Genomic DNA, 142,310 nt, shown 5'->3' with positions numbered 1-142,310 from the left:
AAGTGGTGCTTAAAATAATATGGTCTAGACTGTAAATAAGAAAAAATGACATTCTTAAAAAATAAAAATGTTTGCATGAATAGTTTGGCAATGAAAGTGACTTAAACATAAGCCACAAATCAGTTGTGTTTTAAAATTATTATTAATATTTTAAAACGCTTATTTGTACAACCAGATCAAAGGCAATGTGGTAACAAACCGATGGAAGCCATGTTGTTATCATGTGACCCCTTTAGCCCCTCATGACTGTATGTCAGATCATTAAAAAATAATTATATTTTACTTATTAAATGTAATAACTCTCCATATTTATGACTTAATTTGTGATATTTATATGTGTGTGTGTATATTTACCATCATAATTAAAAAATAAGGGTATTTTCATAGTTTTTACTCAACTCTAAAAGGGTAACTAATCATATACGTATATGTATGAGCCTGACCTGGACAGAAAGAACATATTTTAAACTGGATTTTTTAAAGATTTCTCATTTGTTTCATCTTTGGCATCCTTTTTTTACCCTGACCCTCATGTGAATAAATAATAGCCAAGACAAGGATTTTGAAAATTCATTTTGAGCTGGAAAAAAAATGCATTTTTTTATGTTGTTGCATATTACAGTCTCCAAGTTCCATGCACATCAGTTGCTCAATGGTTCTTATTTGTAGCAGATATTATGATACAGAGCTCCAGTGTGTGCTGGCCTGTGCTGAGGTAATGGGTAGTGGTGGGACCTGCATGAGGGGTTCACTGTTCAAATTGAAGATGAAGCTGGTAAAGTCAGTAGCATATAGCTTGGAAGACGGTTACACAGGAGCAGCTCTATTCAACTGCACTGAGAGAAGACGCTCCACTTATACAAGTGATGACTGTGTGGATATAGCCAGCGGTCAGCACCTTAAGAACAGATATATCCACGACACTCAAACTCTGTTCAATTTCTCTTTAAATGAGGCAAAGGAAACAGACCCAAGTCTTCCAAATTAGCTCTGCAAATATTTGCCGGAAAGGGGCTAGTGGTTTTGTGCCCATTTCAAAAGCAAATTTAACAGACGTGGTGTTTGGTGTTGATTTATTTTTTAATTATTTATGTCTGTAAATATGAAGGTATTTTAGGTTTGGGTTTTGGAGTGTCCTCATTTGGAACAGGGAGTTAAAGAGAGTAATTGAGCGGGTGAGGAAAACACTACTTACTGTCACTCTTTCAATCAAACTAACTGCCACCTTGACCACTTGGTACAGGTCAGTGTGAAACCATGTGGCCATCTTACCCATCCCTCATTCCCACCATCATGGCCTAGTATATGTTCCTCTAACTATTCATTCAATAGTTTGTTCTTTCCCTTCTTCCTTCATTCTCTCTCCTCCTCTATTCCTTTCCTGCCAGTCGTTTTAAAGCCTTTAATGGTTATTTATGTCAAACTCTACCTGTTTTCTTAACTGGACCAATAAACATGCTTGATGGATGGCCAGTCCATCACAGAGCTAGCACACATAGACAAACACACATTAACACACACATCTTTTTGGATTGTGGGGGAAACAGGAGTATCTGGAGGAAACCCATGCCAACATGGGGAGAACATGCACATTCCACACAGAAAAGCCTCCTGGAGTCCCAGGCTGTGTGCAACAGTGTGACCCACTGGGTCACCTGGCTACCCTGTAACGGATTAATCTAAATATATATTCTTAATATGAAATAATCACTTCAGTTACAGTCACTTAAGTATTGAAGAACTTTTGCAAAACTCTTCCCTAAACTAGGTAACATAGTTCCACTATCTCACCTTTCACAGATAGATGGTTTTATCTACTGATGCACAAGTCCTCGTGAGATCCAGGTACCCTTAAGCAGTACCAGCATGCATAAATGGAATGCAATGGATGAACTTGTTTTCAAATTTTTGCATCTTGACTCTGGAGATCACAGAGACACAATTACAGAGCGTGTGGATCCCACGGAGCGTGTCCTCTTCCCTTTGATGGACGTAAATAAAGACATGGCTCCTAGCAGGCCTGCTTATTGAACTTGGCTGTTGACAATGCCTCAGAAGTGGTCAGATCCAGTCAGAAATCCCTTCTGCCCTCAAGAAAAGAGCCCACGTCCTTAAAGGCAGCACATCAGCGGCTGTTCCCCGTCAACCGGGCGATGGCAGTGGTTCAGACGCCAGCCCAGGCTCTTTTAGCAAGAGTCCATTGATGTAGCAGAGTTATTAATTTGTCCTGTGAAATAAGAGGACACCCGGGCCAAAACAGAGGGAGATGGGTGCCTTTCAAATAATGCCAGCCAGGGAGCCTTTCATCTGCTGTCAGTGGGGTGAGTGAACTGGGTCTGCTGGGTTCTCACATGGGCACCAGGGCTACCCACGGAACTAACCAACAAAGGGTGTGCAGGAGGGACAGGGAGAGCGAATGCTGAAGGGGAGGAGGAGAAAGAGAGAGAGAGAGAGAAAGAACATGGGCAACTTGGTGTTTCTCCACTATTAACTGGTAAACAACTCTGTTTTTAGTTGTTTTCGTCCTCCGGAATGGCGTTCTTGTGGATTGTGGTGGGATTCGGTGTTCTGTGAGCCGCTCTTTCACTCCCCTCAAGGTAATGGCAGCTTTTTTTCCCTCACCGCTTCCTGCTGTCCATAACAACTTCAGGGGAAAGAGGGACAGCGCCCTCAAACTGCATGATAAACCTCATAGGGTCTTAACAGCCTCCATACTCCACTCATTCTTCCTTCGGTGGAAGCTGAAGGCGATTTCCCATGTAATCACTCCCATAATTTGTTTTTGCAAAAATTGTACCTTTAGGGGTAAAACAGCTTGTCACTTGGGCGTTACACTTAAAGGGACAACTTTGTACCTTATCTATACCTAAAACAGGGGTATCCAATCCTGCTGGAAGGGCAATATCCTGCAGAGTTTAGGTCCAATCCTAATTAAACACCTGAACCAACTAGTGAAGGTCTTCAGGAATTATAGAAACTTACAGTCAGTTGTGTTGGGGCAGATTGAGCTAAACTCTGCAGGAAAATGACTGGACATCCCTGCCATAAAAGGTGCATAGTACCTTAAAGTGGTAATACACTTACTAACATACCTTTTAGGGTTAAACAAGGTACAAAGATGTCCATTCGAGGGTACTGCCCTAGTGACAAGTTGTTGTACCCCTGAAGGGACATTTTTTTGCATTTATTTTCTCTGAGAGTGAAATGTGTGTTCCATTTTGCAGACTTCTTCATTGGTCTATGCCATATTGTAGCATAAGATGTGCTGACTGTGTGTTCACACTGAAAAACTCCAATATTGAGACAAAGGTACACTAGATGACACGGTGTGGAGTTTATGTGCACAGTGCAGTACATCATTTGGGACACAACTTCAGTTAAAGGCACCTGAATCCCAACTTCACTGAGCACTCATGACGACTGAAGACTCTGGAGGCCTCTGTTTTGATTGGACCAGAGACAGGAGATGTCACAGAATTCTTTCATGCATGCAAGGAGCTGTGCAGCGTCAATGTCCGATTACTCCATTCCTCCACATGCAGTGAAGCACGAGGAGTGGTTGGGGCAGTCACAGCTGGAGAAAGCAGGGAAAAAATAATACCAGAGATGTATAAAAGCAAAGGCTAAAAGCAGACTGAGCTAAGCCGCCTGCTAAAAAAACAAAGCACTGCCCAGGGGACAGGCACAGGGTCGGGCAGTGTGGACCGGACTCGCCACAGCCGCGTCTCCACACGTTAGTGCTCCTGCCAAATGGCTGTAATTGAGGCTTAAAGTCAAGAGCCCTGAATAACTCAATGCATCAATAGCAGCCTGTGGGACCTCCCCCCTCTATGTTTCTCTTTACCTTCATAACCGACCTGAAACCGCTTTCTTCTTTTTTTTATGGTTGAGCTTAAACCTCACTCACCTCCATGGCTGTGATGACCTTTACTCTTGGCTAAATATATTGTAAGATGATGAAATGAAAGGTGGGTTTTAGTGTTTCTGTTTCTAGAATTTCCTCTGTTGAAGCTTTCTTTCAACTGTGGGATTAAATCATTTTTGTTATCAACTGATGCAGCACGTTTATGAATCTAATTCAAATGCATTGCTTGTCGACCAGAATTCAGGTAAAGATGTCGCTCGATTGTGGCCTATCCTAAAAGAACTCAGAAAAGTCAAATCTGATAACAATATTGATAACGATAAAGATGGCAATTATGTGAGGATGATGTCCAGTTCTGTGTGTGTAAGTGATGGCTGTGGAGGAGCGTTTAAAATGAAGTATGGCACATGCTGCACATTTCTGCCTGTTTATTGGTCCTACTGGGTTCTTCTCTCAGGCTTCAGAGGCCTAGGCTGCTTTTTTTCCTGCACGCATGCCACAGCTGTGGTCACTGTGGTGATGTTTCACTGCTCAGAATGGATTCACCAGCTCAAAAACGTTCTTATTATATTTATATTTTACTATACCGCTATTGCCCTTGCCAGCTGTGTACTGGCTAACAGCCTGTTTCCTTTAAATAGGCTGTGACAATATGATTAAACAGCTAAAATGAAGGTAAACATCAACATTCAGTGCCCAGTATTGACATAGAGCCTAACCTTGATTTTAGGCCTCAATTTTTGCTGAGAGGCAAGACGAGGAAAAAGGCAAAAACAAAAATGAGTGAGATATTAAGTTTGATATTATGACAGAAGCTGTCAAGCTTGTTTAACTGTGGCCATTCCTGTCGTTGACAGTGTTTTTGTGCTTGCAAGAGATCAGATCTTCATGAAACTCGTGGATCTACTGAAAATATGCGAGACACGTCCCTTGCTTTGTTCTGAAAGGTGGTGCTACAATCGCAGGATGCGAAGGAAAAAATGAAAGAATGATGAGAAGTGAGTGAAGGACAGAAAGGTGAGAGGGAGAGCATTGCGCAATAACGCGAGGGGGGAACGGCAAGGAAAAGACAGAACAGATCCTGCGTGTCCATGTTGTATGGGTTTGTCTCGTGATCTTCTGTGGGATGCCGCTGTCACCCCGGCTGTGGCGAGCTGCTGCGGTGCTGCTGCAAGCTTCAAAGACTGCAGGCCTGCCCGCAGCCCTAATTAGAGGGTGCTTGCTCGGAGATGGGGACAAGCTAGCGGAAAGTGTGCACAAGTGCACACACTATACGCTTCAGCAGCAGCAGGCTGACATGGATGAAGGGAGGGATAGCATCCTACTGTCATCTATCCCACAGTAGTCTCTCTCTCCCGGTCGATCTGTTTGCGTCTGTCTCTGTCAATCCACGGCCCAGGCCTGGAAGGAAACCGTTAGTACTGTAGATGTAGCCCATCTGGAACGGTAGCTAGGACGTCTGGGCCTCCTGACTGTATATTTCTTTAGGCCCCTAACCTTTTTTAAGGCAAGTTTAGACAGAGATGTGGTCTGGTGGACGGTGCACATGCTCCAACACATGGCGCTCAAATCTTGCTTGAGCAATTTTCAGATTCTATCAATATTACAAAACTATGTTTCTCAGGATTTCCTCTCATTTAAGTTTTTCTCATTTGAATTATTTTCTCCATATCTGAACACCACTGTTGTATTTAGTTTACACAAATTTTGAGCAAATACTGTACATTTCTGTAATTTCTTTCTCTGCAGTGTCATCATATTGAGAGCCACAAACACATACTGTAGGGTAGATTGAAGGACTGTTCCTTTCAAATCACTCAGTCTGAGACCTGAAACATTTACACTTATAGTGAATTATTGGGATGCCAGGACACACTTTATTAAAGGGTTAGTTCACCCAAAAATGAAAATTCTGTCATTAATTACTCACTCCAAAACCTGTAAGACTTTCGTTCATCTTCAGAACACAAATTAAGATCTTTTTAATGAAATCTGAGAGGTAGTAAAGACATCATTGATGTAATCCATGTGACTCCAGTGGTTTAACCTCAATTTTATGAACCAACGTGAGTGCTTTGTTTGTGCAAAAAACATAATTTACCACTTTATTAACAAAATATGAATCTCCAACGCCCATTCATGAAAGCACCACGATGCATGCGTGTTGTGTTGAGTGTTGACGCGAGAGCAGACGCTGTTGCGTGAATTTTAATTTTTGGGTTAACTATCCCTTTAATCAATGTAACACATCAGGAATGCAAAAAGCTCAAATCAATGTTTGTAATTTTATAAGTGTAATATGTGATTTTATGTAAATTAAGCAAAATATATAAACATCTAAAAGTCATATTTTGTCCTAATATTTAATATAAGATATTGGTCAGAAGGGACAGTGTGAGCAAGTAGGAAATAAAAAGTTGAGTAATTTGTTATCCTAAAGGATCCTGCTGGAAATATTATGGCATACTTGGATCTGTGGGCCCCTAGAATCATTCCCACCTTTCACCCCATTAGCAATGGCCCTCAGCCTACTGCTACAGGATATAGTCAGTTTGTGGTTAAATCTACCTCAGTTTAATGATTTAGTGGACACCAGAGGATTACTGCAACATCCTTTCATCATTCCTTAAAAGACTGTCATTCCACAACTCTGTCTCAGTGGCCCTCCTTAGTAAGCCATTAGCACATGCTGTGACGATGAATCAGTTCATTATCACGGCCGCATCTCCGCCTAGACTGTTAAATGCTGTTTATGATCAGCACAGCAACATAGTGGTCCTTTTTTTGCTAATTTTATCCTCATCCCTGTCTGTCTTCAGGTCCCCTCACATTCCCTGTCTCAGCTATATACAGAGGGAGACCCACAGGCCTGCAGTATAGCTAATCTGACCACAGGTAAACACTGTCTTACCACAGACATGCTCACTTAGCGCTATAATGGACAAAAATACCACACTGCAATGAATGCACACTCACACATCAGTGTACACACATACACCTTAAAGCAGACTGACTGTTTGTTGCTCTCAGAGAGAGCTTATATCATTCAGGGTTTTCCAAGAAACACCACAACTTGATTCATGACACATTTTCTGTCCTCATGGTTTGTGTATATATCCTGTGCCTTACAGTAAATTTTCCCATAGGAATTTGTCTGAGGCAAAATTTGAAAGGTGAGAAATTGACGAAGAGAGGATTTACACAAACACAAAATTAGATGAGTGATAGAGATGGGGACGGTCAGGATATTTGCAGCCAGCTAATATTTGCGCACATATGCGATTTATTGTTATTTCTTTATTATGTTGTTTAGCAATAATCAGTTAGCATGTCCTGCAATTATATATTTGAAATGACTTACTTTCTTCTGTGGAACAAAAAAGAAGGATCACTACTATTCAAATACTTTTATATAAAAATAAAAATAAAAGATTGCTGTCTAACTTTCTATTCAGCAAAGAAAAAAAAAACAGTTTCCACAAAAATATTAAGCAGCACAACATTGATAATAATAAGACATTTTTCTTGAGCATCAAATCAGCATATTAGAATGATTTCTGAAGGATCATGTGACACTGAAGAGAGTAATGATGCTGAAAATTTTCCATCTTTGCCATCACAGGAATAAATTACATTTTAAAATATCACAATAAAACAAGGTTATTTTGAATTGTAATATTTCATAATATTAACTTTTTTACTGTATTTTTACGTAAGTAAGCATTAGAGAACCCAAATTGTTTAACAGTATGAATTTTTAAGAATGTTTCTGTTTTTGTCAATAATGATGAATATCAATGGTGTCCAAAACAACATTGGATCACATTGACTTTCATTGTATGGACAACATTTTTAAAAGTTCTCTTATTTGTAGTCCACAGAAGAAAGTTTTTGTAAGGACATGAGGGTGAGTAAATTATGACAACATTTTCTTTTTGGGGTGAATTATCCCTTTAAATTGATACAAGGAAAGACAAAAATCATTATGCAAATAAATAAGACCATGCTGTAATTAAAAGAAATAGATTGCATAACCAAGTGAATTAAAAACAGCCAATCTAATGAACAAGCCAAGATGTAATATTAATTGTTCTATCGGACTAAAAGGAGTGGAAAAATCCACTTATATTTTTGGATATCTATAAATGATCAAACTTTTATTTCCGCATATAGATCTGGGTGGGGGTGTTCTTTGCAGACTCACAATTGAAAGTCGAATTCACAATAGGAAGGAAAGTGGAGGGGACTCATTGAACAAACTTCATGTTCACAAAAAGATTAAAATCTGAAGGAAGTAATAATGGCAACTCCCATGCAGCCGCTGGAACTCATTGGTACTCTTGTGCTAGCGTGTGCTAACAGTCCCACCTCAGACACAATTTGTCATCGCTAGCGATTTAAAACAGGCGAGCGCAATCAGTGACCAGTGTGCAGATGCACTGAAACCAAAACATCGCTCTGTGATCTTCGTAGATTTCAAACGTCAACAGCGGGGGTTCAATCACGCTAGTTTTAATACTTCTGTAGAATCAACAGAATTCACCGGAATAGCAATTTAATCTGAATCTATAATAATGACTAATAGTATTGTCTCCTATGTTTCAGTCAACATATCCTTTATCTTCACAGAAACACCCTTCCTGGACAAATTATACTTTAGAGAGGAGTAAAGAAGGGGAAGAAAAGGAGACAAAAAAATCAAAAGCATTATAAAATAACATAAAGGGAAGATTGAACAAGCGATTGAAGGAGACGGGAAAAGGCTGAGAGAAAGAGATTAACAGAAATAACCTAAAACTTAAAAGGATAAGTTCATTTTGTGGATGAACTCAGTAATATTGCAGTCTATGAATGCATGTGGAAAGTTCTGGAAATTAAAGGTATAGCCTGAGTGGGACTGATCAGTGATGTTATACGAGCGAGAGCCAGAATCACTTGCATCGCTCAGCACTCCGGCCCAAAAGCGCACATTCCCACATCCCAGCGCACCACTTTAAAGAGTGTCCCGGCTGCTCTGGTTCGCCACTCCCTGAGGAAACTGCAACTCTGAAACGGCAAATATCAATACATTCATTATGCACTTTATATTTATACATTTATACTCATGCTTTTATATAATCCTTGTATTTTGTTGCTAATAGTATTTTTAGAGAGGAGTTGCAAGGCCGCACTAGACTGGCAGAGAAACTGTATGTTTGTCAAGTGGGTATGCAAGACACAGAGCGAGAGAGAGAGATTTGGTCCACTGTGGTTTTTAAAGGGCAAATGTGATGGGCGCCCTGGTCAGTTCAGTGCACAGCTGTGTAGGAAAGAAACAGCCTCGATCCAACCCAGCTGTGGCTGCTGGTGTGCTGCTGGCACGGGGCATATTATTAACCCATCTGTAACAATCCAAAATGGTTTCTCACACCATTTAAAAATAACAAAACTAATGACTGGAATGGCATAGAGGAGTAGCAAGCTAAGAGCCAAGTGTGAGTAAAAAAATGGCTTTAGTGAGTAAATGATCTTGCTTTATGTGCCAATTGGCTGCTATCTTTATTAAATAAACTGCACTGTAATATATGATTTGAATCAACTATAAGAAGGATTATAAATTATAATCTGAATCTTGCTCATATAAGTTACCTGAATGATTTAAATCAAAGAGCAACAAACCATTTACTAAAGTTTACCTCACTTTAACCTCAACCTACTTCCCCACCTAAAAATCATCAAAACAAGACTATGTAAGCAACAAAAAAAAAGTTTTTTTTTGTGATAGATTTTAACCCAAAAAGTATGTCACAAATAAAATAAAAAAGCACTTCCATTATCATGCACTGAAAAAGGAGTTTGTGTAGAAACAATTTTCACTACGAAATTGCTGGTAAATTTCAAAATGAATAACAAAGAAATAGCAAATTACACATTAAATTACCCAGCTGTAATGTTCTGGTCGTAGCTGAAGGCACAAGATAAAGGTGGCAAGAACAGTTCAGGAGGTAGTGATGAGGCGGAGGCTTAGGTGGAGGGCGTGGAGCTGGTGACGGATGGTGATGAGGACGAGTCGGTGGAGTTGTCAACCATGGTGGAGCTGAAGGTGGGAGGAACCAGGGAGGAGTCCAGACAGAGGGGGCGGACGGAACCCTGGGACCGATCGGCGGAGGCGGAACCATGGTGAGTGGCAGAGGAACCGGCGGAACACTGAGGCTGACGGATCGGGGCGACATCGTAGGCCTGGAAGCTTGGCGCTGAGCTGTGAGCTCGCGGGACTAAAGCGGTGACGGGGACTCGGATGACCGGGGCGAAGCTGGAGCAAGTGAGGACGACGGGGAGGTCTGGCCGTGACCAGCGATGGAGACTAGGAGGTCATGCAGGGATACGGGTTTTCCGGACGGGACCGACGAGGAAGATGAAAACTGGAGGGTGGGGACTTGGAAGGGAATTGGATCCACGGACCACAGGTCTATAAGGTCCAGGTCTATAAGGTTTTGTTCCGAATCAATGGTTCGGAGTGTGTATCAAACTGCCAAAGTCACGTGATTTCAGTAAACGAGGCTTTAATACGTCATGACTGTTTCGAAACACTTCGAACTTTCAATCTTTCACTGCTGGGGGCGATGATCTCTGTCAACAAAGGATTCATGAGGAGTCACTGAGAACCAATGAACAAGTGTCTGTGGGTTTTACCTGATCTCTGATCAGTTTTATACATTTGTAGACGTTTTAATTAGACATTAGTATAATTAAAATAAATATTGGTAGTAGTCTCTTATTCATGTGTTTAGCTGAGCCATAACAAAAAAAAACAAAGATTTTACTTAATTTTTTTTTTTTTGCAAAAGGTGTTTTTATGCATGTTTGGCCCTGGTTTTTGTTGCATTTACACTGTTCTGACTACTAGGGGTCACTGTGGAGACGGGTGTCGGATATTGTTTCGAAGCCTCGACACAATACGACACATTTGCTTCAAACTGTTTCAGTGTTCCACGAAGCCTCGATCTGCCCACCACTAGTAAATATAGTCTTTACTGAAACAAACTCAGGCAAGACAGACACAACTAACATTAACGAGAACTGACAAAGGACTGAACAGACCAGGGAGTATAAATACACAGGGAACTAACTAGACACAGGTGGAGGAAGATGAACTAATCAGGGACTAACGAGAACATGGTGCAGAGTAGACAGAACATAATTGTGACATTAGCTAACAGGGAACGTTCTCAGAACTTTGGCTAACATTCCAGCAAGGTTCTTTTAGGCCCCATTAACACGAAGGGAAGACGCAGATATTTCCCTGTGGTTTGGCCTCTCATTTACACGAAAACCCCATTTTTATCACAGAAAAATATTATTTCTAAAAACTCCGGCCAAAGTGGAGATTTCTGATAACGCCGGTTATGTGTTGTCGTATCAACTGGGAGAAATGGGGTTTTAGGTTCTCAAACGTCACATTATGCGATTCTGATTGGCTTGTATGGCTTTATCTTTCTCCCTACACTGCCGACCATAGGTTTGGCATAGTTATGATGGCGCTCGACGGCGTATTTATGCGGGTTGATGTAAATTACAACTTTTTTTAAAACGATGTTGTGTGCACAATGTTATTATTGAAATATTTCTCTAAATACCTGTCTATGTGTAAATGTGGCCTTAGGCCCAATCCCAATTCTATTTTATACCCCTTCGCCTACCCCTAACCCTTCACCTATCCCTTACCCTTGCCCCTTGAAACAGAGTGGCAAGGCGTAGGGGTGAAAATATTCCCCTAAGAAATGGGACACCACTACTACACCGTTACACGTCGTCGCTAGCGCCTACGTCACATGAGATGCGCCAATGTTTATCACAAACTTCCAAGATGCCGTCGTCAGCTGTAGTCATCTCAGTTGCGTGGGTTACAGCTACTTTTTTGCATTTTTCTTCTGAAGTTCGCAGAAAACAACGGAGATGACGATATCTTCGATGCCTAAGTATTTTTGGACTTCAGGAAATGTTGTGCGTTCTCAGCGCGAAAACGAATGAGCCTCCGGGTTTCCTCAGGTGTCCCTGTTTGCTAAAGAACATACAAGACTGGTTGATCATGTTGCAAAAAGCACGAAACTGTAAGCATTGTTCGTTTATATCGTGTTCACATATAACCACAAGAAAACAATGCGTTCATAGCAGACGTACGGTAAAAGATAAGCCAATTCCCTGCCGCAATTACATTCACCAGTTATCAGACATGAAAATATGTTGCGGGACTATCGTTAGCGAACTTCAGCGATTATTAATTTTTTTTGCAAACGTTTCTTTGAAGAACATGACCGTAAATATGAACACAAGATTGAATGTAACATAAAGAAAATGATTATTGGCAGCCATGTTGCCTCTGTAGCCGGTGTATGCAGGTACATTTCTCATACCCCTTCGTTTGAAGTGTGGTCCTGAAAAATCTTCGTTTCAAGGGCTATCTGAGAACGTAAAAGTTCCCATAATGTTTACAAAAATGATAAAATGAAATGTTCCCTTAAAGGGGCTATATGTAAGACTTTTCATGTATTAATCACTTTTTTATTGACAATGTGTAAACAGCTAGTAATTAAAATTGAGACCTTCCCTGACTTCCTAGGCTGTCTATTTACGTCTGCACTGATTTGTATGTATAATATAAAATATAATAGCATTGTAATATAACAATATAATATGTAACAATAAAGTTTACAGGGGCTTCATAAATTAATTTAAAACAAAAAAGCAAAACACACCTGATGCACATTCTTTGTTTTTCATTTTCGAGAAGTAGAGTTTAAAAACCTTGCTGTTTTTTTGTGTAGTTAAATAAGAGAAGGTACACCACCATCTTGCTCCGTCGAAAGTGACTTGAACGCGCCTGATATACGCACCTGGGAATATACGACTTCAACTCGTAAATACAAACTTCCCAAAAGGACTTGAATGCACCATCTCTTCTCATCAGCAGTGTGGACGGCGTTGGGATGTTTGTTAACAGAAGGCCTATATTGCTGCAAAGGTATTTCCAACTTCTTTTTACGAAAAATAACTTTGCCATGAGTATATTAGGACATTGAATCATGTCTCTTGTACGTCACATGTGCACAAATGTGAGCACTGAGCACGAGAAGTAAATTGCCGGCTGCAGTTCACTTAACGGCCACCAGAGTCACTAATAACAAGGGCTTCTTAGCCATGGGAAGAAAAAAAACTTTTTTAAAACATTTAAAAAACTGTACATTTTGAACATTCAGAAATAACGTTTTCATAGCTTAATGGGAACGTTAGCAAGGTTGTTAGAACATATTTTTGTTAGCTGGGTAAATGTAAAATTAAGTAGAAAAGCAGTTAGTAGAATTTTCTTGAACAACTCTAATAATCTTTATTTACAACTTCGAAAAGCCATTCTTAATTATTATTTTTTTTTTATTGCACAAAATACCATTTCATGGCCAATAAGGGATTTTCAGGTACTGTACATTTTCTCAATTCACTCATCATTGGCAGGTGTGACAAAATTTTGGACACTGGATAAGAAACTGCTGTTGAATCTCAACACATGCAGTTTCAGTCTCATTGCAGTAGTTCTCTCAATAGACAGGTCTGCATCACCTCTACAAGTTCACATTATCAAACAGCTTGAACATTTATTGACAGGCTGTCTGTAAATGTTTAACCTGTAGAATAAAGGGAAGAGGGCAGAGAGAAATAATGAGTGAGCGAGAGCACGAGCAAGCAAGCAGTATAATCAGCTCTGTGGCTGGACTGGCCTCTCGTAGCCCTTCCTTTTTGATAGCCGCACAGCCTCTGGTCCACTGAACTCTGAATTGCAACACTACTTTGAAAAAACCAAAAGAAGAAGAAAAAAACATACACAAACACAATGGAAACCAGTTTTACCCTCATTTCCTAACAACTCTGAATCAGAAATAGTTATGAGGCAATGTAGTTAGCATAGTACGGATATAATTTTAAAGGTATTTTAGTGTGTGTGACAGACAGTCTAGTGTACATGTGAGGGTAATTTGTCATGGAGAGGTACAGTGTTTGTGAACCTGGAATCAATTATTTCTAGCCAGTACCAAGACAGGTTGATCACTGCATAATTGTATTAAATTATGACTAGTTTCTATATGTGTGTAAAGCTTTATGAATATTCACTTTGATTATGGAAGAGCTGATTGTCTGATGGGGGGATAATCGTCACAAACAGCATAAAAGACAATATTTAAAAGCTTCAGCAAGCGCTCACTCTAAACTATAACGATTGATATTAATATGGGAAACTCCATGTACACCTCAAAAGTACAGACGGCTCCAGTATCCCATCAGGGGGTCTGTCCAGCAGAGCAACGGGCGCGAGGGGAGTGATATTTACACTCCGAGACTCCAAACATACTCATTCATTGTTCATGTGTTTATTGTGTTGAGCACATAATTGCTTTAGCTGGCTCCCAGAGATTTTGCTGATTGTTCATATTGTTTCATTGAATTTAATTTAAAATGGACCTAAACAAACAGTCAGTGAGTGAATTTGCCTTCTAATGGAGAGTAATCTGCTGTGCCATTTGTCAAAAAGGCCACAGAGTTCGCCTGAAGCGACACTTCACGAGTCTGCAGAGTCAGTTATTTTCTTTTTCTGATGCTTTGATAATATAACATTATTTAAATGTGATTTTACAGGAATATTATGACTTCAATGTAATGTTATCTCTGTTGACAGCATCTGTGGCTAGAATGCATCCCTCAGTTTTTGCAACAAAGGAAAAATACAATGACATTTTTACAGTGGGAATCTTTGGGGCATATAGCCTACAGAACAATGAGAAGATGTTTAAAATATAAAACTGTCACACTGCACTGAAAGTAGAACAATAAACATTACACATATTAGCATGGGACTGGTGTAATATAATCACTTACCAAGCTTTTCTGTTCAAAGTTATAACTCATAAAATGACTCTGAAAAGCTGGCAAACTGGAATACTTTCGCAAGACATCTACGCAAGAATACAAAGCGTACACTTTTTTTGTAAGGGGTCAAGTTTACAAAATATATCTCTCTCCATTGATGACCATTCAAAATCATTTGTGTATAAGGAGGATTTTTTTGCAACAATATATACAATTTAAACATAATATAAATGTACAGTAAATATACAGGATGTACAGTAAATATACAGGATATACAGTAAACCAACATATATAGTAAATGTTATAGATGATGTTTTGCCAGTCACTGTTTGTTTGTTTAATTTTTTTAATTTTTTATTTATTTTTTAGGACTCTTAAGGGGTAATTCACCTGCTGGCAAGATGGGCTTTTATGAAAACTTGGCTGTTTATGCAGTCGAAATGTGAAAAGAAAAACTAAATATTGGTGTTCCCTTTTGCCAAAAACTTTAACACCCATAATACACTTTTGATTTTTGGTGCCGCCCCGACTGTGCATGGGTGGGAATACAAAAATGCATAAGTTTGATATGAATTGTTCAGCCATTAAACTCTGATTAGTTGTTTCAATTTAACTTCCACAGCCAATCGAGTTTAACATATCCATTACACAACGCATCCAAACAAATACACTAACTATGTGCGCTATGCAAATTCTTATTCTTGTCCTCCACCTCCCCAGCACCACCTGCCTAGATCTGCTACAGGGGTCTACCTCTCTCTAGAAGCCGCAGCATGTTTCCATTCATTTTATGTTCTTAGCATTTAGCAGAAGCACCAGATGCGCCAAGGCCAAATGTACACTAAATGCAAAAACGCATCATCTTGCATCATCTGACGGACTTTTGCAGACAAATAAACGGGGAGATCTGAATGCAGGTATCACAGAGAAAGAGCATTGTTCATGTATTACCGATTTGTAGCAACACAAAGCCGGTTGAAAATCGGCAAACTTATCCCTTGAAACTGTGAAATGGACATTTATTTTTCATGTTACCTTTGATGTCACAGCTCAGGATAATCACTAGTAGAGATTTTAGGACTGAGTTTTCTTGAAGTGCAATTAACGTTAACATGACAGTTTTTCTACGGCTGCAGTGACAAACATGGATGAAACTGAGTGCCCAGAAGGCTAATAGATTTCAAATCACGTACTTTACATTAGTGCTTTTACCCTTCAGTGCATCTGTCTCTAAAGACTTCTATTGTAAGAACATCACTGCATATGCATTATTCATTTGTTTTTACTAACTGAGGGACGGGCCCTAATCATTTTCTGTGGTCATAGCACACCGATAAACAAATAAACATTTCTTCTCCTTTTAGCCTAATTAATCAGCAGGTCCCAGCAGGCTTTGTCATAGAAAGTAAGTCACTTTAGACTAGACACCTCAAGGATTCTGTGATTTTCTGACTTGGCTCACTCAGAGTTGGATGGACAGCAGCAGCTCTGTGTACACGAAGGCAGAATAACTTCCTCGCACCCCAAATGAGGCGACAAGTCCAGAAGGAGAAGGTGATGAAAGAGGCTGATTGATTGCTCTCACACACCTGTCCCAGAACCTACAGGGCCTGCCCAACACCATCTCACAGGAAAACATGTGATTTTACGTGGCGATTTTGTATGAATCCATATACGTATGATTTTTTGAAAAAAACATGGTCTACCCCTAACCTTATAACATAACTGGGGTGTTAGCAGATTGTACAAAAAACATATGAACAAGATTGTACAAATTCATACAAACTAGTCACAAATTTGCCAAAAGTAAAATAGTTACGAACTGCCAAGAGATTGTGTTGGCCTTCCCCAGTCCTGCATCCCACCATTTGATTGTGTGCATTTTAAGCTTTGGTTATGTTAATCGTCACTGCTTGATTAAGGTATTTGCTTGTCCCAGGGTCTGAGTAAATCAATGACTGTCGAACCTGAAAATAAACGACAATGCCCTGAAATGCCCGTTGAGTCATATGTAGCGATGTATTGACTGTGGCCTTTGTGGAGAAGTAGGTTTGGAGGTGCAGAGCAGAATCAGAAGGAGAGGTGCTGAGAGGCCAGCCACAGCAAGCACACAGCCCTGTAGTACAGCTCCGAGCAGGGAACAGGAGGGGGTGTGTGTGGTTTCGGGGGGTGTTGGGGTTTAAAACTCCCAGCCTCTAATCCTGACACACTGTCTCCACCAATTAGAACTCCTTCAAAAGGCGAAAGGGGAGGAAAAAACAAAACCAGAAAGCCAGCGAGGGCATATTTAGTAACATTTTGGCAAGCTATAATTACATGTATGGCTAACAGAGAGATTTAACTGCTTTTTACCCATTGATTGACAAGGCAGAGAACTACACGGTTTCAATACAAGTCTGCGACAGCCAGACACGCAGAGGGAAGACTGGGACAAGTCAGTTCTTTGCAGTTAAATGAATCAAAAGAATTGTGCTTTATAAACACTCAGAGAGGGACACAACAAATCATTGCTTTTAAAATGGTAAACCTTTTGCTATAAGTAGAGATAAATATTTATGGCAAAATGAACTCTCTTTTGATCATGTAATCTAAATGAAAACACCGAACACTAGCTGTTGACAGTAAGGCTGTTGGGTCGGCAGTGTTCAGAGGGTTATAATTACCGTACAGGTCAATATTGACTGTTGTAAAAGTGTCACTGTAGGAGATCAGAGAAAACACATTTCTTTGAGAATCTATTCCTAACTTATAATAAACATACAGAGATACATGTTTGTGTGATGTGTATTCAGAATTGATTCATGGTATTACAAACCTTACAGAGATAAACAAAGGAGGACTTTTTGTTTAAAAAAAAATCTGTCCTTTGTGAGGCATGCTTGAGTTGATCAGGCAATGACCTTTCCATCGTAACAGCTTGTGTGACTATAAATCTAAGTTTTGCTCATCTTTCATCGCTCTATATTCTGTTTTCTCAGGACAGGCTGAAAAGTGGTTGGCGGGGAGGGTAGGACGATCAGTTTCTCCGGAGGACAGGTTAACCATGTTAAACAATCTAGGGAAAAAAAGACCCCTTTTCCAACTTTTCAGATGACGGAAAGTTATTCTCCAGAAATATCTCACTCTGGACTTTGATGATGAATGTCCTTTTTCATTCATCATATGTAAAAACATTGACAGTGAGCTGTCCTAAATGTCTGTTTGTGTTCGGGTCTGTAGAATAAGTTTATCATTATTACACCAAACGTGATTCAGGATTCCCTGGGAGAGGCAGAGAAAATAAACTATGTTGAAGACACCATATTATAGGAAAGTAAAAAAAAAAAAAGAAAACTGATTTCATGGAAAGAACAACTATTGCTTCTAAACTGGTAGAAATAGCATTGTGACTGAATTCAGTGTGATTTGTGCACTGTCAGGAAACCATATGGAGACCAAATATTCAAGACTGGGGCAAAATATGTGAAGGTTTAAGGAATAGTTCACCCAAAATTGAAAATTCCAATGAAAACAATTTGCTTACCCTAATTTCATTTCAAACCAGTATTACTTTCTTTCTTCTGTAGAACATAAAATAAGATATTTTGAGAAATGTCACAGTATTTGTTTTTTGTCAATGGTAACCAAAGCAGTTTAGTTACCAGCATTCTTCAAAAGGTTCTCTATAGAGTTCTTGACTCAGTTTAAAAAGAACTTTTAGGTTGCACTTTATTTTACAGTACCTGCACTTATGTGATACAGTGTACTTACCTAAGAAAGTACTGGGTAAGGTGACTACATGGGTCAAGGTTAGATTTAGGGTTAGTACCTATTTATTATTGTAATTACTATAATAAGTACAGAGTATGTAGTATGTACATGAACTATATCTATGAAGAAGTGGTCTTTGTAAAGCTGAATATTGTGAATTTATAATGGTTCAATGGTTACAGCTTTGTCATAAATGTTATCTTTTTGGGAAATAGTTGACACACATACTTTGATCAACAGCATACATCACATCAAATGCTGTGTTGTAGAAAACTGTCGGACTACACAAGCACACACTCTCGCCACATTGTCCTGTCAGAAGTGAAGAATTTCCAAATCCTGATAAGGGTCAATAAGGAAGTTCGTGAATATCAAAGGGTGCTGTATACAGGGTGAGTTGTTTACTTCCTTGGCAAAAGCCTGACACCAGCCAGCCGTCAGACGACAACGTCAAAACAACAGCACACGCCTCATGCGTACATCCCGTAAACGAGCACCAACACCCATATAACAGAGAATTCCACAGCTCCCCAACCCCTCATTTCCTCTGCGAGCTGACGACCTGTAATCACACTTGGAGAAACCGCCATACTTCATTACTGCAGTGATTACACCAATTAGCAGCATGTAGGGAGTGGCCCACAATGCCCAGCGTCACCGCCAGACTGCTCGTTTTCCCCACATGCCGATATTAGTGGGAAGTTTCTACTTTGCAGTCGATCAGAACATAGTTCTGCAGTCCTTTGTACTGGTTTATGGCCACAAACATGGTGGAGTAATGAATAAAGTATGTGTGGTGTCCCATGATGCTGTCTGTGGAGAAAATGTGAAATTTCACGGTAACACTTTAGACCAATGGTCCGTCATTAATAGGTAACTGTGTCACAGTTATGTTCATTTTGCCTTAGTTATCATGGACTTTTAGTTTGTTTTCATTCATTCTCATGTGTTCCTTTGTTTGATTTTCCAGCCACTCCTTTGTTACCATGGTCCCTGTTATTATGAGTTTGTTTGGTTCAGCTGTGTTCTATTAATCATTTTGTTTGAGTCACTATTTAAGTTGTACCGATTATGTGTGTTGCCACCTTCTGTTTACCTTTTGGATATTTGTTATTAAAACTCGTGTTGGAACTTTATTCTTCTGTCTTTATCTGTCTGCCTGCAACCACTTGTGACAGAAGACCAGACCTAAAAATTGATTACGCAGTACGATTTGCTGTTGCGACTCAGGAGAGCCACAATTTTTTGTAGCTTTTCTGAATGTTTTTTTCGTCTTGCCATTACCAGCCCCTACGACGACGAGACCCTGAAGTCACTGTTCTGGATCGGGGAAAATTACCATCATCCTGTTGACCTCCCAGACACCACCGGACTGAACTGGAGAGGAGCCATCATCCGGTGTCTGGAGAGGATAGTTGATCCAGAACATAGCCAGACCCAGAGCAGGAATCACCACAACGACCGCAGAGAATTCGTGTGAGCCCCCCCGTAGACGGAGAGCTACCGCCCGTCGTGTCAGCCAGAGGCCGAGGAGAAGAGAACAGAGCTGACCCTTGTCCCGGAAGTGGAGCTCCATCGTGAGTCTGACTAGAGGTGTGAGCCCGCAACATCAGCGGATGAGGGAATAGTGAGTACGGAAAATGAGGACTGGCTGATAGACTTCAATGAGGACGTAATGACTCCCACTCTCATGCTTCATCTGTCTGCCTGCAACCATTTGTGACATTATGTTTCCGTACAAATACCATTATTTTAAAGGAACCGTATGTAAGATTGTGGCCAAAACTGGTACTGCAATCACTTTCAAATTACTGTAGAGCGGTGTATCCCCTCCCCCTCCCCCATGACTCGAGGTTGCCAGTTAGGCTGCAGGATCCAGCAGGAACGTAGGCTGCTACAAGGAGCTTCCAATGGCAAGTGACAAGTCCTACACAGTACGTTTTTTTCGGACTTTGTCACGACGTATTTTGGATTCATAACGAGGTCTTTTAAGTTTCGTAACGTTAGACATTTTTTATCCGACACGTTTGTAGCTGCAGCTGTGGTAACTAGAGCAGAGCTGGCAACCCGGATGCCGAAACACTACTGACTTCGTGATTGGCAGATAGGTGGAGGGTGGAGCATCAGGCCAAAACACAAGATGACAACATCAACATCAGTTGAGGGCTGCAACTTCACTTTTTAAATGACAATATCCTGGCCGGACAACTGTTGTCAGTGATATAAGTATTTGAAATGAACATGATTTCTTAATGTCTAGTGACATATCAGGGCCATTTTATGATTAATTGAAATACATTTCTTACATACGGTTCCTTTAAAGTGAAAAAAAAAATACAATAATTTCACTTTAAAATAATATATTATTTATATATATATATGAGGAAATTAAACAGTTTTTTGACATTTGATGCATGTAAACCTGTTGTAGGAGTCTCCAAAACAACATTAGGAAACTTTACAATAGCATAATAGGGGCACTTTAATTAACTAATTTAGCCTGTGTAGATATACTCCGTTTTGTTCAGTTATTTGTCCAGTCTAGTCTTAGGGTAGGGACACACCAAACCGACCCCAAAGAACTAGCGCTGATGAAAGCTGACTGTGTTGTCACCTCACGTCGCCTGTGTAAAATAGCTGCACTTGAACACACCGAGAGAACATTCTGCGCTTGCTTGTAAATGAGACAGCTGTCTATTTCTGCAGATATATTCATCTATATTCGTCATTCAAAAAGGGAAACCGACGCCTGACACTGATTCTACAAGCTGGATCGGCCCCAAAAAACCAATGGCATCCAACTAGAGCCAACGGTGTGGAAAACACACCGGAAAAACTAAGTCGGCTGAAGCTCAAAAATGTCCCGAAACCTGCCACGATGCATGAGCCCACACCTAAGAATAGTGTGGGGAACGCCATCACCCCAGAGCCTCAGCCTTGCAAGGTGTCTGACCAGGTGTGTGAGCCGGCAGCATCGTCCATCATCATAGGAGTTCTCGAGGAGCTCGAGTCATCCAGACTCCTCCGCCTTGGTCCCTCCCTTCCTCGGCTCCACCTGGGACCATAGGCCTTACGGCTCTACCGGGTTCCCTCGACCCTCTGGCTTCACCTCGGTGGGACGGTCAGACGACTTGCGAACCATCCACTGTGCTCCATATCTCCACCACTACGGGTCCATCTGGCTCCGCCCTCCCTTAGTTGCTCCAGCTCCACCTCAACCCTCTGGTACCTCGTTTCGTTGGTGCGGTTCCGTCGTGCCCACCAGGACCAGCGGTGTCGCCCAGTTCCATCTGCTTGCTGTCTCCGCCCAGGGCTCCACCATCTTCGGCTCCGTCTCCATTGTCCACCCCCATGGTGTTCTCCACCATGGCTCCTCCCTCCCTCCCATTCATTTTGGATTGATCTATTTTTAGAGTTTACACCCAAAAAAAAAAAGCTGTTTTATAAGAGATGTCACGGACAATTGCGCAACAGGTATGATTCCGTTTACAGCACTTCTCATTCATTTCTATGGTATCCGCAAACAGCGATTGACTGTCACACAACTCTGAACGAAAATCAATGACGTCAAGGCTGTAATATGATTGGTTATCAAGGCACATGTGATCCAAGTTAGCCATTAGGCTTTCTCCGATGGTGGAGCCACGGACCCTCCAATCTCCTAATAATAAGACCATCTCTGCTTTGGCGTATCAGAACACTGCTTCAAATAGCAATCGGAGCTTCTAAAGGCAGCTGCAGTGACACGATGACTTTACCAATTGGCAATTGGCACTTTTATTTAGAAGGCGGGCCATATTGCGTGCTGCACTCTCTCCTATTCGTAGTAACATGAGTGCACTGTTTTTGTATATATATAAAGTCTTTGCTATTACTTACTGATTAGTTAATCTTGTTTCCGTATAATTTAATATTAGTAGCTGAAGTGTTAATGTTGTACTACTAATTTCTCCTGCATTACTTCCTGCATCGTTACCTGTAATGATGGAAGTGTTACCCATTTAATTTCTTGGAATGCTTTTTTGGATATGTAAACTAGGAAGATGGTCAGGTAACTATAAAACTTGGTATCATAATGTTTTTGTTTTTTGTTTCATAGGCCTTCTTCCATCTGTTGTCCATTATTCGTTGTGACAGATGTGCGTTTAAGGATGTGACTAAATGTGCAATCAGAAATCTGGTGTGAATCACTGTTTATGGACACATTTTCTAGCCACTCATCTTTGATGTGCACTTGTCTGTCACAAAAACATCAAATGAATCATGAAGGAATCTGAAGATCTAAAGGCCCAGTGATCTGTATTCACCAAAGCCAGAAAGGCTATTTTTGTCTTTCAACTCAACACATGACATGAATCTGAACATTTGAGCACAAGATTAGCAGGTTTTTTTATGCCTTACCCCTCTCTCTTTCAACATCTTCCTCTAAGCAGATGTTAGGCTCAGGAGTGGCATCCCAATAAGCCACAAGTGAGCGTATTTTCTTTCCACAGGCTTGAGAGAGAAGCCACAAAAACAGTCTGCTGCAACTCAACATAAAACAAAGCACATGAAAAAGAGGGCAGAAATGAAGTGATCTCTCAAAATTTGGGGAGAGTGGAAACTAAAGATTTTCTAATGCAACCTTTATTGAGGTTCCTGGTTTCAGCGCAGCAACCTTTTTTATGTGTTAGAGGAACTCCCTGTAATTTTTCTTCACCACTAGCACTGGACAGGTTATAATAAAAAGATGTCTATTCTGGGATTCTCTGTAATAATGGTCTCTTCTGGTCTTCATGCACTTCTGTCTTGTCTGAAGAAAGACAGACATCAGGTGATGAATGTCTGGCCAGATGGATGGATGGATGGATAGCTAAATGAAGCTATCAGTGGATAAACAATAGTTGTCAATAGGGAAAATGGCTAATGTGTCATTTAACTTATGCTTTAATCCAAAGCAACTTTTTAAAAAGTCTTTTTCAGATCAAATGAAATTGCTATTAAAACAATAACAAACTTGGTATTGTCATTAAAGTTATTTACCCAAAAATGAAAATTATATAAATTACTCACCCTCATACTTTCTTTGAAAGCTGGTTGGACTTGGGACCAAATAAGACATCACAAAAGTAGACCTTAGAACTTGGTCATTATATTCCAAGTCTTCTGAAGCCATATAGTATATCTTTGTGTGAGAAAACAGGCCAAGGTAAATCATTATTCACCAAACATCTTGCGTTCACTTCACGGAAGGACCCAAAATGGGGTTTTCACAGCGTTTTAATAACCTAAAGAACCTTTTTTCCACTATAAAGAACAATTCTGTGCAATGGAAAGGTTAAAGGTTCTTCATGGAATCATAGATGTCAACAAAGAACCTTTGTTGACAACCGTGGTCACATTTACTTTAATTAAATGGAAAAGAGCAACTTGGACATCATGGTATAAATACCTCCTCTAGTGTCATACAGTTTTCAAAAGGCACAATGAAATTGTAATTTTGGGGCAAATTATTCCTTTACATGACATTTATCATTCATTTGGCTTAAATCACTGATTACAAGCCTGTGAACATACACACATGTAAACAGATGTTTCTCCTATAATCAAAAAGATGTGTCATGTCTAATTAAGCCTTAATGAAAGTGTCGGACAATCTAAAGCACCATACTCTTCCCTTTCGCAATCTGGTGGCGAGGGCCATTTAAGCAGAACTCATGTGCGGTTACCCTGTCTAATGGGGAGGATGAATTTCTCCAAAACGGAGGGAAAAAAGTGAAAAACACACTCTTGTTGCATGACAGAATCCCTCCCAACCAAGACTTGTCCTTTAATACCAAGGCCTTTTCATGTGGCTTCTCCACGATTGCACATGGGGAAATGCAAACCACACTTTTACAGTGCTTATTATACACTGAGAGTATGCGTATTCCTATGTGTGCAAGGAAAGATCGCTACAGTAATGCAGCATGCCTTAAATTGAAATGACACGTCTTAATTTGTCAACAAGCTTACCCTTGGAAAGAGGGAGAAGTGAATGAAATATAGGAAGCACTCACACCAGTGCTAGATTCAGTACCACTGACAAAAAACGATGCACTGGTGGACTTCAGCTATCAAAAACAAGACTGGAGAGACTCTATATTTACATATAAAGCAAAACACTTTCTCATACCAAAAAAGTATGTTTTTGAGCCAATCACTCATAAGTGTCATAAATGCTTTGTGACTCACTCTGGAGCAGCAGGAAAATTATGTCATGACAATACCAAATGGCTAATTACAAACCCTTCACTAGTGACTATCCTGAGCTTTGACGTCAAAGGCAGCAGACAGGGAAAAATATAAGTTTCATACTTTCATATAATTTCATACTTTCAAGAGGATCAGACAGTGGTGAAACATCTAAAACAGTGGTAGCTGTTAACAGATGGTAGCAAGCTACACTGATTCATGTCTAGTTGTTTAGAAAAGTTCTTTGGCGTAGGCTCTGTCCTTAGTCCAAATCCTGGGGGATGCAGATTCGGCTGGTCCTGCACTGAAGGTGAAGGCGGGGGCGGAGCCTACACTCTCATGAAAAAAGGTACAAATGCTGTCACCGGGGTGGTACCTTTTCAAAAGGTACACTTTTGTACACTTTTGAAAAGGTACCACCCCAATAGCCGCGTTTCCACTGTCGGGCCAGGGCCGGGCCGTGCTAGTGCGTGCCAGGGCCAGTCGCGTTTCCACTGTCACTTCCGGGGCTTTATCGGGGCTTACTCGGGGCCAACGGCCAGGATTTCTGGCCCATCGAATACCTTGGGCCAGCTCGGGCTAGAGGCGTGGTCAAGGTAAAAGGCGGAGTTTATCGGTGTTAGGGAAAGTTATGGTCTGCGGCAAGATGCACATTTCACTTTTTTATATCGCGAAAAATAAACGCTGCTCGAAATGGAGAATCGCCTGTACTGGTCTGTCGAAGATACCAAAGCTCTTCTGAGCATTTGGGCAGAAGAAAGGGTACAACGTCAATTTGACGGCGTGTGCAGAAACGAGGACGTTATAAAATACATCGTTGCTGAACTTGCTAAGCTAAGCATTCAGCGAACAACGCTTCAAGTTCGGGAAAAAATAAAAAAGTTGCGGGCGCAGTACAAGGCGATTAAAACGCACAATGGACAAAGCGGTGCACAAAGAAGGAACTTTCCATGGTTCGACTTGATGTCGAGTCATCGTCCCTCTGTTAGTGGAGAGACAAGTCGGGACACTATGGCAGCCGTGGACGGTGAGTTAATACATGCTATCTTCTTAAAATCTACGTTTTCTAACTTCCTAACTTTCTGCCTGAATGAACATCATAATTCCCGCTGAAATGGGTGGGGTTGTATGACGTTTGATCCAGGAAGGCGTGTTAAGGGCGGGGTTTAGGGCAGCGCTGCAGTGGAAACGCAAGCCCGGTGCTTGAGGCCCGAGGCCACTGGCCCGGCTCGGCTCGCTGTTAGCCCTAGCCCGGCCCTGGCCCGACAGTGGAAACGCGGCTAATGACAGCTTTTGTACCTTTTTTTCTGGGAGTGTCCCCCCTACGGATGGACAGGGACCCACCTGGTGGTGGTGGGGAGGATGGAGAGAAACGTCAGTGTCATGAAGTGTGAATGTAAAATAGAGAGGTCAGTACCTATACTCCAAGTGTCAAGCAGTTATTGGTCAGACCTAATAGTCATGAATGAAGGATGTGGCATTAGAGTCTTCCTGGTAGAACTTGTGCTAAAGCTATGGGGCATCAGAAAACTTCCGCTAAGGGGCCACAAGATAAGCTAAAACAACTAAAAATCAAGATATTTCTTATTTTAATTTACCAATTCAACAATAAAAAAAAATTAAAAAAAATTACGATTCCCATGATCTTGGAAAACTTGTATATTATATTAATATAAATTATTTCTACACCTGGAAAAGTAATGGAAATGAATACAATTTTAAAACTTAACATGGGCAATTTGATATGGAATATACTTTTTTCCATTGCCAAGATCTAAAATATGTTTATCACGTAGAAACTGAGTAATAAAATAATTTAAAAAATCCAATGAATTGCCTTGGAGTCAAAAAGGTTGAGAACCTCTTAATATACTGTAATAGAATAATGTAATAGAATAACATTTGTAATAATATATATATATATATATATATATATATATATATATATATATATTCTTAAGAAATCATTTTAGACAGAATACACAGTTAATTCTGAATGGCTGTCAATGGAGAAAGATGCTTTATGTAATTATGACCATCAGGGGCAAATGAGTGCATGATGACAGAATTTTCATATTTGGGTGAACTATACTTTATAAAACAGTACCTATGCTGAGTCTTGAATAAAACTCTATATTGCGAAACATATCTTTCACATCACTGATTCATATTGTTCCATTTTTATATTGCGATATATCTATATAACTATCAAATATCAATATCTAAATCTAAAGACACTACTGGCAAAGGCATTTTTAGGCACTTTTAAATTTTGAGATTTGAGAAAATGCCTCCCTCAACTCAATTTAAACATACAGTACCATTTCAGAAAACTTGTAGTACAAAACAATTGTCCTGAAGTACTGTGATTAATCAAATGGGGAAAGTGTGGTCATATCTATTATTTCAGATCTTTACCCAAGCTATACCTGGTTAAACTGGATTGCAAACTTAGGGAATATGATGCCGATTTAATGTTTGGTGAATCAACAGCCCACAAATGTTCAATAAAGTTGAATGGAGCAAACCTTTGTGAACCAGGGACATGTTCATGTGATGCATTACGTAAAAAATTCACTTGCAAGGTCAGTTAAGTTCAGTTCAGTTCACACTCTTTATCTGTCCCTTTTGGAAACATTAGTTCAGTCATGTAAGCAAATGCAGCAACACTATGTTTTCTGTTTCAACAGATACTTGTCCGCAAGCATCACTACCATCTCCACTTCTCTCCTCTCCTTTCCTCACCTCTTCTGTGGCAGTAAATTGAAGATGGCAGCTTCGTGGGCACACTAATAGGCTCCAGAGTTGAGTGCTGGGTAAGGTGCCGCCCCCTGGCCGAACTGTTCCCATTGCCTTCTCTCCCAAAATCCGGTCTACTTGCTGCCATGCATGAATTGCGAGCCACAGGAAAGTTAAAAAAGAGGAGTCTAAATTAAGTGCCCTTTCATTCCAACATTTTCATGGTTTGGCTAAAAACAGGGTGCAAGATGATTCACATTTTATAAGCCCTCTCTTGCGGCCGCCTGCGTCACCCTGGCGCTCGGACTCTACCGCTCATTCACACATCTCTCTCCTTTTCTCTCTCTGTCCAGTTCTTATTCATTATCTTCTCTAGTGCTTATATACTCTTTAATGAATGGTTAGCAAAATACATGAACAACATGATGCATTTTTTAATTTTAAATAGTATTAATTGACCAAAACTTAAATTTTAACTTTCTCAATACGTATATTAGACTTTTCACGGTTTGCTGGTGTCTCAATGAATAAAGCCTCAATGAAAAAACATCACTCTGGTTTCACTGGTGTTGGTTTATCTTTCCCTGGAGAACATTCTGAATGAACAAGACAGTTCATAACACCCCGTAGCAGACGCAGCCTAACGTTCATGCTTTTAGCAGAACACAAACTTAGTGGTTGGAAGAAAAAGAAATAGGAAGGGGATAGACATTTCTCTAAAGAAGTCTGACAGCTACTACCATTCTGACCACTGTCCATTATCATTTCCGCATCATGGCTGCCGCTGGCCTGGCAACTGCTGCCAGAAAAAACATTAAGGCAGAGGAACTTGTATGGGTGAAGTACACAGATGTGCTATAGGCCTACTGGACAATGAGCTGCGCCTCAAACTCAAAGCCTGTGTGTTGTGTAATGCTGCCCTCTGTTATTCATGAGCAGTTTTGCAGGGAGCATTAAAGGCACCATGAAATCAAAATAGACCATGGAATATTGCAGTATTTATTATAAATGATTTATCCATGCACATCATTTAAAAAAAAATTAAAAAAATCACATGCTCTCATAATCTTTAATCAAAATAACACCTTGCAGTGACATCTTTTCTCTCATGACATGTTTACTGGCACGAGAGTGGGATCCACCTTTCACTAACATGAAATCACAGCAGTAGCAAACCACAAGCACCCAGTCAAGTCCTGCCCCTACATTTTTTCTTGTTCGATAAGCCGTTTTACTCAGATATGTTACAATTGGGTAGAAAAAACTATTGCAATTTCCGCTTAAAGGTGAACTAAGTAACTTTTTTACCTTAACCGAACAGCTTTGGAGTTATTGGAATAGTTATATGACTTTTTTCGGGTTGAATGGTGGTCGTCTCCCACCCCCCCAAGCGCCTGTGAGCCCGAAAAACCACCCTTGCAACTTTGAGCCGGCGGGCCGCCGACCTCAGCGTCAGGAAGTATCGCGTGATATCAGGTCTCGCGATGTAACGAATTGCTTTACGTTATTTAGTCAGACTCGAGTAAATATCTTTCTTGTTGATGGACTAGTAGACATCTTCAGAGGTTATCTGTGCCTGTTCGATGTCCGACGCTTTGTAAAGCGTTGTGTCAGGAGGAGAAATAGGGATAGCTCACAAATGAAGTTATTACAGAGGCCAGACAGACTCACGGAGACGATTGGCATCTCACAACTTGCACTTTATTCCCCAATTGAACTTGTGTAACTGTCTGTCACCCATTCTACCGCCCACTTGATAAACAAAAGTAGGTGCAGCTCTTAAAGGGGACACACCTTATTTCCACTCATTACAGCTTCCATCCTACTGAACAGGTACCGGTATAGAGGGCGGAAGGGATCAGGCCGTGAGTGCAGAAACGGCTCTGCGCGAGTGGTATTTACGACAGTAATGTTAAATACAAGTACTCCACAGCGACTCTAGGGGTCGCTGTTTGACAAAAACGGAAAGCTGCATAGTGTGCCTTTAATGCCAACCTTACATAACAGTCACTAGCCTGTGTTGACTGGTGATGTGTTGTGTGACGAGTAGGCCTACATGTGAGTGTCTGTTTGTTTCTGAACATAAATTTTGAATAAAAAGGGCTTTATAATTTATATATTTCTTCATGAGACCTGGTGAATTACTACTGTTCCCTAGACACTTTATCACTACATATTAATAAGAAATCCTTGTCTGACAATGGAGATAATGTTATATAGATCTGAGAATCATTTTTCTCTGACAATATTTTAGCAATCATGTCATGCATGTTTTCTATCAGCTGCATGGAATCAAAACTAGCGATGCCAGGTCAAACATGTATAGTGTTGTTTGATAATTGTTCACATTAAATCATATAGATTTTTGGGTGAATTTCAGGTTATCTCAGCATGAGCAGAGAAGAGATGGGTGGTGAGGAGACTGTAAGGATGAGGCGTGAACTGCTTGGTGTGGTGCGTCTCGGATGGCGTTGTTACTTATGCAAGAGAGTGTTCAAATGTTAATTCTCAGGAGAGTCCTTTGTTTCCTCGAGGAGTAGTGATTTCACAGCCCAGACTTTCTGGCATCCGCTTTACAGTTTCCGATTACAGGATCTAATCGGCTAAACGGGTTTGGCAAAAGTGATCAATTTAGTTTGATTAATTCGAACAGTACTGGATCGTTTGCTGCAGAATGTCCAGTACTGATGAAAGGCTTCAAATGCCCGTTTCACACTATTAGATGAAGAGTGGAAATAACTGGAGAAGTTGGTCATGCAAATGTGAGCATGGTGTGGTGGTGCGAGCATGCTACGTCAGAAATTTTAATAATAATATGTTTACAAATTTAATAAACAAGATAGTTAATAGTAATAACATTTATAATACACCATTTGCATAGATATAAGCCGCCGCTGAGTGCCATTTCGTCAGAATCTTTCAACTGAGGAACCGAAATGTTCACTTTCAATAACAGTCTCTCATCATTACGTCATTAGCTGACACTATGGGAAACACAATTCAACATTGCTGTGTTATTAGCGCAGGACTGTCCCAGCCTAAAGGCAGAGAAGAGGCCCCAGGGATGGGGCACCAATCCGTATGCCTACTACAGTGGGTGCTCTGGACAGTGGAATTATTGGCAGTGGCACCTGGCGTAAGGGAAACTAGGCAGGGCGGCAAACCACAAAGGAAACCGCACTGAAATGAATTATGTTCAGGCCAACAGAAGCCAAAATCATATAGATAGCACAACCATCCATGGGGGCACAATGCTCTTAAACAAATTTGATGGTGTCCAGCACACCATAGTCTAGCCCGACAGAATGTGTGCCTGAAATTCAGGGACATGCAGGTTATAAAATCTGGCAAACATCGAGGGCGAAGACCAGCCGGCCGCTGCTCAGGTCTCGCTAATTGATACCCCACTCAATCAAGCCCAGGAGGAGGCCATTCCCCTGTCACCTAGTGGAGTGGGCCTTCAATCCAAAAGTACATTGCAGGCCTAGCAATGTGTAGGCCAGTGCAATCGCATCCAATATCCAATGGGACAGTCTTTACTTTGTCACCGGCAGCCCTTTGATGTGGCCTCCGAAGCACACTATACAAAGCTCAATGTACACTTTAAGGGCACAAACTGGGCACAGCAAGTGCAACAACTGCTTGTCCACCGAGACCTTTAGCGTGGACAGGGTCCACCCATCGTCCAGCTGCTCTGGGCAGAAAGGAAAGAATTGACACCACGGTACAACTTACAGGGTTGTGATTTCGGACTTTGCATCATTCGGAAAAGACAGACCAGTTAAGGACGTAGAGGCACCTTGTAGATGGGGCTCTCACCTCCAAAATGGTATTTAGCACACTCCGCAATAGGCGTAAAGGCCCCAATCAATGGGCCGCACATGAAGGCTCTATAGCTCCAGCTGGGGGTGCCAGATTGAGCCCCCTGCCAGGGAGAGGAGATCCCTGGATCCCGGTCTGGGGGTGAAGTCTCCAATCCCCTGGAGTCACCCAGCTCCGGGACAGCATGTCCACACCCTGGTTCAGCCTGCCTGGCATGTGAACTGCCCTCACTGTACGTGCCCAAAGGAGGAGGAGTCTCACCAATCTTTTCAGAGGGCGCAACCTCAGGCCTTCTTGGTGGTTTATGCAAGCGACCCCCGTCATGTTGTCCGACCGGACCAAGCCGTAATGGCCTCTCAGGTCTGGCAGAAAAGCTTTGAGCCCCAGGGCACCCCAACCCATGTTGGAGGCATCCGTCATGACCACTTTCTGGAGACCCATCCCAAATCCACTCCCAACTGGTAAAACCGGGGGGTCCTCCAAGGTGCCAGAGCCTTGACACAGCCACAGGACACCATGAGGTTCAAGCATACTGTCCGCCAAGCATCGGGGTGGAAAGGGGGCATTCAGCCAGGACTGGAGTGGCCACGTTTGTGACTGAGGAAGCTTCTGCCATCAGGCCCGGCAACCTCTAAAACGCCTTGAGGGGATAGAGACCCCCGTCTTTAAATGATGCAGTGAGTCACTGAATTTTCAGCTAGCACTCTGGCGACAGCCAGGCCCGTATCTAGACAGAGTCGAAAACTGCACCCAGGAAGGAGATTTTCTGGCTGGATGGAAGCGAGCTCTTTGCCAGGTTGTTTCTGAACCCCAGTCGCTCTAAGTAGCTGAGGAGCAGAGACCTGTGCGCACACAGCTTGTCCCTCGATGGGGCCATAATAAGCCAATCATCAAGGTAGTTCAGGATGCGCACCCCTTTCCGTTTCAGGGGTAGAAGGGGGTGCCAGTGACAGTCCAATTGGTAAGCCACTCCTCCAAAAGTGAGGGGCTATCTAGATATGAAAGTATTCATCTTTCAGATCCACTGGTAAAAACCAATCTCCTGGGCAAATCTGCTAGAGGATTGGATTCAAGGTTAGCATTCTGAATTGCTGTCTCATAAGAGCACGGTTCAGCAGCCTTTAAAACGAGAATGGGCCTGAGGCAACCATCCTTCTTCAAATCGAGGAAGTAGCAGCTGCAAAACTGTATGTGTGAAAAGGGTGACTATCTCCAAGGTGCCTTTCACCAGTAAGCTCTCTACCTCGGTTCGCATAACATGCTACTCACTGTCTCAAACTGTAGACTGGACCATACCCCCGAAGCGGCAAGCAAACTGGAGCGAGTAGCCTCATTTAATCATGTCCAGGATCCAGTTTGACTCTCCTGGTATAGCCACCCATGCATGTCGGTGAAAGGCTGGTATGCTCAGTGTGATGAGGAAAAATGCCCTTCTTCTGAAGATGTTTGTTTTTTATTTTTTGGATCTGTTGTCAAATTTGGTGAACTGCAATACTGTGCACACATCCACACCGCCCAGAACTGAACAGAGGGGTGGGGGACAAACACAGCCGCTTGGAGGCTGGTCTAGCTAAAGCGGGACAGGGCTGCCTCTTCTTCACTCCTGTTGCATCAGGAGGACTGCTTGGGCTGCTGTTCAGGGTCCTGCAGTATCCACGGGTGAGGGCCCTGATACTTAAGAAAGAGGTAGTGCTTGGCACTCCGAGCACACTGCCTGACCTCAGGCTCTGCTTTGGGCTGGGGCCGGCCAGGCGATGGCGACAGCTTGGCAAGCTGCTGGGTTGAAGAAGACCAGGTGCAACCAAAAATGGCTACTGATGGAAGAAACAAGTAGACATGAGCAGATTATGGGACTTAGTCAGCTCGCTGGTGGAGCCTCGGCTGCAGGAACCACTTATCGAGGCAGCTGCGGGCGGAGCCGGCCATTCCAACCCCAGCTTCTCGAAGGCCTTGGAGAGGACTCAGATGAGATGGAGTCCAGTCTGTGCTGAGAATAGACTGGCTTGTTCTGTGGCAGGGTGATGGAATCCTCCGCGTTTTTGGATTACTCCTCTATATCTGAGGCAGCCAGGGATATGGCATCATTTGCTTAGCTTCACAACTCCACTGCTTCTTCCTCCTAGCTCGTGAGAAGAAGGGTAAGAGAACGGGAGAGCGCAGAGGCGAGATCGCTTCCCTTAAGAAAGTCTCAATGACTGCGGCTTCAGCGTGGGCGTTGTCCAGGTAGGCAACCCACTCAGAGTGTTCATCCGAGATCGCATTCATGGCAATTCAATCAAGCTTCAGTTTTTTCGGAGACAGAGATTTCCCTATATCGTCAGCTAATGACGCAATGTTGACAGACTGTTATCGAAAGGGAACTTATATTTAGGCCTAGATATTTATTACATGATTATCACAAGCATGTCCGGAAAAAAAAACTATATCTGTAGGTTCTTTTAATGGAAACACTCACGATCTCGAGTTACCGTTTACCATCTGACAAGTAATAATGCACTGACATATCTGCAGTTTTTTTAACCGTTTATCTATCTATCTATCTATCTATCTATCTATCTATCTATCTATCTATCTATCTATCTATCTATCTATCTATCTATCTATCTATCTATCTATCTATCTATCTATCTATCTATCTATCTATCTATCTATCTATCACATCAGTTGAGGAAAAAAAAACTTTTTTCTTTCCCTCAGAATGTCCTGTGTTGAATAATATTCAGTTTTTCTGGGTGACTCTAAATTAACTTCTAATAAACATCAATCATAGCCTCATCCTGATCAGGCCAATCTGTTTTTAGTTTCCAGGAAAACGTGCTATTTTAGACACACAGTTTCCTTCTTATGGTAGTGAGATGCAGTGAACTACACATATGCTACAATATCTCATGACCACGTTTTTACAGAGGATGCTATTCCATGGAAAATAAAAAGATCCACCACAAAGACATGGTAATGAATTACATTCCATAGTTACAACTGTACACAGACTGACTGAACACACTCTCCCAACCTCCATTCATGCCAAAGCAGAAGGAAGCTCTGGGCAGTTGGCGAGAGGAAATGGCGTGGCTGGTTTGAGGTTTGGAGGAAGAATGGGAAGTATGCTGTTACTGTGGTGCTGGTCAGACAGCAGGCTTTAGGTTTCCTTACCACAGCTGCCCTGACCACATCTGTCCTTTGCTCTCACTCAATCTTCTCAGCCATTTAAGCTATAAAATGCGTCCTCACTAAATACGGCTCCACCCAACTCTTAAACTGTGTAGCCTACATTAAAAGAACACCCCCTACTACACCCACATAACAGTGAATAAAACTGGCTTGTTTGGCTGTTAAAATTGTTGGAGCAGCCCAGCCAGCTTTTTATTCACATGTTCTGATGTTGTTTGTGGTCATCATTGCCCCTTTATGAACAAGCAGGAGAAAGGGAGCAATGATGAGAGGGAAAATGTCCATGCAATTCATTTGCCTTTTCAAAACCTTTGCTCTTACAAATAAAGGTTCTTATAGCATTTATGGTTCTATGGTCAAATAACATCCATGGAACTTTTATGCAAAAAAAGTTTATTTATAGTGAAAAAAGGTTTTCTTTAGATTATTCAAATTATTTAAAGTGCTTTTAAGAACTGTTTAATTTTCTTTGGGGAACCAAAAATGGTTATTCTACGGCATGGAGGCAAATTTCTAATTAGTTTAGAAAATAACCTAATTTCCACTTTGATATCATAGATGATCACAATGCTCTTCTGAATATTAATGTATTCTTATTTACTTTCTTATTAAAGAATAAAGAAAAACTGTAGGAAAATTTCAGTAACTGAAAATACTGTTTCCAAAGGGTTCATTTAAAAAATGCATTTAAGGTTGCACATACTTTTTGTAACACTGTAAGCTATTTATGAAATCATAAATCAAGCAAAGTCAGACATTATCCTGGATGTCCTTTTTCTAGTCTGTCTATATTCTTTGCGTTCAACAAGGTCACACAGGCTCTGGTGAGTTTTAGCTTTACAGTAATTGTGCTATTATTTTCTGTCACGATCATTTGTCCTCACACACTTATTTAGATGATTTGCCTCATTTTAAGTTAAGAACTACATAAAGTAAAATGGCTATGACATGCAATACATGTGTGATTAAACTGAATATAGATTTAAATATATGTAATATTCAATATTATTGAATCATTTTCAAAAATGTATAATATTTTTGTCAACATCATGAGCTGTCAACACCATTTTGATTTTCTGACTGTGGTGAATTCAGTAGATGAGCTGAACATCTGTTTCGTCATGTATGGTCAGTTCATTCTGAATAATTTTTGAATATTAGATTTGCAAAACATCCCCTTATACTAGTTTTAATCACATTAACTTTCACATTTAAGCATTTCTTAATCCTTTTCATATTTCTATAGGCCTACATTTTATGTGGGGTGAATGTCTTATTACACATTAGATTATTGATAACGCTACATTCCTAATTTAAACCATACAGACCATGGCTGAGCTACTACCATAGTACAGTAAAACAACTTCTTACCACATCCAAACCTAAATAAACAGTAGTGAGTTAAATAATCATTTGAAATACACAGCAATAACAGAATAGATGTTTTCTGTTCTTTTGCTAGCATCTTTATTATTGCTCAAACTTATATTCTCCCCAAAATATTTGTGCATTTATTTTTGCTACATTAGTGCTACCTATGCATTCATGTAAATGCATTTGATGTGCTTAAATAGGCTGGTATAATAATGATAACATGAGCATTAGCCTATTTAAATGAAATTTAAATATATCAAGGACATTTTGTGACAAATTAACAAATCTGTGCATTTACTATCATAGTTCCGATATATTTCTGGGCAATAAATTATTGAACGATGCATTGTTATAATTTACAACGTAACTGACTAAACCATGCTATTGACTTTTAATTTTAATATGGACTTTTATTAGTGATCTGCGGTCAACGGAAACGGAAGTTGGTCCCTCAGCATAATAAACACGTAAGTAGGTATTCATATTTTAGTTCCTACGGGAAACGCACAGTATAGTGTCTGATTAAAAACTGATTAGTTCGCTAAGAAAGTTGTTTTCGCGTTCGAGGACAATCGATGCGTCATTATTTTAGTTCGTTTTAATAAGTAAATGTGCTTCCATTGATTTAGTGTAATATTGTATCACGAAAGCCCACAACATTCGAATGTTTTCAAGGTTTTATTTTCTTGGATAGTGTTGACAATGTTGTGCTTCTCATGATTTTTCGAAAGGCATAAAGAAGTGCAGACCTATTTGCTATGACTAACGTACACAATAACATAATTCACATGTAAGAATCACTATCAGCCGGACTGTGTTCTTCAGCACTGCTGCCACTTCTGTTGCTCCAGCCATCACAGAGAGTAGACATGGCTCATGATTTCCTCCCAGGCATGGAGAGCTCTGCTATCTCTGTCCTGAAGAGAGCTGTGGAGCTCGATCACAGCTCACGCTTTCAGGAGGCTCTGGTGTGCTACCAGGAAGGGATCCAGCTCCTGTTGGATGCCCTCAAAGGTATGGAAATGGTAAATGTGCTCTTTTGCTGATGGATTTAAATGTTACTCTGAATATAATCACTGTTTTCCTAGCTGTTAAAGATGACTCAAAGAAGGTCCACTACAGAGAGAAGATCAAGGGCTACATGGACCGAGCGGAACAGATCAAAGACCATGCGAACAAACTGAAAGAGGGTAACGAAAGGAAATTTTAAACTGGGCTCCGGGGACCACAATAGAGTGTTAGTGTCAGTGTTAGGAAAAGTTACTTTTAAAAGTAATGCGTTACAATATTGCATGGGGACATGAGATGAGTCTGCCAATAAACTGGAAAACAAAGTCACTTGATTTACTTGTTTGAAAAAGTAACTCAGATATTCTGTTGAAAATGTAAAAAAACAAACAAATGCATTACTTTACTAGTTACTTGGGGGGGAAAGTAATCTGATTTCATCTCGCGTAATCAACACCAGGGTAGTCTCGAGTAGCCAGACCTTCAGACTGACAGCAGAAGGTTTGGACTCCATAGAGTGGTGTATGACATCACTTTGTAGGCCGACCGGCAGTTATCGTCACGCTGATCAAGATAATTATCACAGATGAACACAACTTTTATGAATTTTGAAGTCTAAGTGCAGTCGCCAGTATTAAAAAACTAAAGGTAGGCTATAAGCGAACTACACCACGGTCCCACAAATTAAACGTCACCATCACTAAGCTTCCGAGTTTCACTAAAACTCTTTCAGTTTTTATTTAAAAACATTTTTCCAGAACGTTTGAGTTAGAATAGTTTATAAGAGCACAGTTATAAGCCAAATGAGCCTGTAAAAGTGGACTGAGTTTACCTGTTCGGCGTGATGACGTTAAATCTCTTCGAAAGCCTCTAGTCCCATTTAGCCACTTGTTAGCAACCGCCTTTTTCAAGACAAGTAACAGCTTAAAAAAATCATGAGTGGGGTAATATTGATGTATTCTGTGTCGTAGAATAAAACGTGAAAGTGTCTTGAGCTTGTGTTCATCACAGACCTTATTTCAGCTATTTAACCAAAACCCCATTAAAAAAACCTGTTGACTTCGGGACGATGGAACCGGAAGTGCTAAAATGCTAACTCGCTTCCGCGTTTTGGCCTACAAAGTGATGTCATGCCTGCACCACTCTATAGCAGCCGTCATTGGCCAAGGACCCCCCAGAGGTTGTCTGACTGACATGTAAAGCAACCAATCACAGTTCGTTTTGTGCCGTGTCATGTTCAGGGGCGTAAAAATGTAACGTCAATGTTCCTACAATAGCAGACCGTCGTAAAAGTCTTGGACGTATTTTGTGAACTTCATATACTTCACTTACTTTTTATTCTTCCATGAGGGGTTTTGTTTCCAGGTGGACCGTTAAAAAAACGCGACACATATTTCTCCTTGAAAATCCTGTAGAATCAGATGAAATGATGACTTTGAAACTCCAGAAAAAAGTTTATATAAAAACTAGGGGTGCACCGATCCGACTTTTTCAGTCCCGATACCGATACCGATGCCTGGGATTTGTGTATCTGTCGATACCCGATACCGATCCGATACTATTGTTGAATTAATAATAAACTGTATACCTTCCACCTTATACCTTCCTTGAAGAGACTAAAGGCACCAGACTTTACTAACTAAACATAACTAAGACAAAATAAAAGATGTATGTAATGTTGAATTCTTATTTAGGCCTATTTAAAAAACAATTGTGCATTCAAATCTAAAATATAATGTAATCAAACTCTTAAATTAAAATAAATAAAATGTAGCCACAAGAAACAAAACAGTGCATTGGTTGAACATACAATAGTAATCAAACAGTAACCAAACATTGTAAACATGTAAAAAATATAAAGTGCAAAGTCCTGCAAACAGGAATTTAAAATGCAACATAGCAGCTGAACCTGAGAATAAACAAATAAAAAGTTGGTCGAACAACAACAACTTGATCACACATAATAATAACCAAACATTGAACATGTAGTGCAGTGTCACACCACCATCACAAACATGACCTGTGAATGCTCACTTAATCAGCAATGGCAAATTTAAATGTCAGTTTTAATGATCAATATGTTTCATATTTTAAAAAATGAAAACAAAAAGAAGCAGGGTTGTTTTATATTTCGTGTTGTTATAAATATATGCAGTAAAGATGATCAATGTACGCGTTTGCCTGAACCATATTTATGTGGCCATTAATATGTTTAAGATTTTTTTAAATGAAAAGAGGCAGAGTGGTGTTTTATAACATATTTCGTTTTATTGTTGGCTAATACATACATAAAGAGATGACCGGAGTAGCCAGAGCGAGCTGAGTGACGCGATCAAGAACGCTGCTGTTCCATTTGCAGAATAACCGGACTTGCCGCCTCTCGTCCTCGGGAGTTCGTTCTCCTGAGTCAAACTTGTCAAGTCCGAACTACCAAGGACGCAAGTCCGAAGTTTGCGTACTTGGTATTGAGAAACGGCCTCTGGCTCGCTCCATGTTGCTTCTAGCATGCGACACACGTGAAGCTAACGAATGACGTAGGTTCTGCTGCGACGACAAAAAAAAAAAAAAAAAAAAAAAAAAAAAAAAAAACCTGGATCGGCCCGTGGATCTGTTATTTTTTCCGATCCCCGATCCAGCTATTTTGTCAGTATCGCGGCCGATATCCGATCCTAATATCGGATCGGTGCACCCCTAATAAAAACTGTAAAGTTGAAATAAAATTTATATAAAAACAGTGTAAAAAGTTTTTGTCTTTTGAAAAGTTTTAGAAAAACAGTGTAAAAATATGTATAAAAATAAAAACATTTGATAAAAATAAATAAATAATACCATTTTAATTGAAATAATTTAATGCCAACTAATACTTAAGAAATATTTAAAATATTAATTTTTCACAGTATAAATTGGGTGTCGAAAATATATAGCTGCCTTTTAAATTTTAGAGTGTGGATGATCATATTTGTGGCTCTGTGGCATCTAATTGATTGAACACCATAGCAACCACCCAGAACACCCTAGCAACCGCATAGCAACCACCCAAAATGCCTTACCAACCACCTAGCAACACCCTAGCTACCACCCAGGATACCCCAGCAACCACCTAGCAAAACCATACTAACCACCCAGAATACCCTAGCAACCACCCAGAACATCTTAGCAACCCACTAGAAAAACCCTAGCAACGGAGTGGCGAGTTTTGCCACTGCAAGCACCACTCACATTTTCTTCAGGAAATGTACATTCTAGTTAACCTTACTGTTAATTTTTCTCATTGTCATCTCATCTGTCAGAGGGCAAATACCATGAGCAGATAAAGATAGCTGACAGTGCCACTGGTTTCAGCTATGAATCCCTCTTTAAACCATACATCAGAGACGCACTGACTGAAGTCTGGGTGGAGGACCCCTATGTACGGCATGTCCATCAGGTAGAGACTACAGTGATGCTCCTAGATTCAGGATTCAGTCGGTAAAATGCTGAGATACTAAATAACTGTATTGCAGAGTGAAACGCATTACAAATGTTTTGCTTTGCAGTTGTATAATTTTCTTCGTTTCTGTGAAATGCTGCTGAAATCTCCGTGTCAAGTAAAGACGATTCACCTTTTGACCTCACTGGATGAGGTAAAGTTTGATCATTTTGTTCATCAGTGGTATTTAAGTTGACATCCATTGGCTTAAAGTTTTTTTTTTTTTTAAGGACCGCTCCGCTCCACAAACCAGTGCCCTGGCAGAAATTAAGCAGTCGCTACAGTGTCAAAATATCTGCCTGGACATTCAGTACTCATCTACTATTCATGACAGGGAGATCAGGTACATCATTCTCATTGACTGTATATCACAGTAAACACACTGGGACATAGTCTCTTAACATTGTCTATATAATGTATATATTCATTTTGTTTCCTCAGGTTTAATAATGGTTGGATAATTAAGATCGGCAGGGGACTCGACTATTTCAAGAAACCAAAGGTACCATCTAAATGAAACCGCTGTAATCTGGTTCATTAAGCATTAATACCTCTGAAATGTTCTCTATTTGTGAGTGCTTGCATAATAGATATATGAAAATATAAAAATGTTCTTTCTTTTTTTTCCTTTTTTTTAAGGGTCGCTTCTCCTTAGGATACTGTGATTATGATTTGAGAGAGTGTCATGAGACCACTGTGGACGTTTTTCATACTAAACACACTAAGAAGACTTCATCTTAAAACGCTTGCCTCTAAAGCTTTTCCACTGTCTGCCATATTTATGGGACTTCATTTCAAATGCAGTCCTCACACACCTACCTGCACGACTGGAAATGTGCCTTTTGCTTTTTAATTATGCGGAAGAACTGTTTTTATTGTCTTTTTTTATAATGTGCTGATATGTATTGCAGGGGAATATACATAGGCTCCTGAGACCTACTTGCTTCGTTACTTTATTCTGGTGTTTTTAAACATTCTACGCACTGATATTGGTGTTTATGATCTGGTGCCTCAGTAATTATTAAGTTCAGTTGTACATAAGTTAATACTGTGTAAAATATGTTCGTCACCAGTATGTGTCCTAAATTTAAAATGTTTTGTAAAGGGCTGTTGTTTTTACTATGCTGATTTCGATTAAATATATATTCTCTACAACAGCAGCGCCATCCTGTGTTTAATAGGTGAACTTTCAGTCATCCTGTAAAAGCGAATGATTCGCCTTATATTTCACCTTGTGCTCAACGTCATGTGTCGCTTGATATGACGGTGTTTTTCCTTCACCGGCTCAGTTAAAGAGCAAGTGAATGCCAGAGATCACATCAACTTCACTTTCTCCATGATTTACGTCAGCATGTGAGTTTACGCTATTATATTTCTATTTCTATTAAGTTTTAGGACAGTATTGTTAGTTGTCGTGTTCATTTTGATTTTAGATATTGTTCCAGTGGTTACTGTTAGTTTTAGTTTAGTTTTTTTATTTTATTGAAACTTACTTAATATCTGCTATTGTGACGTGCACAGCAATTTTACAAACGATAGCCTATACTGTATTTTATGGCTTTTTGAATATCTGTTTAAAGTAATATTTATATGGGCCACTGTATATGGGACATTCAAACTATAAACGCATTGCTGTTTGTGAAGGGATAAGGACTGTTGTTGACTGATGATGTTGGTTTTAATAACTGTAAATCAAAAGCAGAAGGTGTTGTGTTGGAGGCTATTTGTTTGCTTGGACATGTTTGCCTGAGATGCTTCTTTTGCCTGTCATATTCGAATCCATTAGTTACAATGAAACGCGCATGAATTCCCTGCAGGAGGAGATTAAATCTATAATCGCCCTTAATCTCGACTCGATATGTGCTCCTCATCTCAGTTCATGAAAAATATAGAGCGTTGTCTCTAAATAACACTATTCACCTCTCATTGGGACAGACTGGAGTGATGATGATCATGATGGGTGATATATATATATATATAGCCTACATACTGTATATACACGTTTTTGTTGTGTTTTAGTAATGAATTTAGTTGTTTATAAAAAAAATTATGTTATATATGTAAACACTTCTAGCTTATTTTTCTTGGGAAAGTCATGTGCTTAATTGTCATAAAATTGTCACACTGCTACTAATCTTAATAGTGGTAAAAAATATGATTTTGAAGTGAAATTTATTACCATGGACATGTTCTTCAGAGGTTTTGTGAGATTAACCCTGAGGATGATGATTTGACTCATGCCGCATGTGTAAATAATATTATAGATATAAAAAAACAACTTTAAATTATTTGGGAGAGTTTTTTGTCACATGAAAATGTAAATGCAACATTTAAACAAGACAACAATATAATATTCAAAATGTTAACAAAATATAAAACCAATATTTTGACCAATAACATCATTTATAATGAATAAATTGCATAAAATTAAAAACACATGACAACTTGCCGTGACATTCATGAAAAATACCCTAAAATCTTCCTCCTGACTGTTTAATTCAGTTCACTTACCCAACTGCTATTGAATATTTTGGAATTTTAGTTGGAAGACTGAATTCACAAAAAATATTTGAATTTTAGAGATAGGTGTTTGAAACCAACATTCAAAACCTTTGCTGGAGGAAAAAAGCGTTTGTGTGACTGACTAAAAACCTTATAGTTATTTATATAAATACTGTATATACATACATACATACATACATATATATATATATATATATATATATATATATATATATATATATATATATATATATATACAGACACACACATAAAATGTAGGCTAGCACGTACACTAACCAGTGTGCAATGTGCTTTAATTATACAAATATGTACAAAGTATATGTTATATAGAATATTTGCGGCATAGACCACCCTGCTGATTAAGATGAAATGAAAAGTAAAATATAAATTCAAACTGCTATAAATGTCTGAAACAATTTAGCATACAACGGTAATATATTTCCTTGTCCTGCAATAATTGGAGGAAATTAAGTGTCGCTTCAGCAGTAGTAAAATGTTCATGGGAAGATTTGGTTTACATTAAATGAGACATATGTGCAGATTACGTTTGCATCCTCCTCAATATGCATATCTGAATATATAAATGTAAATTGACAGATGGATTATATGAAAGGCCAGACGCATAATGTAGGCTGGCTGAAAGTCACCCAGATGCTGCGCTGACTTTTGTCCAGTAGGAGAAAAGGAGAGGGATTTGTGGCCAACTCTGGATCCTGACACAGATTTATGCCTGTATCTGGGGCAAAGCTGCTCTGTGTTTTGCAGAGTGCCGGATACAAAACGTTCAATCCTCAGAGATAATGGGTAGTTAAATGAGAGTGTCACAATTTTTAGGGTTAAAAAGTCAATGATGGAGACGTACATGCGGATGAGAATAATGGGCCGAGTACTTTTTTTTTTTTTTTTTTTGACAGCCAATTGTCTGTCATTTCTTTATCTCACCTTTTAAACGTTTCAAATAGGTTGTAGCCTACTTTCACAGTTACTTATAGTAACATGCAGGAGGGAGTTGAGAGCTCCTGTCGTTGTCTACACAGTCTGCACAGAAGAAAATGAAGCACATCATCTGCTTAACTCCACTATATCACCTAACTGTACAATTTTAAACATGCTTATGATCTCAGCACTGTAAACCCTAATGCTCAAAATAATTAATTGGTTTGAGTTGGACAAACTTAAATTAAACTAATTAGTTCAGTCAAATGAACTTTTATGAGTATTTAGCACTTTCTTTTTCTTTCAAGTTCACAGAACTGATATATTTTAAGTAAACTGAACTGTTTCATTGTTTTGAGTTTTATGAAATTATTTCTTTTGATTTTGTCAAACTTAAGTGTAACTGAAATGGCTGGGATGTCTATTTCCCAGCATGCTTTGCCGATGGCACTCGAAAGGGAGAGTAAATGGTAAAATTAAGTGTAATAGAATGTTTTTTTGTGCAAGATTAATGTTAAGTGGGAGATTTAGTAGTGATTCATGTTTTGTTATGCTAATTTAGAAGAATTTCTGTTTGGTTTTAGGATAGTTAGCATCATGGTGACAAGTGGTGCATGCAGCTTGATTTGAGAGCAAATAAAACCTTTATATTGCTGTACTCACACAGCAAGTGCTACTGTTAACATGTTAACAAATTAGTATGTTAGCAAACTAGCTTGTTAAACCTAGCTAAGTTTATACTAATAAAATTGTTCACATTGATATTACATGAAAGTATTAAGTTAAATGTATGAATTAGTACAAAATAAAAATCTGCCAGTTCTGCTTACTTAAACTTTGAATTTCTTAACTTAAAAAATTTGAGGCAACTGATTGCATTACATTTTTTGAGTTTTGCCAACTTATTTGGGTTTACAGTGAGCATTACAGATTAGTTCAGATGCTGATAGATTTGTTTAAGCAGTGGTTCTCAACTGAATAGTCTACCCTGATAAATATTATTAATAAAATGCACTAACCACGTTAGGACAGCAAAATAAATAGGCTTACATTTTAAAAGGAAGGATGCTTTCCATATCAAATTCTTGATGTCAAATTCATCTGTCACAAGTAATGCTTATACAATATTTTGCCCCATATTTGTTCCATGTGTTGCATTTACACTACCGTTCAAAACTTGGGGGGTTGGTAAGATTTTTTTTTAATGTTTTTGGAAAAAGTATCTTATCCAAGGCAGCATTAATTAGAAAAAATGAACTCTCTTTATCCTGTATTTTATCAATTCTAATATATTTTATAATGTAATTTATTCCTGTTATGGCAAAGCTAAATTTTCAGCATCTTTACTCCAGTCTTCAGTCACATGACCCATCATAAATCATTCTAATATGCTGATTCGATGCTCGAGAAATATTGCTTACTGTTTTTATCAATTTGAAACAGTTTTGCCGCTTAATTTTTGTGTTGAAACTGTGATACATTTTTGCACGATTCTGTTTAAAAGAACTCTATTTATTTAAAATGGGAATCTTTTGTAACATTATGCATGTTTTTACTGTCACTTTTTGATCAGTCTAATGCGTAAAGGGATTCATTTCTTAAAATAATTGACCTCATACATTTGAATTGTAGTGTATACAGTATAAGCAAACAAATGATATGGTAGTGTATATATATAAACTACCATATCAATTATTTGCTTAGCAACCTTTAAATGGAATTTGACATTGTTTAAATGATTTGCATACAAAAACTGAACTACTCTGACGTGTTGATGCAAATGTATCACACAGCTAGATGACAGTTGTTCGTTGTCTTAGTGATATTTTCAACATTCTCTTATCATTTACAAACACAAGAGGAATATCAGACGTGATGCTCTGGCTACCTGCAGTAGGCCTGACATGTTATGTTAATTTTTGACCAAATAGCTTTCTTATGCTTATTCTAACAGCACACACACTCTCTCTCTTGCTGGTCTAGTGCTGGTGGTGTGTTATGTTGTCTTCATCAGCTCTGCATTCGGCCAGCGCTGCTCCAAAGCTGTTTAGTGTTTTGTAAAGAGCTTAAGCGTGCAGGAAAAGCATGTATTGGAAATGTAACAGTTCGACAGTCAGTGTGTTTCCAACTCCTTATTAACAAACATCGATGCTGCTCTTTGTCAGAGCTTGCTTGTCCTTTACCTCTTCCTTGCTTTCTCTTCTGCCAGTTCCTATCTGGATTTTGCTCTTGGTCCAAGTTCCTCCATCTCTCTTGCATGATTGTGACTGGGGAAGAACTGTCATGGTTCGTAAGGACATGTGTTTCCGTTAAAAACAAGAACAAAAGCTAAATAACACAGAAAAGAGGAAAAAGAAGGATTCTCACTGACAAAGTAAGTATTTTTTTCTTGCTTAATATTATTTAAAGTATTATGCTTTGTTGTCTAGGGCAATCACCAAAATATCATCGTTCATAGCTATTATTCTGAATATAAAATATGAAATACTTAAACAGTAATTTCAAAAGTTTGGTGTCAGTAAGATTTATTTTTTAAAGAAGTTCATATTTTTATTCAGCAAGGGTGCATTACATTGATCAAAAGTGACAGTAAAAACATTTCTTTTGGACTTTCTATTTATCAGTGAATCCTGGAGGGAAAAATGTATTGCAGTTTCCACAGAAATATGAACTGTTTTCAACATTGATAATTAGAAATGTTTCTAATGCACCAGATGAGCATATTAGAATGATTTTTTTGTGTGACATGTGACACTGTATACTGGAGTAATGATGCTGAAAATTCAGCTTTGCCATAATAGAAATACATTACATTTTAATAGAATTACATAAAAGAAAACAGTTATTTTAAATTGTATTAATATTAACATTTTTATCAAATTAATTCAGACTTTTGAGCATAAGAGACTTTTTTCAAAAACATTAAAAATCTTACCCCAAACATTTGAACCAATGTAACAAGGTTAGTTTTTGGTCCCCTTTCTGCCACTGTGAACAGTTTAAGATTATTCTGTAGTTGTAGGATTAGTGCTCAGGGAAATCTAACCGTGATCTCTATGAAATGTCTTCCAGCAAAGCTTATCTTCATATTCCATGTGATCTGGATGCTACTTTTTGATAAGGCAGTGACTGCTTCCACTAAGGAAAAATGGCACAATGTTGACTAGGGGTGGACGATATCAACCACCATATCAGTATCACCTGATATATGTTCATATTTAACGTTATCATTATCGGCCTGATAAGAAAATTTGGCCTGATTATTAAAGTCGATAAATAATAGATTATTTCTTTCAGCTAAGACACTTCAGGTGTACACTGTTCACCATGATGGTTTTGATGAATAGCTTGAAATATGATTGTAATCACTTTTTTTAAAAAGAGGAAAATACAGTTCAGTGCAACATGTCTGTCAAATAGGCTACATAAAATTATAATGAAAACTTGTGGCTTTTAATAGTGAGACTTTTGTTTTTGTAATCAGCCTCGCAAAATGTATATCATATTATATCAGTTATCGGCTTTCAATTAGAAAGAATTACCGGTTATCGTATCGGCCAAAATGTTCATATCGGTGAATCCCTAATTTGAACAATTGATCACATACTGTACATACTGAGTTTTTTATTTATTTTATTTTTTACAAAAGACAGCAGATGTCAGATTAAGGGAAGGACTCGGTGAACTTTGCATGTTTTTTTTTTAATCTGCATTATCAAGGCCAGTGATAAGAAAGGTTTGTTGTCATAATAAATGATACAGACGCACATTGTCCAAAATAAGGACACAGCCTCACACATTTCAGTTAATTTCCATGTGATAAAGACAACTGGTTCCTGGAGGAACTCAGAGTGGTTGGAAATTTTTTTGACATGAAGTGACTGTTTTAATTTTTGCAGCACGGTTTCTAAATACAACTGACTGTTTGACAATGAGGAAAGATTACCATTAACTAAATAAATAATATGAATCTTGCCTGAGTGCTAATGGTAGCGCACATGCCTAAGGTTACTGACCACTGACTTAAAGCAGTATCCTTTTAATAATATGCTTCATGTGAATCATACATTTACTGTTCATTAGTATATACTGTCACATGATCCTTCAGAAATTATTCTAATATATTGATTTGCTGCTGAAGAAACATTATTATTTATTTTAAAAGCAGTTGTGCTGCTTAATATTTTTGTATAAACCGTGATACATGATTTCTAGATGAATAGAAATCTCAAAAGAACAGCATTTATTTGAAATAGAAATGATCTGTAACATTATAAATGTCTTAACTGTGACTTTTGATCAATTTAATGAATCCTTGCTGTATTATTAATTTCTTTAAAATATATATATTAATGATCCCCAGCTTTTGAACAGTGTTCTAAAGTAACACATAATTGTCGGTATAATGCAGATGAAAGCACGAGTCTGGTTACATGGAAAATATGACTGCAAAATAAACCTTTGGTCTCTGTTGGGTTGAGAAAAGCATTCTCTTATCAGATACCTATCGCAGGCAGAGAGAATTTAGCCTCGTTGCCACATCAGAGATATAACGTTTCTCAAGTGTTTCGCATTTCATACTCTTCCACTGTTCTCCTTTGAAGGACAAGTCTCTTAGTTTGTTGTGAATTTAAGAAAAACAGTTAATACTTAATAATTATTAAACTGTAATTTTCTATTCTTTTACCATTCTTGACTAGAACATTTCCTTTGACAATTCCGCTGACGATTTCCCAACCCCTTCTGTATTTCTTTTTCACTCCTCCTCATTCTATCTTATCTGATTTCTGTGTAACTGTCCTCATTAACAGCTGTACCGGTAAAGATGAATGTTCCGGAGGCTTCAGGAGACCCAGAGGGAGAAGGCAGTGATGACTTAACAGGTCAGAAGACTGTTCTAAAAAAGAATAAATCAGCATATGTTTGTCTCTTTTATTTCACCGAGTTTACTGTAATAAAGAAAATAAGATAAAGGGATGATATGTTTGATGTTTAGGAAGGAAAAAGTCTAGGTTAAAGTCTTTTAAGTCACGCCTGTTTGGGAAGATAAGGAGGAAAGAGGAAGACGGTGGATTGAAGCAGAGTCAGTCTGAAAGTGATATCACATGGGGTGTGGAAGATTCAGAGTAAGTGTTCACACTGATTGTCAGCATGACTTAAGAACACTCACATATGCATGGTGTCACTTGATTTGATGATCCCTTGTGTGCTTTTTTATCAATTGTGCATTTGTAGTGTACTTCAAATCTTAAAAGTATGTTTTAAAAAAAATTTTTATGGCAGATAACAGAATATTAATGAAATAAAAGGCCTCTTAAGTGTACTTAAAGATGGTTGACTGTGCACTTTTAAAAGTTTAACTTTAAAATACATTTTAAATCATGGTTTAATATTCTTTTGTTGTGCTTTAAAGAAGTACACTTATTTTGATGTTTACTAACATACTAACACACATGTGATGTACTTTATTTATTTTAACTGTTGTTTTTTATTTGATATTACAATCAAAGTTAATATATTTAAAATGTACTTAACTGCATCATTCGTCATTACAAATGTGTAATTACAAATGTATTTAAATAAATGACATACAAGTTTCAATAGAATGAAATTAAAGTACATTTTAGTTTACCACAAATGCTTGTCAGTACATTATAGGACACTTTAACCATATTTCAAAGACAACAGTAATTATGTAAAAAAGTGCCTACTTTAGTGGGTAAAAAAAAAAAAAAAAAAACCAGAATTGAATTTAAAATACATTTAAATTACAGTATTTAATTTATTTGCAATTAACATGAAATTAAGTGCCAACAAACATTACATTCAGTTCCTACTTAAGTATATTCTTTTAAAATTATATTATTTTCCCAATAAGTATCTGTTTGCTTCTTGCATCTTTTCTTCAAAGCTGCTCCAAAGGCATTCTGGGATCCCGGGCATTTTCACATGACAGCATTTTTCAGGCAGAGCACAGTCATTCAGACACTGAAGCGCTAAGAATTCTGTCTCAAGAGAACATTCATGGCAAAATTCAAGTTCTTCGGGTGAGTACACGCACAACTCGGTAACGTTTGTTCAAGCTTAATTATTGCACACTTTTTAAACTCACATCAATGTGATTGACAGAAATGTTTCAAATAGTTTTTATTAATTTATGAATACAATGAAGTTGAAAGGTCATTTTTTTTTCGGTTGATCAGATGAAACTCCAGCAGCAGAAGATGCATTTAGGCCCTCCCTCCCTTCTGTTGCCCATTAAACGTCGTGAAGACTTAGGTGGAAGTTCAGAAGATGACGGCCTTCCTCGTAGCCCCCCTGAAGTGTCCCGTGGTGAAGGACTATACATCAGCATATCGAACAAGGTGCTTGTACTGTAATATAGCAGCAGTATCCGTATCTTTATTGTGACATAGTGTATTGTAATGTACGTATGTGTGTAAATGGTTATAAATCTGCAAAGCTTTGGCCTTTCTGACTAAACAATCATTGATCAGACATCTGCATAAGTTTGTGATTAAACCTATTATCCATTTTGTGTGGATACCAGTTCTTGTCCTCATTCCAGTCTAAATATGATGTAAACTTCCATGTCATTGTGTTTGCATTTTTATATCCCTCGCCATTTCACCTCTGTGTTGACATTATGCCTGTCATTCATTCATCTATATCATGGCCTAAATGAATGATTTATTTGGTCTAAAGTATTATCTAATGTTTCATTGTGTGCTTCTCTTCCCCTTCCAGGCCTCTTCACAGCCTCTCTCTCCTCGTCCTATCAGCCCTGCACCCCTTTCCCCACTTGCCCCTGGCTCAGGGGTGGACTTCAGCACCCCTCCACAGTTCACTTCCCTCCTGGACAACTCTGCTGCCCGTCACCGTATGTCCCTCAAACCTAAGAACCAAAGGGCCAGTGCCAAGAACAAGAGGGTAATCACTACAGTGAGTATTTTTCATGGCCCTTTCTAAACCAATTATCTATTTCTATAAAGCGCTGCTGCAGTGATGATGTATTTTTGCAGGCATCGCCCTGGTTCCCTTGACAAAAACCAACATGATTTTTCCATTGATTTTTTAAATTATTGTAGAAAATAAGCTCTTTGATCAGCAAAGGTTTATGATTCTCACACATTTTGTTCGTAACAATAATCTTCACTAATGAACACCACTTTTACACAGATTTTTTAAGCCTAAATGTAATCGGCAGAATTAAAAAGCTAAAGTTAGGAAATAAACAAACTACACCACTGTCACACGACTTGTCACACTACTAAGCTTCAGACAAGTCTTTCGATCATTATTTAAAAAGTTGTAACGTTTGAGTTAAAATAGTTCGCAAGAGATTGATTATAAACACAACTAGGTTCAGGTTGTAAAAGCCATCACAACGTTTAATGTGCCCGACAACCTGTTTAACATCTTACTAGCCACTTGTTAGCAACCGCATTTTTCAAGACATTTTTTTGAAAACTTAAAAAATTCACGACTAGTATCTTTTGTCAGAGAACAAAACTTGAACATACCACAAGCTTGTGTTAAACACAGACCTTATCCAAAAACCCATGGATGATGGAACCAGAAGTGCAAAAATACTTACAGCACTAATGGGTTTTGAAAAAAAATGAAATTTTCATCTTTTTCTTTTCCATAGAACAGGTAATATTTAATAGATTTTCCTAAAGATATTTACCAATTGTTTCCTCTCACCCTGTATTTCCTATGCAGACTGGAAGCAGAGCACGATCTGAGAGTTTGAACAATCTGGACTGTTCATTGACTACGAGGGAGGAAGAGGAAGGGCTGGCTCTCGTAAAAGAAATACCTCGAGCTCACTCTTATTCCTCTCAGGTCTTGCGCCCAGGAGGGAAGTTTACGGCTTCACAAATCAAGAGTTTTCCAGTTTCACCTTTAATGTCTCTGCAGACTGCTGGAGATAGTAGACAAGTTTCTGCTGAGCCTGAGCTTGAGAGAAAAATCCTGTCCACATCACCTCCGAGCCCTAGCCTAAGAGATATGACTCCAGTTGAGTCACCAGTAGCCAAACTGCCAATCCCAGTGGTGCCAATTGATAGAAAGGGAAAAGGAGAAGAAAGTGAGATTCTCAATAGCTCCAAACTTCTCAAGAACAGCCAAAGTAACCTTGTGTCAACTGTAAGCCCAACTGTAAGGCCAAATGTGAGTACCACACCAGAACCGAGTCTTGTGAAAGATGAGAAGTCTATGCTAATACAAAACAAGATGGACACATTGAGCAAATATAGTGTTCAGAATGCAGTAAATATAGAAAATCGTCTGGCCTCCACTTATGCTCCAGGCAACGTGTTTTATGGAGTAAATCTTAGACCATCATCTTTGAGGCGAACTGTACCATCTACAGAGGAAAAACAAGAGTCCAAGGCTCTTCAGCCAGTCAGCACAGTGTCGGCTGTTAGTCAGGAAGATCACTCTCAAACAGAATCCATAAAGCGCCAGAGAACTGTGTCTGGATCATTCCAGTTCAGTGTCTCCTCAGAAAAGAATCAAGAGCGGCCGAGGACTGCAAGCTTCACTGGAGTAGTTGGGCAAGCTGGACTGAAAAAAGAAGCTACTGAACCTACTAAACCTTCTTTAAATTTCAAGATAGAGCGGAAGGTAAGTTCACAAGTTGAGAAAAAAATTAAAGACCCATATCCTAACTTACCACCAGCATCAAAGAAGGAAGACAAAACAGACTTTGATCCAGTAATACCAATAAAAGAGGAGAGTCAGGACAACAAGATACAGGAGATTGGTGTGGAGGCTACTGAGGAAGAAGTAGAGGAGTTGGCAAAAGAGGCATTTGAGGATGTGATGGAAGACATGACGGCGGGAATAGAGAGGGAGACTACAAATGCATTTGGAGTGCAGCTTCGCTCTACCTCTCTTTCGCTAAAATTTCGTTTAGACAAAGCTCAATCAGAAGACAAAGCAAAATGCCACAGTGTTGAAGTCAATTTGCTGACTCCACCTCTGGCCTCACAGTCTGATTCAACCAGCTACATAAAAGATGAAGATCAACACACCAGCCTGGGGTCTATAAGACTCCATGCTAAACTCAAAGACCCTTTTCTCCAAACCGATGAGTCCTCAACCTCAGTTCAGTCCTCCAGTTCACCACCCAGGGGTTTCTGTAGAGAGAGAGCTGGCTTTCTCAGACATGCTGGTGAGTTTCTTTTTGTGGTTTCCCATGGTGCTTGAAGATTAATCCTCTGAACTACTTAGTTTGCAATTACAACAAATGTGAACAGCTACATATCTTATGAGGATGATGTTCCAGGTCATACCAGGAATCAGTCGGTGTGCTTGTCTGAGTCAAAGCATTTAGAAAGCTGCTTTGTTCAAATGTTTAACTGTGCCCATCTGACTCTGTCTGTAATTACACTGATAGTGGTTACTCAACTGAGTAAACAAATGGCAGATTGTGCTCATACATCTATGTTCAAGTTATACCTCTTCTGATCAAACTGACAAATGACTTTACTAAATCATTAAACCAATAAAGTCTGTATTATCTTTATTCCTTATTAATGATTAGTCAATTTTAGTATTATTCAAAAAGAGTAGCGATAAGCAGAACAGAACAGTGAGTAGGGATACATGATTATTACAAAAATAACTAGGGAATCGTAAATAATTTAAGGATTCTGGTCCTTATTCTTTCTTTTGAATAGACTCTGAAATTATGTTGGCATAAGTGGAATTGCATTGGGATGGTTTAAATCATATTTATCTGACCATTATCAGCACTAAATGAAGAAATGTCAAATATATCTCAAGTTCTGTAAGGAATACCGCAAGGCTCAGTACTAGGACCGTTGCTTTTCACCCTGTACATGCTACCCTAAGGAGATATCATTATGAGGCATGGCATTATGACAAAACTTACCAATTCACAAAATTAACGGAATGCACAATTTGAATCATTAACTACACTGAAACATATCAGCTCATAAGAGTCCTTATTTTTGCAGTCAGGATACACTAATGGTCACATCAATGGAAGTGGGTATGTGTGAAAACCATTTATGGAACCTAATGTTGTTGGATATAGTATTTTTTTTTTTTAAGTCGGCATGAAATGGGAATTATAATAGAGTGGTGCAGGTATGACGTTACTTTGTAGGCCAACTGGCAGTTAGCATCACACTGGTTCCCAGGACGAAAACCCAAAAGGAATTCCCATAGGCTTTTGGATCATCGCTAAAAAAAGCTCTGTGATCAACAAAAGTTTATGATACTTGCACGTTTTGTCCATCAAGATAATTTGCACAGATGAACATAACTTTTATGAATTTTGAAGCCTAAATGCAGTAAAAAACTACCCCACGGTCGCACAAATTAAACATCACCATCACTAAACTACCGACAACTATTTCAGTCTTTATCTAAAAACATTTTCCCAGAACGTTTGAGTTAGAATAGTTTATAAGAGCACAATTATAAGCCAAATTAGCCTGTAAAAGCAGACTGAGTTTACCTGTTCAGTGTAATGACGTTTAATGTCCCCGACAGCCTCTGTAGTCCCATTTAGCCACTTGTTAGCAACTGCCTTTTTCAAGAGACGTAACAGCTTAAAAAAATCTCGAGTGGGGTAATATTGATGTATTTTATGTCGTAGAATAAAATGTGAAAGTGTCTTGAGCTTGTGTTCACCTCAGACCTTATTTCAGCCATTTAACCAAAACCCCATTAAAAAAACTCATTGACTACAGGATGATGGAACCGGAAGTGCTAAAATGCTAACTCGCTTCCGCGTTTTGGCCTACAAAGTGATGTCATACCTGCACCACTCTATAGTCTCTCCTTGTGTATATTCAAATTAAACAATAAAAAATAAAATGGGATGCACCTATAGAATCTTTAGCTTTGTTTGAGAGTCTTACCTAATTTAACATTCACCCATGTTACCCATTTTGGTTAGATCACCTCTTTCCATGCAAATGGGTGGTTTCGACTGAAATAAGCTGCATGGCATTCTGATAAATAGATATTCTAATGTATTTTCAGAACCTCCTCAGCCCTTACCATCAGCCAGCAAAGACACTAAGATTGTACCTTCACCCCCGAAAGAAGGTACAGTCCTGCCTCGAGAAGAGACTACAGCAGTGTCCTCTCAGGAGAACACACCAACATCTACAGCTTCAGAGGTGTCCTGGATGGAGATGGCCAGAGAGAAGACCAGAAGTCTGCAACAGCTTTTTACCAGTAGACTGCCTGAGTTTCCTAGCTTGCAATCACGACCAACAACCTTGACCACAACACAACCACAAATGCAAACATCCACTTCACCAATTCAAGCCAATCCAAGAATCGCTCAGAACATTACAAGCCAGCCGACAGCTACACAACCTCCTTTGAGACCTACAGAAACAAAACAACTGCCATCTGCACAGCCAGCTGGAAGATCCACACAATCTACCACACAGTTCACTCCAAAGCAACCTCAGACTACAGCATCAACAAGCCAAACTTCAGCAAATTCAACTCAGACAACCACTAGTCAATCTCAAATAGAAAGTACCAGAGAAGTCCAGTTTCAGTCCAAAACTCAAATTTGTAATTCAACAACAAAAACAACTCAGTCTACAGTTACATGTACATCAAACGTACAATCTACCACTCAAGCCGTACTCACGGCATGTGCACAAGCATGTGCACCACAGTCATCACCACTGCGAGCAGCATCACAGACCCCCACACAGGCTATACTGCGTCCCACACCTCCCCCAGGTTACCCATATTTGTCGTCAAGCCCAAAGTTAACATCCCACCTAGTCTCCCAACAGTCTGCCAATACTGTGTCAAAGGATCAGCCTCAGAATGAGGGGGGAGAGCCCACCGTAATCTCAGGGAAAGCTGAGAGGGCGTCTGTGCCTCAAGGCAAGGGGACCGGGCTCGAGGATGGCAGACCAGTGTGGGCAGCAGGATTAGGAAACAAGACCTTGCTGGTGCAGCGCTGGGAGACTCAAACAACTGTTGCAACCAAGGTATCATATACAGTATTATGCTATCTCCAAACACACTCGATTTCTTCAGTCATATATAAGCCAGAGAGTAAACTGATTCAGTCACGTAGCCTACATTGGTTTCACATGATGGAAACATGTTATCTCTACTCACATTCTTCAAGTAAGATGAATCAACTTTATTGAATAAGTGTTATTTCGCCTATCTAAAATTACCTAATTCATTATTAATAATGCACACCTTATCTATTATTAGTAATAATACACGTGATTATCATGGGCGCAAAAAACAAGACATTTAACTGAAAAATGAAGAAAAAAAATGGTGTGACTAGAGTTTAAACTGCTGAATTTGAACTAAAAAAGTGGTCCTATCACTTAGACATTTTTCACGTAAGCCCCATGGATGGTATTGTATCTTACTCTTATGCTAGAAACGAATAAAAATAACTGCAGCAACAACAAAGAACCCCTTTTCCCCCAGCGCTGTACAAGGTTGACTGAATTTTGACTGCCCTTTTCACATGAGTAGACATCACTCGCAGTCTGTCTCCTGGTTTTAACACAGATGGCTTCGTCGCACATTTGATGTGAGTGTATGTTTTGACTTGAGACTGGCGGGCGTGGACACGAGCTTGCACTGTAGCATCAGTAGAGGGCCCAGTGTGTAGAATGTGTAAGGTTGTTCTCAGTTTGCATCCAAGGAAGAGTTCACTGGGAGCAACACCTGTGGTGGCATTAGGTGAAGAAGTTTTCCAGGGCTTAAGGCCCTTGCACAGTCCGAAATTCGCGTCCGAAATTTTTGCACGTTAAAAAATAAATACGACCTCACGTTATGTCAATCACACTTGCACACTGCCTCCGAAACTTTCGTCCGTCAAAAAAAAATCGGATCGGGTTCGATTTTCTGCGTTTTTTGCATTCGTAACAAGCATTTGAATGGTGTTTTGACAATTTAGAGCCACAGAATGACGAATACGAAAAAACGCATGTGAAAATTTCGGATTCAGTGTGCAAGGACCTTTACCCTCCAAGCTTGCCGTTTAAACACAATATTTCAGGACAAGGTTCATGCGCTCCACAGCCTTATTAGCTTGAGGAAAGTAGAGGGAGGCACGAACATGTTTTATATTCCTGTTTGCAAGAAAATAATCAGCAAAGGCAAGGGATGTAAATTGTACACAATTGTCAGTCACAATATCCATAGGGTTGCCAAAATGGCTAAATGTTATAGCAAGAAAGTCAGTGACAGTATCAGTAGTTACATTGCTGGTAAACACTATTTCTGGCCACTTGCTGTGATAGTCAACTAAAGTGAGTGTATACCTGCAAACCCAGGTCCCTAACTCGAATAGGCCGACAATGTCTAGTCCAAACTTTTCCCATGGATACAGGGATATGGGCACCACCAAGCAGTATGGACCTCTAAAACCAGGTTGTCTGGTACTGCAAGTTCATCCCTGACATGAAAGTATAATGCCAGCTCAGGTGGAAGGTTTTTCTTGTTTTTAGGCCAGCCTGTAAGTAGTTGCTACCATAGTGCTGTTAGTTCAGGGCCACCATATCAGGTGTGCCACCATATCAGGTTTGATGGCAGACTCAGAACCCTCACAGGCGAGGCGGGCAAGGGTAGGCGTGAGAGGCAGTCTGCTGTGACATTTTCAGATCCTGGTGTGTACAACACTTCATAGTTGAAGCAGAGCAGAAGTGCGGACCATGGCCCTGTCCCAAATGGCACACTTTAATATGCACTTTCGGTCTTGTGGACTTACAATGGCTGCCGCGTGCGCATGTCCGTGAAGTATATGAGTCCATAGGATGTCCCATTTGTCATTTTAGGTTTCAGAACTTCTTCCCCACAATCAAAGCGGCATAACGTCACGAAAGTGCGGACTCATAAGAAGACCGCAAGTGTTTAGGGTGCCATTTGGGACAGGGCCCATCTCGTAATGCGCATTCCAGCACGACCCATACCTTTAGATACCAACAGAGTAGTTAGCGCTTGATGGTCCGTAAGAAGGGTGAACCTATGGCATCACCAAAAAGTTTGCCACCGCTCCACAGCCCAGATGTAGGCTGGAGTTTCTTTCTCTACTGTGGCATACTTCCGCTCTGCTGCTGTGAGAGAGCTGGGCGTGAATGCTATGGTACCTCAGAACCCTTAGCATCAATCTGCGCTACCACAGCCCCTATTCCATAGTCTGAGGCATCACAGGTTACTTAAGTATGAAGTGCCAGATCAAAGATTGGCAGAGCTGGGTTGTTCACAATGAGCTACTTCAATTTCTCAAAGCTTTTCTGTGCGTCCATTACTTGACTTTCTTTAAGCATGCTCTCAGTGGCTTCACCTCTAAAGAGTAGTTTGGCACCAACTGCAAATACCAGGATGCCAGTCCTAAGAATGAGCGTAATTTGGCTGGATCTGTGGGGGCTGGTGCTATCCTAGCCTGAATGTGACAGTGGTTGGGTAGCACCTTGTGCAGTAAGAGTGTGTACCAAGTAAGGAAGGCTTGTGCAACTGAACTTGCATTTCGCTTGATTCAATGTGAGACCTGCATGCCATTGTGCTGTTAAAACAGCCTGCAGGTTGTGATCATGCTGGGATGCACTGTGTCCATACACAATCACATCATCCAGGTAGTTCTGGACTCCATCGAGTCCTTTCAGCATTGTATGATTTTTTGAAAAGCTGCCAGTGCCAAGGCCAAGGCGACACCCACGTGCTCGATGATGCCTGTAAATGGTGTAGTTCTCTGGAAACTGAATTTCTAGCTGATAAGGGAAGGCTGTACAGGCTGTGCTGACTCTCTTATTTTTACCTGATGGACAAAGCACTTGCTGCAGGGCAATTTTGAGCATTGGCAAAGTGAGAGCTAGACCCACAACGGAAGCAACTACGATTGGACTGTGCAGTAGACAGTGATTGTGTTTTGCTCGCTGATTTTCTGTGGTATTTCCGATTACGTTGTGGTGCACCACGCTGAGCAGGTTTAATCTTGTACACATCCTGCCGCAGCGTACTCCACAGCGATCTCTGTTGACCGGCTAACAGCATTGTGTTCTTCACTGTTAACTGTAACTGTAGCAAGAGTTGCTTGCAAATGCGTGCTGAGGATGCTTTCTCCTCTTATTGATCCCGTATCATCTCGTCAGTACGATCGCTGAATGAGCGCATTGCCTGAATTGTGTTGTCTGAATATTGCCTTTGACTACAACATTCCTAGCAGGCTGAAAATGTTCCTCTAATGCTTTGAAAGCATCGGCAACAGTCTGACCTGTAGAATGTAGACCTACCAGCATGTAGAAAACATTCAACCCCTCAGCTCCCAGGCACTGTAGAAGAAGAGAATGTTTCCTCTCCTCCGGCCAATGATTTCCAGTTGCATCGATGGCGACAAGATCATTTTCAAACCTCTCTCGCCAAGTATGAATCTGTTACGAGGACGGACCCGGGCATGGCAAAAACAAATATCACAATATCTAGTACAGTTGTGTATATTCTGTTTTGTGAATAGTTTCAGATTTCCTTTTTACTTATTTCGATAGACTGGTGAGCAGAAAGCCACATCAGAGTCCCGAAGCCCATCTCAATCAACAATTCCTCTCAGACCGATCTCAAAAGACTCAGGTACAAGCACAGGATTCGACCCAAGTATGCCAATGCGTAAGTGTCAGATACATTATGAGTTTTACATGATTGCTACAATTCAGTTATATGCTCATACTTGGTGTTGATATTTCTAGAAGCATCAGTCTCTTCTGTTCCCATGAGGCAAACAGACAGAGAGGATAAATGGCAGCAGGAACCAGTGCCACAATCATCATCACCTTCATCGTCTCCATCATCATCTCCTCTGCAGTCTGTTCGTGACAGTGCCCAACCATCCTGGATGGAGCTGGCCAAGAGGAAATCCATGGCATGGAGTGATAAGACTATGGACTAAACAAAAAAACATGGAGGAAGAGTTTACAAGTGCAAGGTTGAGTCTGTGTATACAGTTAAAAAAGAGGATCTGAGGACATTTTCATACTGTAATTGAATCCAAAGAATTGTACTCAAGTTATTGGTTTGATGATGTTAAGCAGTGTGGTCTTGATGAACCACTACTGGTTTTGTAAATTCTGAAGGAAAACTTGAACATTCAGCAGTCATTCATCTTAATACTGTCTGCCTTCTAAAACCTTCTCTTGTGAGCTGCTTGCATTCTCTCCATGTGAAGTATGAATGTATGCACATAAAATAGGTACCAACATTTTGGTAATGAAACAAAATAAAAGGGAGAAGTATACTGTGAGCTATGAAGCCACATTCTCTTGCAACACTGGTTAACATCTACTGGTTAACAGCACAACAGAACACAGTGAATGTAGATCAGAGGTGGACAGAGGAAATGAGAAAAACAAATTCAGGTTCAGACTCAAGCAAAAGCACCCTGAGTGCTCATGAATAGAAAAGGACGGGATGTTTTAATCACTCACACGTGTGCAGACACACATACATGTACAACTATAGAATTGTCTCCCATGTGATATGTTGCTCATTGTTTCTCAGGTTTAACCATTGTTTTCTTGTGAAAATGTTGTTTGAGTATTAATTTATTGATTATTTCCTTTCCAATTACAAATTTTATTTATTTCCATGAATTCCATCCAATAGTTTGTATATGTATTGTGACATTGTATCACCTGTTAATTTTCGGACACCTATTAGATGTCTGTTATTTTATGTTAAATGTTCAATTATGTGGCTGTAAAGAATAAATCAAATTACAACTAAGCTTCTTAAGCCAATAAATTCAACGTACTAAAGTGACTTGTGATTTGTAGTCTATCATAAAATCTATATAAACACAACAAAATAAATATTTTTTTTAAATAAAAATGAATATGGGATCTACTTTAAGAGACACTTTCAGGATTTTTCATTTCTGTTTTTTATAATTACCACATTTGAAATGGAAAATTACCAAACTATGGATACCATGGTAATTTTTTTGTATTAACTGAATACATTCAATACAAAAAGAATATATTTTATTTAAATTCTATATATTTAGTGATGTTAATATTGACTTTTATACCAAATATAAAATGTATAACAAATATGCCAAATTACCACCATAATACCACAGTTGGAATGGCAAATTACCGAATGATGTATACCGGTACTTTTTGTATTGAACGAATACAATCGAAAATAAATTATTTGTTTCCTTTTTTTGTTCTTTATTTGTTTTGTTTTTTTGTGCAATCAACATTGACTTTTAAAAATAATTATGGAATATAACAAAATTTTGGATAGACCGCATACATTTGGAAACGATAATATACAGTGCTGGTCAGAATTATTTATATGGTCAGATGAAACAATTTAATTTTTGCTTTTTTGGCAGCAAACATTTAAGATGGGTTTGGTGCATAAACAAGTACCCCATGTGTAAAATGAAATACTCTGCTGTATCTTTAATGCTGTGGGCCTAATTTTCTGCCAGAGGTCCTGGACATCTTGTTCAGATACATCAGATCATGGATTCGATCAAATACCAACAGATAAAAAATCAAAACCTGACAACCTCTGCTAGAAATATTATAATGGGCCATGCTTGGATCTTCCAACAGGACAGTGATCCAAAAACAAACATCAAAACAAAAATGTGTCACTGAGCACAAAACCAAGCATCTGCAATGGCCATCCCAGTCCCTGACCTGAACCCTATAGAAAATGAGTGGGCGGAACTGAAGAGAAGAAGTGCCAACATGGATCTGGGAATCTGAAGGATCTGGAGAGATTCTGTATGGAGGAATGGTCTCTGATCTCTTGTCAGGTGTTCTCCAAACTCATCAGGCATTATAGGAGAAGACTCAGAGCTGTTATCTTGGAAAAAGGAGGTTGCAAAAAGTATTTAATAAAAGGGGGCAAATAATTGTTCCCAATGTGTTTTGGACAAAAACATTTATTTAATAATGTGATTTCCCCCCCCACTTTCAATTATTTTACTTCAATAGAAGGTTAGATTTTTGAATAAAAAAAAATATATAAAAATAATAAAAATAATAATATATATATATATATATATATATATATATATATATATATATATATATATATATATACATATATATCAAAAGGATTAACAATGCAGATTTATTTTTTACAGACATCTTTGATCATATTTACCAAAGGGGCAAATAATTCTGACCAGCACTGTTACGTGATATACAGGTGCAGTTCTCAGGCGGTCCAGGTGATGCCGCTGTTTCAAACGCAACAAAGTTTCTGGCCACATCATGTAACGCCATATCTATAGTTGCGAAACAAACATGCAGTTTGAAAGGGCGCAGCGCTAGTGAATCTAAACAACACTATGCAACTACTTCATCTGGTCATTGCGGTAAAGACACTATTATGTGTCAGTGACAGTTACACCATCAGAAGCTCGGTTTCATGGGCTGTCACCAATGATGTGGTGGACGAAGAGCTGGACACGCACTCGGACGAGGCGCCCGCTGTGCTCGTCGATAACATCGGGATCTGGAAACAAGCCTATCCGTCCTCTGTGTACAGGGACGGTTCAGAGAAGAAACCTGACCAGAAATCGAAAAGCGAGGATGTGTCATCCGCGTCCCGTGTGTTCTCATACCGTATGGAGGAGGTGAAGGCGCCGTCCAGCGTCCCGACGCCTCCGCCGCACGAGGACACGGCGAGGGTAGCGCGATATATGGCGCATTACAGCGACTGGGGTCACCTGGCAACCATCTCCACGCAGGAACAGGTGACATAACTGCCCTTCTAACTTTAGTTGAAGGCTTGCAGCTCTGTTCTAATCATTACAGGTATCAACAAAAAAGTCAGTGGTTCTCAACCAGGGAAATGTTTCCCAAACCTGTTCCTGGAGCCACAAAAACACTAACTTACACATTTTGGATTGCTGAATTTGGAACCGTATAACGTTACTTTTCGTTCTTTTTTTACTATGTCCTTCTATGGCAGAAATAGTAAGAGTAGTATGCCGTTCTGAATTCAGGAGATCTGTTAACAAGTTATCTCACCCATCCATTTCAGGCCTTGGAGTGTCTAGTGAGCGGAGGAGTGGAATCAGGGGTGTTTGATTAGGAAGAGTTTGAAAATGTGTACTTTTGGTGTTTCAAACAGAGAACCTCATTTTAAAAGTTTGGTTTGAAGACCTGGACAATCATGTAAATTAATAAAATCTTAAGGTTCCATTTGGCGTTTTTTTTTTTTTTATGCCAAGCTCACATATTTTATCGGGTAGAAATTGTGAATAAAATGCTTGTCACAAGAAACGGAAGTCGCAAGCTTGTTTCCGCCACAGGATAAATCGCTTTAAAAGCGAGAATTAAAAGAATAAAAACCTTTTTTTCTTTTTGGTAACACTTTACTTGAAGGGGTGTGCATAAGACTGACATGAAACCTTAAGCATGACATGACACATGTCATGAATATGAAGGAGGTTTTGTGCATGTTTATGACAACCTTCATTAAGTGTAATTTGCTCAATTATGACATTTTTTAAATATTACATTGTTTGAGATGTCTTTGTTATGACAACTTGACATAAACCAATATATCATAACCTGTCATAAATGTGTCATAAACATGACATAGCAGATTAACTAACGTTACTTAGCTTTATGGGTTAACATTACATTAAACTGTCATGTGGTTGGTTTTGACATTGGCTGTCATGAGGCCATTATTTATAACTGTCATGAATATATTTCTGACCACTTTTTTCCCCTAGTATTCCAGTATTAGTTATAAAATAATTTGACAGTATTAACACTTAATGACATTTTAATGACTAATTCAATTCGTACCACTGTAGTTGAGGTCAAGGAAAAAAAATCCTTGACACTGTTATAAAATTATTTGACAGAGTATTAACACTTAATGACATTTTAATGACAAATACAATTTGTACCTCTGGAAAAAAAAGTGGTCAGAAATATAATGTAATGTTAACCCATAAAGCTAAGTAGTTTCTTAAGTTTGATGATTAATGTTTATGACATATTTATGACAGGTTATGTTGTCTTGGTAATGTCAAGTTGTCATGACAAAGACACTGATAGCTTATGATGTATTGGTTTATGTCAAGTTGTCATAACAAAGACGTCTCAATTACAATGTCATCTTTGCATTAAAAATGACATAATTGAGGGAATGACACTTAATGACTATTGTCATTAACATGCATAAAACATCCTTCATATTCATGACATGTGCCATGTCATGATTATGAAGGTGTCATGTCAGTCTAATGCACACCCCTTCAAGTAAAGTGTTACCTTATTTTTTATTCTGTGGCGGAAACAGTCTTATTTAAAGTTACAGGTTGTCCCGCCCTCGCGGCTCGCTCGAAAACACGGATAAATCAGTTATAATAAATGCTGCAATATTCCATTAAAAAAAATACACCATTTCATGGTGACTTTAATCCTTATCCAGTAAATCACGTATGACTAGAAAAAATCATGGAGCCTTCAAATACTGTTGTGGACAAAAGGTTTAGAAGCACTGTATTCAATCAGTGCAATCACATTTGCATGTACAAAATGTATTTAATTTAGACAGTTTGATTTCTCCATTTTTAGATTAAAGGACTTCCTTTTGGCAACATCTTCTCTGTCAGTGACGGTCCAGCTGACAACAGCACTGGCGTTCCTTATTTTTATGTCACACCGATGGACAACACTGTAATGGATCTTCGCAGCTTCCCTTATGCCTCCTTAACGTTTTCTGAGGCGGAGGGGGATTTTTGCAGGTGTGTTTACTTGCATATATGGTTGGAATTAAAAAAACTTTACATTTAATACATATCAAAACAAATGGCATCTTTGACATGGACCGCCTTAGTCACTGAATGTGCTTTAATGATTAATTGACGTGTTTTGTTCTATGCTCACATTTTCTTGCAAAAGGAAGCAGGTTTATGACCCTGAGGACCCCAGATGTGCAAGACTCACTTTGACTGGTAAAATGGTGGAAGTGGGACCAGATGAGCTTGACTTTGCCAAGGAGGCCATGTTCTCCAGGTAATTTGCAAATTGTAAATCATACACACAGCTGTGAACTGTAACATGTGTATTCTGTTATGGTTTGTTTTCACTATGTTTCCTGTGTTTTGCCTGTTATCATTGGTTTCCTAGGTTTTTAATTAGTTCCTGCACCTGTTCTGTTTTTCATTGTTAAATCTCCCTGTGTATTTAAGCCTTCAGTTCTTTCGGGTTCATTGTTCGGTCTCATCAGTGTTATGATTCAGATTAGTGACTCATCAGATTAGTTCACTTCAGAATGAAAATTCTGTCATCATTTACTCATCCTCAAGTTGTTTTACTCACCCTCATCCTCAAGAATTTTCATTTTGAAGTAAACTATTCTTTTAATGTCCGGTACACATTGAATGATTTTGAGCTGTCCCAGATGAAAGATGACCAATTGTGGAGATTTCTAAATTTTCTATGGTCTTGGCTCTTAAAAGGTGGTATTATTGATCAACACGACATGACGATAAAACTTAAAGCTGCAGTCGGCAAGATTTTTTTGATCATATTCACTGAAACCGACACTATGCTCCGACAGAACAACATAAATCAGCCGGTTTTAGAAAAAAACAAACATGCTTCTACCTCCACCTGGAGCCTGTTATTTGTTTAGCAAAAATCCACCGCTCCCTTTTCTTCTGGTCCAATCAGCGCAGGGCTGTGTGAGATCTGACTGTCAATAACAGTTTATGCACACGCCACAGATCATCCCTCCCCCGCGCACGTTACAATATCACATGCACACCACACGCCTGAAGTTCGCAGGTGTGTTGGATTGTACGAAGTGTGATGGCGGAGAGAAAATCTACTAACAAGCTTCCAATTCCTCGGTTATTGCTATCTATGGGTAGATTAGCCAGGGCAGCCTACCTCCGAGTCCATGGGGTTGGTCAATGCTGAAGAGACAGACGCGTTCACAGAAAATCTGGTGCACACGCACTGACGAGCACGAACTCGATGGGAGGTAGTGGGGGAGGGGCATGAGAGTTGTAAACATTCTACATTTTGGCTAAGTCCCCTCAATCTGCCAGACGTGCAGCTTTAAAACTGCTTACCTCAAGCACCATTTGAAAAATTGGCATAACAATTTGGCCTCTTTTCCGTAGCCATGACCATTTCCATATTCTCCTCTTTTGACGGTGACTCTTTTTTTTGTTTTTGTTTTTTTTACACACAAAAAACACAATTGGCAAAGTGAGATTGATGTCGCTCTATTTGTTTACTACTAGCGCATGCTGATGACGTTTTATTCTTCTACACTAACTTGCATCATAGCCTATACGATTCAATAGGTGTCATCATTGTACAGTCTACGTCGTACCCAAGTTTATTAGATTCGGGTCGTACAGTGTGATTTGTAATGATCTTATAGGATTGCCGAAATCTGTAGGAAGCATAAGTGTAGTAGCTTTGTTTGTTTTTTCTCCTGTATGTTCCTCTGAGTTATTAAAGATTGTTCCCTCAAATCTCCTGTGCCATGCATGTTATAAATATTTTTACATTTTTGAGTTTTACGTCTCTGGCATAAAGCAGTTATCCTAATAACTGTTATGAATTATGAATATAATTATAATTATGAATATTTTTGAATATTCATGTTATTCGAATATCTTCGTTATTTCTTGGACTGTTCTCATATACTGATATTGATATACTACATCATTTAGCTATTTGTTTTGTATCTGATGCAGCTACAATTGTGCACTTATTTTATATCTGAAATGTTTTGCTAAATGCAACTGCTTTTGTAAAGATATGTTACTAACCAACAGAAGATTTTTTATTTCTTTTTTAGTTGGGTAAGCAGTGTGTCTGCAAATATTAATTTTTGCATGTGCTTTGTTTAGGCATCCTGTTATGAAGAAGTGGCCCCCTGGACATAAGTGGTTTTTCATGAAATTGGTTTTGCAGCAAGTTTGGCTGCAGGACTGGGTTGGAGGAGTCTCTGTCATTACGCTTGAAGAATATTTCAAAGCGACACCTTTCTGAGAATAAACAGCAGCATCCTATAATGAACAAGGTACAAGCAGAACTGAATTGATTATGGACAGAAGGTGGTTATGTTTTTGTTACAAACTACTTCCAACTAGTGGTTTTTGTAGTGGCCATGATACCGGTTCAGTGCCTCTGGATTTTGGTCCTAACGTGTTCCTGAGGATTTGTTGAATGTATGAATTTGTTTTAAGGAAGCCTAACATTATCAATGGAATAATTCCACAGTTACTTAAAGTGCCCCTGTTATGCTATCTTAAAGATTCCTAATTTTGTTTTGGAGGCATGCATGCATGCATCCCAGGTCAAAAAACACTTTAATTTCATTCTTCAAATGTGTTACAAACCTACATAGGTTTGTACAGGAAGTAAGACTGGAATAACTGACAAAATTGTTACAGGGAGTTCTTTCTTTTGGGAGAAAAAAAAACGTAATTTTTCATTCACTTCAATCTTTTGAAACTTTGCGGACATTTTACATTCACTGTATTACACAGTACATGAAAGGTAATATCTGAAAAAGCATAATAGGGGCACTTTAAGGTTGGAAACGTTTATCACATATATGCTATGTAGACACTGTATTGAAAAGAAAGCTATTAGTTAATTAAACAAACGTTAAAATCACTTCAGGCCTTCACAATGAAATACAAATACTTCAGTACACAAAGAAAATATATGTATAAGTAGTTGTAGAGATTTTTGCCTGTTTTCTCTGAAAATCACTTTACTGTGAAGTCTGAAGGTCTGACATTTTATTTACAGCTGAAGTGTGTGTGTGTGTGTGTGTGTGTGTGTGTGTGTGTGTGTGTGTGTGTGTGTGTGTGTGTGTGTGTGTGTGTGCAAAAAGAGTTTTTTTTTCAGTTGTATTCATTTCATCTAATGTCATTCAAGTTCAGTTTTACTTCTGCATTAACTTCTCAAGAACAGTGGCTTACTACTGTACAGTACATGACCTCATATGTAACTCTACCTAACACAATTACAATGTAATTGACATCTTAATGAAATATCGATTACACTTTATTTTAAGGTGTCTGTGTTACTGTGTTATTATACATTTAGGTACTGAGTAATAATAATTAACTACATGTACTTACTATGAGGTTAGGATGAGGGTTTGGTTAAAGCCTGTAATTATGCATAATTTATAGTTATTACTACAGTAACTACATGTAACAGGTGTAACAAGGACACTAAAATAAAGTGTTACCGGTCAAATATATGTCTGTGCCTTGCATTACCTCTTCACAATGATATACATGTGCTGCACAAATAAAATAAAAACAAAAATTTAATATTGTGTGGAAAGAGCAGTTTCTCATTTTGCGGTTTGTGTTTTAGACTTGATGTAAATGAATAACTAATAATGTAGTAGATTACAAAAAGGATTGATTGGAGTAATATGATTATATAATACAGAATTTAAGCTTAAAATAGAATTGCCGAGAGACCAGCAAAACTCTCTTATGTAACAGTATCTGGCTTGAGTAAAATTTTTAAAAGTGCAGTTTATAATTAATCATTTCCACTTCTAAAAGATTTCAGCTTTATCATCAGCCTACAAGTTCTCATAAACCAAACTGTTCGGTGAGACATACTGAAACAACAGAATGTGAGTCAACAAAGAGTAAAAATAAGCACATAGATAGCACTGGTTTTAGTTACACAACAATAAATAATAAATATATGACTAAATTGCAGGCTTTAGTGTTTAAAGGGAAGAGATATGCATAGAAATAAAAATAGACTATAGGTAGACAGAGTGCAGTCTATGAAAAGACTACGTCAATGAGAGATTAGGAAAGACGAAAGCAGAAGTATAGGCTTAAATACAGACGGCAATTGGTATGGGGTGCAGTAATATCACTTTTGATGACACTACATTACAATAACAAGAATAGGGAAAATAAATGAAAAGATATGAGAGAGGGTTGCATACAATAAAGGTTCAGGCCCACAAGCTATCAGTGATAGTGAAGGTCAGATAAGCCAATCAATTATTCATTAAATGTGTGTGCCCTCTGGTGCCCACTTTCAGACAGCACACATGGCATACATCTAAATGTATCTAAATATGACAGATGACTTATGAGTAGTATATGAGTAGTATAAGTAGGCTATTCTCAGGAAAGTAGAAATTAGAACATTTTATGTCTTGCAATATTTATGGGTAAGTTTTCAATTTTTAAAGTAATGTATAAAATGAAAAATATAATATATGTTATAATTCCATTGCAACTTCCTTACAACATTAATAACTGTGAAAAACAAAACAAAAACACACACATGAAATTTAAAAATATAATTATCATTATACCACTTACACTCAGTATTTAGATTCTTCTTTATGGATTTTCTAAATGTGAATTTAAAGTAAAAGTTATTGACTGACTACTGACTATACAACAAACATACAACATTCAATCTCCTAAATTGAAAAATATGTCCAATGTGAAATTTGCTGTGTGCATGTGTGCCGTGTGAGCTTGTTGATAAATACTTGCACATGGTACTTTGACAATGGAATATATTTAATTTAATAGAAAGAAAAAAAATTTACTAAAAAAATCAATAAGTAAATAAATAATACTTGAGTGAGTGTGCGATAGGTTCAGTCCGCCGTGTGGCGGCAGACAGGAGCTGTTGCTGGCTCCTGCCAATCAACGTCATTGATGGGTGGGGTCTGTTGACTCCAGCCAATCATGTGTCTGGGTTGGGCGATCGTATCTTGTGTGGGTGTGTTCTTCAGCAAAGTTTGATTGAGAGATCACACCACCGCTGAAGATTCTGGCAGGACGGTGCGTTTAATTTGGCTATTTTAACGAACATTACAAAACGTGTTTCTGCTCGTTTTTTTTTTTTGCTGGATCTTCAGTTCTTATGAGATCGAGCCGGACCGGTTGGTTGTTCAACAACAGGCTGAAAGGTAAGAAGTGTTGAACTTGGGGCTGTTGATCATGCCAGTCTGACAATTGGGGTCCTCCGACAGGTAGTCAACTCTGTTTATCTCACAGCCCCTAATTTTGTGTCCTTTTCTAACCATTCAATGTTTTATTTTACTCAATCACCCCTCCCCTATATTAATTTTCCTCTGCAGTATTTCTGAATGTCTATCGGTGATTCATTTCCTTTGAAATATGGTTGCATATTTAACAGCTATCTGTTAAACTATGTTGTAATCAATGCGGTGGAAAAAAGAAGACCGAAACAAAGACAATATATGTGGTTTGACGTCTATTTCCGTGCCTTTCCGTGAATCTTCATTTATTCATGATCTCTTCCAGTAACGGCAGGCATGAGGATTGCACATCTTTCACTGGAAATGCATCAGTTCCGCTGGGCTGCCTCGTGACTCCAGCAGCGACCGAGAGGAGGAGGAGGAGGAGGAGGAGGAGGAGGAGGAAGGGGACAGTATATGATCCTCTGAAACGCTTATGCACGCCTGGATCTGGAGGACCGGAGGACCGGAGGACCAGCTGCACGGGGAGGCGCTGAAATGAGATGAGGCTCAGACATGGAACTGTTGCCACTGCGATTGTTTTCTTCACGTCGTTTCTCAGTCTGTCCTGGTACACGGCTTGGCAAAATGGCAAAGGTGAGTTCATCTCTGAGAATCATTCAGTTATGCTGTATCACACGTGCAAGAATGCTGTTCTTGCACTATTGCAAGTGCAAGTTTTATACAAAAGTTCAACAAATGTATTGTTATCCAGTAATTTACAGTGCAGAATAAATGTGGCCTTTTAGTTGGTTTATTACTTCTCCGGCCAAAGAAAATAGTTCCAATAGAAACCAACAAACTTTGTGTCACCCAAGCATCACTTGAGTCTAAAATCTGGTCTTAAAAGTCATCAACAAGATTCCCCTGCTACCCACTCAAGTCATTCAGTAATCACTCCGCTCCACCTCCGGGTTTTTCTATTTGTCACTCTAGTGAGAGAAACCCACTCTAAGCGAACACGGAGTAAAATAAAAGAAACACTTGTTGCGTCCGAAATCGCATACTGTCTCAGTAGGTAGTACATTTGATCGAGAACTTGCTTGGCTACTGATAAAAAAGTATTTTCTATAATGAATGTATATAGTATGAATGGAATCCGGAGGTACTACATTCGTCATGTTGTCAATGTCATGTGACCCACAGTGTAAGTTGCATCAAAGCCACTTGAAGTCAAGCCTCCAAGGTTAGAAAAAAAAGTGCATTGCCTGCTAACACTGTGGTATGCAGGGAAAAAGACCAGAAGCCCTCTTTTCTTGAATGGATGTCAACGGAGGATGGGTTTCACTACGCTGAATGAACCGCTTTTGTTGGAAACCGGCTTATTTAAAGGGATACTCCACCGAAAAATGAAAATTCTGTCATCATATGCTCACCCTCATGTTGTTTCAAACCTGTATGAATTTCTTTCTTCTGCTGAACAGAAAGGAAGATATCTAGAAGAATGTCAGTAACCAGACAGTTTTAGATACCATTGACTTCCATAGTATATTTTTTTCCTAATATGGAAGTCAGTGGTATCTAAATCTGTCTGGTTACTGACATTCTTCTAGATATCTTCCTTTCTGTTCAGCAGAAGAAAGAAATTCATACAGGTTTGAAACAACATGAGGGTGAGCATATGATGACAGAATTTTCATTTTTCGGTGGAGTATCCCTTTAACAAATCGACAGTCCATCGGCTGATCTTCAACATGTTTGCTCTTAAAAATTAGTTTTGGATTCTTTATTTTTACAAATGAAAAAAACGCTGTTTTATTAGATAAGTCACTGACAATTGCGCGACAGGTATGATTCCGTTTACGGCACTTCTCATTCATTTCTATGGTATCTATCCGCAAACAGTGATTGACTGTCTTGCAACTCTGAACGAAAATCAATGACGTCAAGGCTGTAATGTGATTGGTTATCAAGGCACACTTGATCTAAGTAAGCCGATACGCTTTCTCTAATAGAGCCACAGACCCTCGTATCTCCCAATAATAAGACCAGTAATGCAATAATAAGACATGTGATGCAACCTGAACCATAATCACATTGTGTTTGTTCATTGGCCAGAGGAGAACTGGTCTCCTGACTGAACCTGGTTTCTCCCAAGGTTTTTGTTTTCTCCATTCTGTCCCCGATGGAGTTCGGTTTCCTTGCCGCTGTCGCCTCTGGCTTGCTTAGTTGGGGATACTTAATATTCAACAATATTATTGATCTGACTGTACTGACGCTGTTGCATGAGAACTGAACTGAGCTGGACGATGACATCATTTGTTGCAGAACTGCTTTATAGAGGAAATGAACTAATTTAATAATTGATGATCTTTACAATGGAACTGAATCCACACTGAACAGACTTCAGCTGAACAACAGCCGAAACGCATCATGTTCCTGTTATCACTGTAAAACTGTAGTGAAATCTGTAATCTACAGGGTGGGCCATTTATATGGATACACCGTAATAACATGGGAATGGTTGGTGATATTAAAGTCCTGTTTGTGGCACATTAGTATATGTGAGGGGGCAAACTCCTCAAGATGGGTGGTGACCATGACATATACTAATGTGCCACAAACAGGACTTTAATATCACCAACCATTCCCATGTTATTACGGTGTATCCATATAAATGGCCCACCCTGTATATTGTATAAAGCGCTATATAAATAAAGCTGACTTGACTTAATGTCAAGTGACTTAATGACTTCATTTCGGCTACTGTTTTGTAAATATTGTGAATTCGGACATAATACTCCTCATGTACTGTTTTTTTCCGGACTAACTGACTTCCTCAGCATTGCTCACCTAGGCTGAATTCTGAATAGCATTCTACTCTTACTTTTTCTGCCATATTTGGATATGATATCAGTGCTTCAGTGCTTAAATATCGACATGCTTGGAATGCCACCTCACCAATCAATGTAGAGGACCAGAACTGGTGTATAATTAATATGCAATTCCTTAAAACAAACGAAGACACCCTTTTTGTTTAATTTCCATTTTTGGTGAATTTTATTGCAGATATTAATTGTAGTAACTGTGGTATTTTGGCCTAAACTACTGAATACTTTGGTTATAATTTACAAGGTGCTTGATGGTTAAATAGCTGAGCTGGTGACCAAAAGGTTATAAGTTCAAACCCCGCAAGAGGGGATCAATAAACTGATAATGGACACCACAGGTTGTGAGAACACTTCCAGTTAGCTGCAGCTGCACTATAGTTGACATTAACCTTAAAGGAATTCATGTTTTCTGTCCATAAAGTGTCTAAAGGGCACTCTGGACATGTCTTAATGTTGGAAATTTGAGTTGAAAGAATAATACCCCAAGTACTCTATTTGGAAATCGATGAGCTCTGGTGCACATTGTGACAGCTCATTGCTCTATGGTCGATCTTTCTCTAGTTAAATCCATCCCTGTATTGATTAGAATTGTATAAAGCAAAGCATACAGTTCTATATGCTGCTTGATGATCTTTGCCAAACTCTGATCTGATCTGATTTTCGCTGTGTTATGCAAGATTTCTCCTTGGGATTTAGCCAAATGTAGAGGTTGGCCAATTTGCATTCCGCATCATTTATATTCCCGTCACAAACAAATGGGAAAGCATTTGTAATCGCTACGAGATGTTGTAACACAATGCGTTATCACAGATATTTCATTCCACTTTCATGCAACTGTTGAGGGACATTTTTGCTCTTTGGTACTTGGGAGATTTGTTTTGCAAATCCGTTTGTTTGATTTTGGTGAATTGAATTCTGCAATTACATTTGCATTTCTGTATGTCTTTTTTTTCTCTCTCTACCATTTTATTAAGCAGTACGCACATTCACATTATACAGACGTTTAGATAACTATATATTTGTCTCTTTGTACCATCAAGCTATAAACAGGATCTTCTACAAAATCAACCTTAAAATTCAAGACTCAAGGCTGTATAGTAGACCACAGTCCTGGAGAGGAATCTTAAAAATTAAAAACCCTGTTAAGGTTAATTTCATTGAAGATGCTGTTTATAGCTTGAAGGTACAAAGAGACACTTGTGTGTCAGCTTGTTGGATTAATCTCTGAAATGTAAGCTAAATCCAAAAAATGTGATGCATAACTTTAGCTGATGAATATTGTAGTTTGATCGAAAAAGCTTTGAGAGAGAAAGGTCAAAGAATTCATTGACATGAAACCCTCCCACATATGTACACACCTCGGAAGTTCGTGGAGGGCATTGATGTCACTGTATGTAGTGACTCATTATGGCATAGCTCGATGCCACTCGGGTCTGAATAATTCTCTTATTGACTTGCTGCTATGTTGCCTTTTCTCAGTCAGGCTCGCTCTACATGATATCGAGTGTTGTTCGCTGTTTGTATGGGCCAACACATTTACAATCTTGTTATTTCAGTCTTATTGCACTGTTATTTCCCTTTAAGGTTTAAAGTTCAACCTGATTAGAACTTCAATATATTTGCAGTTGTTGTGGGTGTCTTACTGGTATGCAGTGCTCATTCTCATAGTATATACTTGTCAGAGTAGTTGATTTGTTCACTTCAGTGAATGCTACATGAAATGGAAAGTAAAATAAGCTGTGCTGACTGCTGAGTCAGTTATGAATATGATCTTGTGATGCATCATGGTTTATTGAATCACATATGTATTGTGTCATGAGTCATGACAAGCTTGTTCAAATTAATCAGAAAGGGGAGGGGATTGTGTCCTTTAATCAACTTAACGGTCATTGCTGTATGGTTTTAATAACACTTTATTTACCACAGCAACAAGTTATATTTACTTACATTATTTTAAAGTATTTTGTTCATTTTTATGTAACGTTAAAACAATGCACACTATGGTTCAAACATATGGGCTCTGTAAGATTTTGTTTTTAAAAGAAATTAATAGTTGTATTCAGCAAGAATGATTTAAATTGAAATTGAATTAAAAATTACTTTCTATTCATCAAAGAATCCTGGAAAAAGTAGGCCTATTACGGTTTCCATAAAAATATTAAGCAACTGTTTTCAACATTGATAATTAATAAGAAGTATTTCTTGAGCATCAAAACAGCATATTACAATGATTTCTGAAGGATCATGTGGCACTGAAGACTGGATTAGTGAATGAAAATTCAGCTTTGCCATCACAGGAATAAATTGCGTTAAAAAAAAAAGGTAATATTTAACAATGTTACTGTTTTTACTGTATTTTTGTTTTGATTAACAAGATTTTTAATTAACGGCTAAGGCTTCTGTAGTTTACTGTGGCACGGTGAAAGATCTGGCCTCTTAACTGAAAGGTTATATCTTCAGAGCCCATAAGTGTTGATCTGTGACTCTTCATTATACCTTTGATCAAAGCACTTAACTCCAGGGGGCCCTTTAATATGCTCGCTGGAAGTTACTTTGGATAAAAATGACAGCTAAATCAAATTAGTAATTAGATGGCACCTTACATCATTCCACTTGCTCTCCTGTTTTAGTACCAGAGGTTAAAATTGCACCATTGGCTTATACATCCTATTTTCTTTTCTTCTCCTCCGCTGAGCCCACAGAGGCTTTGCATCCTCAGGGTGTGTGGAAAGCACAATGGGCCAAAAATAGCGGGCCGGGGAAGGCTTGATAAGCCTAAGAGGAGCAGCGAGGGAGGGCGCAGTTTTCTAATGGAGCTCCCAGAGAAGACTCAACGCTCATCACATACACTTAATGCTTGTGCTTCTGTTTGGGCTGGATTGTTTAGCTTCGGGAGGAGCTCAACCCACGCGTGCCCTGTCGAGAGGAGAGCGAGGGGGCCGTGTTAAGCACGCTTCTGAGAGAGAAAAAGAGTTTTACAATAGAAAGATAATGAACTCTGAGACTTTTCAGCATGTAAGGAACCAGAATGTTCTCATTAATAACCATTGTCTTGTTCAGAGTGATGCTAGTTGCATAATTCCCTCCTCTGGCTCCAAGATCATTCCAGATCATTCTGCTATCAGCGTTTCAGACAAGTCCTCATTGAGTCACCATTATACTCTTATCACTGTGGCATCCTCCGCCAGTCTTCCTCCATATTAGGCTGGAGAACTCAACCATTGTTGTTGAGCCGAGTCCTTGAACATTTCCAGCCCTTGACATTTTTCAGTTTCACCATCTCATGCGCCCCATTTTTCCGGTGCCAACGGCAGCAGTTCTCGATAGCTGTCACTTGAGCTTCTGTGATGTCATTTCTGGAAGGTGTTATTTGCCTCTCTTTGTTACCTCTCTGTCACACTCACACTCACACTCACACTCACACACTCACTCACTCAATGTCAGGTGGTGTGTAGGTATAAAATAATGTGTGCTACATTCTTTCTCTGTAGGGTTGGTAATTGAGAACCGGAAAATACTGGAACATTTGGTTCTATTATAGGAACATTGTATTAAAATACTTAAGGAACGTTCATTCTGCAGGTGCCATTTGTTTTCTTCATATTCATACACGTGTAAAAATTTATTTTGCAATTTATAGTCAATGCCAACTTTACTAGGTTAATATACTTGATAAATGTCAATACAAATGTGGTAACTTTATATCATGTTGTTTAGATTGTATACTGCAAACTGGTACCATCACAGTTTTTCCTTTTTAAGTAATTAGCTATTCCATAAATAAAAAAGCTGTCATAATGACAATCAGGAAATTTTGGTCGCGTTGAGTGAGATTCACCAGCTTTGTCCATTTTGTTCCTCAGTGTCACATTTGCCAGTTTTGCATTAGTGTGGGTAGTACAATGCCACCTAGCGTTCAGAACAGCAGCGTATCATGTACCGAAATAAGCAAAATCATGATATCGTTATTTATCGTAAATAAAATCTATACAGATATTTTCCCAACACTGATATACCGTGCAACCCTAATTAGTATTAGCTTAACGTTAGCCACTTTACATGGCCGCTCGCTCTAACATTAATGTTAACTGAGATAAATGTACGTTCTTATCAGACACAAAGTGTTTGTGTGGAGTGTGGAAGCTAAAGAAGTACAGTACAGCGACGTCTAACTTAGCATGCATTCATCATCTACTATTCTGTGGAGATGAGTCAGCGTCATCAACTTCATCTTTGCCTCTGACATTGACTTGGAAAACACTAGTTTATTAATAAATATTAAAGTGTTTAGACAGTCTTTTTTTTTTTTTTGTCACATTTAGAATCATTACTTTTGCCGTTGCGCTGTGGCAAGCTTTATGCATTTGCATGAGTACTTAATTTATATTTTAAATGCTCATTATCATGGTTTAATAATTCTCTGTAATGTCTAACAATGTTAGAAATGCTACACACAAACCTAATATTCTTTATAAGCCATGAAACTAAAACTATTATTGAACTGCATACGCCCAACAAAAATGAACACGATAGGCTGAATCTGAAACATTTTTTAATTTTGCATTAACTTTGAGTGTTTCAATGTAAATGTTCTTTAGCTAGTGTTTCTAAATGTCCCTTATTGATGGCTCCATTTTCACGGCACCAGATTACCACACCTCAAGTGAACCAGTATTTAATGCAGTAATGTTTATGCGATTTTTTTTCATGGTTTTAGATCGCTTTCTCTCTGACTCTCATTCCCCCTTAATCTCTTTCCCTCTGGAGGAATGGGATTGGATTTTTTTCCTACTGTGCTCACGTTAGTCAAACATGCTACAGAGAACATAATAACAGTGCTATCATTTTTTTTGTAGATGTTTGTTTGTGCAGTGGGTCTGACTAGGTGTTTTACAGATGTACACTGCATCGGTGTGTGTGTTTTAATGTGATTACTCATCAGATTTAGCCTACAGCTATTTGAGGATTTTCCACTCTCTCATATTTCATCATTGATCTGTTTATTTTATGGTGGTTTTTGCTTATATAAATACAGAATTCTGCTCATACCGCTTGCAGAATCTACAAGATGTGCATCTTTTTTTGATATGATGAATTATCAAATTTTTTTTAGTTCTGCCCTGATAAAGTTATTTGACAAAACCGATATTTACAATTATTCCACAAGACATATAGTTTATAGGTAGTTATTTTAATTTGGTTCTAATAGAGTGGTATTGGTATTTTTGTAGGCCAGCCCAAAAGTTAGCATCACCCTGGTTCCCTCATCAAAAACCCAATAGGAATTTTTGATTGGCGTTTGGATTATTGCAGAAAATAAGGTCTGTGACTTTACACCACGGTTGCATGACTTCAGTGTCACATCACTAAGCTTCCAACAACTCTTTCAGTCTTTGTTTAAAAACATTTACCTTGGAAGTTTGTTTTCCTTATAAGTATGCCACAGACTGTAGCTGTTTCAAGCATTTAACCTACAACCATACAAAAAACCCATTGACTTCAGGAGAATGGAACCGCAAGTGATAAAATGCCAACTAATTTCCAGGTTTTGGCCAACAAAAATACGTCGCCAGGGGCGTAGCCATCATTTCAAAAGTGAGGGGGACAGAATGCCAGGCGTTATACCAGTTTTGTTTTTTGACAGGTTTTTGCTTAATTGGCTTAATATGCTATTTATGTTTAAAGCAATAAAACAGAAAGAAAGAAAGAAATGCAGATGTTCTGTACTTTATACTGCACATAGCCTAGTGTTCTATATTGTACAATATTGTTTACATATTTCAAATAGTTTTTTGTGTAGGCTACGTCAAACTTCAAGCTTTTAAAACTACTTCAAACTTTCAGGTTAGGCTTTTTCAAGACAACTTAAAGTTTGTCTACAAAAATTTGTATCTAGGGCTGGGTACCGAGTTCGATACTTTTTAGGTACCGACCGAATTGCCTCGATACTATCGAGTATCGAAAAATGACTTGTTTTTCGATACCAGATTTCGATACCTAAGGGGTTAACTCGTCAACGTCAGTGCTCAAACAAATACATATGAAATGCACAACGACACACCTAAAGTCGCTCACGCACATACACGCAAACTCTACACACACGAGACGCGCGGAACTCTCCGCGCACATACTCACACGCACAAACTGTCCACGCACATACTCATATGAGACGCGAGCACACACACACACAATACCCTAAAGATGTGGAAAAGTCGATCAAAAGTGTGGCTACATTTCTCCAGGCTCGATGCCAACAGCGCGCGATGCAGTATTTGCGGTAAAATAATTGCTGCAAAGACCGGTACCACGACAGATATGAAGCCCTTGACAGTGCACGGAGTAAACATAAGAGCAGAAAGTTGCTGCGTCTTCGACTGGTAAATGAAGAGATACCTTGTTGATCACTCTGACTGTGTTTATATTGCAATAATGACCTACTGAATGTACACTGCCGTTCAAAAATGTGTTGGTTAGTCAGAATTTGTTTCCAGTAAGGATGCATTAAAGTGATCAAAAATGACCTTAAAACATGTGTAATGTTACAAAATATTTCTGTTTCAAATAAATGCTGTTCTTTTGAAATTTGTATTCATCAAAGAATCATGAAAAAAATGTATCATAGTTTCCAAAATATTAAGCAGCAAACTGTTTTCATATTTCTGAAGGATCATTTGACACTGAAGTAATGATTTTGAAAATTCTGCTTTGACATAACAGGAATAAATTACATTCTGAAATATATTCAAATAAGATTTTAAATTGTAATACTATTTCACAATGTTACAAGTTCTACTGTAATTTTGATCAAACAAATTCAGCTTTGGTGAGCATGAGCTCTTTATAAAAAAAATGTTGTTCCTTTGTGCACTGGCTAAGGAGCATGAGTCAAACTGAAAAAAATAAAACCAAAGTTTTTCTGAGGTAATGTGTTATGTAATATTGTTAAAATGGATTTCATAAAATTGGTATCGAAAAAAGTATCGTTCAGGAACCGGTATCGAAATCAAGGTATCGGTATCGGAATTGGTATCGACATTTTTTGAACGATACCCAGCCCTATTTGTATCTAACAATTGTAAAGTGTTACCGAATTATATATGGTAAACATCATGTAGCCCATTCTACGCCCATGTACTCTGTACTGTACATGTACTGCCCTCTATTTTTTGTGTGAGCAGTGCACCAACTGTTTGACATGTAACATGACATGTTACAGAAAGTTGCATATACGGTGTGTGTGTGTGTGTGTGTGTGTGTGTGTGTGTGTGTATGTATGTATGTGGCGGTCTTCTGGGACACAAGGATGCATAAGTGTTTTAGTGTTGTAGTTTACACTACAAATGCGATGTGGTTCCATATGTTTTAGACCAACTCTGATTTTATTTTGTGGTTTTGTAAGATTACCATTCAAGGAGACAACACATAATATCAAGAACCAAGGGTATGTAAACTTTTAAACCGTATAATGGAATGAAAATTTTATGATTTCAGATGATATTTTGTCTTGTGGAATATCTGTTATGAAGCTTCTTCAGGGCAGAGCATGAAAAACAATATCACATTTTTATGATCTGTCTTATTTTTTTGTTACACATCTTACCGATTTTTCTACATACCCCTGTTCTCATAAGTTTTACACATCCTTTGCCTGTGGCTTGCGCAGAAATGTTTTTAGGTGCTGTGACTCTCTTGTGTCACAACTTATTAGAAAAGACTGAGGATTTCCATCATTCTGTAGGCTATGTCCTGCAATTAATGAATGCCATTGCTTGCTTGCTTTCCCGACACATGAGCTAAACTAGGAGAGGAGGAAAGATGAAGTCATTCATTGTTTGTTCGGTCTGAGAACTGCATTTGTATCCCTGCCATTCCAAACCCCTACCTTTCCCTTTGTTCTTGCTCATGACTCTCTCTCTCTCTCTCCCAAAACAATTCACCACATGTCATATGACCAACACAGTGACTGTCACATTTTCTCTGTCTGCATTCCTTATTCCCTCATTCATAGGCTTTTTATGTTTAGCTCCATTCATTTAAACAAGCCTAGTGGTGATGAATTCAAACATGATCTCAGTGCAATTGATTTGGAGATGCCAAACTCATGTATTCACTCTGAATGTGAAAACTGATGCCGTCAGTCTGGCTTCATGATGGGAGTAACACATTTTTTAGTAAAATATCAGATTTTTATTTTATCAAATATCAAATATTTAGTAAATATCACCTATTTTGACGTACATTTCCCTTCTAATTGGCCAGTTTTGTGTATAATTGCTAGCGTTAAATTAATAATTGTTCAGTATATTGTTATTTATTTATAGATGTCTTTAAAATAATTAAATTTTTTTCAAATTAGTGTTCAGCAATTTTGTACATACACAAACACACACACAAACACTATATATATATATATATATATATATATATATATATACTAGCAGTAGTATACAAATATATATATATATATATATATATATGAAGAGTTCAGATGCAAAAGCCTCTAAGTGCCATCTGAAATTTTCTTCTAGAATGATCATTTTTATCAAGCTTGTATATTTAAGTTCAGTAATTTCACTTAAATAGCAATGAAAATGACCTATTAATTGTCATTTAAGTGAAATTACTGAACTTAAATATACATATATTTTATACTACTGCTAGTGTATACTGTATATATATATATATATATATATATATATATCAAAATTATTTCAGTTATTTCAAAGGTCCTTATAGACAACAACAGCAAAAGAACCAAAACCCACAACGACACTGACCAAGCAAATAAATATAGTAAAGAATAGGATAAAAACAACAAGTTTTTGGCCACAAAATTCATTTTATTATGTATAATACATTTATTAGTTATTATGTAAATCACATATCTTTCTTCGTGCTCTCTCTGTCTCCCACTCAAACGCACACACATACAGTACGGGCCTGGTATTGACACACACTTGCGTATTTTCAGCGCTGCTCTGAAGATTTTATCAGTAAAATAGTTTAGCAACTTAAAAGCTACATGACGTTTCTCACGAGGTGCAGATAAACGTAGTTCCGCTATTAGTAGACGCTGGTAGAGACGGACTGAATGAGGTAATTCACACATGCTTAATCTGTCTCTCTCTATATAACTGTACTAGACTGCTATCAGTGGCTGACGCCACGCCTCCATTACTAGCTCTAACACGATGTTTTGGAATTAGCAACGGAGGCTTGGGATGAGATGCGTAAGAAATTTGTCAAATTTGGACAAAAACCTGACAAACGTCTTTAAATGCATCATCTGAACAATTTTTTGAGGTGTGGTAACCGGTGTAACTCGGGTGTGCATTATTTTTCTAATAATTTAATGGCCCGTCGTCAATTATTCGTTACGTTTGTGTGTGTGTGATTGTACAAAAAAAAAAAATTGCTAAACATTTATTTGGAAAAAAGACATTTTAAAGATATTTATAAATACGACCATTAGGATATTATTATTACTGTTACTGTTATCACTAAATTTTTTAAGAATTGTTACTGTAAATAAGAAGAGGAAATAAAGGGTGGGTTAGTTTCCTTTTGGCGAGCTGATCTTGACTGCAAACAGCTGCAACTCTCTCCCTGTTTCTCATTTATTGTGTATGCGACAGAAGGAACATGTTGTGAACTTTGCGTATCCCTTTGGGTCTTGACCTCTGCACTCTGTCCTTGTTAAAAAGCATGCGTTGAAAGCATGTGACTGTCCTCTGAAGACACTCTCTCTAACACACACACACACACACACACACACTGATAACCTTGTGTTGCTGTATACCCTTGTCCCAGTGATTCTCAAAAGTGCTTGTGTCGGTTCTGCAACTTTGTTTAAATAACTTCCTGTTCCTCTGTTTAACGTGCAGTATTCATCATCATTAGAAAGTAGCGAAATCTAATTTCCAGTCTAAAGCAGCTAGAGGCTTCATGTTTTAAAATGATAAACTTCAGTTTTTAATCTCTCATCAGTTTTCAGTCTGGCATCTGGTGCAACATCCAATCTACTTTAACCGTTTTTAATTTCTTAATGCACATTTCTGGTCTAAAATGAAATGATTGGTGCATGTTATTCCAAATATAAATGTTTGTTTAAAATGTATTTACTTTATCAGCTGACATCACTTACAGTAGGCCACACTGGCAATATGATAATATTGGCTATTGGTTAAATAGCTAGTATAATGTCATTGTTTTAGCAAACTCATATGCAGTCTTTTTCCACTCAACTCCCAATTAGGGGTGGGCGATATGGCAAAAATACTGTAAATAAGAAGGTGATCAGAGAAGTAAATTTCCAAGGAGGGTGTGACAAATGTTAATTTCCTTTGTTTTTATAGAGTAGCCCTCTCTTCCAGTTTTTCCAGTCAATACCATATCACGTTTTTTTCCCCCAGGAAAATCATGATTCAAGATTTAATCACGATTCTTTTTCATGTGGGTTTGGTTATACTGTTTTGCAAGTGACTGAGCTGTACAGCCAAACTAATGTCCCTATTTTAAAAACAAAGCCTTATTAGGTAACAAAATATAAAATGTAAAAGAATGCCAGACATTTAGGCCAAAGTGGCGAAGAAAAAGCTTTATTTTCTTTGTTATTGGGGATTGGGGGGTGGGGTGCGAGATCTGCTCGGTTACAAAATAAAACATATATATAAAACCCTACTGTACATAACGGATAGCAAAAAACTAGGAAGAAACAATTATTGAAATGAAAAATAAATAAATAAAATTGTTAATTTTTTTTTAAATAGATGTGGAAAATATAGCTTTTCATAATCCCCTCAAAAAAGTACACTGCGGTCACGTTTACCGTTGCTTGCCAAAATATCGCTATATATTCTGGAGTGTTCCATGATTGAATATAAAAGTTCACACATATTTCGCCCATGTTCAAGTTGTTAATGCAAATCGCCATGTTGCCAGCAGAAAGCTGCTTGGTTTGAAGGACAGTTCTGTGTGAGCAAAGCTTCATGCAGTCATGGGCAATGGACCTTTTTTTTGCCTGTGAAATTGCACCAAAATTTCACTAATGTGACTAATGTGACTTTGTTTTAATTAATACTACATGCTGGTCTTAAATGTTTTATTCTGATTGGTCAGTCGCAGAATTTTTGTATTACTTTTCTATAATAACTGCTAAACTCTATAAATGACAATTGTCCTATTCAGCTGATTTCCTGCATAACTGTGCAAGATCCATATGTCTCAAGTAGCAGTGTAAGTGAGCTAATACAGTCAGCCAGTCATTATAGTAAACACAGGGTTTATTTTGTGATTTATATGACTACATTATGCCTTATTTCATTGCATAACATGTATAGTATTTCACCTCTTCTGGCTCCAGTCAAATCCCAATGGATAAAATCAGCTCTTGCCCTACATTATTTCCACCTCAATATTCTCTTTCACTCGGGCATATGTCACGTTATATAAGTTTAATGGGTTGCAAATGCAGTTTTCTGTTGTCAAATACACTGATTACTATGATGTCTACAGATGGGTATCTGAATGGACCTGAGCATGTGTCTATATTGCCTGCTTTTTGATGATATATGACATTGTGCATCAAGACACATCAAATATTTTTGTGTAATGAAATACAGAAGCAACAACAACCCCATTTTAAAACCCATTTGGTGCAGGATTAAGATTATTTTCCTTAGAGCTGTTCATTAACATGCTGTTGACAGGCAGGTTGACAGCGTGATTGAACAATATGTCAATTTTTTGTCATCTCTATGTAAATCAACAGCTCTTTTCTTAGCAAAGTAAGCTTTATCCAGCACCAAATGGATTTAAAAACTTGGTTGGAACTTTTGTATTACATCAGAAATGCAGTGAATCTCCCCACACACTCTGTCCCATCCATCACATGCACTTCTTATATGTACATCTGGGTAAAGGCCTGAGAGAAACAACGCAAAGAGAAAGGAGGCAGGGATTGTGGGGGAGAGAAAAAGATAACAAGATTAGTGGGATGTGCAACAGTTTATGTGCTAATCCATTTAGAGTGGCTGCAGTCCGTCAGGATATTAGGTGGACTATCTGTGGTCGAGGCAAACACTAGGGTAATGCTGATTTAAGGGCGGAGTGTCCTTCATGGCTGGTTTGTAGATTTTTGCATGATATTGTGATGCATAAAGAACTAATTGAGAAGGACTCTATACAAGTGGTTCTAATCTCAACTAGTGGCCTGGGTTTTCCTCAGTAAACTTCCAGTGGGGCCGCAGGATGACTTTAGTATTTCAATTAATTAAAAGCCCCTAAAGGGACATGGTTGTGGAAAAAAAGTTTATTGGGGGGAACACATCATCTCACCTCCCATATATATATGTGTATATGTATTTCATCACCATGTCCCTTTAGGGGATCTGTAGAAATCATATTTCATATTTTTCTTTTTCCCACCTCAACCAATTTATTTTATTAAAGAATATACAGTTCTTGAAACTTCAGGAATCACAAAATGAAACATGGTTAATTAAATATATCATTAGTCTGTACTTCTGTTAATAAACAGTTGGAAAACAAGCAGCTTTTCCATATTTACAGAAATAAACCCAAAAATATTTTAGCCTATATGAGAAAGGGGGCCTTTCAATCAAAAAGGTTGAGAACCACTGATCTACACCAAACACATGCACTTTAAAATTTTGATTTAATTCGGGCTGATATAATAATTTGTCAATAATGCAAAAGTTTTTGTCCGACTGAAATTGTACTTGTCTGTTTTGTGAAATTGGACTAACAGACCTAGACTTGGACTTAGAAGTAGCTTGGCGTTGTTCATTACACGTTATCCAGACTACAGTTGGCCTCGGCGTAGTGCGTTTGCTTTGAAAGTGAGAGGCGACGTATTCAATACTTAAATTATATTTGTTTATGCCTTGTTTTATGTATATACCTAGACAGACAAATACATTAAGACTGTTGAACGACTACACAAGCTTCATTATAGCTGTGCTTGTTCTTGTGTGAACAGGGAATTAGAATTAAACAGGTTTTTTAATGCTTTTCTCACTGCTACTATAAGACTTCTATAAATCATGTGAAACTGTATGCCGTTTATCAGGACAGGGAGGTTACTAAATACTGCAGAGGCGTATGTAGGTATGTAAACACAGGCAGTAAAGTGCTCCAGTTCTGACGTCAATTTCATGAAAATTTCCAAAGGAGATGTTTTTCTGCGGAGTGAATGGCCTGAGTGTACTGAGGAGGGAGCTCTGGATTGTGAAAGTGTCACTGAGATTTTATTGAAAGAAGTCTCTTATGGTTGCAGTTATTTGACAAAAAATACAGTAAAAACTAATGTTTGGAAATATTTTTTTACCATTTAAAATGACTACTAAAATAACTATATTTTAAAATGTACTTTATTCCTGTGATGGCAAAGCTGAATTCAGCATCATTACTCCAGTCTTAAGTGTCACATGATCCTTCAGAAATCATTCTAATATACAGCTCAAGAAATATTTATTTTTAAGCATTTTTTTGCTGCTTAATATTTTTGCGGAAACTGTGGTACGTTTCAGGATAGTTTGATGAATAGATACAATGCTTTTAATAGGCCTGTTTACACCTGGTCACTTCATGCGTTTTCTCTGATTGCATAGCTATCCGATCGTGAAAAGACCAGGTGTAAATGCCCTCCCAAAATGCTTTCGAGACGGATTTAAATCCGATCACTCAAACCACTTCAGATGAAACTGGGAATTGTAAATGCATCTGGAATGAAACTGAAAGCAAGTCGCAGATGCTCAACACACATTTTAATTCAAAGTAGTGTGACTAAGCTGATGCAGCTCTTTCTCCTATTGAGGTCTTTGATCTTGAAATTAGCTGACGATAAATAAAACGCAGCGCATCTGTTGCTTTCATTGACGTGAACTCTGTTAAATGTGCATATAGTGTGGGAATTAAAAGATCAGATTTGTATTCGTTTTTTCGGAGACACATTTATGTAGCCAAGTGTAAATGCAACTGTATTAACCAATCATATAGCTATATGATCAGTAGAAACAAATGATGTGACCAGGTGTGCAGGCCCAATATGTACTGAGCTGTTCAGTATACAGGTTTTTGTTTGAGCCCAAACACTTTTCTCATCCTGTGTGTGTGTGTGTGTGTGTGTGTGTGTGTGTGTGGTGTAAAGCCCTTAAGGATGGAAGCAGCTGATTCTGCACACATCTATTGTCTCTCGTACATCACTCAGCCCCCAACAAGCTCTCTGCCCAGGGCTGCAGCAACACCATTCCCCTTATTAAACTTGTGGTTATGTGCGCGTGCGTGTGTCTGAGTGACACTAACACATAACAGCCCTGCAGCCCTTCAAAGTGTGCCGTCTTAATTTAGATTACAACCTAGAAGCCTGAACACATCTTTCCCACACTCAGCGTAATGTCATTTTCTTTACAGCAACACAGGCCTAACATTTACATTTTGTTTGCCGACGGTGTCAGATCAAGAAAATCTGCTGATCTGCTAACAAACATGTAATTTGATGCCCTTGTTATTGTTGGATTGAGTGCCTTTTCTCTTCAACATACTAAAGTCATTATCTTTTGGAATATGAGAGTTTCCCATTAGCACTGGCTGATTGCCTGCCCAAACCACAGAGGAGTTCAGTAACAGTTCAGCTTGATCAGTAATGTGGTATTGAGCACAGTGAGCTGTTGTGATTTTAGATGCAGGCATGCATCAGTCTTCTTGTATAGATATATTACTCAGAACTGGTTTACCAGCCACCATATTCCTGCAGGTTTTTTTTTTTGTCTTGTGTAAATTGAATCTGTCTAGCTATATATTTTAGCTGTTTCTTTAACCACAGGAACTTTTTATAATTTGTGTATATTTTTTTAAATGTATGACTGGCTCTCATTTGTTGAATTATTTCCACCAAAACCAGCAATTTTACCACCGATAAAGGTTCTTTTCAAAAGGTTGTGTCAAAAACAGCAGTTTACTATATTTTGTTAGACTATTTAGTAGGGCTGGGTGATAAAACGATAACGATATGTATCGCGATAGACACGTAATCAATATCAATAAAAAATGCGTTTGATAAAACGTTCGATCATTTTTTTTTTTCGTCGGAAGAAACCAGAGGTTGGTTGTATGTACAAAGGCACTCGCTCTCTGGTAACCTAGCAACGTAGGGGGTGACACGCTAACAGCCGGTCATGTATGGTTGCGCCATATCGTTGTCTCGTGTTCGATTCTTCAGTAACAGAACCGACGTGGAAAATGAGCGCCGCAGCGATTGTTGATAAAACAGGAAAGACCAGCTCACCAGTATGGCAGTTTTGGGGATTTTATAAGTCTGACCGTTGTCAGACCAGTGTCGTCTGCAAATTATGCAAGACCGTCGTTGGTTTCTCTGTTTATATTTAACACTTTGCACTATTTTATTACACTTTATTAAACATTTCTTATGTATTCTTTAATTTTGCACCTTAATGTTAAGAGATAATTGTAAAGTGTTCATTGTGATTTTAGACTTATGTTTACATTTTAATTATTTGAGCGTTTTCCATGGTTGTGTTGACATTTCTGCCTTTATAACTGAGGGGATTATAATCAGAGGAGGATTATAATCAGTTTAAAATAAAAAAATGTCTAAATGTAATATATTTGTCTCCTGGTCCTTATTTGAAATAGGTCATAAAAAATATCAATAATTATCGATATCGACCGATGTGAAACACTTATATCGTGATACAGTTTTCAGCCATATCGCCCAGCCCTACTATTTAGTATACAAATTGTCATTTAGTATACACTGTCATTTGGCTTTTTTATAGAAAATGTAATTTAATTCAGTTGTAATTATAATTCACAATTATAAGTCGCAGCAAGAGTCAGATTTCTTATAATGTGAGGAGAGTGAGGAGAGATGACTGACTGTGGAGGATTTGGTGCACAACAGATTCTGAGCGTCATTGACAAATATCTAATCTTGTGAAATGTTCGGTCAGTAACACCCGCTACCTAAACACAGCTTACGCGTGATAGAAATTTCGAAAAGCGAGCGCCACATTCAAAAGCGATTTCAATACCCCTGTGTAGAAAGCGGCTCCCTGATGGCTTTAAATTATAGGCCTATACACAGAGTAAGTGTGATTGTGAACTCAAAAGCAAAGCTAGCGCACATTCAAAAGCAATTCTTCTCCGCCCTCCTCCCGGTGTTATCTGTAATACCGGTGTTGTTGCAAGTTTATATACCGGTGTGAGAATTTCCTCACTGTGACAACCTTATTATAAACCCTGTCCTACTGAAGCTGAAGGGGAAACTAAAATGCTGAGATTCTGGATCCTCGCAAAAACCCCTCGGTTGTAAGATGAAGAGCTTGCTGGGAATGTAGAAGCTTGGGATAAAAGCGAGATCAAGAGGAAACCTGTGAAAGACTTGCAGAGGTCAAACAAACAGTCATTCTTCCAGCTGTCATAGCAGAAGTTCAAAGCAATCAGGCTCCCGTCTGAATGAAGAGAGTCTGACATTTCTAAAACATAATCGATGTTCTTGCGGAAATTGGACATGAACATCCTCACAAAAACTGAACCATGAGTTTTCCGACCCTTAGAAGAAAATCAAAGTTGATTTGACCGTTTGTTTCAGTCAGATACAAACCACACGCTGTGTGTAGAGCCAAAACATTGAGCTTCCTGAAGCTCTGAGACCGTTTCAGATGCATTAAATGCAAGGTCTTGTTTCAGGGTGAGGCCTGAGTCATTGCATGTTGAGTCTGCAAATAAAGCAGGCGGTGTTACTCAAGGCTAATCTGCTGTAACAGAGGGCACTTCCCACTGGCTCTGCCTCAGACCTCAAGCTGTCTCTCTCTCTCTTCTCTCGCTCTTCTTCAAGATGAGCAGCAGTAAGATAGCCTTCCTGGAAACCCATGTTTCACAGAAACTGATGGAATCAGGAAAGGTCTGTTTCCTGAAAATAATGCTTTTGCTGGCTTTAGATGTTGGACAGTTCTTAACGTTTCTGAGGTTATTTTTTTTTATTCAGCCCAAACTTGAGACAATCCCATGTTGATGTTTGTTGATCTGTTTTTTTTTTTGTTGCAACCAACTGTTACACACACTATTATATATTGTTGTGCTACATCCAAACATTTTGAATAGTAAGCCTTTTCTTGGCTATATGAAAGTGTAAATAATGTGCAGCACAATAAGGCTGGAATAGGGTTGGCATTAGTTTTTTTGTTTGTTTGTGTGTTGTCTCTCTCTCGCTCTCATTCTCATATGTGTTCATTTATGTAAATGTAAGTTGTTTACATATTCTCCAATGATTCAGCTTACCCACTCACTGTTTGATGTGACAGTTCACCCTTAATGTTGGGCATGGGCACATTTTCAATTATACCTTTTAAGTTATCACATTTGTTTTTGTGTGAATTATTTTAAGTAATTAAGAGCATTAATCATACCTCTCTTATATTTCCTTGCTTGGAGCAGTGTTATTTTAGTATTATTTATACTATTATCTTGTATTTTATATTTGCAGTTTTCATTTTAGTTATGTTTTAATAGTGTTATATGTTGTATTATTATTTTTAACATTTCTATTTAACTATTTAAATTCAGTTTTCTTCAGTATTTTTAATCTTATTTCTATTATTTATTTCAAAAATGTAAAATAACACTGGCCCTAGAGAACAATATAACTCAATAAAAAAGGGGCACAACTTACCCCACTTTCCCGTGTGAGGACTTGAGCACTGCTTCAGTCTGGCCTCACGTTATCCTTCTCTCTCTGCAGAAAAGCTGGTAGCCTATCAGAGGGAGTTTCATGCCCTGAGGGAGCGTCTGCGCGTGGCAGAGCACCGAACCCTTCAGCGCTCCTCTGAGCTCAACGCCATCCTCGAGCAGTTCAGACGTGCCATCGCAGAGACCAACGGCAGCAAAGATGCTCTCGCCAACTTCTCAGGTTACTGCATGCTAACAAGTACACAAAAGAGTTGTGTGTGTGTGTGTGTGTGTGTCATTATCAACTTACTATTATTATCTGTCATGCCGTAAACTGGCATGTGTATCGCATAAATTAGTGGGAACAAATATATGCTTTGTATAGCTGCTTCCTTCAAGGAATTCATTTATCTCCACATTATTATAGAATTCCAAAGTGCTCATCCACTTTTTCAGTGTCCTTGGTTCTGGAAGTATTTTTCCTATTCATTTTTCCTATTGATATTTATAAAAAGTCTTCGTTAAAGACTTATAAGCCAGGAACCAAAGCAACCCAGCTATGAGGTGAATTATGACATTGAACATTGAAGCAAAAAGTAGTATTTGAAAGTCGGAAAATTAATGAGGGAAAGAACTACAAGCCTGTGTGGCTTTGCAAACAATATAACCTAATGAAAACAATGGAGAAATATGAAACTATCCATTTAAAGATGTTGGTTGTGTATATAGAAACACATTTTTTTGTTTATTGCTTATAAACACAAAATAAGTAGTTTGAGAGTGTAGAGCAGTGGTTCCCAAACTCTTTGAAAGCATGGCACCGCTTTGTAGTGTTTTTTTCTCTTTCTTTTTTTTTCACGGCTCCCCAACCCAATTAAACTAAACGTACATGTTTACATGCATATAGAAAAAAAAAATCTAGTTGAGCGCAACAATTGAAGCATAAACAGCAGCATGAATTTATCATAACAGATGGCCTAACACCATGTCCTATCCAGCTGCGACGGCGACACTCGAAGATTCTATTTTAGAAACGGTTTCTATTTCTGCGACGTCGCGGCTGGAACAACAACAGAAAGTATGATAATCTCAGGTACTGTTTATATGCTTTATTTAATGTTAAAAGCATCTGTGTGAGTTTGAATATCATTTTGTGTGTATTTTATAGCCTTACTGAAAGCAACAGTTCGCCTCAGATCTTCAAAATAAATAAGTGAACAAGATCGTTCAAACTATCAACTCATTGTTAACGGACAAGTGTATTTTATGACAATGATTGTTTCAGTAAGTGATTTGAACCAAATCATTGGGACAAAACACATTTAAAGATTGATACTCAACTTAACTGATACCTAACACTTTTTTCTTTAGTTTCTCATTTGCTTTGTTCAAACCTGACCTTATAACTTAAAAAATGAAACTAAAATATCTGTGCATGGAACTGTGTTGCGGGCATTGGTAGATTGAGGATAGTGCAACTCCTCGCTCCATCTTTGCCCTATCCTGTCAATCTCTGAATGAAATATAAAATTGAGCGCGCACCAGTTCAAAGGGTGGAGCTGAACGGATTGGGGGATTTAAACTTTAAATATGAATAAAATATATCAATGTTTTTTCGCTTATGTATTTTCGTTTGGACATGCTCATATGTTGGTGTTTTGATATATTTTTTAAATATATGTTGTAAAAAGTTATTATATGGTACTATAGTTATTTTAGGCTGTTTAAATTGGAAAAAAGCTGAGATTCTGCGGCACCCCTAGCCCGTTGTTGGCACCCACTTTGGGAATTACTGGTGTAGAGGACTGTCTTTAAATGTTTAAAAGTTTACGTTCAAAATCAATTCCCATATGAAGAAAATGAATGGGATATTTACTTCCAGAACCTGATGGTTGCACTCACAGAGCATCTTGTAAGCTCATTATTTTGACTAATTCAGCAACCAATACTACTAGAGTGCTGTAATTACAACTCAGTTTTGCACATTTTTGCCCATAGTCAGCACATAAAATATGTGCAGGAGAATTACAGCCACATCTCTCAAATGCCTTAGATGATATAAAATGTTAACAACAGCAGAAACACACACCCCAAGCCAAACTTTAATTTAGGGCAAATACTTGTTGATTATGTTTCCAAGGAACATTCTTATACTTGATAATTCAGTTGTGTCCTGAGTGTGGTTTGCTTTCCCTATTTGGATTATGTATTTAAACCACTCTTACCTGCTGCTTAGTACTGAGGATCAATAAGTGAGTGTTTTGATGAATTTTAGGGTATTGAATTTTACTTTTTACTTGGGATTAGAACATTCACATAGTTTATGCATCCTTTAATAATGTTGAAATACTCTGGTTTCTTACAGATGAGACGCAGAAGTTGTTAAAGGATTTGGCTCACAAGAAGCCCCTCCAGGTGCCAAATATCTATCACCATCTGCCTCACTTGCTCAACAATGAAGGCAGTCTGCACCCCGCCGTACAGGTGGGCCAGGGACGTACCGGAGGTGAGCGAAACAACTTACTTCATCAGCTTTTCAAGTAGTCTGATAAACCAACTGAAATAGCACTTTCTCTAAAGAGAGTTTCTTTAGTGTGTAATGTTGCTGTTTGAGCATGAAAAAGGTCTGCCAAGTTACAAAGAACAAAGTCACTCCAAAGAATGTTATTCGCTATATCAGTAAGCACTGTTTCTGAACTCACTGAAACGCCTCGATTGTAGTCTTTAGTTTCCTTCCGGGAACTTCCGGGATTCCTCCTTAAAATAATTCCCTCGCAAGACATATGTAACAAAAAGGGGGCAAGGCCTAGTTGAGTTGCATTAGTAGTGTGTTGAAACTTGGAAGTTATGGTAAGGGTTGTGACATTTCAGAAACACGCTTGAAGCAGTTGACCAATCACAACACACTGGTCCAGCCGACCAATCAGAGCACATTGTGCTTTTCGGAAGGAGGGCCTTCATAAGCCTCACTGACTTCTCACTGATTCTCAATATTATAGTAATGTAATATCAACTGACTCCCTGTTTAGTTCATATCAAAATTAATCGATATCAAATCAAATCGAATTGAATTGGAATCGAATTGAAACGCAAGCTTGCGAATCGAATCAGGAAATTTGTGACAATATCCAGCCCTAGTGTTTTGAACATTCAAGCATGAAAACCTATTCTAGTAGATCCCAAAAAAACTTCAAGTATAAATATTTAAATAAGCACTCAAGTTTTTTTTAATATGATTAAACCATCAATTAATGACTTAAATGTGCTACTTTTCACTGTGGTTTAAGCCGGACTCAGACTACAGAAGTAGTCATTGTCATTTTTAAAAAAAAAAAATTTTTTTTTAAAATTTTATTATACAATACATAAGGTAAACACAGAACACAACAACAGAACACAAAAACAACAATAAAACAGCAGTAATAATAACAGTAATAATAAAATAAAAAAAAACAGCAACGACAAATAATAATAGTAATATTTAGAAGTATTAAATAGTATTTAAATAGTAATAGCATGTATAATAATAATGATAATAATAATAGAAGTAGTCATTGTCATTTACCCCGTCCCGACATTTTGCGTACAGAGCACCGGTCGGTTCCGATGTTCGGCCCATATTATCTGGTAATGGGAGGCGTTTACAGATCAAATCTTAAACCTCCCGATCTGCTCGCTGACACATCAGGGCCTGACATGTTTGATATTTAGGATTTTAAATTGTCACGATTACGACTATGATTACGCCAGTACTTCCACACAGTGGCGGCTGGTGCTAAAAAAATTTGGGGGGGGCGCAACAAACTGAATTATTAATCCAGGACTGAATGTAGGCTAATTGTTAACAATTTAACAGTGATCATTAGCCTAAAGTTTAGCTAATACTTCAGCCTGGTAGGGTTGGGAAATAGCCAATTGCCAAATAAATCTGCATTTTTGGGCTAAATGGCGATGTATGGTATAATCTGAGTATTTAATTATTATTTTTCTATTTAAAAAAAACAACAAAAAAACTGTATTTAATTTTTTTATATATATTTAATATCCTGATCAATATTGTCCTACAAACAATGTTCATATTGAAGGTTATAAAAACAAACATAGTGTAACCTTGCTGTCTATCTGCAGTCTATCCAAAAAAGGGGTCAAATCACATTACATTCTAACATTGCAACATTACAATCTAAAAACAAAATAATGCTTTTTAAAGAAGTAGTTAAATTTACTAAACTTAAAATAAAAACAAAGCTAATATCATAAAAATACACATGGTTTGAAATTCTCTAGCACATTTATGTTCACCAACAACAACAAATATTCAACAACAAATATTTTAGCTAAATATATTTATAATTTAGTGCTAATGTATATTTTAGTCAGAATAATTGAGCTTCTATTCTGTTGCGCTCCGTCTGTTCGGCGCGCATGCACGTGGCGGCGCTCGTTCACGGAAGTTTAGCTTGCAGAAAGCTCGCCCACTCATGACAGCAAACTGGAAATATTGACTTTCTAACATTTACAGATGGAGAATATGTCCGTGAAATGTAAGTTATGCACTGAGGAAATTATTGGATGTCACTTCAGCTTATGGCAAAATATTATTAGAGGTATATTTGTTTCCACCAATCGCTGCACAAGTGAAGTTTACGTATGATGACGAAAGCACGTTAGTGCGAGCCCTCCCGGAACCCATAGAGAACGCATTGCAGTGCCTGCAGTTCGAAAAAAAAAATCTTTGAATGTAAGTCTATGGGAACACTCTGGGCGATTTTCGGCCATAGTGAAATCGCCCAAAAAGAGGCGGTACTCCACAGAACGTGACTTGCCGCTGATTGGACTATATCCAGAGGCAGAACAACAGTGAGTGACTGCTAGCGTAACTCTGTGGTTGAATGAGATTGTGATTGAAAAAGTCCCTTTCACACTTTGGTGGTGCGTCACCCGATCGCCCTAATGAAGAAACCGCCGCTGCTTCCACAATAGCCAGTGAGAGGCAAGACTACAAGGCGACGGAAGTGACGGAACATTTGAAATGGCGACCACGAAACAATAAGCAGCTGAAACGGGTCCAGTGGACAACGTAGATGGAGGAACGGTTGGTCGAAATGACTGCCTTTATGATGTCTCCTCATATAATGTCTACAGCAAGTTGCCATGACACAGACAGTATCCATTTTGTTTAGATCCGCTTCCCCGTGAGATCATGTGAGGTGCTAAATCTGACATGATAATCTTGAGAATATCTTGTAGTGTTTGATGCACCACGATTTTCAAATCTTGCAGTGTGTCCAGGTTTGAGATTTGAACGAAGAAAATCTGTGAAGTGTGCGTGATGCCATCAGAATTCATAAGCGGTTAAGATTTAAAGGTGACATTATGCCCCTTTTCACAAGATGTATTATAAATCTATGGTGTCCCCAGAATGTGTCTGTGAAATTTCAGCTCAAAATACCCCCCAGATCATTTATTATAGCTTGTCAAAGTTGACCCTTTTTGGGTGTGAGCAAAATCACACTGTTTTTGTGTGTCCCTTAAAATGCAAATGAGCTGCTTTTGAGTTGAGGTCTTTATAAGACAGCTGTGACATTTTTGGTCAAATAGTGTTCTGTGCTCGTCTGTGCAGCCATTGACGGGACAGTTTGCATGCTTTGCTCAAACTTTTGCCATCGCGTTAGAACTGGTTACACTGTTGTAAACCAAATGGCGGCGCTGTGGTTGGAAACGTGCAGATTAAGGGGCGGTAATATTATAATAAGATCCCCTTTCTACGTCAGAAGGGGAGCGAAATCTGATCGGCTTATTTTTTGACATGCTTGCAGAGAAAGGCTTACCAAAACAAAGTTACTGGGTTGTCACTTTTCACGTTTTCTGGGTTGGTAGATGCAAGTCAGATTTTCATGATATGTCACCTTCAAAAACTCCTGTAGTCTGAGCCCGGCTTTAGCCAAGTTCACTAGACGAATGCTAATCACTGTAATGGCCTTGTTAAGAGCTGTCATGTGAGATTTGTTTTTCACCCTCCATTTCTCACGTTTTCAGCCAAGCAGCGGGGTGTTGTGGTGTGCCGTGTCCTTGCTTGTCGTATTGTGTTACACGCCTGTTATCTACGGGCTGTCAGAGGCCCGGTCAGTGTGTCAGAGCTGAAGCTGCAGCCAGCGGCCCTGAATGGAGGCCCGGAGACCTTTTGTCCCTCCTTCACACACCCACAGCAGGCCTATCAGATTCTCATTTGAGGAATCAAGCCCTCCTGGGTTCAGCGAGGGTTATGGAGAGGACAGTTGTTGTATGGGAAGAAAGAGGACATGAACGAAAAAGAAGTAATGGTGGAAGCTGCAAGAATGGGAATGGGACTTACGAAACTTGATTTTGAATCAGTGGTTTAAAGCAAACTGGTTTTGCTTTAGAACCCAGATTTTACATCAGACACAAAGCAAGAACCCAACACACTTCCAGAATTGTTCATAATTCAAAAGTAAGAAAAACATTTGTTACACTGAATCTACAATTTGAGTATTAGATGACCGCAATCTGATGAAGGTTAAAGTTTACAGTGTAAAGTTTACAGCTTTCTTTAAAAACACTAATCTAATAGTATTGTTACATGTAAATTGAATATTTGTCTTTCATACAGTACCTGTCAAAAGTTTGGAAACAAAAAAATAAAAAAAAATAATAGTTTTTGCAAATAAGTCTAACCAAGGCTGCATTTAATTAATAAAAAATACAGTAAAAACAGGAATATGAACATATGTATGTATGTATGTGTGTGTGTGTATATATATATATATATATATAATGTATATATATGTGTAAGATTTTTTTATGTTTTTAAAAGAAGTATCTTCTGCTCACCAAGGCTGCATTTATTTGATAAAAAAACAATAAAAAAAAACAGTAATATTGTGAAATATTATGACAATTTAAAATTTTGTTTGATTGTTAAAAACTGTTTTCTATTTTAATATATTTTAAACTGTAATTTATTCCTGTCATCAAAGCTGAATTTTCAGCATCATTACTCCAGTCTTCAGTGTCACATGATCCTTCAGAAATCATTCTAATATGATGATTTGATGCTCAAGAAACATTCTTTATTATTATCAATGTTGAAAACAGTTGTGTACAAATTTGTTTCAAAATTCTTTGATGAATAGAAAGTTCAAAAGAACAGCATTTATTTAAAATATAATATTTTCTAACATTATAAATGTCTTTACTGTAACTTTTGATCAGTTTAACTCATCCTTGATGAATAAAAGTATTGATTTATTTTATTTCTTTCCCCCCAAAATAAAATAAAATAATTCTTACTGACCCCGAACTTTTGAACGGTAGTGTTTAATGTTACAAAAGCTTTAGATTTCAGATAAATGCTGTTCTTTTGAACTTTCTATTCATCATAGCATCATGAAATAAAAATGTAAATAACTGTTTTCAACATTGATAATAATCATAAATGTTTCTTGAGCATCAAATCATCATATTAGAATGATTTCTGAAGGATCATGTGACACTGAAGACTGGAGTAATGATTCTGAAAATTCAGCTTTGATCACAGGAATAAATTACACTTTACTGTATATTCACATAGAAAACAGCTGTTTTAAATTGGAATAATATTTCACAATATTACTGTTTTTGTTTGTATTTTTAATAAAATAAATGCAGCCTTGGTGAGCTGAAGATACTTCTTTTAAAAACATAAAAAAATCTTACTGACCCCAAACTTTTGAATGGTAATATATATATATATATATATATATATATAATATAATATAAATAACTGTTTTCTATTTGAATATATTTTCAAATTTGATTCATCAGTCTTCAGGGCCACATATTTTGGGGTTATTTAATTTAATTTTATCAATCAATAAATTCCTCTTGAAACAAACTTTGTTGTATTATTTTAATTTAATACTGTGAAGCTGCTTTGATACAATCTGTATTGTGAAAAGTGCTATACAAATATACTTGACTTGACTTGACTTGACATGATCCTTCACAAATCATTCTAATATGATGATTTTCTGTATGGGTAACATTTCTTCTTATTATTATCAATGTTGAAAACAGTTTGTGCTGCTTAATTTTTGGTGGAAATGGTGATACTTTTGTCTAGACTGGGTAAACCCAGCCTGATCTGCCGGTGATTTGATTTCGCCCTGCAGCTCAGGCTGGAAACCTGTACATTTATCTCTGCTGCTTCCTTTACAAATTTGCAGGAACCAATCACAAACTGGCTTATCCACCTGGTGCGCTATTGGTGGATTTTAATCCAATCCAATTCCAGAGTCGTTACGGCTCTGTCCAATTCCTTTTAGCCTCTCGACGATGCTCAATGGCTTCTTTTTAGCACGTTGATATTAATAATGATAAATGTTTCTTCAGCAGCAAATCAACATATTAATATGATTTCTGAAGGATCATGTGACACTGGAGTAATGATGCTGAAAATGTAGCTTTGCATCACAGCAATAAATTACATTAAGTATATTCAAATGAGAAAACAATTATTTTAAATTGTAATAATATTTCATAATATTAGTTTTTACTGTATTTTTGATTAAATAAATGCAGCATTGGTGAGCATAATATACTTCTTTCATAAAAGTTGATTGTTAATCATTAACATTGACTTTGAAACTGAACAGGTAAACTGGCAACATTCTAAATGCACAATTTATTTTCCTGCTCAACACATGAACAAACACAGGACTAAATATAAAAATATGAAATCATTTTCTCCTCCCTTTGAGTTGTCAAGCCTATTTGTTTTTCTTCTGTGTGCGCACTGCGCACACATGTGTTTAGTTGCATTTTGCATCACGTTCTACAACAGTACCAGTGCAGACGTGCAACGATGTGCAGCACATTTCTGGGTCCCACCCAGTTGAGAACTACTGGATCACTTAAGAACTACCGGATTAAATTATCACAAATTAACCAAATACACAAGATTGGATCGCTTGAATATTAATGTGCATATTGTGGGTTCCATGTCCCCCTTAATGTCTATAGTGGTTGCTTGATTGGCTGGAATTTTTTTTACTGGCGTAGTGACCAATCCACTGATCTGGCTAGTCGATACCATAAGCCTGGAGCTGTCGTGCTCTTTTGTGGTGAGCTTTATTTTGTTCTTGTTTGTATGACACATTGTACCACACTATACTGTATCAGGCGGTATGTGGGTTAACGACAGATGAGTTAAGTCAACGTCTAGATGGCTTTATTACAAGCGACATCCTATGCTGGGACAGACTGCAGTGAATGACAACAATGACGTTAGAGAATGTCAAAAAAAACCTTGTGTGACTGACCTCTGTCACACGAGGAGGGTGTTTTTCTGAGCGTATAAAAAGAGTGAGAACTTGTTGTTTTTGGACCAGTGAAGCCCACCCATGCTTTATGCCCGCCTCCTCCAAACCCACAGATGGACCTCCCCTACTGGCTAACAGTAATCTCAGCCGCCTCTTCCACGCTGTCTGTGTGGCAAGACTGGCTCTGGCTCGTGCCCATGCCAGCGGTCCCTCTCTTCTCAATGAGATTGTGGCTTAGGAGAGGATAATTTTAGAGCTGTAAATGGGGACATCTTCTTCTGTCCAGACCCTAGAGACTGTGCACCATATTTCTCACACTCATCGCCACCCCCTTATCGATGTAGACCTAGGGGTTTGCAAACAGTTGAAAAGTCAAGGGCCCATGTAGGAGATCTATACAAATATTTATGACATTTGTATGAACATTAATGAATGGTCTAATAAGCACTGAGTCGATGACAAAGATGAAGAAAAGGAAATAAAATTTATGGTGTAACCAAGTAATGTCATATTTCTTTTAGTGCTATCAAATTGATTAATCACTATTAATTGTATCCAACAGTTTTTGTGTATTTAATATATGTGTGTATAAATAATGTATATATGTGTATGTATATATGTGTGTGTGTGTGTGTATGTGTGTGTGTGTATATATATATATATATATATATATATATATATATATATATACAGTATACACATACTGTATATTAACAAACTTTTTTCCATAAAAAAAGTTTTTTTTTTTTGCACTAATGTATTTACATCTTGAATATGTGCACAATTTTTTAATTATGAATTATTAAAAATAACAAATGTTTTTGGAGGGTTGCACCACATGACATTTTACAACTTATTACAACTGACCGTGTCTCCTTATAAAAAGGTCAAATTGTAAGAGACTTCCTGACCTTGACACATTTTTTTGTTTGTTACACCACATGTTTTTTTTGGTCACACCGCATGACTTTAATTTGACTGACACACTTTTTCAAATAAGCAATAAAGCTGTTATATTAATGTTGTTTAGCTAAGTTAGCTAAGTGGTAGCTAAGTGTCTGATTGGAGGGTCTCTGAACCTGCAAAGTTTGAAAACTCTTGATATACACAATGATAAATAGCGGTCTGACAAGTTTGAGAGGATTGTTTGAGAGACGCTCCCATTAGAAAATGAAAATGCTCAACAATACAGGGTTTCATTGAAATCCCCTACTGTCTCAAACACTAGTTTTCTCCTCAGTAAGGCACTGTAACATCCCTAGAGACCGTCTGGATATAATTTGCCATAAATGTTTGTCTCAAAGAGAAGCATAAAGACTTCACACCGCTGCTGAAGAGAGAAGAAAGAGCATTCTTGGAGAATGGTGCAGCTCAGCATCTCTTTATGTAACCGAGTGCCTGAAGGCCAAACGCTACTTTTGTGAAAGAGAAGATGTGGCGTAGGAGAGGATGACTTGTGTTGAATGCACATTAACTTAAAACATGCTTCTTTTTTCCCCTACAAAATCCTCCTTTCATTTTTTTTTTCTTTCTTAGTGTCTCAGGTGCTTTACCTCTGTCTGATAAGCTTCCTCTCCCTCATGTGCGCTTTCTTTTTGTCTCTCTTTCATCCTCAACCTACTTTACTCTTTCACCACGTGGTGTTCTCTCTCAAAACACTCTTTTCTGCCTTCCAGTGGGAAGCAGTGCAAAACGGGGACATATTTTACTGTCTTCTGTTTGGTGCTGATGAAGTGTGACAGAGCTTCTGTCAGTCTGTCACTCAAATCTGCTTACACACGCACGCACGCGCACACACACACACACACACACACACACACACACACACACACACACACACACACACACACACACACACACACACACACACACACACACACACACACACACACACACACACACACACACACACACACACACACACACACACACACACACACACACACACACACACACACACACACACACACACACACACACACCAGCTCAATACAGCACTCGAATGAAAAGTGCCCATCTGTTGCTGACATTTTGTCTCTGCTTAATTTTTTTTAATTCAAAGACCAGGTTTACTGTTTAAAAAAATTCCAGATCTATTAATTTTTGTAGTTTGTAATCTAAGAAAATATGTTAAAAAAAAACCCTTTTTTAAAAATGTTTTGTTTAAATTAATGTTTTATAAAAAATAAAAAGATATATTTTTTTATGGAATGTACACAGAGAACCACACATGACATGGGGTGGGAAAAAATATATTATCGTGGCCACAAATTAAGAATTTATTCCCTCGCTTAAGTTAAACCATGGCCATGATTTAACAAAAATGTGGGCATAAGGCATGGGAACGAAATCTGACCTCGACGGACTGAACAAAAGAAATGAACCTGTAGAACATTTCCACGTCCAAGAGTTAGTTCGAAGGTGTATACCAGCCAGACCGAACTTTAAAGTTCGCTTTGGCAAACTGTTTCTGTCTCCTAAAACAAACTTTGTTTTTGCCTGGTCACACAAGATCCTTTGTCGATTTTGCTTCAAGTATATTGGGGTCTTTATTCTCTGACTGTTTCAGAAGTCAGAATCTCCCTTATGTTCCTCTGAGATGCAGTACAATAGAGCAGAGTAATGTTTGCCCTGGGCACCTTCGTGGACTGCACTCTTATGCCACTGTGGAAACCCCCTCTGCATGAGTGCATGATGTGCTTGTGAATTGGGTTTATGAGCCTCGAATTGAGTTTTTGTTCTCTTTTCTATGCAGTTTCCATGGTGATGGGCATCCCCACGGTGAAGCGGAAAGTAAAGTCATACCTGTCAGAGACGCTTCATTCGCTCATCGATAAACTCTCGGCGGAGGAGAAGCTCGACTGCGTCATCATAGTGTTCGTGGGAGAGGTGAGCATTCTCACTGTAGAGACACGGTGTGTTTGTGTGTGAGCATTGTGGCTTGCTTTGTCTTCCTGTGTGAAGATTTATAAGTAGTTCTGAGGGAAATGCCAAGCCATGCTCACCACGCAAACAACAATGTTCTAATGGGTTAGTGACGACTGGGGGGAAAAGCATTTTAAGAACATTTTGTTTACTTTTGTTCAGTTTTAATAGGTTTGTGTTGCATCTCCACTTGATCTACTGAGACCATCATTGCCTTTGTGAAGGGTTAAATTGGGTCAACAGTTTGTCTGTTGTCTTGTTACCCCCCGTGGAGGGGTGTGGGCGGTACACACTGAGAACAGGGGTCTTGATGCTTTCATGATGCTGTCTGAAGGGCAGAGTAAGAGGAGTAGACATGCAGACATACCCGGCAGGATTTGTCTCTCGCTTCGTCTGTTGCCACAATGTTGTTGTACGTCTGAACACGGAGGTTGGGAAAAATTGTTCTTGAATATAGTAAGTCTAAAAGTAGAGAAAGCCTAGTGAGATCGTTTAATTATTTCTCTATATTTGTTGCTTTTTTGATTGTACTTATCTCAATATTTGTTCTGAAATTGATTGGGTGGTCATTTCAGCCAAAAATACATTGTTGCCAGCTTAGGCGCCGAGTTATGTTTCTGCCAGTGGATGCCCACATTCCCCACGTGCAAATACATTCCCAGCCAAATATAAAACACATTTTTAATCACCTCTGTTTCCACGAGGTGGAACTGGGCTAATGATAACTGGGCTAATTATACACATACGCAACAAATGCCCCTTAAAACATTTTAATATTCTAATTACTCATTAATTATAGCCTACTGTTAGTTTTTCAAGAGTAGGCTACTGTCGTTTTTTCCGTTCGATGATGCGCTTGATGAATGAATTACACACAAGTTATTAGTGTCTTATTAATCAAGTTATTAAAAGCACAAATTGCAAATACATTACCAACCAAACAAAAGCACATTCTATCCATGAGTGTTGTCGCAAGTCCCGCTCTTGCTGATATCTATACTACTTGATCAGTAGCAGTTCACAAAATTCGTTACATGGATGTTCTCTTTTACAATAATGCACTAGACATTTGTCATTTAAAATAACGCCATAGAAATGTCCTCGAATGAACTATAAAAATGAGAAGAAAGTCTATTTAGTTAATTTTTTTGCTTAAAATGAATGGAGCATATCTTGTGTTTTTGCGTGCTTGGATCGCCGCCTGTGGTTGCCAGTAGGGCTGGGTAAAAAATATCTATTTCTCGATTTTAATCGATTCTCATTTTTACGAAACGATATCGATTCTTAAATCCCAAGAATCGATTAGTCATCCTGTTTTTAGTTGATGAATGAATGGAACATTGTTGCACGCATCCCATCCAATAAATCGCAATAATCTTTGTGCTTTGTTATTATTGATATGAAACAAAGTCTCAGATTTCAAATTACGTCCATTTTCTTACGAAATTCTAAAACATAAACAGTTTTGGCGCTGTGGCGTGAGATCGCTCTGGCTCAGCTCAGCTCAAGAGAAGCAGCATCGCACATAACCTTCTCTTCCGCCTTAATAATACCAGTTACAGTGCGAAATAAACATGAAGTACAACTTATCGAAGTCCGTATCATGTCACATGGAATCGCTCAATCAGTGTTTCAACCGTGGAAAGACGTTAGTAAACATAGTATAGTATAAATATAGTAACGTCACATTTACCTCAGAAAAAACATCCAGTGACCATAAACTCGTTAGTCAGCTAGAAAAATGTATTCTAGAGAGGAGCATTTTGTTAAATATATGCACCATATTACATATTCATTATAATTTTTAATGTTCATCAATATTTAATGCATGTTTGAATAAATCTGGAAAGTTTTTTATGATAGCCACCATTAAAATTTGTATATAATTTCATATAACTTCATTATTATAAAAATAAATAAGTGTATTTTAAGTGTTTGTATACAAATCAGTTAATTTTTACCTTCAATATTATAGTAGGCTAATGAAGCCTATAGGCTACAACTGACTCCCATAGTTTACAATAATAGTTAAGAGATTTGTTTTCCTTGAGAAAATTTGCAATGTATTGTACCTGATATCCAAAATAATCGATATTGAATCGAATCGAATCGTAATCGAAATCGAATCGAATTGCAAGCTTGTGAATCGAAATCGAATCGAATTGTGAAATTTGTGTCAATACCCAGCCCTAGTTGCCAGGACTATTTACCAACATAGATTTTTCAAAAAATCGTATCTTTTTATTAAGATTGATTAAAAATGACAGTTAAGACATTTTATAATGTTACAAAAGCTTTCTATTTCAAATATTTGCTGTTCTTTTAAACTTTCTATTCTTCAAAGAATCCTGAAAAAGATACACAAAAATATTTCCACAAAAATATTAAGCAGCACAACGGTTTCACAACTTCTTTCAAAAACATCAACATATAATTGATCTAATTAAGGACATGACCTTACATATTATATATTAAAATGTAAAAATGTTGATGGTTTCCAATAAAAATGCCAATTACTAGTGTTTGTTAGTAATACAAACTTGATATAAAAAGTGCTTTGAGTTGCACTGTTTATGTTAGGGTTGCAGAGGTATACCAGTCTCACTGTATATCATGGTATGAAATTTGATGGTTATCATAACATGGCCATGTACATTTGCTTATCTACAGTATTGGAAAAAAGCTCAACCAGTAGAAGAGAAAACAAATGATTGGATTAATCGTTAGTTGGAGCCTTGCACAGTGCTTCGATGCATTGCCTGTCTCTGCAAAATAAATTCAGTTATTTTCCTCCGGTTTTTCGTCCAGTGCTTGTACGGTATGTACAGTGTCTGTGGGCTGTGGTTGGATCTGCTAGCTGATGTTCTGTGTGTGATCTGTCATCAGCTGCTCTTGTGGCTGTCTAGAACAATGGGATTTTGGTTCTGAGTGCTTTAGTTAAAAGGGAACACCCAGTGGCAGTGCATCTAAAATGTGTTACCCTAGCACGTGTGTGTGAGAGAGGATATCCCTTCCCACATCATCACATGGTGTAGTCCGAACAAAATCAGTGAGAAAAGACAATTCATCCTCCTCACTGAGATAACAAACATCCCGGAGCATTCACTCCAATTCTGGTATTTTTCCAGGCTGTCAGGCACTGGCGTTGTATTTACTTCCAGTTGTTACTCCGCCTGTATTTGTGCCGAGCCTGTGTGTATTTGTGCGTGTGTGTGCTGACCAGTTCTTTGTTCGCTTCCTCACAGACGGACGTAGATTATGTAAACAGTGTGGTTGCAGGCCTTGAAAAAGAGTAAGTGATATTTTCTTTTGCCACTTCCTCAAGTTTTGTTTTAGATGACAATGTAAAATCTAAATTGTACATTTAACCTAATGGTTAAGATACCGTGCTAACCGTTGTTCTTGGCTATCGTTGTCCATAAGGTTCTACACAGAACTGAATTCTGGGTTACTGGAGGTCATATCTCCCCCTGCCAGCTACTATCCAGACTTCAACAACTTGAAAGAGACCTTTGGTGACTCGAAGGAGAGGGTGAAGTAAGTATTCAGGAAATATTATCCCCTACAGTAGCCCAGATACTTAGAGAGAAAGTACATGCTTCTGGTTGTGTAATTAACAGTTAATTGTTGCATACTCTTGTTACATACATCTATCTAAATGTATTACCTTCAATTGACTAATTTATTACCTGAAAATTGCAACATACACTATCATTCAAAAGTTTGGAGTTGGTGAGATTTTTTTAAATGTTTTTGAAAGAAGTCTCAAAAAGGCCCAATTTAGTTGATCAAAAATACAGCAAAAACAGTGATATTGTGAAATATTACAATTGAAAAGAACTGTTTTCTATTTGAATATATTTTTAAAGTATAATTGATTCCTGTGATAGCAAAGCTGAATTTTCAGCATCATTACTCCAGTCTTCAGTGTCACATGATCCTTCAGAAATCATTCTAATATGATGATTTGAAGCTGAAAAAACATTTTGTATTACTAGTGTATTATATTGTATTATATTGTATTATATTATATTATATTATATTATATTATATTATATTATATTATATTATATTATATTATATTATATTATATTATATTATATTATATTATATTATATTATTTGTTTTCAGGGTTCTTTGAAGAATAAAAAGTTCCAAAGAACAGCATTTATTTGAAAACAACAACAACAAGAAAACATAATAAATGTCACATTTTATCAATGTAATTTTATCCTTGTTAAATAAAAGTATTAGGGCCAGATTAACTAACAGCTTGCTCCAGCACAAACCCTCTTTTGCATTAAAAAGCTACTCTGGCAGGATTTACTAAAGACACACAGTGAGGAATTAGCGCTGAAAAGGCATGGACAGGGTTGTTTTTTTTCAGCTGACCTTATTGCATATGCATTTGTAGGAGTTTCATATGTATGCATATGTATGGGAGGAGAATATTTAAATTAATCACGCAGGGTGATTTACTAAGGTTTGCGCTTGTCAATTTGCACCATTATTTACCGCCCCAAAAAAGCACGTTTTAAACCAGATGTTAACTGTTAGATTGTGTTGGTCATCATTATAGAGATGATCCGGCTGCGTTGGTGTTCTTTAATTTGCAGTAGATCACGAGCAGAACTTTCCACTCTCATCTGCGTTTTTGGGGAATTGTGCTCTCATGCTAATTTTCCCCATTTAATAAATCTGGTCCTTAATTTCTTTAAAAAAAAATCTTTTGAACAGTAGTATACATGTTGTTCTTTTTTTCTCCCTCAAAAACATGCCTATGCATAACTGAACTTGAATTGTGTAGCGAGCAAAATAGTAAACATTTTAAACTTTACTTTATATAAACTATCATAATTCATCTTCCTCAAAGTCATCACTCTTTGTCTCTACACAATCTGTCCATTCTCTTCACGAGTTGAGATGCAACGGCAATCTTTGGTCTTTACAAAAAGATGTAATTTTAATATATAATTTTAAGCATTTAGATAAAAATGTAAGGTCAAGAGAAACATAATTTCAGTCAAGTGTGTCAAACGTTTGACTGGTGATGCGCATAGGTGTTTGTGGTCTGTTGTTTTGTTGCGCTACCCATCGGGCATCGCTCCAGTGAGTGCACATGACAGTATTTATGCGCGCATAGAGATTGTGGGCAATTTTTGTGGTGAGGGTGAAATAAAGTTTTGATTGGACCGGATCTCCTATTTCAGTGCCAGAGTCAGAGATGATTTACTGTCACAAATGTGATTAGGGAGGGAGAGATGTCAGAGAGAGAGAGAGGCATTGCAGATTTGTTGTGAGACAGGAAGTGAGTAAAGCTCAAGGTCAAAGACATCAACTCCTTCACTCCCTCCTTCCTCCTCTCTTTCTCTTTCTTTCTCTACCCTAAAAGGACTCCTCTTCTCATCTCCTGCTCTTCCTAAATCTTTCATCCACAGCTGTCTCAATTTAATCTCAGTCACTCTGGGTATCTCTTTCTTTCTTTCACTGCCTCTTCTATCTCTTGGTGTCACGCTCCCTCGTTCATAACTTTGATTCTGTGTGTGTTGTCACAATTGAAAAATATTCTGTGCCAATGCTGAATATTATTATTTTCAAAACCAATTTAAATACCACAGAAATATTCAATAGCGGTGAATGTGCGGCTTTACAACACGGCTTTATTCAAATTAAATAGCAATATAACAAATTAAATAAAATCCGTGCTATTAGCCTTCGACTATTTCTAAATTAAGTAAACAAGTTTTTCAAGTAAACACGTTTTGAATGATTTATTTAGCTAAGTGTCAATTAATTAGTAAAAAATGAAAGCAATGTGTGATATTTTTTTATTTTTTATTTTTTTTAACAATATTATCCAAACTACTGTTCAAAAGTAAAAAAAATGTATAGCGCTTTTTACAATATATATTGTTTCAAAGCAGCTTTACAGAAAATACTTGTTTCAGTGTTACTTCAGTTTAAGTTTGGAGTAAGATTTTATTAAAAAAATATATATATATATAATTTTTTTTTTTTTTTTTAAGTCAAGAGTCAAGAACTCTATCAAGAGTGACAGTAAAGACATTTAGAATTTAACAAAAGATTTCTATTTCAAATAAATGCTGTTTCTTCAAGTGTTATGGAGACATTGCCGCATTTCTTCTGGATTTAGTCTGTCTCAGTTTTTTCCGTTTTTTCATGTAATCACATACAGACACGATGATGGTGAGATCAGTTCATACCGGCTGTTGTCAGACTCCTTGTGCATACACAAATCTAACTGGATTATTGCAATTATTGGCAAAAGGAATGTTTGGAAATGTAAAGTGATATTTCCTACTGGATGTCAGGATGCGAAGAGACTTTCAACAAGCATAACAAAAAATGTTGCCTACCCTGCCTTTAAAGTAGCCTAACCTGGTTGCCTTAAAACTGAGTTCATTTAAACAAAAAATTTTAGTTGATACAAAGAGATTAGTTTATTCAGCAGAAACTCAAAATATTAAAGGGTTAATTCTACGGTGGCCGAGAGAGCTCAACGCGCTGCAACTGAAGAAAACACATGCAAATAGAAAAAACACCCGCAAATTAAGAAAACATCTTCATCAGTTTCACAACACATGTGCGCTCCAAATACTCACAACACAACCAAATACAGAAATGCGCTGCAAATAGAACAGAACACAACGGAAATGTTTCCGGGGAACCCAATAAGTGACGGACCCGGCTAGGACCCGGCCCTTCTTATACTGTCTATGGACGCGCCAGAGGGGACGCGCTTACAGCTGTCTACTTTTATTATTATTAAATTTTTTGGCAAAACATACAGAGATGACACGTTTATGGCATACAACTTTGTATACAATATACAAAATGTATTTACAATATGTTCAATGTCATAAGAATACTAAAAAGAACAATGAGCTGAAGACTAAAATAAATACATAAAGATAGAGATAAAGAACATGAGGGAAAGACATTAATCTATACATCAGTTACATTGTACACATTTTGTCATGTTATGTTAAAATAAGTTTCATAAGAAATGTTAGAATGCAGCTAGGGTCCAAATATGAGACGGCAAGTTTTAAAGTTGAGACACTCACACACAGATATAACGCATATTTTAAAAACTTTGTTGTATAAAATGTATATTTATTTGCAACAGTTATGTTAACAGCAATAATACTATATTTCTGGTAAGAACAGCTATTCAGCTGATGGACACGTGCTGCGTTGTCATGGGAACATCCCAGGTGAAAATAATGAGGAAATTACGTTGTCTTTCGTTGCTCCCTTCATCAACATAATGGCACACAAGTGCCCCGCTCCCTCCAAAGTGCCCAATTCAAGGGCTCTGCCATCTGCCCTTTTAAGAGAGTAGGGCATAGGTAAAGCTCACGAGCAATAAGCACGTCCCAGCCGTCCGTCCGTCCGTCACTTATTGGGTTCCCCGGAAACATTTCCGTTGTGTTCTGTCCTATTTGCAGCGCGTTTCTGTATTTGTTTGTGTTGTGAACTTTTGCAGCGTGTTTCTGTATTTGGTTGTGTTGTGAGTATTTGGAGCGCACATGTGTTGTGAAACTGATGAAGATGTTTTCTTAATTTGCGGGTGTTTTTCCTATTTGCATGTGTTTTCTTCAGTTGCAGCGCGTTGAGCTCTCTCGGCCACCGTAGAATTCACCCAAAAATGAAAATTCTGTCAGTAATTACTCAGTTATTTTGTTTTTTTCTCGCACAAAAAGTATTCTCGTTGCTTGATAAACTTTTGGTTGAGCCACTGTAGTCACTTGGACTATTTTAAACATTGTCTTTACTAACTTTCTGGGCCAGTAAGTTTCAATAACATAGAAGCCTATGGAGGGACAGCAAGCTCTCAGATTTCATCAAAAATATCTTAATTTGTGTTCCGAAGAACATGAGGGTGAGTAATTACTGACAGAATTTAAATTTTTGGGTGAACTAACCCTTTAAGTGTGTGTGTGTGAGTGATTTAAGTGTGTGATTTTGAGTTCTTATTCTGTACCACAATCTCTCCTCTCATCCACTCAGTCAGTTTGATCAAAGGAAATGAGCTGCTTTGATGCACATCGTATTTAATATTCTTTTTGATTATTTAATCTATTTTCTGAACCCCTTACTGCAGAGGACGAATGAATAACAAAGGTTATATTGAGGACATGTGAGTGATCTGTTTTTGTTTGTAGCCTCAAACTGCCCTTATTTAGCTTTAGCAGTGTGTATGTTTCTGGTTCCTGTAACTGTCAGTCACATTCGTCATACACCTGCCATCTAGAGTTTCACTCCTGGTCAGTTAGCTGACTCATCCACAGGCTAACTCCCACGTTCAACCTTGGCTTTCAGGCTACTGGACATGCACTGTGTATCTCCCTTTTTGAACATATGTATGATGTATTGTATTTATGTTTCTTTGTAGATGGAGGACCAAGCAGAATTTGGACTATTCCTTTCTAATGATGTATGCCGTCAACAAAGGGGTCTATTATGTCCAGGTAATCAAATTACGAGTTTTAAAGGTGAATTGTTTAGTATCTACACCACAAGTGTACCTGAACAGAATGACTTGTCATAAAGGTTCCCAAAACACTCCCCTATCTGTTATTGTTTAGCAAACTGATCGTCCCGCCCCAAACTCACTCCTTTGGTTGAGTCGGTGTGGTTGTCTCAGGCTGGTCAGAATGCAAATAGAAACGGAGCAATGTTTTGAAAGCTATAGTGTTTACACTCTTTTGGTAAAGCAAGCTATGCATGGCTTGCTTATAGCTCTTTCTGCATATAAAATATACTAAAAATATTTGCCTCTGCTACAATTACATCACATGTATGATGATCAAAACTCAATTGACCGAATTTGTGTCAGCATTTTGTCAATTTTGTGTGTGTTTGGTGTGTGTTTGTGTATACACTAAAGAGCCAAAACATTATGACCACTCACAGGTGAAGCGGAAAAATTTTGATCATTTCCTAACAATGACACATGCCAAGATCTTAGTAGTTCTAGTTCTAGATTAGATGATTACTGAACAATCAGTTATTGTAATCGATGTGTAAAGACCGGAGAGACTTTGTCAAGGGCCAAATTGTAATGGCAGGATGACTTGGGTCAAGGTATCTCTGAAAAGCCAAGCCTTGTGGGATGCTCATGGTCCGAGGAGCGACAAACCATCGCCAACATGGCTTTGTGCATCCAAGGCTCATTGATGCACAAGGGCAATGAAGGCTATTGTGGCATAAGTCACTGAAAATTTTAATGATGTTTATGGTAGGAACGTGTAACAACATCGCACCCTGCTGCGTATGGGCTGCGTAGCTGAGAGTAGCAGAGTGCACATGATGACTGTCGAAAGCGCATGTTCGGTTGTAGAATGGTAACGCAAGCATCGGAAATGGACCTTGGAGCAGTGAAAGAAGGTCGTCTGGTCCAATGAGTCCTGTTTTCTTTTACATTATGTGGACAGCCATGTACATGTGCGCCGTTTACCAGGGTAAGTGATGGCACCAGGATCCACTGTGGGACGATGACAAGCCGCTGGAGGGAGTGTGATGCTCTGCAATGTTCTGCTGGGAAATCCCAGGTCTGGCTAGTCACGTGGACGTCAGTTTGACACTTGCCATTGTTGCAGACCAGGTACACTCCTTCCTGACAGGTGTGTTCTCTGGTGGAAGTGTCCTCTTCCGGCAGGATAAAGCCCCCTGCCACACTGCACACATCATCCAGGAATGATTTGAGGAACATGATGAAGAGTTCAAGGTGTTACCCTGGCCACCAAATTCCACAGAATTCAATTCAATTGAGCATCTGTGGGATGTGCTGGACCAACAAGTTCAATCCATATCACCACATCGCGGTGGCTCCTCTTCGCAACCTACAGCACTTGAAGGATCTGCTGATAATGTATTGGTGCCAGATCCCACAGGACACCTTCAGGGGTCTTGAAGAGCCCATGCCTTGTTCGGTCGGCACGGTTTTGGCAGCACGCGGAGGACCAACAGCATATTAGGCAGGTGGTCATAATGTTTTGGCTCATCGGTTTATATAGACACATATTTAATTGCAAAGGGTAGTTCCCACTTTTTTTTTTTTACATTTAGATTACCTTTAAGTTTATTTTTTTTAAACGCTAATAATTAAATAACAGTGTTAAATGTAATCTTTAGCCAATCTCAAAATGAATGTTCATATGGTACTTTGTAATGCCCAAATTCACTTTTAAGAAAATTTGTATTACTGTTATATTTTTATTTTATTTAGAAATAAATATATAAATATAATTATACCTCAGTCTGTGCGTCTCTATTGTCTTGGCTAAGTGACGGCATGTCACACATACATGTGAAATTGAACAATTGAGACCCTTAAAATGCTTATGAAATATCTTTTGTTTGAATTGTCAGTTTCCCGAGCGATGCATATTTCTGTTTAGGTTTCTAGTTAGTGCGCCAGATCCCCACTGGAAGCTCTTCAGTTCAGAATCAGATGGACAAAGTACACCAAAAGCTCTTTGCTCAAGGGTTGCCGTGGTAACTCATTTATCTGGATATACCCTAAAGACACCCTTTGGCTCTGTAGCGGTTGTCATGGGAACGTGACTTTGTGGTTTGGGGATTTCAGTTTTTGTGAAGTGATGATTTTACAGCTGGGAATATGATCAGGGGAAAGAATTCGCTACAGTCAGAGCAGCTGTACATGGTCGCAGCAGATTTAGCACTCGACATGACACCTCTTATTTGTTTCTCTCTGGAGGACAAACAAACGTGAAAACCATAACATGATGTAAGAGACTAAGCAGAAGCCTCTGCCAACTGGTAATTTTGTTAGCATGCGAGATGTAAACTGTAATCCCTCATGGTTAGTGCTCTGCAACCAATGTGTGCTTTTCGTCAAATCAGTTACAGTGAACATTATGCATATAATATAAATTATATTTATGTCTCAAGCCACACCTGGCACAGCTCATGCGCTGCAACAAGACTTTGAGTATTAAATGCATTTTTATATTCATATTTGTCCCAAATTATGTTACGGATATAAGCGATATCACATGACATGAAGGCCTCAGAATTTGTCCTCTGCAGTATTGAGAATCGAACCCACAACCTTCAGTTTGCAAGTCTAACGCTCTAACCATTAGGCCACGACTATGACAGGCGGAGATACTGTCCATTACTAATGAAGAGTTAGTATCAAACTTGTGAATAGAGGATTATGAGATTTTATAATATGTACTTGCTTTTCCAATTGTTCTTGATTAAAAAGCTTTTATTTAAAACATTTAATGTATTTTATTGCATTTTCACTATCTTTCAAAATTTGGGGTCAGTGAGATTTTTTTGACAAAGAAATTATTACTTTTATTTGGAAGTGATGCATTATTTTGATCAAAAGTGACAGTAAAGACACTCATTGTTACAAAAAATGGTAAAAAAAATTAAATAAAATAATTAAAATAAATGCTGTTATTTTGAAATTCTACTCAATGAATCCTGAGAAAAATGTATCACAGTTTCCATGAAAATATTATGCACAACTTTCCAAAATTTATAATAATACAAAATATTTCTTAAACGGCAAAATCAGCATATTAGAATAAAGGATCATGTGACACTGAAGACTGGAGTAATGATGCTGAAAATTCAGCTTTGCCATCACAGGAATAAATTACATTTTAAAATGTATTAAAATACAATAAAGTTATTTTAAATTGTAATAACATTTCAGAATATTGATCAAATAAATGCAGCCTCGGTGAGCATAAGAGACTTCTTTCAAAACATTAAAAAGTCTAACCAACCCCAAACTTTTGAATGGTAGTGAATTTTTGTGTGTATTAAAGTTGCAGTAAGCGTTTTCTGGTAAATGCTGCTGTTATTTGAAATCTCCAAAACAAACACAACCCAACCCAAAAGGACCACAACCCTATCTTGATACCTCCGCCCCCACATTCACCATTCACGCACACATTATGCAACACAGGCAATGACTATAGTGGAATCTGCTGTGCCTGCCGTCCGAGGGTATGATGAAATGACAGGTGAAAACAGTTTGTGTCACTATGATAATTCAAGTCAAATGTTTAATAGCAATTTAGCTCCTCTACTCATTTGTTGGCAAATTCCAAAATTCCATCCCCAAAAAAGAAAAGATCCCTTCAAAACACAATAGTAACTAATATATCACAAATGAGACAAGAAAGGGTTATAGCGATCACTAAAAGGGAAACCAAAAGAAAAACCATACATTAGGAGTATGTAATCTCACTTTTCTGACACACTTTGGGAGCAGATGCTTGAAACGGGCAGTGGAGGTTTAGATGTTCCAGGCTAATAATAATGCTATGAACAAACAAGTGAAGATGGCTCATGAGTATATTCAAGTAAAGACAGCAGCATATCTTAGTCCTGTGAAAAACCTCCTGTGTATCAAGAAGCAATAAAGCAACCTCGGCGTCCGTTTTCAGGACCTCCTGCTCCTTAAAGGGTTAGTTCACCCAAAAATGAAAATTATCCCATAACTTACTCATCCTCAAGCCATGCTAGGTTTATATGACTTTCTTCTTTCATTCCAAACACAATCAGAGTTATATAAAAAATACCCTGGCTCTTCCAAGCTTTATAATGGGATTAAATGGTAACAAAAATAAAAAAGAGGCCAAATAAGCGCACCCATCCATCATAAAAGTAATCCAGCTCCAGAGGGTTAATAAAGGCCTTTTGAAGTGAAGCAATGCGTTTTTAAAAAAGAAAAATACCAATATTTATCCAGCCGTACACGAAACTGGTTCCGGCGGAAAAGTGACCTCTGACCTCTTGTGTACCGAGCTCTCTCTCCTCCTCCATCATGAGTGTATACGCCTCTTACTGCTGATCTACTTTTCAACAGCGTATTTCAAAAATCACTTACTGCACCTTTAAGTGTCTTTCTTGCCTAACTTTTTCACCTTTTCCCAAGACAAAAAAAAAAAAAAGACAAAATAAAGCATAATTTTGTATTCATGTTCATTTATGTCTTTCAACTTTCACATCTTCCTCATTCTCACGTGCTTCTGTCAGTCTGTGTGTTGCACTGTACTGAATGTTTTCATAAATTTTTTTGGTTTAATTTTCAATAAATCTCTCCAGTGTCTTCATGTCTTTGTGCTCTCAGTACACGCTGTGCTCTCTTAGGAGAGGGGAAAGGTATTGCTTTCATGTTTTTTGGGGGGAACTCAAGTTACTCGAGGATTTAGGACGACATGCTTTAACTTAGTGTTTGTGTGTGCTTGCGTATATTAGTGGCAAGAGTGTTTGTGTGTGAAGTGTGATGTTAGAATTTTTTTTTTTATTCTTGGGGTTTTTAGTTAGAAGTAATATTTTTAGTAGGTGCAGCTTGTAAATGTATCTGGTTCATGAGCTGTGCTGTATGATTCATATCTGTTTCCTGTTGTTCTTACAGTTAGAGGATGACATTGTCGCCAAGCCCAACTATTTTGCCACCATGAAAAACTTTGCCCTTCAACTCGCCACTGAGGACTGGATGATCCTTGAGTTTTCACAGCTGGGCTTCATTGGTGTGACTTTTATGTTTTTAATATCTTTATTTGTTTAATATGTACAGCTATTCAGATATCACTTTAATTGTCATCATTTATTCACCCTCATGTTGTTCCAAACCTGTATGACTTTCTTTCTTCTGTGGACCACTGAAAGAGAGATTTTAAAGAATGATCCCACTGCTCTTGGCCATACAACAGTGTCCAGGAGATATCAAGCCCCAAAAAGCACCATAATAGTGTTTCATATATATTTGAGACTCTTCAAAAACATTTCTTTTGGTTACACTTTATTTCGATGGTCCAATTTAGACATTCTACTAACTATAAGTAACTTTGCAACTACATGTCAACTAACTCTCATTAGAGTATTACTAGACTGTTGGGTTAGGTGTTAGTTTGGTTTAGTAATATAAGTTGACATGTAGTTGTGAAGTTACTTATAGTCAGTAGAATGTCTTTTTGCAGACCATCAAAATAAAGTGTTATCAGATATTAAGCAGACAGTCTACTAATACTCTAATGACTGTAGTTGACATGTAGTTGCAACCATCAAATTAAACTTGGACCATCAAATTAAAGTGTTACCCTCCTTTTGTGTCCCACTGAGGAAAGAACAGGTTTGGAGTGACATGAGGGCGAGTAAATGATGACAGAATTATTGTCTGAGTGAACCATCTCTTTAAGACTTCCTGTCATTGGTTGTAAATCCACTTGTGTCAGTAAAAAATTTATTTATTTCAGAGAAGTTTGTTCAGCAAGGATGTGTTAAATTGATTAAAAGTGACATTAAAGTCATTTACTGTCACAAAATATTTATATTTCAAATAAATGCTGTTCTTTTGAACTTTCTATTCGTCAAAGAATCCTTAAATTTATCACACATAAATATTAAGCAGCACAATTGTTTTCAACAATGATAATAATGTTTCTTGAGCATCAAATCAGCATAATGATATCTGAAGGATCATGTGACGTGATTTATTAAAACAGAAAACAGTTATTTTAAACTAATAATATTTCATATACAATTTTATCAAATAAATGCAGCCTTTGTCTTAACTTGGTTTGTCCCAAATTTTTTGAATGAATTTTTTTTTTTTATCTCTTTTTTTTCTTTTTTTCTTTTTTTCTTCTCTCTCTCAGGTAAAATGTTCCAAGCCCCAGATCTAAATCTGATTGTGGAGTTTATCTTCATGTTTTATAAGGAGAAGCCCATCGATTGGCTGCTAGATCACATACTCTGGGTCAAAGTATGCAACCCAGAGAAAGATGCCGTAAGTTAATACTCTCTGCCTGCGAGTGTCTTTCTGTGACCATGAGAAGCTTTTAGCAGAATGGGAACTTTTTTGTGTGTGTTTTTCTAATAAATTTTTCTTTCTCTCTACAAACACACACACATTATGTCACTATTTATAACTTTTACCCTATTTTTATTCCTTCGTTCTTACGGTTTAATGTACGTGTCTTCCTCATTCTTTCTCTCTTCAGAAACACTGTGAGAGACAGAAGTCGAGTCTGCGCATTCGTTTCAGACCCTCTTTGTTTCAGCACGTAGGCCTGCACTCCTCCCTTGCTGGGAAAATCCAGAAACTCACGGTAACTCTTATTTCATGAGTGTTATTTTTTTCTAGCCACTATTTTCACCTAGTATAAACATTCTTGGATGACCTAAGCAGCAAAGTTTAAAACCCATTTTTTTTAGCATACTGGATAATTGACAAGCCAGTAGATGGACCTTCATTTGTTATCCAGAACAAATTATTGTTTGCTTTACAAATGTAGTTTTAGTGATCGTTGTCCAAAACCTGTCGCTGATAACTTGTGATCAGATCATCTAAGATAGGCATTATTACTAGCTAGATCTTTATGACTTTCAAAACTATCAAATCTTTCCTCTTGAAAAATAAAATAAAATAAAATAAGGAAATTTTAAGTTTAGTCAACTTGAAATGTGAGGTTGTACTAAGTGACTTTAGAAATTTGAGTTGACTAAACTTTGCAGCATAAGCTGAAACAACATTTTTACAGTGTGCTCTGTTTGATTGTTTGATAGTGAAAGTTTGATTCTCTTCCATTCAAAACTTCCTGTTATCTTATGACATCTCGTCTTACCCCTGTATCCTGTTTTCTTTTGACAAACTTTCTTTTTTTTCTTAAATAGCTGACCTTTTCCCAAATCTAGTTAGCTGTGTTTACTTTTAAGGACTGTTATAAATCAGCTTGGCCATCAGCCATACTTCCTGTTGACTTAAGTCATAACTTCCTCTGTCTTTTACTCTGTCAGGATAAAGACTTCCTGAAACCTCTACTGCATAAGATTCACGTGAACCCACCGGCGGAGGTGTCCACCTCTCTTAAAGTGTATCAAGGCCACACGCTTGAGAAGACCTACATGGGCGAGGATTTCTTCTGGGCCATTACTCCAATGGCTGGAGACTATGTCTTGTTCAAGTTTGATCGGCCTGTCAACATAGAAAGGTCAGTCTGTCTGCGACTGAGAGAGATACACAGACATTTACAGGGCTGGTCGGTAATGATGGCCTGATGACCTGGGGCTGGTGTTAGAGAGGTTCAGGCCAAACTAAAGAGCAGTGCTGCATTTATACGTATTGCTTTAATTCTCCATTCATACACACACCCAAAAGATTTCTTTTTGTAATCCTCACCTTCTCCTAAAAGTGATGTTCACTGAGCTTGAATTAGGAGACATCATTCACACGTCTCCATGTCTCACTGTGTCCTCACAGGGGAGGAGAGGTGGCTAATGAGAAGCTTCTAAAATAAGACGCGGTAACCAAAAACCTCTGGAGAGGAAGACAGAGAGAGGTGTAATGGAGAAAACATTGCTGAGCAGATGCACAGATCTCCATGAAATTAGATTTCTTGCTTTATTTGAAAGACTGATTTTTATTTATTTATTTTGCTGGCCAAATCTGGGTCAGTACATCAAATTCTGATTTTTGGTTGCCCTGCCAGTAGTGCCCGTATTTTTAGCATCGAGTCTGTATGTGTGTCAGAAAATATGGTAACATTAGTTAATGCATTCAATTAGCAATACATTTGTTACAGTATTTATTCATCTCTGTTAATGTAAGTTAATACAAATACAACTGTTCATTGATGGTTCATGTTAGCTCATTAAATAATATTAACAAACTTTGGATTTTAATAATGTATTAGCAAATGTTAAAAAATGAACTAATATAACATAAATGCTTTGGAAGTGTTTTTCATTCTTAGTTCATAGTACCAATGTAGTTCATGTTAACAAAGGAACCTTACTGTAAAGTGCTAACAAAAAATACATTTAGAATTTACTTTAAATGTTAAGTTTTTTTTAAAGTTTACAACAAATAATTTATTTTGAAATAACCCATACCTGCTGCTGTGATCATTCCGGTCATTATTGCAATTTGTAAAAACACTCATCTATGTCAGCCAACTGGATATTAAGTTGATGACACTTATAAATAAACAGAATTCTGTCATAATTTACTCATCTTCATGTCATTCCAAACCTGTTTGACTTCTTCTGAGGAACATTGAAGAATGCTTTCACTGTGTTTGTCCATACAGTGAAGACCACTGTTGTTTGTACTTAAAGGGTTAGTTCACCCAAAAATGAAAATTCTGTCAGTAATTACTCGCCCTCATGTTGTTCCAACCCCGTAAGACCTTCGTTCATCTTCGGAACACAAATTAAGATATTTTTGATTAAATCTGAGAGCTGGATCACTCCTCCATAGGCTGCTAGTTAATTGATATCTGCCATCCCAGAAAGTTTTGTGTGAAAAAACAAAACAAAAATAACGACTTTATTCAACTATTAATTTTCTTCTGTGTGGGCCTCGAGTTAGTTCACGAGAGCGCCACGACGCATGCGCGAGAACTGAGATGGCAGTTACTAACTTTTCTGGGATGGCAGATAACGATTACCTAGAAGCCTATGAAGGAGTGAGACTGCTCTCAGATTTCATCAAAAATATCTTAATTTGTGTTCCGAAGATGAACGAAGGTCTTACGGGGTTGGAACAACATGAGGGTGAGTAATTACTGACAGAATTTTCATTTTTGGGTGAACTAACCCTTTAAGTATTTTTCAAAATATCTTGTTTCATGTTCTACAGAAAGAAAGTCATACAGGTTTGGAATAACAGTAAAAAAAAATTGGGTGAACTGTCTCTTAATTTCTGTTTAGTAAAAAAAATAAAAAATAAATATCACAGTTTCCACACAAATATTAAGCAGCTCAACTTTTTTTTTTACATTAATAATAATAACAAATGTTTCTTGAGCATCAAATCAGCATTTTAGAATGATTTCTGAAGGATCATGTGACTCTGAAGACTGAAGTAATGATGCTGAAAATTCAGCTTTCAATCACAGGAATAAATTATATTTGAATGAATATATATATATATATATATATATATATATATATATATATATATTCATAAAAAACTTATTTTAAATTGTAATATTTTACAGTATGGCCTATTTTAAAAGGCCCAAAACTCTCTCACACTGGTACTGTAACATCAAGCATGGGACAGAGAGATGATGAGTACTTCAGATCAAGACTGTCTGTCCACATCTATATCCGTTCAAATTTTTCTTGTCTTGAGTAGAAGCAGTGCTGACAAGATGGAAGTGTCATTTTACTTACGTGTGACTGTATTTAATTATAAGCTCAAGTAGGGGCCTGTTTAGAGTCCCCTTATCTGTGTGCATGCCAGTGTGTGTTCAGTGTAAGTTAGACTCTTGTCCATGTCCTGCCAATGTTTGTACATGCGTGTTGACGAATATTCATGAGTTTGTGCCTGTACATGCATATTCATTAACAATCAGCCTTTGATTGACAGGTTCCTTTTTCGCAGTGGAAACCAGGAGCACCCAGGAGACAAAATCGAGAACACTACTGTCGAGATCCTGCCATTTTCGGTAATAAAATAAATAAATAAAATAAATAATTATATTTCCATGGTTTCCTCTAAATGTCCAAACAAGCCCCAGGTGACAGAGTCTAACATCAGCAGGTTGACAGGAATATCTGGTGTAGGTCTCCTGTGTACGCTGCCACCAGGGCTCATTTCAGTCCATCGCAGGTTGAGCTACCGTGGTAATGAGGCAGCGTACTGCCATCCCGCTGTGATACAGAGCTTAAAAAGCCTTCAAAAGGGCTTTGATGTTTGTTTTTGAAGACTTTCCTTGAATAAATGAGGCCGGTAATACATCCGAGTTTGTGTAAATGGGTTTGTGTGCTTGGTTTTACTTACTTTTTTGTCATGATATACAAACAATGCTCTCACAGTTGTCTAACATTGTGAAGCACCTTGCACACAGGCTCTTTAAGTGCTTCTAAATGAGGATACTATCTCTTGCAGGACACTGAGGTGAAGACCAAAGAGAAATATAAACGGACAGAAGATCGGTTCTATAAACTTGGTGAGTTATTACATGCACGCTCAAATCTGCAGTTTTGCACTTGAAGCAAATGATTGTGCTTTGCTTGCAAATAGGGGAGACCATTGACTCTTTAAAGGGTCTCTTTTACAAAGTCTTGATTTTGTTTTGGGGTCTACTAGTCTAGGTTTTCATGCCTAAATGTTCAAAAAACAATATTTTTCCAATTGTTTTCATATTGTTGCAGCACCTCTCTTCCCAGTCTGTCAGTAACTCTGTTTAGTTCCTGTCTCTATAAAGCCCCTCCTTCTGAAAAACACAATGTGCTCTGATTGGTCGGCTCGACTAGTGTGTTGTGATTGGTCAACTGCTTCAAGCGTGTTTCTGAAATGTCACAGCCCTTACCATAACTGCAAGTTTCAACACACTACTAATGCAACTCAACTAGGCCTCGCCCTGTATTATTTTGCATATGTTTTGGGCTCTTTATTTAAATAAGGAACATTGTGCCGTGTATGTTCCTGATAGAAAAACTCAAGACTACAACTGAGGCGTTTCAATGAGTTCAGAAACAGTGATTACTGATATAGAGAATAACTCCCTTTGCAGTGACTTTGTGCTTTGTGACTTAACAGACCTTTTTCATCCTCACATTGCAACTTTACACAGTAAAGAAATGTATGCTTTTTTACAATAACAATTATTCAGCATATGTTCTTAATTTGTTTTTTATTTATGTCTTTATTTCATGTGACCATGATGTTTTATCACAAACATGATTTGCAAATGCTAACACTTGAACTGGTAGCTACCATACACGGTTTTACTAGGACATGGGTTCAGTAAGGTATTTTGTTTTTATGTTTTTAATAGAAAACTGCATTTATTTGCATAATACCACATTAAAACAGTAATATTGTGAAATATTATTACAACTTAAAATAACTGTTTTCTATTTTAAATTTTTTTTTAAATGTAATTTATTCCTGTGCATTTTTTTCCCCAGCTAAAAGTTCAACAGAACATCATTGATTTTAAATAGAAATCTTTTGTAACATTAGATATTTCTTTAGTGTCACTTTTGATCAATTTAATGCATCCTTGCTGAATAAAAGTAGTATTTTTTTTAAATTTTTTTTTATATCGTTCCACATTTTTTGAACAGTAGTGTAGGTCGCAAAAGTACTTTAGCTTTCAAAACACAAAGCTAAAAAAGAATCATTATTTATATATACCCAGTATACACCATTACAACCTTCAGGAAACCGTTGAAGACACACCTCATAACTAAACCACATAACTTTTTTTTCCACTGCGTTTTTTTTTTCTGCTCTCTGCTTACTTGGCATTGCAGTATTTCAAGTGTTGTTCTCTTGTTCAAATTGCTTCTGATTTTCTTTATTTGTAAGTCGCCTCGGATAAAAGTGTCTGCTAAATGAATATTGTAAAATATTACAATCGCTCCTGTTCTCCCCTTTTAATGTTACAATATTTCTTTCTTTAGCTCAGTTTGAGAAAGGACTGGCAGAGGGGACGGTTGAGCCCGCCTTTAACCCTGTGGTGGCTGTGCGTCTGACGGTCCAGAAGGACTCCGCCGTGTGGGCGATTATTAGCGAGGTCTGCTTGCTTCCTCTGTTTTAGACCAGTCTAGGGTTGGGCAGTATATCATAGTATATGCTAGCAGAGATTTTGCTGTATTTTTACTGTTGTAGGTTGCATTATATTCATCATTATTGTTTTTGTTTTAATTCAAGTATTGCATAATGTGAGACTCTTTTTGAACTGATCCAGACTTAACATTTATTTGTTATTTTGGTATTTAATCTTAATAATCTTATCTTTTGCTGTACACAAATGGCTCGTTTCCACCAAGCGGTACGCTACAGTACAGTACAGTACGATTTGGGACGGTAAACCCTAATCTGGCTTGTGTTTCCACCGCCAACACTTGCTTGATAGGCGTGGTGTAGCCTATGCCGGAAAGAAGCGATCAACGTCATTTTCGCGAGAAGAAGAAAGCGACATTGTAAACAACAATGGATGACATAGGGCCTACAGATCTTGTTCTTGCTTCTCGGCATGTTTGTCACATGAAGACCAGCGCCGACATTAGGCGTTTCTCAATACCAAGTACGCAAAGTTCGGACTTGCTAAGTCCGACTCAGGAGAATGACTCCCGAGGACGCGAGTCCGGTAATTCTGCAAATGGAACAGCTGCGTTTTTTGAAAGCGCCACTCAGCTCGCTCTGCTACTCCGGTTATCTCTGTATGTATATTAAAAAATGGCGCCTCTTATGTTGTCATTCACCTTGTAACACGCGCAAGTGACGATACTCTGTCAACCAATCAACGTTTTGCAGTGAGTCTAGCTCCACCCTTTAGCACCGTACCACTGTGCTAGGTACCTCAACGGAAGGGTACCGAAAAAGTGGTACGGCACGGTCCGGCATTTTTGTTCCATTCACAACTTTTGACAGTGGAAACGGAAATAATTGCGTACCGTACCGTACCGTACCGTACCGTACCGTATCGCTCAGTGGAAACGAGCCAAAAGATATCTTATGTGCCCAAAATCAGAACATGTTTTTGGATTTGCATAGATGATGATGTTCTTCATAGATCTGGTTTCTGTCTCTTGTCAGATCCATATCAAGAGGATACCTGGATAACTAGCTGAATGTGTCCAGTGGTCGAGACCCTCTGGTCATCTAGACAGGGACGTGCTGCTCGCATCTACAGCGCTTCAAGAGTGACCGTGACATTATATCAGAGCGCGTGGAGGAACCCTTGCTCTTAAACTTTCCTTTTTTTGTCATTTCGTCTTCCTCTGGTACCTTCGCCACTCTCTCTTCTCATCTACTTGGCTTTCCCTTCTGTCGTCAGACTTTGTTTTTTCCTTTTACTATTGCCTGAATTCTGTTGCGTGAATGTGACTACTACTGTACAGAAAAAGACACTTTTTGACAGAATGTTTCCAGACACTGAATTTGTGTCGTGAAAGAATTGCAATCATTGCTGTCATGAAGGTTTGAAGTTCAGGATTCGAGGCTGCACCCAATGCTGGAGAAAATGTCCCCTACTGATGAACAACGTTCTCAGCGCTCTGCCGTCATGAACTGTAACTGACCTCAAACCCTGGGTCAGGTGACTACGGCTGGAAGATGAACGTGTAGGGCGACAGAAAACGTCAACTTTTTTTTATTTCGGTATTAAATCTTTTTTAGGTTTTTGTTTTAGGATGTTGATGTTGGCCCTCTAAGAACATTTTGAAAAACCAGTTTGTTATTTTATTGACTACTTTGCCAAAATCTAAAAAGATATTTCTTAAAACGAACAGCATATCTTAGACCTCTACTTGGGTCAACACGAGTGGATTTTCCTCTGTCAATTTATTGTCAACCAATCAATAATGGCTTTCAATCAGAAGGTTTTTTTTTAATTGCTGTTGTTCTTGTTATTATTATGACGATCTATGAAGGTGAATTAATTTATTTGAAATAAATCTTTAATTTCTACAAGAAGTAAATGCTTTTATATTCATTGGAAATTTATGACGTGGCTTGAAGTTGAGTGAAGATGGTTGATGTTTGTATCTTTGTGTAGTTCAGAGGGGTGCAGGGCCGCCCACCTCTGTGCCTTAACATCCAGCGTCCCTTGAGGGCCTGGTAAAGGACTGCCTTGCGCCCTGCCAAAACGCTTAAATCATAGAATAGGACAATTTGTTATATGCTTGATTTAAGTGGGATGTTTTAAGTTTAGAGCATGAATCGTCCATATTTGTGTTCCAGAATCTTTCGTGTTTTCATTTGTTCATTGAGCATTTTCAGTTTCATTTTCATTTCAAACATCTGCTTTCAGTCAGAAAATGTTCTTCTTTCTATGCTGTATCAAGAGTATCTGAATGTTCAGTGAGTTATGATTAAGTCCAGATGGAATCTGCTGATTATTTTTTTTCTGGTGGTAAAATGTGATTAATGAAGCTGAGGGTATTGAAAGCACAATATACTTGTGGGACCCTTAAGGGACATGGTGATTGGGAAAATGAGATTGTATTTCAGCTAAAAGTCAGCTAAAGACTATATTTCAATGCTTTTGCGAGCAAACGCAAAGTTTCTCGGGGAACGCAATACTTTGGCGAGAGAACGTCGTATGAAGTGGGAGGAAAAAAATATATTTCAATGCTTTTTTCGAGCAAATGAGAAGTTTGTCAGGGGAACGCAATACTTTTGTGAGAGAACGCAAAAAAAAAATCTGATTGAAATAACTTGAGCTGGGAGGAAAAACTAGAATTCAATGCTTTTGCGAGTAAATGCAAAGTTTCTCAGGAGAACGCAATACTTTTGTGAGAGAATGCAAAAGTTTTGCAAGGCAATGCAAAGTTTCTCGGGGAACGCAATATTTTTGAAATATAATTTCAAACAAACAAACGCAATAAGCATTGAAGCATAAATTTGACCTCCCGTCGCATATTTATTCCCCTCACCATGTCCGCTTAAGGGCACTGTCACTACCAAATAACCACAAAGCGTATAGAACTTTATGAGTGACAGCATTCAAAGCTTTCAGTCAAGTTCTGCATGTGCAGATTCTGTGTGGGCCTGGTCAGAAGCAAAATATTACCAGAACCATAGACTTACAATGGAAATTGAATGGAACCGCTACATTTCAGTAGTAATAAGTGTGCTGCTTTCAACACATGGATTTATTACATTGTACATTTATTACAGTGTAAAGCTAAGGTTCTTATTTGTTTTGCTTGTAGCTCCTGGTGTAGTAGAGACTTGGTTTTGAATGAACTGCTGTACAGATTTCCAAAGTGCTCTCATCTCATGTGATTGTATATATCTTTAATAATATGGAAGTTTTAGTTCAGCCTGGCATAATGTAACATTGTAGAATCCTTGATGCTTCAAGTTTCAGAGCATATCCTTTTTAGTTACGTTACACCCTCCTTTTTGTGACTACTTGGAGCTGCTTGTGAATTGCAGTACTTGAGAAATGTGTTTTGTAATAGAAAGCCAATGTACTGTCATAGCATTTGTTTACAGTTTATGACCTCTCCTGAGAGGAGAGACTGAGGTAGATCCTTGATCTGACATGGAGCACTGTATCACCCTTCTTTACATGCTCATGTGACGTGACTTCTTGAGAATGGACAAGTGAAAACACAAGTGAATTTCAGTGTTTTGCCATATTGCTGCCTTTTTTTTTTGCAGATTTGCTCTGTGATCTGTTTCCACACCTGTTATTGCACTGAAAGATGGATTTGAATCTGTTGCTCTCTATTAAACTCCCATGAGGCATTTCTCATCTGGGATGTCCATCTTGAAATCCACCCTTCAGTCATGCATTGAGATGAATCAGACATGAAACATGCTCCTCTTGTATGGTGCATTGTAGACTTTCATGTGCCTTCATCTGTCTTTCTCCAGCTCTGACATTGATTTGAATAAACTCTTCCAAAATTAACCAGTCTTGACATACTTCATAATTTTCTGCATCTATAGTGTCTCCCTCATTGCATCTTACACATTTATTTACCATGCAACTGTGAGTGACATTTTCATGCTTAGAAAAGGTAGGCTAGATTGTGATGTGACATTAACATATATGATTTATGCCATTTTGGGGCCTAAACAATATTTTTCTTAATGCAATTATTGTATTATAATAAATGTCATGCACTCACAAAGTCATACTTAAAATCTGTGAATGGTCATTGCATTAGAAAACAAAATATCAGGCAGCATCTGCAAACATATGTGCAAGAAACTTTTTGTGAGCCATTTTTTGCTGTGTCTTAACCACCTGGACTAACTATAAAAATGTTCCACTAACATCTGACAAAAATAAATTGTCCAAACTCTTGTCTTATAGACCTACATATATTTTTGTGAAACATTTTTCTTTAAGTGTGCTTGTGCCGTATTTCTTTGAAATAACTGCCACGTGGTTTGACAATTAATCTAAAGCAATGAAATGCATGTATTTTTTAAGTGTGGTTTAAAGGGATAGTTCACCCAAAAATAATTCACCCTCAAGTTGTTCCAAACCTGTACGAGTTTCTTTCTCCTGCTGAACACAAAATAATATATTTTAAAGAATGTTGGTAGAATGTAGCCATGACTTCCATAGTAGGAAAAAATATATATAATGGAAGTCAATGGCTACCGTTACCGTCAACTGTCTAGTTACCAACATTCTTTAAAATATCTTATTTTGTGTTCAGCAGGAGAAAGAAACTCATACAGGTTTGGAACAACTTGAGGGTGTGTCGTGTGTGTGTATATGACAGAATAAAAATAAAAAAATGTGTGAACTATCCCTTTAAGTGTACAAATATTTTTGGGGACAAAATCATTATTTTAGCGCCATCTTCTGGTCAATGTAAATACTTTGCACTTCTACAGGGACAGTCAAATTCTTAATAAAATAACTTCAATTCCCACAACGCACTTCGGTTCCACTTCCGCACATACGTCATATTTAACATGGCCGCTTTCATAATAATCTCACATTTGACTTATCAGTAGCTTGTTTTGCGCTTCCCCCCCCCATATTTCGCTTAAACTCATTTGGATGAAAGCGCTACAGAATGCCCAAATATTACGAAGATAAAGAGGAAGATGGCCGCGCCTGCGCTGGAGTAAGAGAGGATTTCAAAGCCTGTCTCCTTCAGCATGACTGTGTAGTGAAGGTAATAGCACAACACTGATCTATGTCATGATTGTATTCCTTTTGCACATGATATGGATCATTCCTGTTATATTGGGTGATATATAAAACTCACAATTTAAAAAATGGATACTATAGTAGTTTTACAATATCACAATTACATAAACATAATCTAAATAATTTAATTACTTTGGTTTGAGCGAATTATTTTTTTAAATGACAATACACGTACATCACGGAGTCGTCTATTTGATGTGCGTGTTTACATCTGGAAGACGTATTTTCTCAGTGTTTGCTCTTCTGCAATAGGCCTACGTCTTTTAGGACGTTTTCTGTCAGATGTCAATTAGAAGTTTAGAAAATGTCTTTAACCCTTTCATGCATAGAGGTCACTACAGTGGACCGCTATTCAAAAAGCATTTTCTTGCATTTGCATGGGTTTTGATGGCATAGTTGCACATCAACTCTACAGTGGACCCTGGTGCATCATCCTATACATTGCCACCAAGTGGCAAGCCGTTGTGTGTCGATTTTTTATATCCACTCATTCGTTCTATCCTAGGAGACTCTTGCAGGTAAAAAAAAAAAACAACAACAAAAAAACTGTAGCATCAAGCAATATCTAATGAGTCATATCACAGTGAAACTTTCCAAGAATTGATTTTAGATGAATCTAAAATTAATCATCTGTCCACAATAGTGGACCTCATGCATCTATGGCTATATTTTAACTACAATTCATACTATTCATACTAGAATATTGAAAATAAATGTATTTGTGTTATTAGAATGTAATTTGCATTAATATCAAAAAAGCAATGTGATTACATAATGTGTGACTTGTAATGCATGACTTTACTCATTACATCAAAAATGTAATCTTATTACGTAATGCACATTACTTTTAATGCATTACTTTACTCGTAACAAAAAGTAATCTGATTACGTAATGCGTGTTACTTTAAATGCATTTCTTAGATCAAAAAGTAATGTTTACGTAATGCACGTTACTTGTAATGCGTTACTTTACTCGTTCAATCAAAAAGTAATCTGATTACCATGAATTACTTAACTTGTTAGATCAAAAAGTAATCTGATTACATAATGCGTGTTACTTTAAATGCATTTCTTAGATCAAAAAGTAATGTTTACATAATGCACGTTACTTGTAATGCGTTACTTTACTCGTTCAATCAAAAAGTAATCTGATTACCATGAATTACTTAACTTTTTAGATCAAAAAGTAATCTGATTACATAATGCACATTACTTGTAACATCAAAAAAGTAATCTGATTGCGTTATGCGTGTTACTTGTAATGCGTTACCCAAAACACTGCTCATTTCAGATGAGATTGAAAACACATGATCGCTAGGTTTTCTCAAAGGAGAGCTATGTTGGAAATGTGTCCATCTTGAACAACATTATCAGAATTATCAGCTAATAGGGGTAAATTGTACAATTGGGGGAGCATCTGAGTTGGGTTTCCACAGTTGTACCTTGACAGGCTGTAGAGATCTCTGATGGAATCACATCCTCATGTTCTGATATCAAAGACACGCGAAGTTCAATTGCCTTTGCAATATTTCGCATTTATATATTTTTTACATATTTGTATATTTTTTCACACGATTTTATGTAATTGTATTGATTGGTTAAGTTATAATACACACAATATTGCTTTATGTATTATGTTGAATACAGTATCTCTTAAAATTTAACCATAAGCGCATGCTGTCCACTCAAGTGGACTTTTGAAAATCTCTTGTGTAAAAACAAAAAACTTCAAATCTTGTTTTTCATCCCCTAAGAGCAATAAAAACACATAGGACAGAAAATCCTGACTGAGGTTATCATAATTCATGCATGAAAGGGTTAATATGTGATTTAGAATGTATGTAAAACTGACATCTTAAAGAGGTCTATCAGATGTCAGTAAACAGCAGATGCTTTCCAGATTAAGTGGTCTTTAACAGACATCTTGCAGACGTACGTTTGCTATCTGGGGCCACTGAATGACATACTAGGCGTTTGTTTTTGATTCCTTCATAACATTCTGATGTCTGGTGTGGTGTGGTGTGGTGTACACCAAGTTCAGAAGTTACTGTTAATAAAAAAGTGCAGTCAGTAGCAAGACCTACAAAATACCTAAAGCTCACTGGCAGAACGTAAACAGATATTATTTCCCCCAGCTGTGTCTAAGTGTGTGCTGGTCTCTGTTGTGTCCACAGGAAGGTAAGAAGCCCAGTGAGTGTCTGAAGGAAGGACATTGTAAAGGCTTGCAGGTGGCTTTCTTTGAGTGCAAGAGATCCATGGTCAGTTTCCAATTTCCTTTTCTGAACTGCTTGGGGAAGTAGTTCTTTGATAGTCTTTTGGGGCTGGGTATCGACACAGATTTCACGAATCAATTTAATTTTCTGATTCATAAGCTCTTGATTCGATTTGATGCGTTTGAATATTTCTCAGTATATATAGTACATGCACATTTTTCATAATGAAATCAGACTCAGAGTTAATGAAAACTAATGCTGTAAACTAGCCTATACAGGGAATCCTGTCAGTTGGTACATTACTATAATATGAAATGATACAAATAACAACAGATTGGATCGCTATTAATTTCAATTGCTTTTTGGCTATTTATTTTTTAGATTCAATCATCAACACTCAAATAGAAACAGAAATTTTGAATGATATAATTATGTTTCTACACCAATTCATTGTTGAAGTATAAACTTTTAAACGGCGACCGCCTTGGAATACCATTACATACAAATGTGTTAATCTTTCTGTACCACGTTATTAGCATTTGTCCTGTGGTACAGATTATTTTAGTATCTTTGAGATACTATTATAATTATTAAACGAAATAATGAATTAAACGTATTTCAGGTAGTTGCCAAAGCAACATAAGTTCAAGTTGTTTTAGATTTATTATGTTTCAATTAACATTTTGGGAGTACTTTATCTTACAGTCCTTTTCTGCATATACATACTATGTATTTTTTTAATATAGTATTTACAATAACTGGGTAATAGGTAGGTACTAACCCTGAACCTAACCCATGTAGTTACCTTATATTACCCAGATACTTCCTTATCTGTAAGTGCGTGTACTGTAACTAAAATAACCCTATGTGGTGCTACCACAATAATGTTTGTTTGTGTGTGTGTGTGTGTGTGTGTGTGTGTATGTGTGTAGTTAAAATGACTGTGTGCCACTGCATTCAGACATATTTGATTTCTTTTTGTTTAATAGCTCTGGTCTAATCCATTAAACTATGGCCAAGTGTACATGCTAACATGGTAAGATGTCTTTTTTTTTTCTTCTTCTTTTTTACATTAAAATCCCTTTCTTTTTATTACAGCTTGACACCCGATCTCGATTCAGAGGCAGAAAGGGAGACTGAATAACACTGTTTTGTATGAAGATGCCAAGACATAAGAAAAAGCTTTCTTGTAATCTTGTAAATATTCAGCTTTTTAAGCACATTTTTCTTGTGGAAACTAGTTATCCTTCAGTCATGATGCTCATGAGTGCACCAACATCAGAATCCATCGAATAAAATGTCTTTCCAGTTCTGAATGATTTCTCATTTAATCACTGCATCCACAAACTACTATTGAATATTGTTCTTGTTTATCAAAATGTATATACCATTAAACAGGTGTACATCATCCAAACCAATTTACTATGTGACAAATGTTTTAATGATTTGAGTAAAAAAAAAAGATTTAATTAAATGTGTGACATTGAGGGTATCAAAAAATTGTCAAAAAAGATGTTGCTAGAATAATCTAGTAATAACATCATCCAATTATGGACATGGCTGCAAACGAACATTTATTTCAAAGCATTCATCATGAGCTCTTTAAACCTCTCCAAATCCACTTTCTTCAAGATGTAGACTTTGTGAGTCTTCTTCAGAAGGTCGAGGTGATCTACAACCATCATTCCCCGGCAGTGGTTCCCCGCCAGCTCCACAGTGACCGCTCTGTGTTCGGTTTCAACAATATATTTGTCGTCTATGGCCGCTGCCATGGCATAAGAGTCACAGGAGATGAATCCCTGCCCCGCCACCAGCTCCTTCTCAATCCTCTCGCTGTGGCTGGACTTCATGCTGTGCTTAAAGATCTGCTTCATAAAGCGAGCCTTATCTGTGTCCTGGGCCAGCCAGCCGTCACAGAACTCCTGAAACACACATGCGTGAATATTATATGACACAGATGCTGTGTATACAAGAAAACACCAACAGCTGTATTTACATTATACACAATCATCTATTTAGGTTTATATATATATTTTTTAAGACATGAGGATCTCACCCAGGGTAATTTACTGTGACAGGTGAACTCCCAGGTTGCAATGTAAATTGGGCAAATGAATTCATTCAGGACAATATAAGCTGCTTCAGGATCAGCTGCAAAGTTGTACTCTCCACACACAGTGGTGTTCCCACGAGCTAAAGAGAAGCGGCCGTTATTTTTCTAACCTGCATCAAACATGTTAATATGGAAGACCAGCAATACAGATCAGATTGATAATAATGTTTGCATTTAAGGTGCACATGATTCTGGTTTAGGGCTGGGCAATATTGCATTGCATAAAATAAAATTACTATTCATCCTTTGAAAAAAATATACACTACTGGTCAAATTAAGGAAGCAAATTGGGAAGAATTAAGAAACACAACAGGCACAACTGTTTTCAACATTGATAACAATAAGAACCATTATTAATAACCGAGCACCAATACTAATTGAGCACCAAATCATCATATTCGAGTGATTTCTGAAAGATCATGTGCCACTGAAGACTGGAGTGATGATGCTGAAAATTCAGCGTTGCCATCACAGGAATAAATTACATTTTAAAATCAAAAAGAAAATTGTTTAAAATTGTAATAATAGTTCACAATATTACTGTTTTTACTGTATTTTTGAACAAATAAACACAGTCTTGGTGAGATTAAGAGACATCTTGTTCAAAAACATTCAAAAATCTTAATTATTACAAACATTTGACTGGTAGTGTTTATCTCTAGATTTCTATTTGTGCGTTGACATGACTTAAAGGCCTTGATTCATTTTTAGTAAATTGTGACCATTTCGATTTATTTCATTGAGAGAAGCCATCAATGCAGCTAAACTGACATCACTGCCGAGTAAATGTTTGTTTTTAGAAAAACGTAGGCTAAATCTTTTTAGACATTTACTTTGAACCAATTCATCAAAGCGGTCACATTAAACTTATAATAAATGAAACTTAACAGCTCTAATATTGGATATATTGCCCCATCCTATTCTGATATAACAGTACGTTTTAGGGACTCACAGTCTGTATTGCCACCCATAATGTAAAGGCCTTTGAGTTTCTTGGGAAAGGAGGGGTCCAGTTTCACCGCCAAAGCCACATTTGTCAGCGGAGCCGTGGCCACTAAAGACACCTTAGAGAAGCAGGAACAACACATGGTTAAATACTTGAAATGCATGTAATTTCCATTAATAAAATATTTGAAACTGTAGAATCATATCCACCTCTCCAGGATTCTCATCGACTATTCGGATCATGGCGGACACGGCGCCCTCTTTCTGGACCAGTTCCAGACCAGGAGCTTGGGGGTCTGGGGCGTCCCCGAGTCCATCTTTGCCATGAAAATGTCCAGCACTGACGGTTTGCTCCAAGAGCGCTTTAGTCGCTCCACTAAATACAGGAATCTAACAATTCAGAGACATAATCAGGTTTTCTGATTATGCTGTAAATGGCTGTCATGTGCTGGATAAATACATTACTGTGCAGTAAGAAAAGTTACTCAGTTATTTGAGCTCAAAATATCTATGCAAACAGCTAGAATTATAACAGAATATATTTCTGAACATACAGAAATCCAGTATATATGCTTGATTCTTAATGCTGTGTCATTACCTAGATGATCCACAATTTTTTTTCTTTTGAGCTGGTTGTTCATGAGTCATGAGCAGAATGGTTCACCAATTTTTGCAGTTTGTCACAGTTATGCAAACATTGCACAATACTTGTAGGACATACTATTGGGTCAAAATATAAGCTCTTTGAAAAACCTCTGCATCAGGAAGTATGACATCAAATATTTACTAAATAAATAACTGACAAAAAGGAGCTAGTATTGTAATTTCAAAGCCAGTAGTATGCAATACAAATGTTGCCTATTGTCTTCATTGAAAATCCATAGGAGGGACAGAAAGCTCTCAGATTTTATCAAAAACATCATTGTGTTCCGAAGATGAACAAAAGTCTAATGGGTCTTAAACGACATGAGGGTGAGTAATTAATGGATTTTTATTTATTTATTTATTTTTTATTAGGTGAATTAACCCTTTAACAAAGCAGGAAGCACATACAAGAGACCTTGAACCAGAACCAATGAGACCTGATTTTCAGAATACAGAAGTTTGTTGCGCATAATCCCCATTACCGTTGGACAAAATCAAGTCCCGCCCTAAATTTTTTCTTGTTCAAGTAGCCATTTCACTCGGATACAGAGTTGCTGAGTCCGCAATTGATTTTTCCCATGAAATTGGGTTAATTCTAAACTCTTGCCGTGGGTTAATTTTTCCCCCCTTGAGTCAAAGGTTTGACATTGCATAAATAATATTTGACTGAATTGCTTGTAATGAATTATTTAACATTCTACCAATGATAAAACTGTGTTAGATAAGCTGTGCAGATCATGATCATTATGATATAATCAAGTGGTTTTCATATTTGCATAACAGTGACTGAAAAATAATTTAGATATGGGAGAGGCATATTTTTTTGTATTTGGAATACGGTCAATGGGCTACTTTTGAGCTATTTTTGATTGGCTATTAGGCTAGTTTTGTTACACAGACTTCGCAACCATGCTCCGATATACATCACAATAACGAAGAAAAAACTATCGTGACTTGCGTTTAATGCCGACTTCAATACTTGGTCCAGGTCATATAATGAAATCACTGCACAATACTTAAAAGTAAAAATGTATATCTCATTGTGGTATGCATTGACCACTGTGATGCATTTTTTAATAATTAAAATAGTAAACTTTTTTTAAACTAAATAATAATAATTCTAACATCTAATCTTACTTCTTCTTTAGGCCAAACATTCTAAGTTTCCTGTGTCGAAACCAGTGGAAAATTCTGAGCTAGACAAAATCAAAAATATAACAGTCTAGAATAGTCTCATGACATATTTTCATTTTAATGATTTGAGATCTAAGTTTGCTTCTACATAGAAACAGAAGGGTTTGCATATGAAGAACCAATCAACTTGTAGGGAAATTATGTGATGTTTCATGTAATTTTTGCCATGCTCCTATTCTATAAAAACTGTTGTATTCTTTTTGCTGGTGAGATTCTCTCTGAAATTTGTCAGAGATCCTCCGGTTGTGATTAAAGCATATTCAAAGGCATTGTCTGGAGTCTGTCTAATTAATGCTTAGCGCACCAAGATAGTTAGTGAAGCTTACTTGACACTTTGATAGCGTTACAGGGAAACGGACGAGACGTTGTCCGAACTCGAAGCCAGTTGTTGACTGTAGACGCAGAGCTAGAGTTTAAAGATTATTGGGTGTTGATTGGAGACTCCCAGCTAAATTTAAGTCAATTTAAAGCAGCTTTACAGTGATAATAGGAAATTACAGTAACAGAGATTGTTTTGGCTTTAAAGCAGCTCAAAGATAAAGTTATTGTCCAGCTAAAGTTAGTTTTGAATGATTGATTCACTTCCATTGTGAAGATCATTAGTTATTAACTTAACACAACACCGTTCAAACAGAAAACCCTCAACGCTCTCTGGCCGCCCATCCGCACAAAACAGGGCTTGTTGTCTCGTGAACGCACTCCCTGAAATAGGTTCCAAGGTGCAAACGATTATCAGTCAGGTGCGAAAGAGGAAAAATCTACCACACCACTTTCCAAGCATATCTCACCTCCTCCAGATGCTTACACACTTTCAGGACACGCAAGACATTCTTGCAGACGTTTTCTAATGAAGTGTTGCCTTGAACGCAGGTGATGCCCAGGATCTGTACGTCCGGCACTGCCAAAGCCATCATGAGAGCCTGAGCATCATCCACACCACAGTCCACGTCCACAAGCAATTTCTTCATGCTGACTTCTGCACAAAGATATGAGAACAAAAGTAATTTAGTTTAACAACAATTGGTGGTGTATCCTGATTGTCCAGGCAGGTAAAAGTTGTACATTCAAAACCTACATGCCTTTGTGCCCTTGAGCAAGAAACTTCATATAAGTACTGGTGGACACTTAGAATAAACATGTCAGCCAAATGACCATTTAGATTAGTACATGAATGACGGACGACTCTGAGGATTTATCTTACCTGTAGTGAAGTGGCTGCAGACGTTCGTGTGAGTTTCTTTAAAGCTGTCTGATGCAGTCGCGAGCTCTCGGTATCTGTAAGAGAAGTCAGTTTAGTCGGAGGAACTTTGGATAGTTATTACGCAATCATGTTGAATATAACGTTAAGGTTTTCCCATTAAACGTGTTAGACTAGCGCGCGCTCCCCCATAATCTGAGATATAACGTTACTGTAGGTAAGCCAACACAAAACAAACTAGGAGTTACTGTTTACCGAGTTTTGTTTAATCCAAGTGTCTGTTGTCTTCTAAGAAACACTAATGTCCATCTAAATAATGCGGAAGAGAACATCTACTTAAAGTGCACGCGCACTCAATCGACTGATCTTGTTGTAAAAAAATATCAGCGGGTAGAATGACTATCGACGTGAAACAGGTTGATCGTGGTGGGTGGACGTTGTTCAGGCGAGGCAGAGGTTACTAATGTATAACTCTCTTAAATATCATTAATAATTATCTTATTTTAACGTCAACTGTATAATTTAACTCAGTGGTTTAAAAAGTTCATTATAGCCCTATTTGGACGGTATAATTGTTTCTCATGGGGTCGTAAGGGATTTTCAACATCTAACGTTACAGGGTTAGTCGGTGATTTTATTGCAATCCGAATCCAGAATTTCAATGTTTCCACCACCCGCGTAAAAATCCCCGGCCGAATTACTTACTGTGTTTTGCCAACACCAGGTTATGGTAATTTAATTGCCGTCCGAATTTATCTCTGAGTTTACAAGAAGAGATCACTTCAAAATTCACTATTTAAATCCTTTTTGATCACCGCTCGTTTCACTGTAGGCTAATGTGCATGCATTTAAAATAAAAATAAAAAAATGTATTACTGAAATGCTGGAAAGTATTTACAAGAATATTTCATCACCGCTCCACTCAGCAAAAAAAGAAATAAAAAAAAACACACCTTAGGCCTAAACATTTGAAATGGGGCGTTATTGTGGCAGCAAAAATACAAACCAAGCAGCTTTATTTTTTACCTCATGTAACGTTAAATAAGAGGCTGCAACTTGTTTCCGCTGATTTCCATATTTTGAAAATAACATCCTTTTGAGATCAAATGTAAGACAGACAACAATTTCAAATATAGCGATATACGATTTTTCCTATTTTTAAAAATGAGATTTAAATAATAAATAGAACATTATTTTCCTATTATTAAATTAAATACGAATGTATTCGTGTTATTCCATATTACATTTTATTTACAGCGAACGCATTGACTGACCACGTTCGTGGGATTACAACACTCGCTCCTCCACCGTCAATAAATCGCCATCCGTTTATCACTGAGGTGCCATGCAAATTAATTGTTTACAGACGTAGACATGAGAAACAATTACCGTCCGAATACAGGGCATTTAACGGTGTCCGTACAGTTTCACTTATGACGAACCGCAAGGGCGAAATTGTCAATCACACATTGGGGGGGACAGCTGTGTACTTGGTACCTCTAGGGGGGTCCGGGGGCATGCTCCCCCGGAAGAAAATTTTGTACATTTTAAAGGTAAATTCATTAATCTGGTGCACTTTGAGTCACCCGAATCCACTGTTAAAAATAAATAATCCACCCGCAAACCGCCCGAACATGATATTCTCTGATTTAGATATCTGCATCTGATCATCACATTACAATTATTCAAATTCTTAGTGTTAAGCATGATAATATGGTAACATATCACACTGACATGCTGATTTAAAATGAACATTTATTTAAAATAAAAGTTCTTCTTTTGGCAAAATTATATTTCCTTAATAGCCTAAACAGAGGCTTTACTCCCTTCAAACTTCAAATGGTCAATTTTTCATTACATTACTGTTTGAAAACACTCAGAATAGTTTTTTGTACCTTTATAAAGGGCATTTTCCCCCCTAATTTTATTAACTGTATGCTCCATCTTTCATTTCAAATTCTTAAATTTGATAAATATATCCAATTAAAATAATAAGACACTAGGCTGTTACCAATCAAATTAAATAATTTACATTGAAAAATTATAACTGTATTAAATTAGATTATTTTAAATATTTTTATAACCGCAACAGAACCATCACGGTGGGGAAAGTGTATCTGACCATGTGACTGTCTGTCCGAGTTTTGTCGAGAGCCGGAGGCGGCACGAAATTTGACGGAGGCAGCCGCCTTATAATTCTTTATGCAGGAAAAACTCTGGCAATACCCATAAATGGAAACATAAATTTACAACTGTACTTCGGTTTCTCTGCGAGGACACCGCCGTCACCTGCCATATGAAATTTCACCATGTGAGACGACACCGCCGTCACCTGCTCTGTCAGATTTCGCGCTCCTAACTCTTCTTCTGTTTGGTTTTTCCTAACTCACTGACGGTGCACGAGCTACTAAAGGTATAGGGAAAACATGACATGGATTTCAGGAGAAATAGGTTTTGTTATTGTATAGTGTAAGGCCAGTCGAATGGATTTGGGAAATGGACCGGCCGGGATTTTATATTTTCGGAGCTGGAAAGAAAGACATATTTGCAATCACATCGATATTGCCCGCATAATCATACAGTATGATCAAATATTGGGGGGGACAAATTGTCCTTCTTTGAATATTGGGGGGGACGTGTCCCCCTGTCCCCCCATAGAATTACGCCTATGACGAACCGGATCTTCTTATTCTTCTTCCTCCTTGGTGTCACATCTAGAATGTTGCATTACTTCCACACGATTCGGATCTTTTGAGTCGGGTCTTTTTAATGAACCGTTCGCAAAGCCAGTCTGAATGATTCGTTCATGGTTCTGACTCGGTTGAGGCGGCTGGAGCGGATCTTTCGTAATGATGGTAAAATTAAGATAACAGCTCATTGAACCGAGGACCAGGGCTGGACTGGGACAAAAAAAATCGACTCTGGTATTTTGAACCAGCTATGATCATAAACACCACCCATCTCTACACGCCCTTGAATACCAACTCTTACTCCTCAAAACCACTAAAGCCATTTAATGAGTATATGTGTAGGCTACTGTATGAGTGAGAGTTGACACATTAAATACTTCCGAAAATTATTTATTAATACAATGAAACATTGATTAATTCTAAAACAAGCTATAAGCTGCATTGGCTTTGCTTATATGGACAAAAAGTTGTTAAACAAATAAAGTCTGGATGTAAATTTCATTTCAGTAGCCTATATTGTCCATAAATATCTACTCGGGCTTCCTCACAAACACATTTGTGTCAGGTCTCAAAAATACAGTATTCACCCTACAGCCTATAATAAATTAACAAAACAAAAATACTGTGCCAGCTGACTGTTGATGAATGGTTAACAAAATAATGTTCTCAATTTTAATAAGACAACGTATTAGAGACGCATTGAAATACATAAACTATCTGACAATTGTCTTAACCAGTTGTGCACAACGTGTAAACTGTTCTGAGAGGGTAACACAGAGACGTTACTAACCAACTAACGTTACACCCGCGCTCATAAATGTATCAAGGCAAAACTGACGCAGTCATACAGAAAAGCGTGCAATTATTATTATTATTATTTTAATTTTATTTTAGTGTTATTATCACCATAATATTGCAAACAGCTAGTCTGTCCACCACTCGTGCTTATGGCTCAGTTTTATCAAGGGGTTATTTGTTGCTACACTCATAGCCTTAGTGTTTTAGCCCAGGCTCTACACACACTCACTCATCTTTCTCCCTCTCCTCATCCTCCTCACTGTGCGTGCCGGGTCCTGCTGCTGCTGCTGCTGCTGCAGAAAACACATCGGTTATTTTTACACGTTTTGCCTGTTTCTCTTTTTCGCGCACTTCTTCTTCGCTTCCCTTACGTTTCTTCCCCATCATGACTATTTTGACAGATGCGCACCGACACTACACGCTCGCAGGCCAAAAGGGGAGGTGTTTAAAGATGTGATGGGCCAGCCTAGTGTCAGTTAAGAAAGGAACCAATGGGCCGCTGTCTACGTGTTTCATGGGTCGGTCTTGTCCATAGACAGTATGGTCTTGTCAGAAGAAAAAAGTAAAAAATAAATACTACACTGATTTTTTTGTTGTTGACAAATGCATTACACCAGCTCAGAGACCCCAGGAGAGGAGGGCTTTCCCCCCCCCTTTTTTTAAATATATATATCTTGTCAGAAAAATGTTGTCAGTTTCAGGCACATCTGTATTTGACAACATGAATGTTTTGTAATACCAGTGCTATTGTAGGCTATGTCGTGTATCACAGGGTGGACCAATCACAGTTGTGTACAATTTCAAGATAAAACGGAATTACTTATTTCCCAGAGATTGCTGGTTTATATATTACTTTAATAATAGTTTTCATACAATTTTTTTTTTAAAAATTAGACCATTGCATCCATAAAAAAAAAAAAAAAAAGTCTTGTAATTTGTAACGGGGCAGATTCGGCTCTCTGAGCATAGACTGAGCCACCGAGCGCCCCTTGGAGGATTGCTGGGGAAACGGTGTATTAGCTGTAAGCTGTTACCTATCCATCCAATACAATAACGGTATTAGCCTATTATATACTGTAGCCTATATATTGGGGGTAAAAAACTCTCTGTAAAAAATAAATTACTGTCGTAAGATATAATAATAAATAAGATAAAAATTAAGATACTTCTGTAGACTACTTATAAATGTTTGAGCCGAAAGTGATATCTTAATTTTTTATCTTATTTATTTCTATTCTGAATACTAGGCTATATGTTGCCTTCTAACCCGTAAAACTGTTTTGTGTGACCTTTTTTGTTTAAACTCTAATGTGAAATGTTTTCTAGAACTAAAACTAAAACTACAACCAAGTGAACACTTTAAAAATATATTATCAGGTGCTTCTGAGCTGACGTCAGGTTATATGAAAATGCCTGTCAGCACGTAAGTGCTTTTTTTTTATTTTTTTTATAACGCTATAGGATAACGTTATGAAACGCAATAGGCCTATTGTCTCTTCATAGAAATATATTATCTTAAAACGGAGAAAAATGGACAGCAATATATTTAATCATGTCTATCAATGTAACAAATGTGTTTTTAATATATTTTAATATTTAATATAGTTATAGAAGTAAAATTAACATTTAATAATCTATTAAATACATATTTATTTGTAAACTAACTATATAAATCTATATTGCCAGTGCATAGTTCTACAAATAAAACTGATTCTAAGCATTTATTTATCATTCAAACAGGTGGAAATAGATAAAGATTGGACATAAGAGATTTCTTATCTGGTGAAACTTGTAAAACTAAGCATGTTTGCTCAGAATGACTTGTTCTCCATACACACAAAGTTGTGAGAAGTTTGGACTTTGTGCACACAAGATATAAATAACAGTCAGAATTGGCCACACCCAGCAAATATGTCAGATCCTATCTGCTGAACACTTCTTTTGATACATTTTTGCCAGCATAGAGCTGACATTTGCAAAGTTTGGTGAACATCTGACAAAGGGCCTATAAGAGGAGTTTGGAAAACATAAAACGCTGTAGAATGAACGTATAGAATGGCGGATACATTTTATAGATAAACATAAAATGTACATACATACACACACGCGTCTACATATGCGCTTCACTTCACTGATTTTACATTCCATCAGTAAGAGCAGAGTGTGAAGGTTGAATTAGGAGAGTAATAACACAGCTGTATATCAAATATTTCTGAACCACTTTGGAGTATTTTGGAGATCAGAAATCTT

General features: G+C 37.8%; 6 protein-coding genes and 1 long non-coding RNA gene across 13 annotated transcripts; 5 read left to right on the top strand and 2 right to left on the bottom strand.

The window, feature by feature from the left end:
* The first annotated feature begins 36,305 nt into the window (after nt 1–36,305).
* On the top strand, nt 36,306–41,464 carry mitd1 (MIT, microtubule interacting and transport, domain containing 1). The gene is made up of 7 exons (XM_082175368.1): nt 36,306–36,844; nt 36,919–37,020; nt 40,129–40,265; nt 40,375–40,461; nt 40,538–40,650; nt 40,749–40,809; nt 40,947–41,464. The coding sequence occupies exons 1-7, from the start codon at nt 36,700–36,702 to the stop codon at nt 41,046–41,048; spliced, it is 747 nt and encodes a 248-aa protein (XP_082031494.1). The 5' UTR covers nt 36,306–36,699; the 3' UTR covers nt 41,049–41,464.
* Nucleotides 41,465–41,565: 101 nt separating this feature from the next.
* On the top strand, nt 41,566–61,749 carry cracdla (cracd like a). 3 transcript variants are annotated; one of them, XM_082175366.1, is made up of 11 exons: nt 41,566–41,660; nt 45,976–46,140; nt 48,578–48,649; nt 48,763–48,892; nt 49,678–49,813; nt 49,970–50,131; nt 50,514–50,708; nt 51,492–52,947; nt 54,792–55,771; nt 59,297–59,378; nt 59,495–61,749. In XM_082175366.1, exons 3-11 carry the CDS (start codon nt 48,592–48,594, stop codon nt 59,692–59,694), a joined length of 3,399 nt encoding a protein of 1,132 aa, XP_082031492.1. In that variant the 5' UTR covers nt 41,566–41,660; nt 45,976–46,140; nt 48,578–48,591; the 3' UTR covers nt 59,695–61,749. The 3 variants fall into 3 exon arrangements, with proteins under 3 accessions (XP_082031492.1, XP_082031490.1, XP_082031491.1); XM_082175364.1 differs by having other exon boundaries at nt 59,297–59,414; XM_082175365.1 differs by lacking the exon at nt 41,566–41,660 and adding an exon at nt 44,563–45,878 and having other exon boundaries at nt 59,297–59,414.
* A 287-nt stretch (nt 61,750–62,036) lies between these two features.
* creg2 (cellular repressor of E1A-stimulated genes 2) lies at nt 62,037–68,104 on the top strand. Of its 2 annotated transcripts, XR_014207354.1 has the most exons (5): nt 62,037–62,523; nt 64,367–64,536; nt 64,694–64,807; nt 66,664–67,600; nt 67,659–68,104. XR_014207354.1 is itself a non-coding variant. In XM_082175088.1 (4 exons), the coding sequence occupies exons 1-4, from the start codon at nt 62,116–62,118 to the stop codon at nt 66,803–66,805; spliced, it is 834 nt and encodes a 277-aa protein (XP_082031214.1). In that variant the 5' UTR covers nt 62,037–62,115; the 3' UTR covers nt 66,806–68,104. The 2 variants fall into 2 exon arrangements, 1 of the variants encoding a protein (XP_082031214.1); XM_082175088.1 differs by having other exon boundaries at nt 66,664–68,104.
* Nucleotides 68,105–69,562: 1,458 nt separating this feature from the next.
* Nucleotides 69,563–127,001, top strand: mgat4a (alpha-1,3-mannosyl-glycoprotein 4-beta-N-acetylglucosaminyltransferase A). Its single transcript, XM_082175825.1, has 16 exons — nt 69,563–69,737; nt 70,096–70,406; nt 90,423–90,590; nt 92,715–92,855; nt 102,425–102,558; nt 105,840–105,886; nt 106,018–106,131; nt 111,014–111,089; nt 116,030–116,144; nt 117,273–117,403; nt 117,618–117,725; nt 118,414–118,607; nt 120,992–121,070; nt 121,514–121,574; nt 123,037–123,149; nt 124,175–127,001. Exons 2-16 carry the CDS (start codon nt 70,313–70,315, stop codon nt 124,199–124,201), a joined length of 1,602 nt encoding a protein of 533 aa, XP_082031951.1. The 5' UTR covers nt 69,563–69,737; nt 70,096–70,312; the 3' UTR covers nt 124,202–127,001.
* LOC309503194 lies at nt 76,585–79,757 on the bottom strand. The gene is made up of 2 exons (XR_014207552.1): nt 79,691–79,757; nt 76,585–78,516 (listed from the first exon to the last, which is right to left on the bottom strand). It is a non-coding gene; the product is annotated as an uncharacterized lncRNA (long non-coding RNA).
* Nucleotides 127,002–127,996: 995 nt separating the features above from the next.
* On the top strand, nt 127,997–131,788 carry coa5 (cytochrome C oxidase assembly factor 5). The gene is made up of 3 exons (XM_082175898.1): nt 127,997–128,229; nt 130,439–130,522; nt 131,576–131,788. The coding sequence occupies exons 1-3, from the start codon at nt 128,128–128,130 to the stop codon at nt 131,615–131,617; spliced, it is 228 nt and encodes a 75-aa protein (XP_082032024.1). The 5' UTR covers nt 127,997–128,127; the 3' UTR covers nt 131,618–131,788.
* Nucleotides 131,789–132,025: 237 nt separating this feature from the next.
* Nucleotides 132,026–140,454, bottom strand: LOC309503138 (inosine-uridine preferring nucleoside hydrolase). Of its 4 annotated transcripts, none has more exons than XM_082175846.1 (7): nt 140,290–140,454; nt 136,576–136,649; nt 136,168–136,350; nt 133,746–133,927; nt 133,543–133,654; nt 132,534–132,670; nt 132,026–132,399 (listed from the first exon to the last, which is right to left on the bottom strand). In XM_082175846.1, the coding sequence occupies exons 1-7, from the start codon at nt 140,445–140,447 to the stop codon at nt 132,052–132,054; spliced, it is 1,194 nt and encodes a 397-aa protein (XP_082031972.1). In that variant the 5' UTR covers nt 140,448–140,454; the 3' UTR covers nt 132,026–132,051. The 4 variants fall into 4 exon arrangements, with proteins under 4 accessions (XP_082031972.1, XP_082031975.1, XP_082031974.1 ...); XM_082175849.1 differs by lacking the exon at nt 140,290–140,454 and adding an exon at nt 137,847–137,979; XM_082175848.1 differs by lacking the exon at nt 140,290–140,454 and adding an exon at nt 137,599–137,623.
* Between the last annotated feature and the right edge of the window lie 1,856 nt (nt 140,455–142,310).

Source organism: Leuciscus leuciscus, assembly GCF_965113295.1.
Source record: "Leuciscus leuciscus genome assembly, chromosome: 7".
NCBI lineage: Eukaryota > Metazoa > Chordata > Actinopteri > Cypriniformes > Leuciscidae > Leuciscus > Leuciscus leuciscus.
This window is presented reverse-complemented; position numbering and strand designations above follow the sequence as displayed.

What these genes read in the sequence shown, in the direction of transcription:
- mitd1 (XM_082175368.1), top strand. Translation starts at nt 36,700, where the DNA reads ATGGCTCATGATTTCCTCCCAGGCATGGAGAGCTCTGCTATCTCTGTC. An exon ending in TGCGAACAAACTGAAAGAGG is followed by an intron (nt 37,021 to 40,128) that starts GTAACGAAAGGA and finishes CTCATCTGTCAG; the next exon opens with AGGGCAAATACCATGAGCAG. An exon ending in ATTCATGACAGGGAGATCAG is followed by an intron (nt 40,651 to 40,748) that starts GTACATCATTCT and finishes TTGTTTCCTCAG; the next exon opens with GTTTAATAATGGTTGGATAA.
- coa5 (XM_082175898.1), top strand. Translation starts at nt 128,128, where the DNA reads ATGCCCAAATATTACGAAGATAAAGAGGAAGATGGCCGCGCCTGCGCT. An exon ending in AGCATGACTGTGTAGTGAAG is followed by an intron (nt 128,230 to 130,438) that starts GTAATAGCACAA and finishes TTGTGTCCACAG; the next exon opens with GAAGGTAAGAAGCCCAGTGA. An exon ending in TTGAGTGCAAGAGATCCATG is followed by an intron (nt 130,523 to 131,575) that starts GTCAGTTTCCAA and finishes TTTTTATTACAG; the next exon opens with CTTGACACCCGATCTCGATT.
- creg2 (XM_082175088.1), top strand. Translation starts at nt 62,116, where the DNA reads ATGCAACTACTTCATCTGGTCATTGCGGTAAAGACACTATTATGTGTC. An exon ending in GCGGAGGGGGATTTTTGCAG is followed by an intron (nt 64,537 to 64,693) that starts GTGTGTTTACTT and finishes TTCTTGCAAAAG; the next exon opens with GAAGCAGGTTTATGACCCTG. An exon ending in AAGGAGGCCATGTTCTCCAG is followed by an intron (nt 64,808 to 66,663) that starts GTAATTTGCAAA and finishes TGCTTTGTTTAG; the next exon opens with GCATCCTGTTATGAAGAAGT.
- mgat4a (XM_082175825.1), top strand. Translation starts at nt 70,313, where the DNA reads ATGAGGCTCAGACATGGAACTGTTGCCACTGCGATTGTTTTCTTCACG. An exon ending in TGCTCTCGCCAACTTCTCAG is followed by an intron (nt 90,591 to 92,714) that starts GTTACTGCATGC and finishes GGTTTCTTACAG; the next exon opens with ATGAGACGCAGAAGTTGTTA. An exon ending in TCATAGTGTTCGTGGGAGAG is followed by an intron (nt 102,559 to 105,839) that starts GTGAGCATTCTC and finishes GCTTCCTCACAG; the next exon opens with ACGGACGTAGATTATGTAAA.
- LOC309503138 (XM_082175846.1), bottom strand. Translation starts at nt 140,447, where the DNA reads ATGATGGGGAAGAAACGTAAGGGAAGCGAAGAAGAAGTGCGCGAAAAA. An exon ending in CTGCAGCCACTTCACTACAG is followed by an intron (nt 136,351 to 136,575) that starts GTAAGATAAATC and finishes ATCTTTGTGCAG; the next exon opens with AAGTCAGCATGAAGAAATTG. An exon ending in TATGGGTGGCAATACAGACT is followed by an intron (nt 132,671 to 133,542) that starts GTGAGTCCCTAA and finishes GCTTCTCTTTAG; the next exon opens with CTCGTGGGAACACCACTGTG.
- cracdla (XM_082175364.1), top strand. Translation starts at nt 48,592, where the DNA reads ATGAATGTTCCGGAGGCTTCAGGAGACCCAGAGGGAGAAGGCAGTGAT. An exon ending in ACAAGAGGGTAATCACTACA is followed by an intron (nt 50,709 to 51,491) that starts GTGAGTATTTTT and finishes TTTCCTATGCAG; the next exon opens with ACTGGAAGCAGAGCACGATC. An exon ending in TGGCTTTCTCAGACATGCTG is followed by an intron (nt 52,948 to 54,791) that starts GTGAGTTTCTTT and finishes ATGTATTTTCAG; the next exon opens with AACCTCCTCAGCCCTTACCA.